The sequence below is a fragment of the Gymnoscopelus braueri genome (assembly GCF_963280865.1).
Source record: "Gymnoscopelus braueri genome assembly, chromosome: 19".
In the NCBI taxonomy this organism is placed as follows: domain Eukaryota; kingdom Metazoa; phylum Chordata; class Actinopteri; order Myctophiformes; family Myctophidae; genus Gymnoscopelus; species Gymnoscopelus braueri.
In genome coordinates, this window is record NC_137621.1 from 6,483,232 (window position 1) to 6,627,064 (window position 143,833).

A 143,833-nucleotide genomic window follows, 5' to 3' on the forward strand; every position below is an offset into this window, starting at 1 on the left:
CATTGTGTACACTCTCGGGAGTTACAGAAATGTAAGGGGACATTCAGAACCCCCTCAAGAAACCATGAGGGTCCCCTGGACCCCACTTTGAAAACCACTGCTTTACACACATCCACTACAGATTCTGCAGACTAACTCACTCATAAACAATTAGTTAATTAGCCTTTGTCTTTATATTCATAATCAATTCTGTGTTTAAGTGTATTGCTCTTATTTTGTTTGAACTCTGAGCCAGGTTCACACTCTTGATTAAAACTGCCAGTTTTGGTCTTCTGAAATTGATAAATGACTTTAAGATATGACAATAACGAATATGTGTTTTGATAACATTAAACATCCCTCTGTTTGCTCTCCAACCATCTGTTGCATGTTTTTTTTTTCAACAGATGGTTTTTAACAATAACCTAAAACTCAAAAAAGTTGTGTCATAATGAACCCTGATCATCAGTGAATCTAGTAGATTCAGTCATTCTGTCAGGGGGAGAGGTGTTTGCTGTAGACTTTCAACTTTTGACCTGCCACCTCTCCCTTAAACTTCAAATATTACCCCGAGTTTCTAAATAGTGTGAAAAGACTGGTGGCGCAAGAGAAAAGGAGAGGCCTCGCAGGTGGAAGGTTGGGGGTTTGAATCTTGGTCCTGGTAAATCTCTATCTTTGCTCTTTTTAAGGCGAGGAGCGTGGAATCAGCCCGCCTCCCTCCTCACGCCCTCTTTTAGCTCCGGTAGGAGGGGGAGGAGCATGGCTAAAGCCCACCTCCAGTGGGAGGAGCTTAATACATTTAAATACTAAGCAAAGTATTTGTGTTATGTCATTGACATTATTAGTATTATAGCTGACTGATTTGTTATTTTTTTGACCACTGTTTTATGTTTTTTTTATTGAGGCACTTTGAAGTTTTGTATTGATTGTTTGAGATATTTTGTATTAGTTGTTGGAGTGGTCTTTTGTATTAGTGGAGCTTTGAACCCTGAACCTTTGGTTTATAAACCGCTGATTCATCTATTGAGCCACGCTGGCATAGAAGATGCAATTGGGAATGTAATACTTAACTCACCTTTTACAATTTAGATGGAAAGTGAAAAATGCTCTTTGGGAGTTTTGAACCCAGAACTTTTGGATTATAAACCCCTGATTCTTCTATTGAGCCACACTGGCACAGAGGATGAAATCTGGAATGTAATAGTTAAATCACCTTTTACAATTTAGATGGAAAGTGAAAAATGCTCTTTGGGAGCCTTGAACCCAGATCCTTGGGCTTTCAAACCCACTGATTTATCATTTGAGCCACGCTAGCACGGAGGAAGCAACGGGGAATGTGATACTTAAAACACCTTTCACAATTTAGATGAAAAGTGAAAAATGCTCTTTGGGAGCTTTGAACCCAGAACCCTCATATTTGAAACCCCTGAGTTATCATTTGAGCCATGCTAGCATGGAAGAAGCAATTGGGAATGTAATAGTTAACACACCTTTCACAATTTAGATGGAAAGTGAAAAATGCTCTTGGCAAGCTTTGAATCCAGAACCTTTGGATTACAAACCCCTGATTCATCTATTGAGCCACACTGACATAGGATATTTTCAACGGGAATGTAATAGTTAACTCACTTTTCACAATTTAGCTGGAAAGTGCAAAATGTTCTTCGGGAGTTGTGAACCCAGAATATTCAGATTATGAACCCCTGATTTATCATTTGAGCCATGGTTTGTACTCCTGACTCATGTGCCATGCTAGCATGCAACATGCAATTGAGAATGTAATGATTAACTGAGAATGTAATACTTCACCCACCTTTGGGAATTTAGACGGAGAGTGATTTTTTTCCTTCTGGAGTTTGGTCCTTAAACTTTCTGTTTGTAAACCCTTGATTCATCATTTGAGCCATGGTTTGTACTCCTGACTCAGATGCCATGCTAGCATGGAAGATGGAATTGAGAATGTAATAATTATCTATCTGATATATCTTCTTAGTTCTAGTTTTAATTTACACTTGTGTACCTTTTGTTTTGTAGTGATGTCTGAGTGTTTCCTGTTTGCTGCTACCTGTCTTGTCTCACCGTGTCATTTGCAAATGTTGTTCACCTGTGTCTTGTTTAGCCCTAGCCAATCGTGTGTTGATTGTCCATAGATAATCACCTGTGTCTCCAATGTGTTTCTGTTTGCCCTTCACTGCCAGTCTGTTTGTTGTAGTTGTCTGTGAGTATCTTAGTGTGTGATCTAGTCTCCTTGATTCGGTGTATGTAGGCTTTCTTCTTGTGCTTTTACAAGTGAAACTTGCAAGTGCCCTCCTAGTCCTTCTCGTGCTCCTTGTGTTCCCTGGTTTTTGTCATAATAAAAACAAGAAAACTCCTTGTATCTGAACTAGTCTGCCTTGGTCTTTCTGTCCTGCACTCCCTCCTGACTCGCATAGTGACAGCATTCTTCATTACTTTTGGAGTCTCTCATTCTCCCCTCTCACATTTTGGCTTTGTCTTTTGGTTTGCATCCATCATCCAACTCCTTACTTCTAAGACATTTTAATTTCAATGACCCCCATATCTCTGAGAGTGTACAAATGGACCATTAGGGGTCCATTTGGTTACATTGTGTACACTCTCGGGAGTTACAGAAATGTAAGGGGACATTCAGAACCCCCTCAAGAAACCATGAGGGTCCCCTGGACCCCACTTTGAAAACCACTGCTTTACACACATCCACTACAGATTCTGCAGACTAACTCACTCATAAACAATTAGTTAATTAGCCTTTGTCTTTATATTCATAATCAATTCTGTGTTTAAGTGTATTGCTCTTATTTTGTTTGAACTCTGAGCCAGGTTCACACTCTTGATTAAAACTGCCAGTTTTGGTCTTCTGAAATTGATAAATGACTTTAAGATATGACAATAACGAATATGTGTTTTGATAACATTAAACATCCCTCTGTTTGCTCTCCAACCATCTGTTGCATGTTTTTTTTTTCAACAGATGGTTTTTAACAATAACCTAAAACTCAAAAAAGTTGTGTCATAATGAACCCTGATCATCAGTGAATCTAGTAGATTCAGTCATTCTGTCAGGGGGAGAGGTGTTTGCTGTAGACTTTCAACTTTTGACCTGCCACCTCTCCCTTAAACTTCAAATATTACCCCGAGTTTCTAAATAGTGTGAAAAGACTGGTGGCGCAAGAGAAAAGGAGAGGCCTCGCAGGTGGAAGGTTGGGGGTTTGAATCTTGGTCCTGGTAAATCTCTATCTTTGCTCTTTTTAAGGCGAGGAGCGTGGAATCAGCCCGCCTCCCTCCTCACGCCCTCTTTTAGCTCCGGTAGGAGGGGGAGGAGCATGGCTAAAGCCCACCTCCAGTGGGAGGAGCTTAATACATTTAAATACTAAGCAAAGTATTTGTGTTATGTCATTGACATTATTAGTATTATAGCTGACTGATTTGTTATTTTTTTGACCACTGTTTTATGTTTTTTTTATTGAGGCACTTTGAAGTTTTGTATTGATTGTTTGAGATATTTTGTATTAGTTGTTGGAGTGGTCTTTTGTATTAGTGGAGCTTTGAACCCTGAACCTTTGGTTTATAAACCGCTGATTCATCTATTGAGCCACGCTGGCATAGAAGATGCAATTGGGAATGTAATACTTAACTCACCTTTTACAATTTAGATGGAAAGTGAAAAATGCTCTTTGGGAGTTTTGAACCCAGAACTTTTGGATTATAAACCCCTGATTCTTCTATTGAGCCACACTGGCACAGAGGATGAAATCTGGAATGTAATAGTTAAATCACCTTTTACAATTTAGATGGAAAGTGAAAAATGCTCTTTGGGAGCCTTGAACCCAGATCCTTGGGCTTTCAAACCCACTGATTTATCATTTGAGCCACGCTAGCACGGAGGAAGCAACGGGGAATGTGATACTTAAAACACCTTTCACAATTTAGATGAAAAGTGAAAAATGCTCTTTGGGAGCTTTGAACCCAGAACCCTCATATTTGAAACCCCTGAGTTATCATTTGAGCCATGCTAGCATGGAAGAAGCAATTGGGAATGTAATAGTTAACACACCTTTCACAATTTAGATGGAAAGTGAAAAATGCTCTTGGCAAGCTTTGAATCCAGAACCTTTGGATTACAAACCCCTGATTCATCTATTGAGCCACACTGACATAGGATATTTTCAACGGGAATGTAATAGTTAACTCACTTTTCACAATTTAGCTGGAAAGTGCAAAATGTTCTTCGGGAGTTGTGAACCCAGAATATTCAGATTATGAACCCCTGATTTATCATTTGAGCCATGGTTTGTACTCCTGACTCATGTGCCATGCTAGCATGCAACATGCAATTGAGAATGTAATGATTAACTGAGAATGTAATACTTCACCCACCTTTGGGAATTTAGACGGAGAGTGATTTTTTTCCTTCTGGAGTTTGGTCCTTAAACTTTCTGTTTGTAAACCCTTGATTCATCATTTGAGCCATGGTTTGTACTCCTGACTCAGATGCCATGCTAGCATGGAAGATGGAATTGAGAATGTAATAATTATCTATCTGATATATCTTCTTAGTTCTAGTTTTAATTTACACTTGTGTACCTTTTGTTTTGTAGTGATGTCTGAGTGTTTCCTGTTTGCTGCTACCTGTCTTGTCTCACCGTGTCATTTGCAAATGTTGTTCACCTGTGTCTTGTTTAGCCCTAGCCAATCGTGTGTTGATTGTCCATAGATAATCACCTGTGTCTCCAATGTGTTTCTGTTTGCCCTTCACTGCCAGTCTGTTTGTTGTAGTTGTCTGTGAGTATCTTAGTGTGTGATCTAGTCTCCTTGATTCGGTGTATGTAGGCTTTCTTCTTGTGCTTTTACAAGTGAAACTTGCAAGTGCCCTCCTAGTCCTTCTCGTGCTCCTTGTGTTCCCTGGTTTTTGTCATAATAAAAACAAGAAAACTCCTTGTATCTGAACTAGTCTGCCTTGGTCTTTCTGTCCTGCACTCCCTCCTGACTCGCATAGTGACAGCATTCTTCATTACTTTTGGAGTCTCTCATTCTCCCCTCTCACATTTTGGCTTTGTCTTTTGGTTTGCATCCATCATCCAACTCCTTACTTCTAAGACATTTTAATTTCAATGACCCCCATATCTCTGAGAGTGTACAAATGGACCATTAGGGGTCCATTTGGTTACATTGTGTACACTCTCGGGAGTTACAGAAATGTAAGGGGACATTCAGAACCCCCTCAAGAAACCATGAGGGTCCCCTGGACCCCACTTTGAAAACCACTGCTTTACACACATCCACTACAGATTCTGCAGACTAACTCACTCATAAACAATTAGTTAATTAGCCTTTGTCTTTATATTCATAATCAATTCTGTGTTTAAGTGTATTGCTCTTATTTTGTTTGAACTCTGAGCCAGGTTCACACTCTTGATTAAAACTGCCAGTTTTGGTCTTCTGAAATTGATAAATGACTTTAAGATATGACAATAACGAATATGTGTTTTGATAACATTAAACATCCCTCTGTTTGCTCTCCAACCATCTGTTGCATGTTTTTTTTTTCAACAGATGGTTTTTAACAATAACCTAAAACTCAAAAAAGTTGTGTCATAATGAACCCTGATCATCAGTGAATCTAGTAGATTCAGTCATTCTGTCAGGGGGAGAGGTGTTTGCTGTAGACTTTCAACTTTTGACCTGCCACCTCTCCCTTAAACTTCAAATATTACCCCGAGTTTCTAAATAGTGTGAAAAGACTGGTGGTGCAAGAGAAAAGGAGAGGCCTCGCAGGTGGAAGGTTGGGGGTTTGAATCTTGGTCCTGGTAAATCTCTATCTTTGCTCTTTTTAAGGCGAGGAGCGTGGAATCAGCCCGCCTCCCTCCTCACGCCCTCTTTTAGCTCCGGTAGGAGGGGGAGGAGCATGGCTAAAGCCCACCTCCAGTGGGAGGAGCTTAATACATTTAAATACTAAGCAAAGTATTTGTGTTATGTCATTGACATTATTAGTATTATAGCTGACTGATTTGTTATTTTTTTGACCACTGTTTTATGTTTTTTTTATTGAGGCACTTTGAAGTTTTGTATTGATTGTTTGAGATATTTTGTATTAGTTGTTGGAGTGGTCTTTTGTATTAGTGGAGCTTTGAACCCTGAACCTTTGGTTTATAAACCGCTGATTCATCTATTGAGCCACGCTGGCATAGAAGATGCAATTGGGAATGTAATACTTAACTCACCTTTTACAATTTAGATGGAAAGTGAAAAATGCTCTTTGGGAGTTTTGAACCCAGAACTTTTGGATTATAAACCCCTGATTCTTCTATTGAGCCACACTGGCACAGAGGATGAAATCTGGAATGTAATAGTTAAATCACCTTTTACAATTTAGATGGAAAGTGAAAAATGCTCTTTGGGAGCCTTGAACCCAGATCCTTGGGCTTTCAAACCCACTGATTTATCATTTGAGCCACGCTAGCACGGAGGAAGCAACGGGGAATGTGATACTTAAAACACCTTTCACAATTTAGATGAAAAGTGAAAAATGCTCTTTGGGAGCTTTGAACCCAGAACCCTCATATTTGAAACCCCTGAGTTATCATTTGAGCCATGCTAGCATGGAAGAAGCAATTGGGAATGTAATAGTTAACACACCTTTCACAATTTAGATGGAAAGTGAAAAATGCTCTTGGCAAGCTTTGAATCCAGAACCTTTGGATTACAAACCCCTGATTCATCTATTGAGCCACACTGACATAGGATATTTTCAACGGGAATGTAATAGTTAACTCACTTTTCACAATTTAGCTGGAAAGTGCAAAATGTTCTTCGGGAGTTGTGAACCCAGAATATTCAGATTATGAACCCCTGATTTATCATTTGAGCCATGGTTTGTACTCCTGACTCATGTGCCATGCTAGCATGCAACATGCAATTGAGAATGTAATGATTAACTGAGAATGTAATACTTCACCCACCTTTGAGAATTTAGACGGAGAGTGATTTTTTTCCTTCTGGAGTTTGGTCCTTAAACTTTCTGTTTGTAAACCCTTGATTCATCATTTGAGCCATGGTTTGTACTCCTGACTCAGATGCCATGCTAGCATGGAAGATGGAATTGAGAATGTAATAATTATCTATCTGATATATCTTCTTAGTTCTAGTTTTAATTTACACTTGTGTACCTTTTGTTTTGTAGTGATGTCTGAGTGTTTCCTGTTTGCTGCTACCTGTCTTGTCTCACCGTGTCATTTGCAAATGTTGTTCACCTGTGTCTTGTTTAGCCCTAGCCAATCGTGTGTTGATTGTCCATAGATAATCACCTGTGTCTCCAATGTGTTTCTGTTTGCCCTTCACTGCCAGTCTGTTTGTTGTAGTTGTCTGTGAGTATCTTAGTGTGTGATCTAGTCTCCTTGATTCGGTGTATGTAGGCTTTCTTCTTGTGCTTTTACAAGTGAAACTTGCAAGTGCCCTCCTAGTCCTTCTCGTGCTCCTTGTGTTCCCTGGTTTTTGTCATAATAAAAACAAGAAAACTCCTTGTATCTGAACTAGTCTGCCTTGGTCTTTCTGTCCTGCACTCCCTCCTGACTCGCATAGTGACAGCATTCTTCATTACTTTTGGAGTCTCTCATTCTCCCCTCTCACATTTTGGCTTTGTCTTTTGGTTTGCATCCATCATCCAACTCCTTACTTCTAAGACATTTTAATTTCAATGACCCCCATATCTCTGAGAGTGTACAAATGGACCATTAGGGGTCCATTTGGTTACATTGTGTACACTCTCGGGAGTTACAGAAATGTAAGGGGACATTCAGAACCCCCTCAAGAAACCATGAGGGTCCCCTGGACCCCACTTTGAAAACCACTGCTTTACACACATCCACTACAGATTCTGCAGACTAACTCACTCATAAACAATTAGTTAATTAGCCTTTGTCTTTATATTCATAATCAATTCTGTGTTTAAGTGTATTGCTCTTATTTTGTTTGAACTCTGAGCCAGGTTCACACTCTTGATTAAAACTGCCAGTTTTGGTCTTCTGAAATTGATAAATGACTTTAAGATATGACAATAACGAATATGTGTTTTGATAACATTAAACATCCCTCTGTTTGCTCTCCAACCATCTGTTGCATGTTTTTTTTTTCAACAGATGGTTTTTAACAATAACCTAAAACTCAAAAAAGTTGTGTCATAATGAACCCTGATCATCAGTGAATCTAGTAGATTCAGTCATTCTGTCAGGGGGAGAGGTGTTTGCTGTAGACTTTCAACTTTTGACCTGCCACCTCTCCCTTAAACTTCAAATATTACCCCGAGTTTCTAAATAGTGTGAAAAGACTGGTGGCGCAAGAGAAAAGGAGAGGCCTCGCAGGTGGAAGGTTGGGGGTTTGAATCTTGGTCCTGGTAAATCTCTATCTTTGCTCTTTTTAAGGCGAGGAGCGTGGAATCAGCCCGCCTCCCTCCTCACGCCCTCTTTTAGCTCCGGTAGGAGGGGGAGGAGCATGGCTAAAGCCCACCTCCAGTGGGAGGAGCTTAATACATTTAAATACTAAGCAAAGTATTTGTGTTATGTCATTGACATTATTAGTATTATAGCTGACTGATTTGTTATTTTTTTGACCACTGTTTTATGTTTTTTTTATTGAGGCACTTTGAAGTTTTGTATTGATTGTTTGAGATATTTTGTACTAGTTGTTGGAGTGGTCTTTTGTATTAGTGGAGCTTTGAACCCTGAACCTTTGGTTTATAAACCGCTGATTCATCTATTGAGCCACGCTGGCATAGAAGATGCAATTGGGAATGTAATACTTAACTCACCTTTTACAATTTAGATGGAAAGTGAAAAATGCTCTTTGGGAGTTTTGAACCCAGAACCTTTGGATTATAAACCCCTGATTCTTCTATTGAGCCACGCTGGCACAGAGGATGAAATCTGGAATGTAATAGTTAAATCACCTTTTACAATTTAGATGGAAAGTGAAAAATGCTCTTTGGGAGCCTTGAACCCAGATCCTTGGGCTTTCAAACCCACTGATTTATCATTTGAGCCACGCTAGCACGGAGGAAGCAACGGGGAATGTGATACTTAAAACACCTTTCACAATTTAGATGAAAAGTGAAAAATGCTCTTTGGGAGCTTTGAACCCAGAACCCTCATATTTGAAACCCCTGAGTTATCATTTGAGCCATGCTAGCATGGAAGAAGCAATTGGGAATGTAATAGTTAACACACCTTTCACAATTTAGATGGAAAGTGAAAAATGCTCTTGGCAAGCTTTGAATCCAGAACCTTTGGATTACAAACCCCTGATTCATCTATTGAGCCACACTGACATAGGATATTTTCAACGGGAATGTAATAGTTAACTCACTTTTCACAATTTAGCTGGAAAGTGCAAAATGTTCTTCGGGAGTTGTGAACCCAGAATATTCAGATTATGAACCCCTGATTTATCATTTGAGCCATGGTTTGTACTCCTGACTCATGTGCCATGCTAGCATGCAACATGCAATTGAGAATGTAATGATTAACTGAGAATGTAATACTTCACCCACCTTTGAGAATGTAATAATTATCTATCTGATATATCTTCTTAGTTCTAGTTTTAATTTACACTTGTGTACCTTTTGTTTTGTAGTGATGTCTGAGTGTTTCCTGTTTGCTGCTACCTGTCTTGTCTCACCGTGTCATTTGCAAATGTTGTTCACCTGTGTCTTGTTTAGCCCTAGCCAATCGTGTGTTGATTGTCCATAGATAATCACCTGTGTCTCCAATGTGTTTCTGTTTGCCCTTCACTGCCAGTCTGTTTGTTGTAGTTGTCTGTGAGTATCTTAGTGTGTGATCTAGTCTCCTTGATTCGGTGTATGTAGGCTTTCTTCTTGTGCTTTTACAAGTGAAACTTGCAAGTGCCCTCCTAGTCCTTCTCGTGCTCCTTGTGTTCCCTGGTTTTTGTCATAATAAAAACAAGAAAACTCCTTGTATCTGAACTAGTCTGCCTTGGTCTTTCGGTCCTGCACTCCCTCCTGACTCGCATAGTGACAGCATTCTTCATTACTTTTGGAGTCTCTCATTCTCCCCTCTCACATTTTGGCTTTGTCTTTTGGTTTGCATCCATCATCCAACTCCTTACTTCTAAGACATTTTAATTTCAATGACCCCCATATCTCTGAGAGTGTACAAATGGACCATTAGGGGTCCATTTGGTTACATTGTGTACACTCTCGGGAGTTACAGAAATGTAAGGGGACATTCAGAACCCCCTCAAGAAACCATGAGGGTCCCCTGGACCCCACTTTGAAAACCACTGCTTTACACACATCCACTACAGATTCTGCAGACTAACTCACTCATAAACAATTAGTTAATTAGCCTTTGTCTTTATATTCATAATCAATTCTGTGTTTAAGTGTATTGCTCTTATTTTGTTTGAACTCTGAGCCAGGTTCACACTCTTGATTAAAACTGCCAGTTTTGGTCTTCTGAAATTGATAAATGACTTTAAGATATGACAATAACGAATATGTGTTTTGATAACATTAAACATCCCTCTGTTTGCTCTCCAACCATCTGTTGCATGTTTTTTTTTTCAACAGATGGTTTTTAACAATAACCTAAAACTCAAAAAAGTTGTGTCATAATGAACCCTGATCATCAGTGAATCTAGTAGATTCAGTCATTCTGTCAGGGGGAGAGGTGTTTGCTGTAGACTTTCAACTTTTGACCTGCCACCTCTCCCTTAAACTTCAAATATTACCCCGAGTTTCTAAATAGTGTGAAAAGACTGGTGGCGCAAGAGAAAAGGAGAGGCCTCGCAGGTGGAAGGTTGGGGGTTTGAATCTTGGTCCTGGTAAATCTCTATCTTTGCTCTTTTTAAGGCGAGGAGCGTGGAATCAGCCCGCCTCCCTCCTCACGCCCTCTTTTAGCTCCGGTAGGAGGGGGAGGAGCATGGCTAAAGCCCACCTCCAGTGGGAGGAGCTTAATACATTTAAATACTAAGCAAAGTATTTGTGTTATGTCATTGACATTATTAGTATTATAGCTGACTGATTTGTTATTTTTTTTGACCACTGTTTTATGTTTTTTTTATTGAGGCACTTTGAAGTTTTGTATTGATTGTTTGAGATATTTTGTACTAGTTGTTGGAGTGGTCTTTTGTATTAGTGGAGCTTTGAACCCTGAACCTTTGGTTTATAAACCGCTGATTCATCTATTGAGCCACGCTGGCATAGAAGATGCAATTGGGAATGTAATACTTAACTCACCTTTTACAATTTAGATGGAAAGTGAAAAATGCTCTTTGGGAGTTTTGAACCCAGAACCTTTGGATTATAAACCCCTGATTCTTCTATTGAGCCACGCTGGCACAGAGGATGAAATCTGGAATGTAATAGTTAAATCACCTTTTACAATTTAGATGGAAAGTGAAAAATGCTCTTTGGGAGCCTTGAACCCAGATCCTTGGGCTTTCAAACCCACTGATTTATCATTTGAGCCACGCTAGCACGGAGGAAGCAACGGGGAATGTGATACTTAAAACACCTTTCACAATTTAGATGAAAAGTGAAAAATGCTCTTTGGGAGCTTTGAACCCAGAACCCTCATATTTGAAACCCCTGAGTTATCATTTGAGCCATGCTAGCATGGAAGAAGCAATTGGGAATGTAATAGTTAACACACCTTTCACAATTTAGATGGAAAGTGAAAAATGCTCTTGGCAAGCTTTGAATCCAGAACCTTTGGATTACAAACCCCTGATTCATCTATTGAGCCACACTGACATAGGATATTTTCAACGGGAATGTAATAGTTAACTCACTTTTCACAATTTAGCTGGAAAGTGCAAAATGTTCTTCGGGAGTTGTGAACCCAGAATATTCAGATTATGAACCCCTGATTTATCATTTGAGCCATGGTTTGTACTCCTGACTCATGTGCCATGCTAGCATGCAACATGCAATTGAGAATGTAATGATTAACTGAGAATGTAATACTTCACCCACCTTTGAGAATTTAGACGGAGAGTGATTTTTTTCCTTCTGGAGTTTGGTCCTTAAACTTTCTGTTTGTAAACCCTTGATTCATCATTTGAGCCATGGTTTGTACTCCTGACTCAGATGCCATGCTAGCATGGAAGATGGAATTGAGAATGTAATAATTATCTATCTGATATATCTTCTTAGTTCTAGTTTTAATTTACACTTGTGTACCTTTTGTTTTGTAGTGATGTCTGAGTGTTTCCTGTTTGCTGCTACCTGTCTTGTCTCACCGTGTCATTTGCAAATGTTGTTCACCTGTGTCTTGTTTAGCCCTAGCCAATCGTGTGTTGATTGTCCATAGATAATCACCTGTGTCTCCAATGTGTTTCTGTTTGCCCTTCACTGCCAGTCTGTTTGTTGTAGTTGTCTGTGAGTATCTTAGTGTGTGATCTAGTCTCCTTGATTCGGTGTATGTAGGCTTTCTTCTTGTGCTTTTACAAGTGAAACTTGCAAGTGCCCTCCTAGTCCTTCTCGTGCTCCTTGTGTTCCCTGGTTTTTGTCATAATAAAAACAAGAAAACTCCTTGTATCTGAACTAGTCTGCCTTGGTCTTTCTGTCCTGCACTCCCTCCTGACTCGCATAGTGACAGCATTCTTCATTACTTTTGGAGTCTCTCATTCTCCCCTCTCACATTTTGGCTTTGTCTTTTGGTTTGCATCCATCATCCAACTCCTTACTTCTAAGACATTTTAATTTCAATGACCCCCATATCTCTGAGAGTGTACAAATGGACCATTAGGGGTCCATTTGGTTACATTGTGTACACTCTCGGGAGTTACAGAAATGTAAGGGGACATTCAGAACCCCCTCAAGAAACCATGAGGGTCCCCTGGACCCCACTTTGAAAACCACTGCTTTACACACATCCACTACAGATTCTGCAGACTAACTCACTCATAAACAATTAGTTAATTAGCCTTTGTCTTTATATTCATAATCAATTCTGTGTTTAAGTGTATTGCTCTTATTTTGTTTGAACTCTGAGCCAGGTTCACACTCTTGATTAAAACTGCCAGTTTTGGTCTTCTGAAATTGATAAATGACTTTAAGATATGACAATAACGAATATGTGTTTTGATAACATTAAACATCCCTCTGTTTGCTCTCCAACCATCTGTTGCATGTTTTTTTTGTTCAACAGATGGTTTTTAACAATAACCTAAAACTCAAAAAAGTTGTGTCATAATGAACCCTGATCATCAGTGAATCTAGTAGATTCAGTCATTCTGTCAGGGGGAGAGGTGTTTGCTGTAGACTTTCAACTTTTGACCTGCCACCTCTCCCTTAAACTTCAAATATTACCCCGAGTTTCTAAATAGTGTGAAAAGACTGGTGGCGCAAGAGAAAAGGAGAGGCCTCGCAGGTGGAAGGTTGGGGGTTTGAATCTTGGTCCTGGTAAATCTCTATCTTTGCTCTTTTTAAGGCGAGGAGCGTGGAATCAGCCCGCCTCCCTCCTCACGCCCTCTTTTAGCTCCGGTAGGAGGGGGAGGAGCATGGCTAAAGCCCACCTCCAGTGGGAGGAGCTTAATACATTTAAATACTAAGCAAAGGATTTGTGTTATGTCATTGACATTATTAGTATTATAGCTGACTGATTTGTTATTTTTTTGAGCACTGTTTTATGTTTTTTTTATTGAGGCACTTTGAAGTTTTGTATTGATTGTTTGAGATATTTTGTACTAGTTGTTGGAGTGGTCTTTTGTATTAGTGGAGCTTTGAACCCTGAACCTTTGGTTTATAAACCGCTGATTCATCTATTGAGCCACGCTGGCATAGAAGATGCAATTGGGAATGTAATACTTAACTCACCTTTTACAATTTAGATGGAAAGTGAAAAATGCTCTTTGGGAGTTTTGAACCCAGAACCTTTGGATTATAAACCCCTGATTCTTCTATTGAGCCACGCTGGCACAGAGGATGAAATCTGGAATGTAATAGTTAAATCACCTTTTACAATTTAGATGGAAAGTGAAAAATGCTCTTTGGGAGCCTTGAACCCAGATCCTTGGGCTTTCAAACCCACTGATTTATCATTTGAGCCACGCTAGCACGGAGGAAGCAACGGGGAATGTGATACTTAAAACACCTTTCACAATTTAGATGAAAAGTGAAAAATGCTCTTTGGGAGCTTTGAACCCAGAACCCTCATATTTGAAACCCCTGAGTTATCATTTGAGCCATGCTAGCATGGAAGAAGCAATTGGGAATGTAATAGTTAACACACCTTTCACAATTTAGATGGAAAGTGAAAAATGCTCTTGGCAAGCTTTGAATCCAGAACCTTTGGATTACAAACCCCTGATTCATCTATTGAGCCACACTGACATAGGATATTTTCAACGGGAATGTAATAGTTAACTCACTTTTCACAATTTAGCTGGAAAGTGCAAAATGTTCTTCGGGAGTTGTGAACCCAGAATATTCAGATTATGAACCCCTGATTTATCATTTGAGCCATGGTTTGTACTCCTGACTCATGTGCCATGCTAGCATGCAACATGCAATTGAGAATGTAATGATTAACTGAGAATGTAATACTTCACCCACCTTTGAGAATTTAGACGGAGAGTGATTTTTTTCCTTCTGGAGTTTGGTCCTTAAACTTTCTGTTTGTAAACCCTTGATTCATCATTTGAGCCATGGTTTGTACTCCTGACTCAGATGCCATGCTAGCATGGAAGATGGAATTGAGAATGTAATAATTATCTATCTGATATATCTTCTTAGTTCTAGTTTTAATTTACACTTGTGTACCTTTTGTTTTGTAGTGATGTCTGAGTGTTTCCTGTTTGCTGCTACCTGTCTTGTCTCACCGTGTCATTTGCAAATGTTGTTCACCTGTGTCTTGTTTAGCCCTAGCCAATCGTGTGTTGATTGTCCATAGATAATCACCTGTGTCTCCAATGTGTTTCTGTTTGCCCTTCACTGCCAGTCTGTTTGTTGTAGTTGTCTGTGAGTATCTTAGTGTGTGATCTAGTCTCCTTGATTCGGTGTATGTAGGCTTTCTTCTTGTGCTTTTACAAGTGAAACTTGCAAGTGCCCTACTAGTCCTTCTCGTGCTCCTTGTGTTCCCTGGTTTTTGTCATAATAAAAACAAGAAAACTCCTTGTATCTGAACTAGTCTGCCTTGGTCTTTCTGTCCTGCACTCCCTCCTGACTCGCATAGTGACAGCATTCTTCATTACTTTTGGAGTCTCTCATTCTCCCCTCTCACATTTTGGCTTTGTCTTTTGGTTTGCATCCATCATCCAACTCCTTACTTCTAAGACATTTTAATTTCAATGACCCCCATATCTCTGAGAGTGTACAAATGGACCATTAGGGGTCCATTTGGTTACATTGTGTACACTCTCGGGAGTTACAGAAATGTAAGGGGACATTCAGAACCCCCTCAAGAAACCATGAGGGTCCCCTGGACCCCACTTTGAAAACCACTGCTTTACACACATCCACTACAGATTCTGCAGACTAACTCACTCATAAACAATTAGTTAATTAGCCTTTGTCTTTATATTCATAATCAATTCTGTGTTTAAGTGTATTGCTCTTATTTTGTTTGAACTCTGAGCCAGGTTCACACTCTTGATTAAAACTGCCAGTTTTGGTCTTCTGAAATTGATAAATGACTTTAAGATATGACAATAACGAATATGTGTTTTGATAACATTAAACATCCCTCTGTTTGCTCTCCAACCATCTGTTGCATGTTTTTTTTTTCAACAGATGGTTTTTAACAATAACCTAAAACTCAAAAAAGTTGTGTCATAATGAACCCTGATCATCAGTGAATCTAGTAGATTCAGTCATTCTGTCAGGGGGAGAGGTGTTTGCTGTAGACTTTCAACTTTTGACCTGCCACCTCTCCCTTAAACTTCAAATATTACCCCGAGTTTCTAAATAGTGTGAAAAGACTGGTGGCGCAAGAGAAAAGGAGAGGCCTCGCAGGTGGAAGGTTGGGGGTTTGAATCTTGGTCCTGGTAAATCTCTATCTTTGCTCTTTTTAAGGCGAGGAGCGTGGAATCAGCCCTCCTCCCTCCTCACGCCCTCTTTTAGCTCCGGTAGGAGGGGGAGGAGCATGGCTAAAGCCCACCTCCAGTGGGAGGAGCTTAATACATTTAAATACTAAGCAAAGTATTTGTGTTATGTCATTGACATTATTAGTATTATAGCTGACTGATTTGTTATTTTTTTGACCACTGTTTTATGTTTTTTTTATTGAGGCACTTTGAAGTTTTGTATTGATTGTTTGAGATATTTTGTACTAGTTGTTGGAGTGGTCTTTTGTATTAGTGGAGCTTTGAACCCTGAACCTTTGGTTTATAAACCGCTGATTCATCTATTGAGCCACGCTGGCATAGAAGATGCAATTGGGAATGTAATACTTAACTCACCTTTTACAATTTAGATGGAAAGTGAAAAATGCTCTTTGGGAGTTTTGAACCCAGAACCTTTGGATTATAAACCCCTGATTCTTCTATTGAGCCACGCTGGCACAGAGAATGAAATCTGGAATGTAATAGTTAAATCACCTTTTACAATTTAGATGGAAAGTGAAAAATGCTCTTTGGGAGCCTTGAACCCAGATCCTTGGGCTTTCAAACCCACTGATTTATCATTTGAGCCACGCTAGCACGGAGGAAGCAACGGGGAATGTGATACTTAAAACACCTTTCACAATTTAGATGAAAAGTGAAAAATGCTCTTTGGGAGCTTTGAACCCAGAACCCTCATATTTGAAACCCCTGAGTTATCATTTGAGCCATGCTAGCATGGAAGAAGCAATTGGGAATGTAATAGTTAACACACCTTTCACAATTTAGATGGAAAGTGAAAAATGCTCTTGGCAAGCTTTGAATCCAGAACCTTTGGATTACAAACCCCTGATTCATCTATTGAGCCACACTGACATAGGATATTTTCAACGGGAATGTAATAGTTAACTCACTTTTCACAATTTAGCTGGAAAGTGCAAAATGTTCTTCGGGAGTTGTGAACCCAGAATATTCAGATTATGAACCCCTGATTTATCATTTGAGCCATGGTTTGTACTCCTGACTCATGTGCCATGCTAGCATGCAACATGCAATTGAGAATGTAATGATTAACTGAGAATGTAATACTTCACCCACCTTTGAGAATTTAGACGGAGAGTGATTTTTTTCCTTCTGGAGTTTGGTCCTTAAACTTTCTGTTTGTAAACCCTTGATTCATCATTTGAGCCATGGTTTGTACTCCTGACTCAGATGCCATGCTAGCATGGAAGATGGAATTGAGAATGTAATAATTATCTATCTGATATATCTTCTTAGTTCTAGTTTTAATTTACACTTGTGTACCTTTTGTTTTGTAGTGATGTCTGAGTGTTTCCTGTTTGCTGCTACCTGTCTTGTCTCACCGTGTCATTTGCAAATGTTGTTCACCTGTGTCTTGTTTAGCCCTAGCCAATCGTGTGTTGATTGTCCATAGATAATCACCTGTGTCTCCAATGTGTTTCTGTTTGCCCTTCACTGCCAGTCTGTTTGTTGTAGTTGTCTGTGAGTATCTTAGTGTGTGATCTAGTCTCCTTGATTCGGTGTATGTAGGCTTTCTTCTTGTGCTTTTACAAGTGAAACTTGCAAGTGCCCTCCTAGTCCTTCTCGTGCTCCTTGTGTTCCCTGGTTTTTGTCATAATAAAAACAAGAAAACTCCTTGTATCTGAACTAGTCTGCCTTGGTCTTTCTGTCCTGCACTCCCTCCTGACTCGCATAGTGACAGCATTCTTCATTACTTTTGGAGTCTCTCATTCTCCCCTCTCACATTTTGGCTTTGTCTTTTGGTTTGCATCCATCATCCAACTCCTTACTTCTAAGACATTTTAATTTCAATGACCCCCATATCTCTGAGAGTGTACAAATGGACCATTAGGGGTCCATTTGGTTACATTGTGTACACTCTCGGGAGTTACAGAAATGTAAGGGGACATTCAGAACCCCCTCAAGAAACCATGAGGGTCCCCTGGACCCCACTTTGAAAACCACTGCTTTACACACATCCACTACAGATTCTGCAGACTAACTCACTCATAAACAATTAGTTAATTAGCCTTTGTCTTTATATTCATAATCAATTCTGTGTTTAAGTGTATTGCTCTTATTTTGTTTGAACTCTGAGCCAGGTTCACACTCTTGATTAAAACTGCCAGTTTTGGTCTTCTGAAATTGATAAATGACTTTAAGATATGACAATAACGAATATGTGTTTTGATAACATTAAACATCCCTCTGTTTGCTCTCCAACCATCTGTTGCATGTTTTTTTTTTCAACAGATGGTTTTTAACAATAACCTAAAACTCAAAAAAGTTGTGTCATAATGAACCCTGATCATCAGTGAATCTAGTAGATTCAGTCATTCTGTCAGGGGGAGAGGTGTTTGCTGTAGACTTTCAACTTTTGACCTGCCACCTCTCCCTTAAACTTCAAATATTACCCCGAGTTTCTAAATAGTGTGAAAAGACTGGTGGCGCAAGAGAAAAGGAGAGGCCTCGCAGGTGGAAGGTTGGGGGTTTGAATCTTGGTCCTGGTAAATCTCTATCTTTGCTCTTTTTAAGGCGAGGAGCGTGGAATCAGCCCGCCTCCCTCCTCACGCCCTCTTTTAGCTCCGGTAGGAGGGGGAGGAGCATGGCTAAAGCCCACCTCCAGTGGGAGGAGCTTAATACATTTAAATACTAAGCAAAGTATTTGTGTTATGCCATTGACATTATTAGTATTATAGCTGACTGATTTGTTATTTTTTTGACCACTGTTTTATGTTTTTTTTATTGAGGCACTTTGAAGTTTTGTATTGATTGTTTGAGATATTTTGTACTAGTTGTTGGAGTGGTCTTTTGTATTAGTGGAGCTTTGAACCCTGAACCTTTGGTTTATAAACCGCTGATTCATCTATTGAGCCACGCTGGCATAGAAGATGCAATTGGGAATGTAATACTTAACTCACCTTTTACAATTTAGATGGAAAGTGAAAAATGCTCTTTGGGAGTTTTGAACCCAGAACCTTTGGATTATAAACCCCTGATTCTTCTATTGAGCCACGCTGGCACAGAGGACGAAATCTGGAATGTAATAGTTAAATCACCTTTTACAATTTAGATGGAAAGTGAAAAATGCTCTTTGGGAGCCTTGAACCCAGATCCTTGGGCTTTCAAACCCACTGATTTATCATTTGAGCCACGCTAGCACGGAGGAAGCAACGGGGAATGTGATACTTAAAACACCTTTCACAATTTAGATGAAAAGTGAAAAATGCTCTTTGGGAGCTTTGAACCCAGAACCCTCATATTTGAAACCCCTGAGTTATCATTTGAGCCATGCTAGCATGGAAGAAGCAATTGGGAATGTAATAGTTAACACACCTTTCACAATTTAGATGGAAAGTGAAAAATGCTCTTGGCAAGCTTTGAATCCAGAACCTTTGGATTACAAACCCCTGATTCATCTATTGAGCCACACTGACATAGGATATTTTCAACGGGAATGTAATAGTTAACTCACTTTTCACAATTTAGCTGGAAAGTGCAAAATGTTCTTCGGGAGTTGTGAACCCAGAATATTCAGATTATGAACCCCTGATTTATCATTTGAGCCATGGTTTGTACTCCTGACTCATGTGCCATGCTAGCATGCAACATGCAATTGAGAATGTAATGATTAACTGAGAATGTAATACTTCACCCACCTTTGAGAATTTAGACGGAGAGTGATTTTTTTCCTTCTGGAGTTTGGTCCTTAAACTTTCTGTTTGTAAACCCTTGATTCATCATTTGAGCCATGGTTTGTACTCCTGACTCAGATGCCATGCTAGCATGGAAGATGGAATTGAGAATGTAATAATTATCTATCTGATATATCTTCTTAGTTCTAGTTTTAATTTACACTTGTGTACCTTTTGTTTTGTAGTGATGTCTGAGTGTTTCCTGTTTGCTGCTACCTGTCTTGTCTCACCGTGTCATTTGCAAATGTTGTTCACCTGTGTCTTGTTTAGCCCTAGCCAATCGTGTGTTGATTGTCCATAGATAATCACCTGTGTCTCCAATGTGTTTCTGTTTGCCCTTCACTGCCAGTCTGTTTGTTGTAGTTGTCTGTGAGTATCTTAGTGTGTGATCTAGTCTCCTTGATTCGGTGTATGTAGGCTTTCTTCTTGTGCTTTTACAAGTGAAACTTGCAAGTGCCCTCCTAGTCCTTCTCGTGCTCCTTGTGTTCCCTGGTTTTTGTCATAATAAAAACAAGAAAACTCCTTGTATCTGAACTAGTCTGCCTTGGTCTTTCTGTCCTGCACTCCCTCCTGACTCGCATAGTGACAGCATTCTTCATTACTTTTGGAGTCTCTCATTCTCCCCTCTCACATTTTGGCTTTGTCTTTTGGTTTGCATCCATCATCCAACTCCTTACTTCTAAGACATTTTAATTTCAATGACCCCCATATCTCTGAGAGTGTACAAATGGACCATTAGGGGTCCATTTGGTTACATTGTGTACACTCTCGGGAGTTACAGAAATGTAAGGGGACATTCAGAACCCCCTCAAGAAACCATGAGGGTCCCCTGGACCCCACTTTGAAAACCACTGCTTTACACACATCCACTACAGATTCTGCAGACTAACTCACTCATAAACAATTAGTTAATTAGCCTTTGTCTTTATATTCATAATCAATTCTGTGTTTAAGTGTATTGCTCTTATTTTGTTTGAACTCTGAGCCAGGTTCACACTCTTGATTAAAACTGCCAGTTTTGGTCTTCTGAAATTGATAAATGACTTTAAGATATGACAATAACGAATATGTGTTTTGATAACATTAAACATCCCTCTGTTTGCTCTCCAACCATCTGTTGCATGTTTTTTTTTTCAACAGATGGTTTTTAACAATAACCTAAAACTCAAAAAAGTTGTGTCATAATGAACCCTGATCATCAGTGAATCTAGTAGATTCAGTCATTCTGTCAGGGGGAGAGGTGTTTGCTGTAGACTTTCAACTTTTGACCTGCCACCTCTCCCTTAAACTTCAAATATTACCCCGAGTTTCTAAATAGTGTGAAAAGACTGGTGGCGCAAGAGAAAAGGAGAGGCCTCGCAGGTGGAAGGTTGGGGGTTTGAATCTTGGTCCTGGTAAATCTCTATCTTTGCTCTTTTTAAGGCGAGGAGCGTGGAATCAGCCCGCCTCCCTCCTCACGCCCTCTTTTAGCTCCGGTAGGAGGGGGAGGAGCATGGCTAAAGCCCACCTCCAGTGGGAGGAGCTTAATACATTTAAATACTAAGCAAAGTATTTGTGTTATGCCATTGACATTATTAGTATTATAGCTGACTGATTTGTTATTTTTTTGACCACTGTTTTATGTTTTTTTTATTGAGGCACTTTGAAGTTTTGTATTGATTGTTTGAGATATTTTGTACTAGTTGTTGGAGTGGTCTTTTGTATTAGTGGAGCTTTGAACCCTGAACCTTTGGTTTATAAACCGCTGATTCATCTATTGAGCCACGCTGGCATAGAAGATGCAATTGGGAATGTAATACTTAACTCACCTTTTACAATTTAGATGGAAAGTGAAAAATGCTCTTTGGGAGTTTTGAACCCAGAACCTTTGGATTATAAACCCCTGATTCTTCTATTGAGCCACGCTGGCACAGAGGACGAAATCTGGAATGTAATAGTTAAATCACCTTTTACAATTTAGATGGAAAGTGAAAAATGCTCTTTGGGAGCCTTGAACCCAGATCCTTGGGCTTTCAAACCCACTGATTTATCATTTGAGCCACGCTAGCACGGAGGAAGCAACGGGGAATGTGATACTTAAAACACCTTTCACAATTTAGATGAAAAGTGAAAAATGCTCTTTGGGAGCTTTGAACCCAGAACCCTCATATTTGAAACCCCTGAGTTATCATTTGAGCCATGCTAGCATGGAAGAAGCAATTGGGAATGTAATAGTTAACACACCTTTCACAATTTAGATGGAAAGTGAAAAATGCTCTTGGCAAGCTTTGAATCCAGAACCTTTGGATTACAAACCCCTGATTCATCTATTGAGCCACACTGACATAGGATATTTTCAACGGGAATGTAATAGTTAACTCACTTTTCACAATTTAGCTGGAAAGTGCAAAATGTTCTTCGGGAGTTGTGAACCCAGAATATTCAGATTATGAACCCCTGATTTATCATTTGAGCCATGGTTTGTACTCCTGACTTGCAAACTGAAACTTGCAAGTGCCCTCCTAGTCCTTCTCGTGCTCCTTGTGTTCCCTGGTTTTTGTCATAATAAAAACAAGAAAACTCCTTGTATCTGAACTAGTCTGCCTTGGTCTTTCTGTCCTGCACTCCCTCCTGACTCGCATAGTGACAGCATTCTTCATTACTTTTGGAGTCTCTCATTCTCCCCTCTCACATTTTGGCTTTGTCTTTTGGTTTGCATCCATCATCCAACTCCTTACTTCTAAGACATTTTAATTTCAATGACCCCCATATCTCTGAGAGTGTACAAATGGACCATTAGGGGTCCATTTGGTTACATTGTGTACACTCTCGGGAGTTACAGAAATGTAAGGGGACATTCAGAACCCCCTCAAGAAACCATGAGGGTCCCCTGGACCCCACTTTGAAAACCACTGCTTTACACACATCCACTACAGATTCTGCAGACTAACTCACTCATAAACAATTAGTTAATTAGCCTTTGTCTTTATATTCATAATCAATTCTGTGTTTAAGTGTATTGCTCTTATTTTGTTTGAACTCTGAGCCAGGTTCACACTCTTGATTAAAACTGCCAGTTTTGGTCTTCTGAAATTGATAAATGACTTTAAGATATGACAATAACGAATATGTGTTTTGATAACATTAAACATCCCTCTGTTTGCTCTCCAACCATCTGTTGCATGTTTTTTTTGTTCAACAGATGGTTTTTAACAATAACCTAAAACTCAAAAAAGTTGTGTCATAATGAACCCTGATCATCAGTGAATCTAGTAGATTCAGTCATTCTGTCAGGGGGAGAGGTGTTTGCTGTAGACTTTCAACTTTTGACCTGCCACCTCTCCCTTAAACTTCAAATATTACCCCGAGTTTCTAAATAGTGTGAAAAGACTGGTGGCGCAAGAGAAAAGGAGAGGCCTCGCAGGTGGAAGGTTGGGGGTTTGAATCTTGGTCCTGGTAAATCTCTATCTTTGCTCTTTTTAAGGCGAGGAGCGTGGAATCAGCCCGCCTCCCTCCTCACGCCCTCTTTTAGCTCCGGTAGGAGGGGGAGGAGCATGGCTAAAGCCCACCTCCAGTGGGAGGAGCTTAATACATTTAAATACTAAGCAAAGGATTTGTGTTATGTCATTGACATTATTAGTATTATAGCTGACTGATTTGTTATTTTTTTGAGCACTGTTTTATGTTTTTTTTATTGAGGCACTTTGAAGTTTTGTATTGATTGTTTGAGATATTTTGTACTAGTTGTTGGAGTGGTCTTTTGTATTAGTGGAGCTTTGAACCCTGAACCTTTGGTTTATAAACCGCTGATTCATCTATTGAGCCACGCTGGCATAGAAGATGCAATTGGGAATGTAATACTTAACTCACCTTTTACAATTTAGATGGAAAGTGAAAAATGCTCTTTGGGAGTTTTGAACCCAGAACCTTTGGATTATAAACCCCTGATTCTTCTATTGAGCCACGCTGGCACAGAGGATGAAATCTGGAATGTAATAGTTAAATCACCTTTTACAATTTAGATGGAAAGTGAAAAATGCTCTTTGGGAGCCTTGAACCCAGATCCTTGGGCTTTCAAACCCACTGATTTATCATTTGAGCCACGCTAGCACGGAGGAAGCAACGGGGAATGTGATACTTAAAACACCTTTCACAATTTAGATGAAAAGTGAAAAATGCTCTTTGGGAGCTTTGAACCCAGAACCCTCATATTTGAAACCCCTGAGTTATCATTTGAGCCATGCTAGCATGGAAGAAGCAATTGGGAATGTAATAGTTAACACACCTTTCACAATTTAGATGGAAAGTGAAAAATGCTCTTGGCAAGCTTTGAATCCAGAACCTTTGGATTACAAACCCCTGATTCATCTATTGAGCCACACTGACATAGGATATTTTCAACGGGAATGTAATAGTTAACTCACTTTTCACAATTTAGCTGGAAAGTGCAAAATGTTCTTCGGGAGTTGTGAACCCAGAATATTCAGATTATGAACCCCTGATTTATCATTTGAGCCATGGTTTGTACTCCTGACTCATGTGCCATGCTAGCATGCAACATGCAATTGAGAATGTAATGATTAACTGAGAATGTAATACTTCACCCACCTTTGAGAATTTAGACGGAGAGTGATTTTTTTCCTTCTGGAGTTTGGTCCTTAAACTTTCTGTTTGTAAACCCTTGATTCATCATTTGAGCCATGGTTTGTACTCCTGACTCAGATGCCATGCTAGCATGGAAGATGGAATTGAGAATGTAATAATTATCTATCTGATATATCTTCTTAGTTCTAGTTTTAATTTACACTTGTGTACCTTTTGTTTTGTAGTGATGTCTGAGTGTTTCCTGTTTGCTGCTACCTGTCTTGTCTCACCGTGTCATTTGCAAATGTTGTTCACCTGTGTCTTGTTTAGCCCTAGCCAATCGTGTGTTGATTGTCCATAGATAATCACCTGTGTCTCCAATGTGTTTCTGTTTGCCCTTCACTGCCAGTCTGTTTGTTGTAGTTGTCTGTGAGTATCTTAGTGTGTGATCTAGTCTCCTTGATTCGGTGTATGTAGGCTTTCTTCTTGTGCTTTTACAAGTGAAACTTGCAAGTGCCCTACTAGTCCTTCTCGTGCTCCTTGTGTTCCCTGGTTTTTGTCATAATAAAAACAAGAAAACTCCTTGTATCTGAACTAGTCTGCCTTGGTCTTTCTGTCCTGCACTCCCTCCTGACTCGCATAGTGACAGCATTCTTCATTACTTTTGGAGTCTCTCATTCTCCCCTCTCACATTTTGGCTTTGTCTTTTGGTTTGCATCCATCATCCAACTCCTTACTTCTAAGACATTTTAATTTCAATGACCCCCATATCTCTGAGAGTGTACAAATGGACCATTAGGGGTCCATTTGGTTACATTGTGTACACTCTCGGGAGTTACAGAAATGTAAGGGGACATTCAGAACCCCCTCAAGAAACCATGAGGGTCCCCTGGACCCCACTTTGAAAACCACTGCTTTACACACATCCACTACAGATTCTGCAGACTAACTCACTCATAAACAATTAGTTAATTAGCCTTTGTCTTTATATTCATAATCAATTCTGTGTTTAAGTGTATTGCTCTTATTTTGTTTGAACTCTGAGCCAGGTTCACACTCTTGATTAAAACTGCCAGTTTTGGTCTTCTGAAATTGATAAATGACTTTAAGATATGACAATAACGAATATGTGTTTTGATAACATTAAACATCCCTCTGTTTGCTCTCCAACCATCTGTTGCATGTTTTTTTTTTCAACAGATGGTTTTTAACAATAACCTAAAACTCAAAAAAGTTGTGTCATAATGAACCCTGATCATCAGTGAATCTAGTAGATTCAGTCATTCTGTCAGGGGGAGAGGTGTTTGCTGTAGACTTTCAACTTTTGACCTGCCACCTCTCCCTTAAACTTCAAATATTACCCCGAGTTTCTAAATAGTGTGAAAAGACTGGTGGCGCAAGAGAAAAGGAGAGGCCTCGCAGGTGGAAGGTTGGGGGTTTGAATCTTGGTCCTGGTAAATCTCTATCTTTGCTCTTTTTAAGGCGAGGAGCGTGGAATCAGCCCTCCTCCCTCCTCACGCCCTCTTTTAGCTCCGGTAGGAGGGGGAGGAGCATGGCTAAAGCCCACCTCCAGTGGGAGGAGCTTAATACATTTAAATACTAAGCAAAGTATTTGTGTTATGTCATTGACATTATTAGTATTATAGCTGACTGATTTGTTATTTTTTTGACCACTGTTTTATGTTTTTTTTATTGAGGCACTTTGAAGTTTTGTATTGATTGTTTGAGATATTTTGTACTAGTTGTTGGAGTGGTCTTTTGTATTAGTGGAGCTTTGAACCCTGAACCTTTGGTTTATAAACCGCTGATTCATCTATTGAGCCACGCTGGCATAGAAGATGCAATTGGGAATGTAATACTTAACTCACCTTTTACAATTTAGATGGAAAGTGAAAAATGCTCTTTGGGAGTTTTGAACCCAGAACCTTTGGATTATAAACCCCTGATTCTTCTATTGAGCCACGCTGGCACAGAGAATGAAATCTGGAATGTAATAGTTAAATCACCTTTTACAATTTAGATGGAAAGTGAAAAATGCTCTTTGGGAGCCTTGAACCCAGATCCTTGGGCTTTCAAACCCACTGATTTATCATTTGAGCCACGCTAGCACGGAGGAAGCAACGGGGAATGTGATACTTAAAACACCTTTCACAATTTAGATGAAAAGTGAAAAATGCTCTTTGGGAGCTTTGAACCCAGAACCCTCATATTTGAAACCCCTGAGTTATCATTTGAGCCATGCTAGCATGGAAGAAGCAATTGGGAATGTAATAGTTAACACACCTTTCACAATTTAGATGGAAAGTGAAAAATGCTCTTGGCAAGCTTTGAATCCAGAACCTTTGGATTACAAACCCCTGATTCATCTATTGAGCCACACTGACATAGGATATTTTCAACGGGAATGTAATAGTTAACTCACTTTTCACAATTTAGCTGGAAAGTGCAAAATGTTCTTCGGGAGTTGTGAACCCAGAATATTCAGATTATGAACCCCTGATTTATCATTTGAGCCATGGTTTGTACTCCTGACTCATGTGCCATGCTAGCATGCAACATGCAATTGAGAATGTAATGATTAACTGAGAATGTAATACTTCACCCACCTTTGAGAATTTAGACGGAGAGTGATTTTTTTCCTTCTGGAGTTTGGTCCTTAAACTTTCTGTTTGTAAACCCTTGATTCATCATTTGAGCCATGGTTTGTACTCCTGACTCAGATGCCATGCTAGCATGGAAGATGGAATTGAGAATGTAATAATTATCTATCTGATATATCTTCTTAGTTCTAGTTTTAATTTACACTTGTGTACCTTTTGTTTTGTAGTGATGTCTGAGTGTTTCCTGTTTGCTGCTACCTGTCTTGTCTCACCGTGTCATTTGCAAATGTTGTTCACCTGTGTCTTGTTTAGCCCTAGCCAATCGTGTGTTGATTGTCCATAGATAATCACCTGTGTCTCCAATGTGTTTCTGTTTGCCCTTCACTGCCAGTCTGTTTGTTGTAGTTGTCTGTGAGTATCTTAGTGTGTGATCTAGTCTCCTTGATTCGGTGTATGTAGGCTTTCTTCTTGTGCTTTTACAAGTGAAACTTGCAAGTGCCCTCCTAGTCCTTCTCGTGCTCCTTGTGTTCCCTGGTTTTTGTCATAATAAAAACAAGAAAACTCCTTGTATCTGAACTAGTCTGCCTTGGTCTTTCTGTCCTGCACTCCCTCCTGACTCGCATAGTGACAGCATTCTTCATTACTTTTGGAGTCTCTCATTCTCCCCTCTCACATTTTGGCTTTGTCTTTTGGTTTGCATCCATCATCCAACTCCTTACTTCTAAGACATTTTAATTTCAATGACCCCCATATCTCTGAGAGTGTACAAATGGACCATTAGGGGTCCATTTGGTTACATTGTGTACACTCTCGGGAGTTACAGAAATGTAAGGGGACATTCAGAACCCCCTCAAGAAACCATGAGGGTCCCCTGGACCCCACTTTGAAAACCACTGCTTTACACACATCCACTACAGATTCTGCAGACTAACTCACTCATAAACAATTAGTTAATTAGCCTTTGTCTTTATATTCATAATCAATTCTGTGTTTAAGTGTATTGCTCTTATTTTGTTTGAACTCTGAGCCAGGTTCACACTCTTGATTAAAACTGCCAGTTTTGGTCTTCTGAAATTGATAAATGACTTTAAGATATGACAATAACGAATATGTGTTTTGATAACATTAAACATCCCTCTGTTTGCTCTCCAACCATCTGTTGCATGTTTTTTTTTTCAACAGATGGTTTTTAACAATAACCTAAAACTCAAAAAAGTTGTGTCATAATGAACCCTGATCATCAGTGAATCTAGTAGATTCAGTCATTCTGTCAGGGGGAGAGGTGTTTGCTGTAGACTTTCAACTTTTGACCTGCCACCTCTCCCTTAAACTTCAAATATTACCCCGAGTTTCTAAATAGTGTGAAAAGACTGGTGGCGCAAGAGAAAAGGAGAGGCCTCGCAGGTGGAAGGTTGGGGGTTTGAATCTTGGTCCTGGTAAATCTCTATCTTTGCTCTTTTTAAGGCGAGGAGCGTGGAATCAGCCCGCCTCCCTCCTCACGCCCTCTTTTAGCTCCGGTAGGAGGGGGAGGAGCATGGCTAAAGCCCACCTCCAGTGGGAGGAGCTTAATACATTTAAATACTAAGCAAAGTATTTGTGTTATGCCATTGACATTATTAGTATTATAGCTGACTGATTTGTTATTTTTTTGACCACTGTTTTATGTTTTTTTTATTGAGGCACTTTGAAGTTTTGTATTGATTGTTTGAGATATTTTGTACTAGTTGTTGGAGTGGTCTTTTGTATTAGTGGAGCTTTGAACCCTGAACCTTTGGTTTATAAACCGCTGATTCATCTATTGAGCCACGCTGGCATAGAAGATGCAATTGGGAATGTAATACTTAACTCACCTTTTACAATTTAGATGGAAAGTGAAAAATGCTCTTTGGGAGTTTTGAACCCAGAACCTTTGGATTATAAACCCCTGATTCTTCTATTGAGCCACGCTGGCACAGAGGACGAAATCTGGAATGTAATAGTTAAATCACCTTTTACAATTTAGATGGAAAGTGAAAAATGCTCTTTGGGAGCCTTGAACCCAGATCCTTGGGCTTTCAAACCCACTGATTTATCATTTGAGCCACGCTAGCACGGAGGAAGCAACGGGGAATGTGATACTTAAAACACCTTTCACAATTTAGATGAAAAGTGAAAAATGCTCTTTGGGAGCTTTGAACCCAGAACCCTCATATTTGAAACCCCTGAGTTATCATTTGAGCCATGCTAGCATGGAAGAAGCAATTGGGAATGTAATAGTTAACACACCTTTCACAATTTAGATGGAAAGTGAAAAATGCTCTTGGCAAGCTTTGAATCCAGAACCTTTGGATTACAAACCCCTGATTCATCTATTGAGCCACACTGACATAGGATATTTTCAACGGGAATGTAATAGTTAACTCACTTTTCACAATTTAGCTGGAAAGTGCAAAATGTTCTTCGGGAGTTGTGAACCCAGAATATTCAGATTATGAACCCCTGATTTATCATTTGAGCCATGGTTTGTACTCCTGACTCATGTGCCATGCTAGCATGCAACATGCAATTGAGAATGTAATGATTAACTGAGAATGTAATACTTCACCCACCTTTGAGAATTTAGACGGAGAGTGATTTTTTTATTTTTTTCCTTCTGGAGTTTGGTCCTTAAACTTTCTGTTTGTAAACCCTTGATTCATCATTTGAGCCATGGTTTGTACTCCTGACTCAGATGCCATGCTAGCATGGAAGATGGAATTGAGAATGTAATAATTATCTATCTGATATATCTTCTTAGTTCTAGTTTTAATTTACACTTGTGTACCTTTTGTTTTGTAGTGATGTCTGAGTGTTTCCTGTTTGCTGCTACCTGTCTTGTCTCACCGTGTCATTTGCAAATGTTGTTCACCTGTGTCTTGTTTAGCCCTAGCCAATCGTGTGTTGATTGTCCATAGATAATCACCTGTGTCTCCAATGTGTTTCTGTTTGCCCTTCACTGCCAGTCTGTTTGTTGTAGTTGTCTGTGAGTATCTTAGTGTGTGATCTAGTCTCCTTGATTCGGTGTATGTAGGCTTTCTTCTTGTGCTTTTACAAGTGAAACTTGCAAGTGCCCTCCTAGTCCTTCTCGTGCTCCTTGTGTTCCCTGGTTTTTGTCATAATAAAAACAAGAAAACTCCTTGTATCTGAACTAGTCTGCCTTGGTCTTTCGGTCCTGCACTCCCTCCTGACTCGCATAGTGACAGCATTCTTCATTACTTTTGGAGTCTCTCATTCTCCCCTCTCACATTTTGGCTTTGTCTTTTGGTTTGCATCCATCATCCAACTCCTTACTTCTAAGACATTTTAATTTCAATGACCCCCATATCTCTGAGAGTGTACAAATGGACCATTAGGGGTCCATTTGGTTACATTGTGTACACTCTCGGGAGTTACAGAAATGTAAGGGGACATTCAGAACCCCCTCAAGAAACCATGAGGGTCCCCTGGACCCCACTTTGAAAACCACTGCTTTACACACATCCACTACAGATTCTGCAGACTAACTCACTCATAAACAATTAGTTAATTAGCCTTTGTCTTTATATTCATAATCAATTCTGTGTTTAAGTGTATTGCTCTTATTTTGTTTGAACTCTGAGCCAGGTTCACACTCTTGATTAAAACTGCCAGTTTTGGTCTTCTGAAATTGATAAATGACTTTAAGATATGACAATAACGAATATGTGTTTTGATAACATTAAACATCCCTCTGTTTGCTCTCCAACCATCTGTTGCATGTTTTTTTTTTTCAACAGATGGTTTTTAACAATAACCTAAAACTCAAAAAAGTTGTGTCATAATGAACCCTGATCATCAGTGAATCTAGTAGATTCAGTCATTCTGTCAGGGGGAGAGGTGTTTGCTGTAGACTTTCAACTTTTGACCTGCCACCTCTCCCTTAAACTTCAAATATTACCCCGAGTTTCTAAATAGTGTGAAAAGACTGGTGGCGCAAGAGAAAAGGAGAGGCCTCGCAGGTGGAAGGTTGGGGGTTTGAATCTTGGTCCTGGTAAATCTCTATCTTTGCTCTTTTTAAGGCGAGGAGCGTGGAATCAGCCCGCCTCCCTCCTCCCTCCTCCCTCCTCACGCCCTCTTTTAGCTCCGGTAGGAGGGGGAGGAGCATGGCTAAAGCCCACCTCCAGTGGGAGGAGCTTAATACATTTAAATACTAAGCAAAGTATTTGTGTTATGTCATTGACATTATTAGTATTATAGCTGACTGATTTGTTATTTTTTTGACCACTGTTTTATGTTTTTTTTATTGAGGCACTTTGAAGTTTTGTATTGATTGTTTGAGATATTTTGTACTAGTTGTTGGAGTGGTCTTTTGTATTAGTGGAGCTTTGAACCCTGAACCTTTGGTTTATAAACCGCTGATTCATCTATTGAGCCACGCTGGCATAGAAGATGCAATTGGGAATGTAATACTTAACTCACCTTTTACAATTTAGATGGAAAGTGAAAAATGCTCTTTGGGAGTTTTGAACCCAGAACCTTTGGATTATAAACCCCTGATTCTTCTATTGAGCCACGCTGGCACAGAGGATGAAATCTGGAATGTAATAGTTAAATCACCTTTTACAATTTAGATGGAAAGTGAAAAATGCTCTTTGGGAGCCTTGAACCCAGATCCTTGGGCTTTCAAACCCACTGATTTATCATTTGAGCCACGCTAGCACGGAGGAAGCAACGGGGAATGTGATACTTAAAACACCTTTCACAATTTAGATGAAAAGTGAAAAATGCTCTTTGGGAGCTTTGAACCCAGAACCCTCATATTTGAAACCCCTGAGTTATCATTTGAGCCATGCTAGCATGGAAGAAGCAATTGGGAATGTAATAGTTAACACACCTTTCACAATTTAGATGGAAAGTGAAAAATGCTCTTGGCAAGCTTTGAATCCAGAACCTTTGGATTACAAACCCCTGATTCATCTATTGAGCCACACTGACATAGGATATTTTCAACGGGAATGTAATAGTTAACTCACTTTTCACAATTTAGCTGGAAAGTGCAAAATGTTCTTCGGGAGTTGTGAACCCAGAATATTCAGATTATGAACCCCTGATTTATCATTTGAGCCATGGTTTGTACTCCTGACTCATGTGCCATGCTAGCATGCAACATGCAATTGAGAATGTAATGATTAACTGAGAATGTAATACTTCACCCACCTTTGAGAATTTAGACGGAGAGTGATTTTTTTCCTTCTGGAGTTTGGTCCTTAAACTTTCTGTTTGTAAACCCTTGATTCATCATTTGAGCCATGGTTTGTACTCCTGACTCAGATGCCATGCTAGCATGGAAGATGGAATTGAGAATGTAATAATTATCTATCTGATATATCTTCTTAGTTCTAGTTTTAATTTACACTTGTGTACCTTTTGTTTTGTAGTGATGTCTGAGTGTTTCCTGTTTGCTGCTACCTGTCTTGTCTCACCGTGTCATTTGCAAATGTTGTTCACCTGTGTCTTGTTTAGCCCTAGCCAATCGTGTGTTGATTGTCCATAGATAATCACCTGTGTCTCCAATGTGTTTCTGTTTGCCCTTCACTGCCAGTCTGTTTGTTGTAGTTGTCTGTGAGTATCTTAGTGTGTGATCTAGTCTCCTTGATTCGGTGTATGTAGGCTTTCTTCTTGTGCTTTTACAAGTGAAACTTGCAAGTGCCCTCCTAGTCCTTCTCGTGCTCCTTGTGTTCCCTGGTTTTTGTCATAATAAAAACAAGAAAACTCCTTGTATCTGAACTAGTCTGCCTTGGTCTTTCGGTCCTGCACTCCCTCCTGACTCGCATAGTGACAGCATTCTTCATTACTTTTGGAGTCTCTCATTCTCCCCTCTCACATTTTGGCTTTGTCTTTTGGTTTGCATCCATCATCCAACTCCTTACTTCTAAGACATTTTAATTTCAATGACCCCCATATCTCTGAGAGTGTACAAATGGACCATTAGGGGTCCATTTGGTTACATTGTGTACACTCTCGGGAGTTACAGAAATGTAAGGGGACATTCAGAACCCCCTCAAGAAACCATGAGGGTCCCCTGGACCCCACTTTGAAAACCACTGCTTTACACACATCCACTACAGATTCTGCAGACTAACTCACTCATAAACAATTAGTTAATTAGCCTTTGTCTTTATATTCATAATCAATTCTGTGTTTAAGTGTATTGCTCTTATTTTGTTTGAACTCTGAGCCAGGTTCACACTCTTGATTAAAACTGCCAGTTTTGGTCTTCTGAAATTGATAAATGACTTTAAGATATGACAATAACGAATATGTGTTTTGATAACATTAAACATCCCTCTGTTTGCTCTCCAACCATCTGTTGCATGTTTTTTTTTTCAACAGATGGTTTTTAACAATAACCTAAAACTCAAAAAAGTTGTGTCATAATGAACCCTGATCTAGTAGATTCAGTCATTCTGTCAGGGGGAGAGGTGTTTGCTGTAGACTTTCAACTTTTGACCTGCCACCTCTCCCTTAAACTTCAAATATTACCTCGAGTTTCTAAATAGTGTGAAAAGACTGGTGGCGCAAGAGAAAAGGAGAGGCCTCGCAGGTGGAAGGTTGGGGGTTTGAATCTTGGTCCTGGTAAATCTCTATCTTTGCTCTTTTTAAGGCGAGGAGCGTGGAATCAGCCCGCCTCCCTCCTCACGCCCTCTTTTAGCTCCGGTAGGAGGGGGAGGAGCATGGCTAAAGCCCACCTCCAGTGGGAGGAGCTTAATACATTTAAATACTAAGCAAAGTATTTGTGTTATGTCATTGACATTATTAGTATTATAGCTGACTGATTTGTTATTTTTTTGACCACTGTTTTATGTTTTTTTTATTGAGGCACTTTGAAGTTTTGTATTGATTGTTTGAGATATTTTGTACTAGTTGTTGGAGTGGTCTTTTGTATTAGTGGAGCTTTGAACCCTGAACCTTTGGTTTATAAACCGCTGATTCATCTATTGAGCCACGCTGGCATAGAAGATGCAATTGGGAATGTAATACTTAACTCACCTTTTACAATTTAGATGGAAAGTGAAAAATGCTCTTTGGGAGTTTTGAACCCAGAACCTTTGGATTATAAACCCCTGATTCTTCTATTGAGCCACGCTGGCACAGAGGATGAAATCTGGAATGTAATAGTTAAATCACCTTTTACAATTTAGATGGAAAGTGAAAAATGCTCTTTGGGAGCCTTGAACCCAGATCCTTGGGCTTTCAAACCCACTGATTTATCATTTGAGCCACGCTAGCACGGAGGAAGCAACGGGGAATGTGATACTTAAAACACCTTTCACAATTTAGATGAAAAGTGAAAAATGCTCTTTGGGAGCTTTGAACCCAGAACCCTCATATTTGAAACCCCTGAGTTATCATTTGAGCCATGCTAGCATGGAAGAAGCAATTGGGAATGTAATAGTTAACACACCTTTCACAATTTAGATGGAAAGTGAAAAATGCTCTTGGCAAGCTTTGAATCCAGAACCTTTGGATTACAAACCCCTGATTCATCTATTGAGCCACACTGACATAGGATATTTTCAACGGGAATGTAATAGTTAACTCACTTTTCACAATTTAGCTGGAAAGTGCAAAATGTTCTTCGGGAGTTGTGAACCCAGAATATTCAGATTATGAACCCCTGATTTATCATTTGAGCCATGGTTTGTACTCCTGACTCATGTGCCATGCTAGCATGCAACATGCAATTGAGAATGTAATGATTAACTGAGAATGTAATACTTCACCCACCTTTGAGAATTTAGACGGAGAGTGATTTTTTTCCTTCTGGAGTTTGGTCCTTAAACTTTCTGTTTGTAAACCCTTGATTCATCATTTGAGCCATGGTTTGTACTCCTGACTCAGATGCCATGCTAGCATGGAAGATGGAATTGAGAATGTAATAATTATCTATCTGATATATCTTCTTAGTTCTAGTTTTAATTTACACTTGTGTACCTTTTGTTTTGTAGTGATGTCTGAGTGTTTCCTGTTTGCTGCTACCTGTCTTGTCTCACCGTGTCATTTGCAAATGTTGTTCACCTGTGTCTTGTTTAGCCCTAGCCAATCGTGTGTTGATTGTCCATAGATAATCACCTGTGTCTCCAATGTGTTTCTGTTTGCCCTTCACTGCCAGTCTGTTTGTTGTAGTTGTCTGTGAGTATCTTAGTGTGTGATCTAGTCTCCTTGATTCGGTGTATGTAGGCTTTCTTCTTGTGCTTTTACAAGTGAAACTTGCAAGTGCCCTCCTAGTCCTTCTCGTGCTCCTTGTGTTCCCTGGTTTTTGTCATAATAAAAACAAGAAAACTCCTTGTATCTGAACTAGTCTGCCTTGGTCTTTCGGTCCTGCACTCCCTCCTGACTCGCATAGTGACAGCATTCTTCATTACTTTTGGAGTCTCTCATTCTCCCCTCTCACATTTTGGCTTTGTCTTTTGGTTTGCATCCATCATCCAACTCCTTACTTCTAAGACATTTTAATTTCAATGACCCCCATATCTCTGAGAGTGTACAAATGGACCATTAGGGGTCCATTTGGTTACATTGTGTACACTCTCGGGAGTTACAGAAATGTAAGGGGACATTCAGAACCCCCTCAAGAAACCATGAGGGTCCCCTGGACCCCACTTTGAAAACCACTGCTTTACACACATCCACTACAGATTCTGCAGACTAACTCACTCATAAACAATTAGTTAATTAGCCTTTGTCTTTATATTCATAATCAATTCTGTGTTTAAGTGTATTGCTCTTATTTTGTTTGAACTCTGAGCCAGGTTCACACTCTTGATTAAAACTGCCAGTTTTGGTCTTCTGAAATTGATAAATGACTTTAAGATATGACAATAACGAATATGTGTTTTGATAACATTAAACATCCCTCTGTTTGCTCTCCAACCATCTGTTGCATGTTTTTTTTTTTCAACAGATGGTTTTTAACAATAACCTAAAACTCAAAAAAGTTGTGTCATAATGAACCCTGATCATCAGTGAATCTAGTAGATTCAGTCATTCTGTCAGGGGGAGAGGTGTTTGCTGTAGACTTTCAACTTTTGACCTGCCACCTCTCCCTTAAACTTCAAATATTACCCCGAGTTTCTAAATAGTGTGAAAAGACTGGTGGCGCAAGAGAAAAGGAGAGGCCTCGCAGGTGGAAGGTTGGGGGTTTGAATCTTGGTCCTGGTAAATCTCTATCTTTGCTCTTTTTAAGGCGAGGAGCGTGGAATCAGCCCGCCTCCCTCCTCCCTCCTCCCTCCTCACGCCCTCTTTTAGCTCCGGTAGGAGGGGGAGGAGCATGGCTAAAGCCCACCTCCAGTGGGAGGAGCTTAATACATTTAAATACTAAGCAAAGTATTTGTGTTATGTCATTGACATTATTAGTATTATAGCTGACTGATTTGTTATTTTTTTGACCACTGTTTTATGTTTTTTTTATTGAGGCACTTTGAAGTTTTGTATTGATTGTTTGAGATATTTTGTACTAGTTGTTGGAGTGGTCTTTTGTATTAGTGGAGCTTTGAACCCTGAACCTTTGGTTTATAAACCGCTGATTCATCTATTGAGCCACGCTGGCATAGAAGATGCAATTGGGAATGTAATACTTAACTCACCTTTTACAATTTAGATGGAAAGTGAAAAATGCTCTTTGGGAGTTTTGAACCCAGAACCTTTGGATTATAAACCCCTGATTCTTCTATTGAGCCACGCTGGCACAGAGGATGAAATCTGGAATGTAATAGTTAAATCACCTTTTACAATTTAGATGGAAAGTGAAAAATGCTCTTTGGGAGCCTTGAACCCAGATCCTTGGGCTTTCAAACCCACTGATTTATCATTTGAGCCACGCTAGCACGGAGGAAGCAACGGGGAATGTGATACTTAAAACACCTTTCACAATTTAGATGAAAAGTGAAAAATGCTCTTTGGGAGCTTTGAACCCAGAACCCTCATATTTGAAACCCCTGAGTTATCATTTGAGCCATGCTAGCATGGAAGAAGCAATTGGGAATGTAATAGTTAACACACCTTTCACAATTTAGATGGAAAGTGAAAAATGCTCTTGGCAAGCTTTGAATCCAGAACCTTTGGATTACAAACCCCTGATTCATCTATTGAGCCACACTGACATAGGATATTTTCAACGGGAATGTAATAGTTAACTCACTTTTCACAATTTAGCTGGAAAGTGCAAAATGTTCTTCGGGAGTTGTGAACCCAGAATATTCAGATTATGAACCCCTGATTTATCATTTGAGCCATGGTTTGTACTCCTGACTCATGTGCCATGCTAGCATGCAACATGCAATTGAGAATGTAATGATTAACTGAGAATGTAATACTTCACCCACCTTTGAGAATTTAGACGGAGAGTGATTTTTTTCCTTCTGGAGTTTGGTCCTTAAACTTTCTGTTTGTAAACCCTTGATTCATCATTTGAGCCATGGTTTGTACTCCTGACTCAGATGCCATGCTAGCATGGAAGATGGAATTGAGAATGTAATAATTATCTATCTGATATATCTTCTTAGTTCTAGTTTTAATTTACACTTGTGTACCTTTTGTTTTGTAGTGATGTCTGAGTGTTTCCTGTTTGCTGCTACCTGTCTTGTCTCACCGTGTCATTTGCAAATGTTGTTCACCTGTGTCTTGTTTAGCCCTAGCCAATCGTGTGTTGATTGTCCATAGATAATCACCTGTGTCTCCAATGTGTTTCTGTTTGCCCTTCACTGCCAGTCTGTTTGTTGTAGTTGTCTGTGAGTATCTTAGTGTGTGATCTAGTCTCCTTGATTCGGTGTATGTAGGCTTTCTTCTTGTGCTTTTACAAGTGAAACTTGCAAGTGCCCTCCTAGTCCTTCTCGTGCTCCTTGTGTTCCCTGGTTTTTGTCATAATAAAAACAAGAAAACTCCTTGTATCTGAACTAGTCTGCCTTGGTCTTTCGGTCCTGCACTCCCTCCTGACTCGCATAGTGACAGCATTCTTCATTACTTTTGGAGTCTCTCATTCTCCCCTCTCACATTTTGGCTTTGTCTTTTGGTTTGCATCCATCATCCAACTCCTTACTTCTAAGACATTTTAATTTCAATGACCCCCATATCTCTGAGAGTGTACAAATGGACCATTAGGGGTCCATTTGGTTACATTGTGTACACTCTCGGGAGTTACAGAAATGTAAGGGGACATTCAGAACCCCCTCAAGAAACCATGAGGGTCCCCTGGACCCCACTTTGAAAACCACTGCTTTACACACATCCACTACAGATTCTGCAGACTAACTCACTCATAAACAATTAGTTAATTAGCCTTTGTCTTTATATTCATAATCAATTCTGTGTTTAAGTGTATTGCTCTTATTTTGTTTGAACTCTGAGCCAGGTTCACACTCTTGATTAAAACTGCCAGTTTTGGTCTTCTGAAATTGATAAATGACTTTAAGATATGACAATAACGAATATGTGTTTTGATAACATTAAACATCCCTCTGTTTGCTCTCCAACCATCTGTTGCATGTTTTTTTTTTCAACAGATGGTTTTTAACAATAACCTAAAACTCAAAAAAGTTGTGTCATAATGAACCCTGATCTAGTAGATTCAGTCATTCTGTCAGGGGGAGAGGTGTTTGCTGTAGACTTTCAACTTTTGACCTGCCACCTCTCCCTTAAACTTCAAATATTACCTCGAGTTTCTAAATAGTGTGAAAAGACTGGTGGCGCAAGAGAAAAGGAGAGGCCTCGCAGGTGGAAGGTTGGGGGTTTGAATCTTGGTCCTGGTAAATCTCTATCTTTGCTCTTTTTAAGGCGAGGAGCGTGGAATCAGCCCGCCTCCCTCCTCACGCCCTCTTTTAGCTCCGGTAGGAGGGGGAGGAGCATGGCTAAAGCCCACCTCCAGTGGGAGGAGCTTAATACATTTAAATACTAAGCAAAGTATTTGTGTTATGTCATTGACATTATTAGTATTATAGCTGACTGATTTGTTATTTTTTTGACCACTGTTTTATGTTTTTTTTATTGAGGCACTTTGAAGTTTTGTATTGATTGTTTGAGATATTTTGTACTAGTTGTTGGAGTGGTCTTTTGTATTAGTGGAGCTTTGAACCCTGAACCTTTGGTTTATAAACCGCTGATTCATCTATTGAGCCACGCTGGCATAGAAGATGCAATTGGGAATGTAATACTTAACTCACCTTTTACAATTTAGATGGAAAGTGAAAAATGCTCTTTGGGAGTTTTGAACCCAGAACCTTTGGATTATAAACCCCTGATTCTTCTATTGAGCCACGCTGGCACAGAGGATGAAATCTGGAATGTAATAGTTAAATCACCTTTTACAATTTAGATGGAAAGTGAAAAATGCTCTTTGGGAGCCTTGAACCCAGATCCTTGGGCTTTCAAACCCACTGATTTATCATTTGAGCCACGCTAGCACGGAGGAAGCAACGGGGAATGTGATACTTAAAACACCTTTCACAATTTAGATGAAAAGTGAAAAATGCTCTTTGGGAGCTTTGAACCCAGAACCCTCATATTTGAAACCCCTGAGTTATCATTTGAGCCATGCTAGCATGGAAGAAGCAATTGGGAATGTAATAGTTAACACACCTTTCACAATTTAGATGGAAAGTGAAAAATGCTCTTGGCAAGCTTTGAATCCAGAACCTTTGGATTACAAACCCCTGATTCATCTATTGAGCCACACTGACATAGGATATTTTCAACGGGAATGTAATAGTTAACTCACTTTTCACAATTTAGCTGGAAAGTGCAAAATGTTCTTCGGGAGTTGTGAACCCAGAATATTCAGATTATGAACCCCTGATTTATCATTTGAGCCATGGTTTGTACTCCTGACTCATGTGCCATGCTAGCATGCAACATGCAATTGAGAATGTAATGATTAACTGAGAATGTAATACTTCACCCACCTTTGAGAATTTAGACGGAGAGTGATTTTTTTCCTTCTGGAGTTTGGTCCTTAAACTTTCTGTTTGTAAACCCTTGATTCATCATTTGAGCCATGGTTTGTACTCCTGACTCAGATGCCATGCTAGCATGGAAGATGGAATTGAGAATGTAATAATTATCTATCTGATATATCTTCTTAGTTCTAGTTTTAATTTACACTTGTGTACCTTTTGTTTTGTAGTGATGTCTGAGTGTTTCCTGTTTGCTGCTACCTGTCTTGTCTCACCGTGTCATTTGCAAATGTTGTTCACCTGTGTCTTGTTTAGCCCTAGCCAATCGTGTGTTGATTGTCCATAGATAATCACCTGTGTCTCCAATGTGTTTCTGTTTGCCCTTCACTGCCAGTCTGTTTGTTGTAGTTGTCTGTGAGTATCTTAGTGTGTGATCTAGTCTCCTTGATTCGGTGTATGTAGGCTTTCTTCTTGTGCTTTTACAAGTGAAACTTGCAAGTGCCCTCCTAGTCCTTCTCGTGCTCCTTGTGTTCCCTGGTTTTTGTCATAATAAAAACAAGAAAACTCCTTGTATCTGAACTAGTCTGCCTTGGTCTTTCGGTCCTGCACTCCCTCCTGACTCGCATAGTGACAGCATTCTTCATTACTTTTGGAGTCTCTCATTCTCCCCTCTCACATTTTGGCTTTGTCTTTTGGTTTGCATCCATCATCCAACTCCTTACTTCTAAGACATTTTAATTTCAATGACCCCCATATCTCTGAGAGTGTACAAATGGACCATTAGGGGTCCATTTGGTTACATTGTGTACACTCTCGGGAGTTACAGAAATGTAAGGGGACATTCAGAACCCCCTCAAGAAACCATGAGGGTCCCCTGGACCCCACTTTGAAAACCACTGCTTTACACACATCCACTACAGATTCTGCAGACTAACTCACTCATAAACAATTAGTTAATTAGCCTTTGTCTTTATATTCATAATCAATTCTGTGTTTAAGTGTATTGCTCTTATTTTGTTTGAACTCTGAGCCAGGTTCACACTCTTGATTAAAACTGCCAGTTTTGGTCTTCTGAAATTGATAAATGACTTTAAGATATGACAATAACGAATATGTGTTTTGATAACATTAAACATCCCTCTGTTTGCTCTCCAACCATCTGTTGCATGTTTTTTTTTTTCAACAGATGGTTTTTAACAATAACCTAAAACTCAAAAAAGTTGTGTCATAATGAACCCTGATCATCAGTGAATCTAGTAGATTCAGTCATTCTGTCAGGGGGAGAGGTGTTTGCTGTAGACTTTCAACTTTTGACCTGCCACCTCTCCCTTAAACTTCAAATATTACCCCGAGTTTCTAAATAGTGTGAAAAGACTGGTGGCGCAAGAGAAAAGGAGAGGCCTCGCAGGTGGAAGGTTGGGGGTTTGAATCTTGGTCCTGGTAAATCTCTATCTTTGCTCTTTTTAAGGCGAGGAGCGTGGAATCAGCCCGCCTCCCTCCTCCCTCCTCACGCCCTCTTTTAGCTCCGGTAGGAGGGGGAGGAGCATGGCTAAAGCCCACCTCCAGTGGGAGGAGCTTAATACATTTAAATACTAAGCAAAGTATTTGTGTTATGTCATTGACATTATTAGTATTATAGCTGACTGATTTGTTATTTTTTTGACCACTGTTTTATGTTTTTTTTATTGAGGCACTTTGAAGTTTTGTATTGATTGTTTGAGATATTTTGTACTAGTTGTTGGAGTGGTCTTTTGTATTAGTGGAGCTTTGAACCCTGAACCTTTGGTTTATAAACCGCTGATTCATCTATTGAGCCACGCTGGCATAGAAGATGCAATTGGGAATGTAATACTTAACTCACCTTTTACAATTTAGATGGAAAGTGAAAAATGCTCTTTGGGAGTTTTGAACCCAGAACCTTTGGATTATAAACCCCTGATTCTTCTATTGAGCCACGCTGGCACAGAGGATGAAATCTGGAATGTAATAGTTAAATCACCTTTTACAATTTAGATGGAAAGTGAAAAATGCTCTTTGGGAGCCTTGAACCCAGATCCTTGGGCTTTCAAACCCACTGATTTATCATTTGAGCCACGCTAGCACGGAGGAAGCAACGGGGAATGTGATACTTAAAACACCTTTCACAATTTAGATGAAAAGTGAAAAATGCTCTTTGGGAGCTTTGAACCCAGAACCCTCATATTTGAAACCCCTGAGTTATCATTTGAGCCATGCTAGCATGGAAGAAGCAATTGGGAATGTAATAGTTAACACACCTTTCACAATTTAGATGGAAAGTGAAAAATGCTCTTGGCAAGCTTTGAATCCAGAACCTTTGGATTACAAACCCCTGATTCATCTATTGAGCCACACTGACATAGGATATTTTCAACGGGAATGTAATAGTTAACTCACTTTTCACAATTTAGCTGGAAAGTGCAAAATGTTCTTCGGGAGTTGTGAACCCAGAATATTCAGATTATGAACCCCTGATTTATCATTTGAGCCATGGTTTGTACTCCTGACTCATGTGCCATGCTAGCATGCAACATGCAATTGAGAATGTAATGATTAACTGAGAATGTAATACTTCACCCACCTTTGAGAATTTAGACGGAGAGTGATTTTTTTCCTTCTGGAGTTTGGTCCTTAAACTTTCTGTTTGTAAACCCTTGATTCATCATTTGAGCCATGGTTTGTACTCCTGACTCAGATGCCATGCTAGCATGGAAGATGGAATTGAGAATGTAATAATTATCTATCTGATATATCTTCTTAGTTCTAGTTTTAATTTACACTTGTGTACCTTTTGTTTTGTAGTGATGTCTGAGTGTTTCCTGTTTGCTGCTACCTGTCTTGTCTCACCGTGTCATTTGCAAATGTTGTTCACCTGTGTCTTGTTTAGCCCTAGCCAATCGTGTGTTGATTGTCCATAGATAATCACCTGTGTCTCCAATGTGTTTCTGTTTGCCCTTCACTGCCAGTCTGTTTGTTGTAGTTGTCTGTGAGTATCTTAGTGTGTGATCTAGTCTCCTTGATTCGGTGTATGTAGGCTTTCTTCTTGTGCTTTTACAAGTGAAACTTGCAAGTGCCCTCCTAGTCCTTCTCGTGCTCCTTGTGTTCCCTGGTTTTTGTCATAATAAAAACAAGAAAACTCCTTGTATCTGAACTAGTCTGCCTTGGTCTTTCGGTCCTGCACTCCCTCCTGACTCGCATAGTGACAGCATTCTTCATTACTTTTGGAGTCTCTCATTCTCCCCTCTCACATTTTGGCTTTGTCTTTTGGTTTGCATCCATCATCCAACTCCTTACTTCTAAGACATTTTAATTTCAATGACCCCCATATCTCTGAGAGTGTACAAATGGACCATTAGGGGTCCATTTGGTTACATTGTGTACACTCTCGGGAGTTACAGAAATGTAAGGGGACATTCAGAACCCCCTCAAGAAACCATGAGGGTCCCCTGGACCCCACTTTGAAAACCACTGCTTTACACACATCCACTACAGATTCTGCAGACTAACTCACTCATAAACAATTAGTTAATTAGCCTTTGTCTTTATATTCATAATCAATTCTGTGTTTAAGTGTATTGCTCTTATTTTGTTTGAACTCTGAGCCAGGTTCACACTCTTGATTAAAACTGCCAGTTTTGGTCTTCTGAAATTGATAAATGACTTTAAGATATGACAATAACGAATATGTGTTTTGATAACATTAAACATCCCTCTGTTTGCTCTCCAACCATCTGTTGCATGTTTTTTTTTTTCAACAGATGGTTTTTAACAATAACCTAAAACTCAAAAAAGTTGTGTCATAATGAACCCTGATCATCAGTGAATCTAGTAGATTCAGTCATTCTGTCAGGGGGAGAGGTGTTTGCTGTAGACTTTCAACTTTTGACCTGCCACCTCTCCCTTAAACTTCAAATATTACCCCGAGTTTCTAAATAGTGTGAAAAGACTGGTGGCGCAAGAGAAAAGGAGAGGCCTCGCAGGTGGAAGGTTGGGGGTTTGAATCTTGGTCCTGGTAAATCTCTATCTTTGCTCTTTTTAAGGCGAGGAGCGTGGAATCAGCCCGCCTCCCTCCTCCCTCCTCCCTCCTCCCTCCTCACGCCCTCTTTTAGCTCCGGTAGGAGGGGGAGGAGCATGGCTAAAGCCCACCTCCAGTGGGAGGAGCTTAATACATTTAAATACTAAGCAAAGTATTTGTGTTATGTCATTGACATTATTAGTATTATAGCTGACTGATTTGTTATTTTTTTGACCACTGTTTTATGTTTTTTTTATTGAGGCACTTTGAAGTTTTGTATTGATTGTTTGAGATATTTTGTACTAGTTGTTGGAGTGGTCTTTTGTATTAGTGGAGCTTTGAACCCTGAACCTTTGGTTTATAAACCGCTGATTCATCTATTGAGCCACGCTGGCATAGAAGATGCAATTGGGAATGTAATACTTAACTCACCTTTTACAATTTAGATGGAAAGTGAAAAATGCTCTTTGGGAGTTTTGAACCCAGAACCTTTGGATTATAAACCCCTGATTCTTCTATTGAGCCACGCTGGCACAGAGGATGAAATCTGGAATGTAATAGTTAAATCACCTTTTACAATTTAGATGGAAAGTGAAAAATGCTCTTTGGGAGCCTTGAACCCAGATCCTTGGGCTTTCAAACCCACTGATTTATCATTTGAGCCACGCTAGCACGGAGGAAGCAACGGGGAATGTGATACTTAAAACACCTTTCACAATTTAGATGAAAAGTGAAAAATGCTCTTTGGGAGCTTTGAACCCAGAACCCTCATATTTGAAACCCCTGAGTTATCATTTGAGCCATGCTAGCATGGAAGAAGCAATTGGGAATGTAATAGTTAACACACCTTTCACAATTTAGATGGAAAGTGAAAAATGCTCTTGGCAAGCTTTGAATCCAGAACCTTTGGATTACAAACCCCTGATTCATCTATTGAGCCACACTGACATAGGATATTTTCAACGGGAATGTAATAGTTAACTCACTTTTCACAATTTAGCTGGAAAGTGCAAAATGTTCTTCGGGAGTTGTGAACCCAGAATATTCAGATTATGAACCCCTGATTTATCATTTGAGCCATGGTTTGTACTCCTGACTCATGTGCCATGCTAGCATGCAACATGCAATTGAGAATGTAATGATTAACTGAGAATGTAATACTTCACCCACCTTTGAGAATTTAGACGGAGAGTGATTTTTTTCCTTCTGGAGTTTGGTCCTTAAACTTTCTGTTTGTAAACCCTTGATTCATCATTTGAGCCATGGTTTGTACTCCTGACTCAGATGCCATGCTAGCATGGAAGATGGAATTGAGAATGTAATAATTATCTATCTGATATATCTTCTTAGTTCTAGTTTTAATTTACACTTGTGTACCTTTTGTTTTGTAGTGATGTCTGAGTGTTTCCTGTTTGCTGCTACCTGTCTTGTCTCACCGTGTCATTTGCAAATGTTGTTCACCTGTGTCTTGTTTAGCCCTAGCCAATCGTGTGTTGATTGTCCATAGATAATCACCTGTGTCTCCAATGTGTTTCTGTTTGCCCTTCACTGCCAGTCTGTTTGTTGTAGTTGTCTGTTAGTATCTTAGTGTGTGATCTAGTCTCCTTGATTCGGTGTATGTAGGCTTTCTTCTTGTGCTTTTACAAGTGAAACTTGCAAGTGCCCTCCTAGTCCTTCTCGTGCTCCTTGTGTTCCCTGGTTTTTGTCATAATAAAAACAAGAAAACTCCTTGTATCTGAACTAGTCTGCCTTGGTCTTTCGGTCCTGCACTCCCTCCTGACTCGCATAGTGACAGCATTCTTCATTACTTTTGGAGTCTCTCATTCTCCCCTCTCACATTTTGGCTTTGTCTTTTGGTTTGCATCCATCATCCAACTCCTTACTTCTAAGACATTTTAATTTCAATGACCCCCATATCTCTGAGAGTGTACAAATGGACCATTAGGGGTCCATTTGGTTACATTGTGTACACTCTCGGGAGTTACAGAAATGTAAGGGGACATTCAGAACCCCCTCAAGAAACCATGAGGGTCCCCTGGACCCCACTTTGAAAACCACTGCTTTACACACATCCACTACAGATTCTGCAGACTAACTCACTCATAAACAATTAGTTAATTAGCCTTTGTCTTTATATTCATAATCAATTCTGTGTTTAAGTGTATTGCTCTTATTTTGTTTGAACTCTGAGCCAGGTTCACACTCTTGATTAAAACTGCCAGTTTTGGTCTTCTGAAATTGATAAATGACTTTAAGATATGACAATAACGAATATGTGTTTTGATAACATTAAACATCCCTCTGTTTGCTCTCCAACCATCTGTTGCATGTTTTTTTTTTCAACAGATGGTTTTTAACAATAACCTAAAACTCAAAAAAGTTGTGTCATAATGAACCCTGATCATCAGTGAATCTAGTAGATTCAGTCATTCTGTCAGGGGGAGAGGTGTTTGCTGTAGACTTTCAACTTTCTGTCTGTCTGTCTGTCTGTCTGTCTGTCTGTCTGTCTGTCTGTCTGTCTGCCTGCCTGTCTGTCTCCCTGCCTGTCTGTCTCCCTGCCTGTCTGTCTCCCTGCCTGTCTGTCTGTCTCCCTGCCTGTCTGTCTCCCTGCCTGTCTGTCTCTCAGCCAGAGGAGATCAAGAAGCTGGTGGGGGATGAAGGCGCTCTGTTCACCTCAGGGTTCACAGTGGGCGGAGTCAGGTGCACCATGCTGAGGAACCTCCTCAAGGACGAATCAGCAAAGAGCATGGACATCAGGACCAAGGCCACGCCCCCCGAGACAGAGACATACAACATCGGGGTGTACAGGACCGGACAAGGTGAGACACGTAGCTGTCTGTCTGTCTGACTGCCTGACTGTCTGTCTGACTGTCTGTCTGTCACTCTGACTGACTAGACCAAGGGTCTTCAACGTTTTCAGCCCAAGGACCCCTTAGCTAAGAGAAAGATGAAGCAGGGACCCCTTAGCTAAGAGAAACATGAAGCAGGGACCCCTTAGCTAAGAGAAACATGAAGCAGGGACCCCTTAGCTAAGAGAAAGATGAAGCAGGGACCCCTTAGCTAAGAGAAAGATGAAGCAGGGACCCCTTAGCTAAGAGAAAGATGAAGCAGGGACCCCTTAGCTAAGAGAAAGATGAAGCAGGGACCCCTTAGCTAAGAGAAACATGAAGCAGGGACCCCTTAGCTAAGAGAAAGATGAAGCAGGGACCCCTTAGCTAAGAGAAAGATGAAGCAGGGACCCCTTAGCTAAGAGAAAGATGAAGCAGGGACCCCTTAGCTAAGAGAAAGATGAAGCAGGGACCCCTTAGCTAAGAGAAAGATGAAGCAGGGACCCCTTAGCTAAGAGAAAGATGAAGCAGGGACCCCTTAGCTAAGAGAAAGATGAAGCAGGGACCCCTTAGCTAAGAGAAAGATGAAGCAGGGACCCCCACTACATATTGTATAAAATTGTGTTGCAAATTAAACTTTTTGATATATTTTTTAATCACATTTTTAATGTTTATTTTCAGACGGTTAACCTTTTTAAACTCTCAATATTTAGTCAACTTGACCGCTCTGTACTTGATCTGTACTTTTCCCTCTACACCAACTCTCCAAAAATAGCCGATCTACAAGCTCACGACTTTTTACAGGGGCCAGTTGAATTGGACGCCATTATGCTTTTTATTTATTTACAAACATGTACTACTTCTCTCCTCTCTTTGTCTGTCTGTCTCTCTACCTGTCTGTCTCTCTACCTGTCTGTCTCTCTACCTGTCTCCAGCTCTAGTGATATTGAAAGGCCTGTCAGGCGTCCATGGAGGGAAGCTGAACATTCGTGCTCAGGAGGTCGGCCAATACCTGGACGCCGCCGGCTACTGAACCCGATCACATGACCGCCAGGACCCCGCCTTCTGCTCCGCCCTCTCTCCCGCCCCCCCACCCCCCGCCGACCAAATATGGTCAACACCTCTGGACTCCATCACACACAGACAGGCAGACAGACAGGCAGGCAGACAGACAGATTTTGTATTCACGGTACAAATACATTTGATGTCGTTTAGCTTTTTAATCCACAATTCCTTAAAGTTCACCAACAAAAAAAATCTATTGTTCACCCCATGAAGCCATTTTTTTGGGTCACATTCATGAGACAATAATTGAATATTTGACGACACAGGAGCAGTAGTAGACCAACATAAAACTACATACAATAATAATATAAAATCCAAAACAACTGAACAACTTGCCTTTCCCACTCTCCACAAAGTTGCTGATTCATATTTCCAGCTCTGTGTATATATTGAAGTATAGGGTCTGTTGATGTTTGTTAAAAATATTTCCTTTTTTTTTTTTGGAGGCGTGTACAGTGCAGAGATATATTGTTTAAATTGTCCAGTGTAGCAGCTTGGAGTCTGTTGATTCATTTGTATGTGCCTAATAATAAAGTCTATTTCCAATTTTCAGTACTTGTACTTTTACTCGATTACATCTCGGAGGCAAATATTGTACTTTTACTCCACTATTATTTGAAAATTTTAGTTACTTTGTAGATTTTGATTATTATTACAAAACATGCATTAACCACTCTATATACATTTCGGCCGTTTGAAAACAGCAGATCTAAAAGATTTGCATGCATTTGAAAACTTGAAATGGGACATTCTGCATAACGAGTAATTTCTACTTTTGGTACTTTAAGTACATTTTGATACCAATACCTTTGCACTCACGTGAATTTGTAATTCCGACTTTTACTTGTATCAGAGTATTTTTCTACATTGCAGTACTTTTACTTAAGTAAAACATTTGAGTACATTTTTCCACCACTGTGTGTTCACTATGCTCACAACACCTTCTGGATCAGGGGGGACATCCCTTGAACATCTCAAAATGGCAAACGCTGGTAAACAGTGGTGTAAAGTAGCTAAGTACATTTACTCAAGTACTGTACTTATAAGTACACTTTTGAGGATTTTATTTTTTCTTTACTGGAGTATTTCTCATTTTCAGTACTTTTACTTCTACTCCACTACATCTCAGAGGCAAATATTGTACTTTTACTCCACTACAATAATTTGAACACTTTAGTTACTTTGCAGATATAAATTAGTACATTATACATTAACCACTTATCGCCCTATTTTATACATAGGCTATTTGAAAATAGACGATCTACAAGCCCTCGTGGTCATGGCGACACGTTGTGAGCTTGTAGATCTGCTATTTTCAAACATTTTGTACTTTTACTTTTGGTACTTTAATTACATTTTGATACCAATACTTTTGTACTTTTACTCAAGTAACATTTTGAACACAGGCCTTTTAACTTGTACCAGAGTATTTTTATATTGTGGTATTGATACTTATACTTAAGTAAAAACATTTGAGTACTTTTTCCACCACTGTTGGTAAATCCTACTTATCGCTTTCACGATGAAAACACATTTTTCAAGGTTGTAAGAAAAAAATACATTTACGTTATTATTTATTTTAATATTAATGTGATCTTAAAATCATTCTACAGCTCATCTTAACTGTTATCAAGTCCACAATGTGAATGCCACATCTTGGAGATGAGCAAGGAGCTCCATCTAGTGGCTGAAGGTGACCATTACAATTATAATATCATGTGAACTGATCTATGCCACTACTGTACATCTGTGATCTTGTACCTGCAAATAACACCCACTAGATGGCAGTAGTCTCAAACAGGTGATCAAATCAAATCAAATCAAACTTTATTTGTATAGCACATTTACATCGACAGGTCGAACCAAAGTGCTTCACAGTACAGAGCATGGTAGCATAGACAGGCATTGCTTCAATGTGTATGAAAGCAAAATGTAAAATACAATGAAACAGTACATGGGAACATCATAGGCTACATGGGTAGACTTGAATTAAATTGAATTAAAAGCGATAGAGTAAAAATGAGTCTTTAATAGGGATTTGAAGGCCGTCAAAGACCGAGCAGTGCGAACATGGAGAGGCAGGGCGTTCCAGAGGTTGGGACCGGCCGCGGCGAACGCACGAGCTCCTCTGGTCCTGAAATGTGTGTCGGGCACAACCAGGAGAGACTGATTGGCCGATCTCAGGGCTCTTGTTGGGGCGTATGGAGTGATCAATTCAGTTAAATATGGAGGAGACAGGTCATTTTGGGCTTTAAAAACAAACACTAAAATCTTAAAATCAATTCTGAAGTGGACAGGGAGCCTGATATTGTCATACTGACTCAAGGGAGGCAGACAGACTCTCAAAGCTCCTGCACTGTGCAGTTAGGGGGAACAAAATGGACCATTGCAACGTCACACCCCAACCCTTCTCATAACAATTCAAATTGATCCCACGGGGCAAATTCGGTTTTACCCAGCTGATTGCTACCCGATTTCAACCAACATTTGGTTCCATTTAAACCAAATGTACCCTTACAGGTCCATCACAGGTCCATTTGGTTGAAATGGGTCTGTAAGGCATATATTTGTGGTACTTTCTTGTATTTTAATGCTCAGTGCATTGAGCCACAACAAGTAGGAAACTAGACGTATTACATCCTCCATGTTGGATCCACAGTTAGATCATTAGAACATTATATGATACATGCTTTGAGCTTGTAGATCTGCTACATGCTTTGAGCAAAATTAGATCTACAAGCTCATAGTGACACGCTATGAGCTTGTAGATCTGCTATTTTTGAAAAATCATGAACATTTGTGCACATCTTTGAATGCATTTTTCAAATCTTTGCTTCTGGGGGTGCCTGGAACAAAATATTTTGAGATGGGGGGGGGGGGGGACTCAATCAGCCCATCACATCATGTCGTTCCCCTGTGTCTCCCCGGCTCTGTTCAGAGAGTAAAGACAGGATGCATACTAGTATGGCAAAAACAACAAATGATAACATATTTAAAACATTTCTTTTACTACGTTTTTTTGTTTGTCATTTTTCTGCAGTGTCGTACATATGGGTGCATCGCATAGATTTTCATCATCAGTCGAGGTTCCATTAATTCCCTGCCGCCACAGCCCCTTCATATGCAGTCCTTTTGGTTTGCCAACCAAAACGCTTTGTGTGTGTGTGTGTGTGTGTGTGTGTGTGTGTGTGTGTGTGTGTGTAAGAGAAACAGGTTAGTTGTATCCACGGCCAAATACGCATCATTTTGGGTGGTCCTTGACATGAAACAGTTTGAGAACTATTTGGAACACCCTCCCCCTGAAGCAAAGATTTGAGTCACTCGGTGCCGTGCTATGAGCTTGTAGATCTGCTATTTTTGAATAGCCAAATAAATCTAAAAATGACCCAGAGATGCGTTCCCGGTTGGTCCCAGTGGTCCAGGGACCACCAGTGGTCCTTGAGGGGGGTTCCAGGTGCTCCCCAGCTAAGAGACGGATAGTTGGGGAACCAAATGGACCCTGGGCCATATAGATCTGTAACTATGGGTCCATTTGGTTCCATTTTACACTCTCAAGAGTTAAATTAGTGTTAAACCTCTGCATTACTTCATTAAGAAATGTGTACAATTATAGAAGAATCTTAATCAACGTTTTCCTGTTAAAAAGGTTAACATGGAACCACATCAATACAACATTATGGACAAAATCTAATCCAACAATAACAAAATATTCTAAGTTTTGGGTCTGAGAGTCTAAATGTCATCAAATGCCCTCTAAATCTAAATAATGGACCTTAATATCAGTGGTGTAAAGTAACTAAGTACATTTACTCAAGTACTGTACTACTTTTACTTTTGGTACTTAAGTACATTTTGATACCAATACTTTTGTACTTTTACTCAAGTAAATTTTGAATTCTGGACTTTTACTTGTGACGGAGTACTTCAACATTGCAGTATTGATACTTTTACTTAAGTAAAACATTTGAGTACTTTTTCCACCACTGCTTTATATGAAAGAGGTTGAAAAACCACTGGGTTAAACAACTAAGTGATGTATCTGTCTGTCTCCCTGCCTGTCTGTCTGTCTCCCTGCCTGTCTGTCTCCCTGCCTGTCTGTCTGTCTGTCTGTCTGTCTCCCTGCATGTCTGTCTCCCTGCCTGTCTGTCTGTCTGTCTGTCTCCCTGCCTGTTTGTCTCCCTGCCTGTCTGTCTGTCTGTCTCCCTGCCCGTCTGTCTGTCTGTCTGTCTGTCTGCCTGTCTGTCTGTCTGTCTGTCTGTCTGTCTGTCTGTCTGTCTGTCTGTCTGTCTGTCTGTCTGTCTGTCTGTCTGTCTGTCTGTCTGTCTGTCTGTCTGTCTGCCTGCCTGTCTGTCTGTCTGTCTGTCTGTCTGTCTGTCTGTCTGTCTGTCTGTCTGTCTGCCTGTCTGTCTGTCTGTCTGTCTGTCTGTCTGCCTGTCTGTCTGTCTGTCTGTCTGTCTGTCTGCCTGCCTGTCTGTCTCCCTGTCTGTGTCCCTGTCTGTCTCCCTGCCTGTCTGTCTGTCTGTCTGTCTGTCTGTCTGTCTGTCTGTCTGTCTGTCTGTCTGTCTGCCTGTCTGTCTGCCTGTCTGTCTCCCTGCCTGTCTGTCTGTCTCCCTGCCTGTCTGTCTGTCTCCCTGCCTGTCTGTCTGTCTCCCTGCCTGTCTGTCTCCCTGCCTGTCTGTCTGTCTGTCTCCCTGCCTGTCTGTCTGTCTCCCTGCCTGTCTGTCTCCCTGCCTGCCTGTCTGTCTCCCTGCCTGTCTGTCTCCCTGCCTGTCTGTCTGTCTCCCTGCCTGTCTGTCTGTCTCCCTGCCTGTCTGTCTCCCTGCCTGCCTGTCTGTCTCCCTGCCTGTCTGTCTCCCTGCCTGCCTGTCTGTCTCCCTGCCTGTCTGTCTGTCTCCCTGCCTGTCTGTCTCCCTGCCTGCCTGTCTGTCTCCCTGCCTGTCTGTCTCCCTGCCTGTCTGTCTGTCTCCCTGCCTGTCTGTCTCCCTGCCTGTCTGTCTCTCAGCCAGAGGAGATCAAGAAGCTGGTGGGGGATGAAGGCGCTCTGTTCACCTCAGGGTTCACAGTGGGCGGAGTCAGGTGCACCATGCTGAGGAACCTCCTCAAGGACGAATCAGCAAAGAGCATGGACATCAGGACCAAGGCCACGCCCCCCGAGACAGAGACATACAACATCGGGGTGTACAGGACCGGACAAGGTGAGACACGTAGCTGTCTGTCTGTCTGACTGTCTGTCTGACTATCTGTCTGTCACTCTGACTGACTAGACCAAGGGTCTTCAACGTTTTCAGCCCAAGGACCCCTTAGCTAAGAGAAAGATGAAGCAGGGACCCCTTAGCTAAGAGAAAGATGAAGCAGGGACCCCTTAGCTAAGAGAAAGATGAAGCAGGGACCCCTTAGCTAAGAGAAAGATGAAGCAGGGACCCCTTAGCTAAGAGAAAGATGAAGCAGGGACCCCTTAGCTAAGAGAAAGATGAAGCAGGGACCCCTTAGCTAAGAGAAAGATGAAGCAGGGACCCCCACTACATATTGTATAAAATTGTGTTGCAAATTAAACTTTTTGATATATTTTTTAATCACATTTTTAATGTTTATTTTCAGACGGTTAACCTTTTTAAACTCTCAATATTTAGTCAACTTGACCGCTCTGTACTTGATCTGTACTTTTCCCTCTACACCAACTCTCCAAAAATAGCCGATCTACAAGCTCACGACTTTTTACAGGGGCCAGTTGAATTGGACGCCATTATGCTTTTTATTTATTTACAAACATGTACTACTTCTCTCCTCTCTTTGTCTGTCTGTCTCTCTACCTGTCTGTCTCTCTACCTGTCTGTCTCTCTACCTGTCTCCAGCTCTAGTGATATTGAAAGGCCTGTCAGGCGTCCATGGAGGGAAGCTGAACATTCGTGCTCAGGAGGTCGGCCAATACCTGGACGCCGCCGGCTACTGAACCCGATCACATGACCGCCAGGACCCCGCCTTCTGCTCCGCCCTCTCTCCCGCCCCCCCACCCCCCGCCGACCAAATATGGACGCAGGTCAACACCTCTGGACTCCATCACACACAGACAGGCAGACAGACAGGCAGGCAGACAGACAGATTTTGTATTCACGGTACAAATACATTTGATGTCGTTTAGCTTTTTAATCCACAATTCCTTAAAGTTCACCAACAAAAAAAATCTATTGTTCACCCCATGAAGCCATTTTTTTGGGTCACATTCATGAGACAATAATTGAATATTTGACGACACAGGAGCAGTAGTAGACCAACATAAAACTACATAAAATAATAATATAAAATCCAAAACAACTCTCACAGTGTTCTGTGAACACTCACTGTCACTGATGATCCAGGTTCTAAGATCATGTTTTATTAATGTGGTTTTGCTTCTCGTTAACGTTGGTCTCCTCTTCACTTCTATTGGTCACATATTAAGTTATTGTCTCATTAATGAGACAAAAACATGACAAATCTCCATGAATTCAAAGCTTGGTGGAGAGACTAGTTGAGATGAAAAGTGTATTTTCTGTCCCTTAAATTATGTCATGGAGTGTAGAGGCGATGATCTGCTCGTTAAGGATAAATAGTGTATAATATTAATAATTATAAATATAGTGATAACGGTACTGCCATGGTTTAATGAATGTTTTTATTGAATGACAGGAGAGTTACGTAGTTAGATTATGAAAAATATATATGTATGACCTGACACAATAAAAACACATTATATTCAACGTGTGTGTGTGTGCGCGCGCAGTGGTGTAAAGTAACTAAGTACATGTACTCGAGTACAATTTTGAAGTATTTTTACTTAACCAGAGTATTTCCAATACTTTTACTAGTTTTACCGCTACATCTCAGAGGCAAATATGGTACTTTTACTCCACTACAATAAATTGAAAACATTAGTTACTAGTTACTTTGTAGATTTAGATTATTATTTAAAAATATATATATTAACCACTTAAGCCCCATTTAACTACGTGTGGATGAGATCAATTTGCTTTGCAGTTTGTACTTCCGGTCTAGAAAGGATACGGAAACAATCAGTGTGTCTTTGGGCTTATTTTTCTGTGAAGTTGCTTGTAAATATTGGTTGTTGCGGGTTGCGGTTTTAAACCATTGCATACTCTGGGCATGACTAATTCCTGTAACTTTTTTCAGGTAGTTTTTTTTCCAGTTCCAGGAATTAGTCATGTCCAGAGTATGTAATGTTTTTTTTTAAACCATTACATACTCTGGGCATGACTAATTCCTGGAACTTTTTTCAGTTCCAGGAATTAGTCATGTCCAGAATATGTAATGTTCTTTTTTAAACCATTACATACTCTGGGCATGACTAATTCCTGGAACTTTTTTTCAGTTCCAGGAATTAGTCATGTCCAGAGTATGTAACGGTTTTTTGAAACCATTGCATACTCTGGGCATGACTAATTCCTGTAACTTCTTTCAGTACCAGGAATTAGTCATGTCCAGAGTATGTAATGTTTTTTTTTTAAAACCATTACATACTCTGGGCATGACTAATTCCTGGAACTTTTTTCAGTTCCAGGAATTAGTCATGTCCAGAATATGTAATGTTCTTTTTTAAACCATTACATACTCTGTGCATGACTAATTCCTGGAACTTTTTTCCAGTTCCAGGAATTAGTCATGTCCAGAGTATGTAATGTTTTTTTTTAAACCATTACATACTCGGGGCATGACTAATTCCTGGAATTTCAGTTCCAGGAATTAGTCTCTAATATAGTACTCTAATCAGGCAGTGATTAGAGTGCTTCATTAGTATTCGCGTATGTGTATGATAATGGTAAAACAGGGCTTAAATGGTTAAAAATACATTTCTTATAAAACAATGCACATACTCGGGACGTTGAGTGAACCAAAACAAGCGCTCCCGAGCTCAACCCGGTGGAAATCACTTACACATCTGAACCACTGTGATGTGTACTGTACTGGGAACAATGAGCTGGTTTCCCAGGCACTTCCAAATGCACTGTTTTCAGATCTACAACCCGTTTTCCAGTTTGACATCTTGACAATGCTGGACAAAGGCAGACTGAAACAGTCCTCTATATGCCCTCGAGTCCAACAACGTTTTGACTTTGAAGTCGTTCCTGGAACTTTTTTCAGTTCCAGGAATTAGTCATGCCCCGAGTATTATAGTTTTTTCCAGTTCCAGGAATTAGTCATGTCCAGAGTATGTAATGTTTTTTTTTAAACCATTACATACTCTGGGCATGACTAATTCCTGGAACTTTTTTTCAGTTCCAGGAATTAGTCATGTCCAGAGTATGTATTGGTTTTTTTTTAAAACATTACATACTCTAGGCATGACTAATTCCTGGAACTTTTTTCAGTTCCAGGAATTAGTCATGCCCCGAGTATCAGTTTTTTTTTCAGTTCCAGGAACAGGGCCGGTTCTAGGGGGGGGCAGGGGTGGGCAGTGCCCACCCAAACGTGCATCCTGCCCACCCAATCAAAATTTGGGTAAAAAAAAAAAATCATAAAATATTTATGTAACATTTATTTATTTTGATTGGGTGGGCACCATAGACTGTAAGTGGGCACCGTGGGCAGCATTTTAGACCCACCTGAACACGCACCGCTTAGTGTCTCTCCGAAGCGGGGGGGTGGGGGGACTGTGACGGGACGACTGCTCGCAAAACCCACACACAGAAAAATGAAGCAGAACCGTTTGGGGCCCCCGAAAACCCCCCAAATGGTTTTGGGCCCCCCAAAAAAAAGGAAGCCGCCCCCCCAGCATTTATTAATGCCCCCCCAGTTAATAATTTCTGTATCCGGCCCTGTCCAGGAATTAGTCTCGTCCAGAGTATGTAATGGGTATTTAAAAACGGTAAGAATTACACATAATGCCTGGATATTCGAGAGTTCATGTGTTCGTATTCGTGTCAGAGCATAACAATCATCACCAGACAACCAGGAGCGCTTCTTAAAAGTCAACCTCAGTTCCTTCACAACAGTCAAAGTAGTTTAATTTATAAATTGGTTCAATCAAACCAGACCTGTCGTAGTGTGTTTATTACCTCAATACTGTCGGAAGAACCATACGGTCCATTCATGCCGGCCTCATTCACAAAGTGTTTGTAGCTGTCGCAAACACATCTAATACAACAACAATTAAGACAATTTATACAAAGATAACATATAACAAAAGACATACCGTGTGCGCCTTCTGCACAGAAGGTTAGATTTGTAATAGTTTTCAGAGACTCTTCAAAGACAATGACAGAGTTTCTTCAGAAACTCAGTAGAACTGATTACAGGCATCTTAGTATAACAGGTGAACCCAATGTTCAGTGATTGGTGTTATGTGACTGCCCAGGTAACACCATCGTGTTAACTGTAGATGGCACTACAGTCATATAAAAATAATCAATACAGTGTTTCACTCAAATATAAACCACATTTAAAGTGTAAATAAAATACAAAAAATATACAGCCCTTTTATGACAACAGCTACACTGCTACCAAAATTACAGTGATTTGTTACTGCTATAATGAACCATTTAGGCTGTAGAAATCTGTCATTTTTCTTATTGAAACAAAAGAATAACCTTTCACTCCTTTACCTCAATCTTAAATTGACCTTTAATCAACCCACATATATAATTTGTTTTATATTGCAGTTTTTCACGTTGTCTACCTTGGGTGGAAATAAAAAAGCCCTTGTGAACACCAGTGGAGCATGGTCAATTCTGCCTCAGAACATAACAATTTAGGAACGGTTATAGTGTTGACGGTGTTTTAGCGTCGACAGCGCAGCGTCCTCTATCGGGTGAGATGCGTCATTTGGAGACGGTAATCTCCCTGGGGCCTGTTCCTCAAAAGGTGAATTAGAGCTAAAGCCTGGCTTTTCCACCTATCCTGGCTTAATTTAGCCAGGATTAGAGCTGAGTCGGTTCCTCAAAAGGTGAATTATCTTGAAGATTAGTTTAGCCAGTTCACCCTGGCTAGGTTTAGCCTTATCCGATTCCTCAAAAGAGAATTGAAGCAAGCCTAGCTTAGTTACCATGGCAATTTAGCTGTGAAGTTAGCCTGGTCAGGAGTCAGGCTAACAGCCAAGCTTACTTAATCTAGTGCCTTGTTCTTCAAGTTTTTCCACAGTTAATTCAAAACATGTGTTTGTATATGGACTCATTTTAATGACCCTGCATTCAAATAAAATGAAATAAATTCAATAAGATATAATCAAATTAATTACTGAAATAGTGTGTGACCATGAATCATAATCATAATTGTTTCACAATGACTCATGTGATATGTAATTGTCACTCTGTTATAGTTAACACTATAGTTCATCTTGTTGTTAGATGTTTGATAATATATTTAAAAAAAAATATATATTATAAAAAATGTCTGACACATACATACACACACATATACCCGTAACTAATCATTTATATATATATATATATATATATATATATATATATATATATATATATATATATATATATATATATAAATTATTAGTTATGGGTTTAAAGGAGCCTCTTTGTAAGTCAATAAGGAGCATATTTTAAATTATCAATTTCTAGTCAATGGAGAAATTATTTTTTATTTCTTGTCCACCTTTGGAGTTACATCATGATGGCAAGGTAACTACACAACCCAAACCTCTATCAAAGTGGTCTTGCAAATGTGGGGTTATTTATTGCGTGTCTCGTCCCGTCCCGTCCCCCCCGCACATCCCGTCACGGTCACGGCCCCCTGTCGCGGTCAACCCCCCCCCCCCCCCGTCCCCCGTCCCGTCCTGTCCCGTTGTGGCCCCCGTCGCAGTACACCCCCCGTCCCGTCCCGTCCCGTTCGTCCCGTTGCCCGTCCGTCTCAAACACACACACACACACACACACACACACACACACACACACACACACACACACACACACACACACACACACACACACACACACACACACACACACACACACACACACACACACACACACACACACACACACACACACACAGTGTGTGCTTGCAATACTTTGCCATGCTTTCTCCCTGGATCTATTTATTGTCGCGTTTCCTTTCTTGCTTAAATACATTTTACTTCCTTGTATAATTTCATGAGCTGCTGCAGTGCTGCTATTCAGCCACAGAGAAGAACGCTGCTCTGGTTTTGGACTCCGTGATTGGTCAAGTTCAAGGAATCTGCGCTCGAGTTCATGGTCTTTTATAGAAATACGTCGCCGGCGAATCGCCGCCCATTCAGCCTGGCTTCATTATCCTGGCTGGACACAGCCTGGCTTGACATAGCCTAGCTCGACAAAGTTGCTCCTTTTCAGCCTGGCTTGGCGTCTGAGGAACGGAATAGACGAGGCTTTTCGGAACCGACTTTGTCAAGCCTGGAATTGGCTTAAGGCCAGGCTTTTTTAATTCACCTTTTGAGGAACAGGCCCCTGGATGGATGGATGGAGTCAAAGCGATGCAGAACCACGTCACGTCTGTGACTTTGATCTTGTCTGTCATGTGACTTTGTAGCTCATCTGGTCTGTCATGTGACTTTGTAGCTCATCTGGTCTGTCATGTGACTTTGTAGCTCATCTGGTCCGTCATGGTGAAACTGCAGCATCCCAAATCACGGGAGGTGCGTCGCTCGGTAAGGAACATCTTCAAATAAAGGGTGCGAGCACGACTCAAACTCTTCTCAACAATAATAAACTTTCTTATTGCACGGTCGGGAAAAGCAACTTTATCTTTAACAGTTTTTTTCTAATTTATTTTGTATATATACAAATGTAACATACAAATCTTGCAACAATTTATTTTGTCATAAGCATACATAACTAACAAAATACAAAATATACATCTATTATCTATTATTGAAACAATGTATAATTCACAAATGTTTTAAAATAATAGTAATAATAAAGAGAGAAAAAGAGGGGAAAAGGAAGAGAGGGAAGGGGGGGAAAGAAAGGGGATTGATTGATTGATTGAATATTTTATTAGGCAAACATGTAAAACAGCACAGTTACATTTAGAACTGTGCTGTGCTGTGCGTTATTGCACGGTCGGGAAAAGCAACTTTATCTTTAACAGTTTTTTTCTAATTTATTTTGTATATATACAAATGTAACATACAAATCTTGCAACAATTTATTTTGTCATAAGCATACATAACTAACAAAATACAAAATATACATCTATTATCTATTATTGAAACAATGTATAATTCACAAATGTTTTAAAATAATAGTAATAATAAAGAGAGAAAAAGAGGGGAAAAGGAAGAGAGGGAAGGGGGGGAAAGAAAGGGGATTGATTGATTGATTGAATATTTTATTAGGCAAACATGTAAAACAGCACAGTTACATTTAAAATACTTTGTCTAAAAGGTCCGTTCATAAGTCATTGCGGTGTTGTTTCCAATGAGGGCCTTTGTATTCAATTCATAGACATAGTGGCACCACAGTTAAAATATCGTTACAAAAAAAAAAACAGGTAAAAGATAACATGTACATCAAAAAATAAAAAAGGGTGAAAAAAGAAAATAAAACAACAAGAACGGGGGGGGGGGGGGGGGTCGTCTGTCTAATGGGAAAATAGTACTACCTCCTTTCTTTGCCTACTGAAAGGTGAATTAGGGCTGCAGCCCAATCAGGGCTGTTCTAAAAGAACCCTGCGATCTGCACTTTTTGAGGGATGGGGTTAAAGTATTCCAAACCTGGGTGGCAGTGCTGTAGAAGGAGAATTTGCCCATGTTTGTTTTGAGGGTGGGTGGGAACCCTGCTGTCTCGCCTAGTGCCCACACTTAGGTCTCCTCATCAAGCGGCACCCGCAAACTATCGTAACAGTCAAGGAAGGGGGTGCAAATCTCCTTTAATTTTTGAACAGACCCTTTAAGTGTGTACTTAATGGGAAAAGTAACTTTACAATAAATCTCAGTAAGAGAATACCAGCATCACGGAACCTCCTTTTAGGCAACCGCCTTTAAGGCACTTTTATTTATTTATTTTAAGCATGGTAGTATGCTGCAAAGCAGACAGCAACGTACGCGTTTCGGCGTTAAGCCTTCATCAGCGTTGTGTGTGTGTGGGCAACGTAAGTGTCCTATTTATAGTGTCCGGGTAAGACAACTTCCCCTGTCCATGTACAGACCAACAACTTCCCCTGTCCATGTACAGACCAACAACTTCCCCTGTCCATGTACAGACCAACAACTTCCCCTGTCCATGTAGAGACCAACAACTTCCTCTGTCCATGTAGAGACCAACAACTTCCCCTGTCCATGTAGAGACCAACAACTTCCCCTGTCCATGTACAGTCTTACCCGGACACTATAAATAGGACAGTTCTTGCCCACACACACAATGCTGATGAAGGCTTAACGCCGAAACGCATACGTTGCTATCTGTTCTGCAGCATACTACCATGCTTAAAATATATAAATAAAAGTGCCTTAAAAGGGTTCCGTGATGCTGGTATTCTCTAACTGAGATTTATTGTGAATCTATACTATAAATATCATGGTGTATCATGTCACTATAAATAAACATTATATCATATCACTATAAATATCATGGTGTATTATTATATCATGTCACTATAAATAAACATTATATCATATCACTATAAATATCATGGTGTATCTTGTCCTCCACTGATCTGGACGTCAGGGACCGTTTGAGGCTCATCAATCTTCGTTGTCGGGTGATGATGATGGGGAGGTGGGAAGGGAACCAGTGGAGAGCTGGTTGCGTAGCTGTTTAGGCTGGTGTAGAGCGGTGGCAGATCCGGTAGGACGGCGGTGACAGGAGGAGATGGATCTGGATGGTAGGTTCAGATGGTTCTGCTGGTGGAGGTCGTCCAGAGCTTTGGCCAAACCGTCTGCAAACGCCTCCTGCTCCTCCATCTGAATCTTGCTGTAGTTTCTGTAGAGAAACTGGCCTGGGGGGTACAGGCTGCTTCTGCTGCTGAGAGACAGTGTAGTGTGTCAGTAAACTATAGGATCATAGAATACAGAGAGACAGTGTAGTGGGTCAGTAAACTATAGGATCATAGAATACAGAGACAGTGTAGTGTGTCAGTAAACTATTAGCCTCGGAAACCCAGGCTTTTTTTTTTGTTACAAAAGAAAAAAAGCCTGGGGGAGCCATGCAGGAGCCATGCTTGGACCTTGTTATCTCCTAACCAATCAGAGTGCAGAGGGGCGTCGCTCTAAATTTGGTGACGTCAGCGTGCTCCGTGCACAGGCCGAGGGGGGGAGGGGAGGGGAGGCGGGGACATAGATTGGTGAAGCAATAGGAAGCCACGCACAAATCCGGGCGGCTGTGTTTGGGTCCGCCCTTCAAGACCATGGATTGAGCTCGTAGCCTCAGGCTAGTAAACTATAGGATCATAGAATACAGAGAGACTGTGTAGTGTGTCAGTAAACTATAGGATCATAGAATACAGAGAGACAGTGTAGTGTCTCAGTAAACTATAGGATCATAGAATACAGAGAGACAGTGTAGTGTGTCAGTAAACTATAGGATCATAGAATACAGAGAGACAGTGTAGTGTGTCAGTAAACTATAGGATCATAGAATACAGAGAGACAGTGTAGTGTCTCAGTAAACTATAGGATCATAGAATACAGAGAGACAGTGTAGTGTCTCAGTAAACTATAGGATCATAGAATGTAGAGAGACAGTATAGTGTCAAGTATTGACAGTATTGTCAAGCATTTGCAACCATTTCAACCTCAAGACAACCTCAAGCCCTTTGAGTCGAGTGCGTCTTTCCGTGGAAGTTTGTTGCTTTTTATTAGGAATCCAGAGTGTCACCTCGCCGCCTGTCACCTCGCCGCCTGCTCCTCCCTGTAGTCTTCATGCATACGGACCTCCTCATCCATCTGAGCCTGCAGGTCCTGTGGACAGAGAGGGGAGTGTGTCGGTTGACCATGTTCACACGTCATAATCATTCATGTTCAGGTCTGTAACTCTGACAGTGTACAAATGGAACCAATTGGACCCTTACGGGTCTATAACTCTGAGAGTGTACACATGTTACCCCACAAATCATTAGGCATTACAGACAGTATAGTGTGTCAGTAAACTATAGGATCATAGAATACAGAGAGACAGTGTAGTGTCTCAGTAAACTATAGGATCATAGAATACAGAGAGACAGTGTAGTGTCTCAGTAAACTATAGGATCATAGAATACAGAGAGACAGTGTAGTGTCTCAGTAAACTATAGGATCATAGAATACAGAGACAGTGTAGTGTCTCAGTAAACTATAGGATCATAGAATACAGAGAGACAGTGTAGTGTCTCAGTAAACTATAGGATCATAGAATACAGAGACAGTGTAGTGTCTCAGTAAACTATAGGATCATAGAATACAGAGAGACAGTGTAGTGTCTCAGTAAACTATAGGATCATAGAATACAGAGAGACAGTGTAGTGTCTCAGTAAACTATAGGATCATAGAATACAGAGACAGTGTAGTGTCTCAGTAAACTATAGGATCATAGAATACAGAGAGACAGTGTAGTGTCTCAGTAAACTATAGGATCATAGAATACAGAGACAGTGTAGTGTCTCAGTAAACTATAGGATCATAGAATACAGAGAGACAGTGTAGTGTCTCAGTAAACTATAGGATCATAGAATACAGAGAGAGTAGTGTCTCAATAAACTATAGGATCATAGAATACAGAGAGACAGCGTAGTGTCTCAGTAAACTATAGGATCATAGAATACAGAGACAGTGTAGTGTCTCAGTAAACTATAGGATCATAGAATACAGAGAGAGGGTGTAGTGTGTCAGTAAACAATAGTATCATAGAATGTAGAGAGACAGTGTAGTGTCTCAGTAAACTATAGGATCATAGAATACAGAGAGAGGGTGTAGTGTGTCAGTAAACAATAGTATCATAGAATGTAGAGAGACAGTGTAGTGTCTCAGTAAACTATAGGATCATAGAATACAGAGACAGTGTAGTGTCTCAGTAAACTATAGGATCATAGAATACAGAGAGACAGTGTAGTGTCTCAGTAAACTATAGGATCATAGAATACAGAGAGACAGTGTAGTGTCTCAGTAAACTATAGGATCATAGAATACAGAGAGACAGTGTAGTGTCTCAGTAAACTATAGGATCATAGAATACAGAGAGACAGTGTAGTTATTCAGTAAACTATAGGACCAATCACCAAAGGAAATACATCTGATGACATGAATGTAACTGAATGTTACAGTTTGTACATTTTGCTATAGTTACTTGGTTTTTGCTTTAACTTACATTTGACTTTAAAGTTTACATGGCTTTTCATATAACTTAAGGTAGATTGTTAGTGTTTTTAAGGGATATTGTTCCATTGTTTGACAATTGTCTGATTCTTCTAATTCATGTACTAGTGTTAGTGAGACATGAGCTACATTCACAATCAGCATTCAAACGTCCACAGTCTGCATCCAGAATATGGATGATTACAAATATAAGTTGACTGACTTTAGTGTTATGATCTAGAGGTTAGGTGTAGGATGTGCTATGTGACTCAGACCATATAAAGGATATGAGTGAGACTATGAAAAATCATGTGACACTGTTTGTCTGGAGACATAATATATCCACACAGACAGTGTAGGATGGTGAACTACAACTAAACCCTGATTAGGCCTATTAACTTAAGATGGGGGGGGGCAGGCTGGGGGAGTGAGGGGAGGAGAAGGGTCTGGGGGAAGGTGGTGGCGAGGCCTGTACTGGTACCATAGCTGGGCGGGAAGGGGAACTCCTGGTGCATGGACTTGATCATCTGCTGCTGCGCCTGCTGACTCACTGCTGTAAACCTGTAAACCTGTGATGTGACAATAAAACATACAGATTCAAATTCTATTCCCCCGCTCAGGAGCAACTCGGCACGGTGCCTGTCTTTCTTGTTTGACATTTGGCTCATTAATTATTCATAAGTCCTTCCCTCACATCACTAGGACATTTCTTTGCTATAATATTAGATTTGTTATTACATGTAGTTTGAATACGTACAGAAGGAAGTAGGAAGGGCTGGAACTGTGATTCATCTGAGGTGAACATCAGAGACTGATGCTTCTGCTCTGGCTTCAAGACTACAGAGAGAGAAAAGAAGATTTTACATTTACTTTAAACAAGTACATTGTAAATGTACATCCTGCTGGTGAATTCCTCTGCCTCAATCTTGGCCTCAAGCAGGTTCTTGACCAGCTCTTTTGAATTAGACACCAGCTTGATCACAGTGAAAAATAACTTCTTACACTTCAGAATGTAAGAAGGCCCCGCCCTCTGTGATACTGCGGTGGATGCAGATCGGGGCTGCATGGCAGCAGGAGCCTGGATGAGCTTCGGCTGTCCACTCCCGCTGAGATCCAAGACCTTATTTGTCGAGGGCCAAACTGTCTGGGTCATTCCTTCCTCTCAGGGCCGTTCCTTCACCTTCAGCCTTGGCTTCCTGTCCTGATGGATGATGATGAAGATTAGTTAGGACAGTCATTTAATTGTCCTATTTGTTATTCCATTATAATTCTCTTTTTTTATGATATGTGACCAGTATGAACTTAACACTGGGAAGAGGCAGGGTGAAGGCAGGTATCCTTGTTCTTTTAAAAGTATTTTAGTTGTGATGTGAATGTTATTAGTATAGTCTGATGGCTGATCATCAAGGACACAGTGATGTTGTGATGTGAATGTTATTAGTATAGTCTGATGGCTGATCATCAAGGACACAGTGATGTTGTGATGTGAATGTTATTAGTATAGTCTGATGGCTAATCATCAAGGACACAGTGATGTTGTGATGTGAATATTATTAGTATAGTCTGATGGCTAATCATCAAGGACACAGTGATGTTGTGATGTGAATGTTATTAGTATAGTCTGATGGCTGATCATCAAGGACACAGTGATGTTGTGATGTAAATGTTATTAGTATAGTCTGATGGCTGATCATCAAGGACACAGTGATGTTGTGATGCACTTTGAGCAGCAGAACAACATCCATTCTGAGGCAACAAGATACATTGTAGTGCTTTGTACCTTTTCAGCTTAGTGTCATTCATTCTCTCACACTGTTTTATATTACAGTTGATATAGTTACATGGTGTTCTAGTTCTAGTACAGGCCCAGGGGCAGATTTAGGCATCGGTGACATGGGCCGCTGGCCAGGGAGCCAACATGTGAGAGGCAGGACAAAAGAAACAATAATAATAATAATAATAACAATAATAATAATAATAGTGCAACTGGGAGTGCAGATCTCCGCCAGGCTGGGTTGCCTACCTAGTGGAGCCACTTTCCTCCACTGTCTTGGTCTCTGGTGGCATGGGACGAACAGAACGAGTGACGTCATAGGGCCAGTAGGGGCCCAGGAGGTCGTTCACGTAGACCGTCAAAGGAGTCTTCATCGCTCCTCCTCCTTCTCCTCTGGATATCCCAGACATCCAGAGATCGGAGACGTCCTCGGATGTGTGAGTCCTGAAAGAATTTTGACACAATTGGGTAAAACCATGGTAATCTCAGACATAATGATGGAATAAAGCAATGTTAAACAGTAAGACATGTACCTCAGTGTGTTTAATGTTAAACACTAAGACATGTACCTCAGTGTGTTTAATGTTAAACACTAAGACATACCTCAGTGTGTTTAATGTTAAACACTAAGACATACCTCTGTGTGTTTAATGTTAAACACTAAGACATGTACCTCAGTGTGTTTAATGTTAAACACTAAGACATGTACCTCAGTGTGTTTAATGTTAAACACACTGAGGCTACATGTCTTAGTATGTTTAATGTACACAGAGGTACATTAAACATACCTCTGTGTGTTTAATGTTAAACACTAAGACATGTACCTCAGTGTGTTTAATGTTAAACACTAAGACATGTACCTCAGTGTGTTTAATGTTAAACACTAAGACATGTACCTCAGTGTGTTTAATGTTAAACACTAAGACATGTACCTCAGTGTGTTTAATGTTAAACACTAAGACATGTACCTCAGTGTGTTTAATGTTAAACACTAAGACATACCTCAGTGTGTTTAATGTTAAACAGTAAGACATGTACCTCAGTGTGTTTAATGTTAAACACTAAGACATACCTATGTGTGTTCCAGCTTTGGTCTTTAGCAAACATGTAGACACTTTAAAACAGACCAGGAAACATCTTCAACAGGTCAATAGCAGCAGCATCCTCAGCACTGTGAACAGACATTATATGGGTGATGATGATGATGATGGGAAGGGAACCAGTGGAGAGCTGGTTGCGTAGCTGTAGGCTGGTGTAGAGCAGGTGGAGGTGGAGGTCGTCCAGATTTTTGGCCAAACCGTCTGCAAACGCCTCCTGCTCCTCCATCTGAATCTTGCTGTAGTTTCTGTAGAGAAACTGGCCTGGGGGGTACAGGCTGCTTCTGCTGCTGCTCTGGATGGATACAGGTCCAGAGGGAACCTAAACATTGTGGGCACATTCATGTTAAATTGGATTTTTTTATTCTTTCCAAAATGTAAAAATAAATAATAAAGAACGGCCCAACAGGTCCGAGATAATGTTTACATGATTTGAACATGCACGATCAGACCAACATGTATACCCTTCAACTTCTTGTTTATAACCATGCCCTGGCTATCCATGGGCTTTGTAGCAATTGTAGAAATATTAGGCCTTAAATGTAATTTTAAAGCATGTATTATAGGTACCCTATTATTTGGCCCACCATTTATAATATTATAATAATAATAATCTTCATTTATAGAGCACCTTTCAGACAAATGCAGTTCAAAGTGCTTTACATTCAAGTTAAAAACACAAGTGAAACAAAACAATAAGTTCAAATCTAGTGAAGAGTAGCGGCACCTGTCAGCGGGGAGTGTTGGGCGGGAGGAGTAGAACGATGGCTCTACATCCTCCCGGTGGAGGCTCCTCACTGGCAGGTGAGTCAGTAGGATACGACAGCAATGACAACACACTAATGTGTGTGTGGAGGAATCAATTGGCATCCTCTCTCTCTCTCTCTCTGGGCTCTACACTAGGGGCCAGTAGTAGGGCCCTACCCTTACCGTGGGGTCAGTCTGTTTCTGTCTCTCTGGTCTCTTTCTTCTTCTCTGTGGCGTTTCTTCACCTCCAGCTTCCTGTCCTCTCTTGTGGGCACAGAGGAAGACAATGATGAAGATGAGTTAATTAGTTAATTAGTTAGTTAAGTATTATCTGTTTAATGAAGACATGTCACGATTCAAACTGATTCAAACTGACGCAGCTCCCAGAGACGCACACAGAGAGAGCTCCCAGAGACGCAGGTCCCAGGGACGCACACAGAGAGAGCTCCCAGAGAACCCCTGGTTGTTGGAATAACAAAAAAAAGAAAAGGAAAAAAGAAAAAAAAAGAAAGAAGAAAAGAAAGGGAAAAAAAAGAGAAGAGGAAAAAAAGAGGAAAAAAAAAAAGAAAAGCAAAGAGGAAAAAAAAGTAAAAAGAAAGAAAAAAAAAAATAATAAAATAAAGAAAAAAGGAAAAAAAGAGAAGAAAAAAGAAAGGTTAAGTAGTGGCGTTTCCAGGAATTACATTTTGAGGAGGCGAAATGTGTGACTCCCCCCCCCTCCTTTGGGTCCGCCGACCCCCGCAGACCCCCAAAAAAATGTGCATCCCTATGGGCGAGGGTTGCTCTACTGCATACATGGACAACTGGTGGCCCGGGGGCCACATGCGGCCCCTACCTTCACTTAATGTGGCCCACAGGCTAGTATCAGAATAGTGATATATTATTGATTTCAGCTGTTATGATTCCTAACATGCAAACATGATTAATTACTTCAGTCTATATTATAGTAGCTTAATGACTAGTATTAACATTCTGTTGTCTTTTTTATGTCCAATGTATTTGTATTTAAGTTCATAAAGTTAATATAAGTATAACTAAATGCATTTGAAATTAAATAAAAATGTTAGTTTTCAGGATTCCAATTCAAAAATAGCAATAATTACAGATCTACAAGCTCAAAATGCATCGCACGTTTTCATGTTCGAGAGTCGCTGTCGGGGCAGATACCTCTTATCTCCATATTTTACCTTTTTTTGTTTTTTTTTTCGTAAATTAACGCCCCACTTTATCATAGCCTGGCATGGCCAGAGTAGGTTATCATATGGAAATGTGTGCACATCTTTGAATACATTTTTAACTAAAATCTTTGCTTCTGGGGGGTTCTTGGAACAAAGTATTTTAACTCTTTGACTGCCAGAGTATTTTCATAAAGTACTCCCCCATTGCCAGCAATTTTCGTGTTTTTTTTATTTTTATATTTTGAAAAATTTCATGAAAATAATTGAACAGACTGTTTTTTAAAGACGCCGCACAAATCCGCCACCAGAGAGCAGCACATGATAGCTTGATCAGCTCCTGGTGTCACTGTTTACCTTCTTGAGCTATTAGACAGGGAAAACCATGAAAACGGATGTGACGTCCTCCCACATTGTTTTGATCGTCAGAATTACGTTGTGATACACGACGGCGATGACTGATCGTCACCCAGACCATAGATTATAGAAGAGAAACTGTCCGTTTGTCCGTCATACCGTGTGAAAAACCGTTTGTTTACCTATTTTGGACGAAATGACCGGGGGAAAATAATCAAAAACCGGAAACGGAACCCAGGACATGAAACCGGATGCAGATATGGGTGAAGTAAGTGGAACTCGAGAATAACATTGAATTTTAAGCAGCATAGCGCGATCAGAGATTAAACAATGAACGCAAATCCAACGCGTCAAACGCGTCAATGGCGTGGGTGGATTAAGTAGTTATTGACGCGTTTTCGAGTCAATGGCGTTTATAGAGTTAAGATGACGGGGTCCACGGACAAATACATATCATTTTGGGTGGTCCTTGACATGAAAAAAGTTTGAGACATTGTTGCAACATAAGTTTTTCTTTTTTTTATATTCAAAATGTTCAAATAAATAGCAGATCTACAAGCTCATAGCACGGCACCGAGTGCTATGATCTGTTCTTTTTGAATAGCCCAAAGTATAAAATAATGGTTATAGCTAAAAAAATTAAATGACACAGAGTGCGTTCCCAGATGGAATGGGTTAATGAGGTATGAATGTAATGTGCGTGTGTACGTGCGTGCGTGCATAAGAGAGAGAGAGAGATAGAGACCTCTCAGACAGAGGTGAGCAGCCTCTGGTCTGCACTGATGGTGAACATGGAAGTGTGTAGATGTCTAGGAAGAGCTCCTTCACTTAAAGCCAGTTCCTGCATCTTAGTGGCTATCTCCTTCACACACACACACACACACACACACACACACACACACACACACACACACACACACACACACACACACGCGTGAAGTTTGGTTTGACACTGTGGTTGGTGGATGTACCAGCAGTGGTGGAAAAAGTACTCACATTTTTTATTTGAGTAAAAGTCTGTGATTTGGTATCAAAATGAACTCAAAGTGCCAAAAGTAGAAAGTACTCTTTATGCAGAATGTCCCGTTTGACAAGTTTTCAAATGTATAAAATGTATCCTCAAGTTTCCTAGGGCATGGTGGGCATCACTTCCTGTCGATTTGATCAGGTATCACATCGTCAGTAAGTGATGCCCGCAACGCCCTAGGAAACTTGTGGATAAGCTCACAATGCATTGCGATGCATTGTGAGCTTGTAGATCGTCTATTTTCAAATGGCCGAAATGTACATAGGGCTGTAGAGGTTAATGTGTGTTTTGTGATAATAATCAAATCTGCAAAGTAACTAGTAACTGAAGTTTTCAAATAATTGTAGTGGAGTAAAAGTACAATATTTGTCTCTAATATTGTCTCTTGTCTCAAAAATGTACTTAAGTACAGTACTTGAGTACATTTACTTAGTTACTTTCTACCTCTGTGTGCCAGCCACTTACCTCAATGATGGCCTTCATGACTAGACCTGCTCCTTTCACTATGGCCATGGAGGGATGCTGAGAGAGAGAGAAAGAACCATAAATACTCATATATCAACCGTCAGCTCAAATCAACTCCAATTTCTAAAGGTCAATCTGGCTTCGATTCACCATTATTTTATACTTTGGGATATTCAAAAACAGCAGATCTACAGAGCTACGAGCTTGTAGATCTGCTATATTTTTGGGGAAATTGTGTAAATGTGCGCAAATCTTTGAATATAATGTTTTTTAAAGTTTGTACATTTTGCTATAGTTACTTGGTTTTTGCTTTAACTTACATTTGACTTTAAAGTTTACATGGCTTTTCATATAACTTAAGGTAGATTGTTAGTGTTTTTAAGGGATATTGTTCCATTGTTTGACAATTGTCTGATTCTTCTAATTCATGTACTAGTGTTAGTGAGACATGAGCTACATTCACAATCAGCATTCAAACGTCCACAGTCTGCATCCAGAATATGGATGATTACAAATATAAGTTGACTGACTTTAGTGTTATGATCTAGAGGTTAGGTGTAGGATGTGCTATGTGACTCAGACCATATAAAGGATATGAGTGAGACTATGAAAAATCATGTGACACTGTTTGTCTGGAGACATAATATATCCACACAGACAGTGTAGGATGGTGAACTACAACTAAACCCTGATTAGGCCTATTAACTTAAGATGGGGGGGGCAGGCTGGGGGAGTGAGGGGAGGAGAAGGGTCTGGGGGAAGGTGGTGGCGAGGCCTGTACTGGTACCTGTACTGGTACCATAGCTGGGCGGGAAGGGGAACTCCTGGTGCATGGACTTGATCATCTGCTGCTGCGCCTGCTGACTCACTGCTGTAAACCTGTAAACCTGTGATGTGACAATAAAACATACAGATTCAAATTCTATTCCCCCGCTCAGGAGCAACTCGGCACGGTGCCTGTCTTTCTTGTGTGACATTTGGCTCATTAATTATTCATAAGTCCTTCCCTCACATCACTAGGACATTTCTTTGCTATAATATTAGATTTGTTATTACATGTAGTTTGAATACGTACAGAAGGAAGTAGGAAGGGCTGGAACTGTGATTCATCTGAGGTGAACATCAGAGACTGATGCTTCTGCTCTGGCTTCAAGACTACAGAGAGAGAAAAGAAGACTTTACATTTACTTTAAACAAGTACATTGTAAATGTACATCCTGCTGGTGAATTCCTCTGCCTCAATCTTGGCCTCAAGCAGGTTCTTGACCAGCTCTTTTGAATTAGACACCAGCTTGATCACAGTGAAAAATAACTTCTTACACTTCAGAATGTAAGAAGGCCCCGCCCTCTGTGATACTGCGGTGGATGCAGATCGGGGCTGCATGGCAGCAGGAGCCTGGATGAGCTTCGGCTGTCCACTCCCGCTGAGATCCAAGACCTTATTTGTCGAGGGCCAAACTGTCTGGGTCATTCCTTCCTCTCAGGGCCGTTCCTTCACCTTCAGCCTTGGCTTCCTGTCCTGATGGATGATGATGAAGATTAGTTAGGACAGTCATTTAATTGTCCTATTTGTTATTCCATTATAATTCTCTTTTTTTATGATATGTGACCAGTATGAACTTAACACTGGGAAGAGGCAGGGTGAAGGCAGGTATCCTTGTTCTTTTAAAAGTATTTTAGTTGTGATGTGAATGTTATTAGTATAGTCTGATGGCTGATCATCAAGGACACAGTGATGTTGTGATGTGAATGTTATTAGTATAGTCTGATGGCTGATCATCAAGGACACAGTGATGTTGTGATGTGAATGTTATTAGTATAGTCTGATGGCTAATCATCAAGGACACAGTGATGTTGTGATGTGAATGTTATTAGTATAGTCTGATGGCTAATCATCAAGGACACAGTGATGTTGTGATGTGAATGTTATTAGTATAGTCTGATGGCTAATCATCAAGGACACAGTGATGTTGTGATGCGAATGTTATTAGTATAGTCTGATGGCTAATCATCAAGGACACAGTGATGTTGTGATGTGAATGTTATTAGTATAGTCTGATGGCTGATCATCAAGGACACAGTGATGTTGTGATGTGAATGTTATTAGTATAGTCTGATGGCTGATCATCAAGGACACAGTGATGTTGTGATGCGAATGTTATTAGTATAGTCTGATGGCTAATCATCAAGGACACAGTGATGTTGTGATGCGAATGTTATTAGTATAGTCTGATGGCTAATCATCAAGGACACAGTGATGTTGTGATGTGAATGTTATTAGTATAGTCTGATGGCTGATCATCAAGGACACAGTGATGTTGTGATGTAAATGTTATTAGTATAGTCTGATGGCTGATCATCAAGGACACAGTGATGTTGTGATGCACTTTGAGCAGCAGAACAACATCCATTCTGAGGCAACAAGATACATTGTAGTGCTTTGTACCTTTTCAGCTTAGTGTCATTCATTCTCTCACACTGTTTTATATTACAGTTGATATAGTTACATGGTGTTCTAGTTCTAGTACAGGCCCAGGGGCAGATTTAGGCATCGGTGACATGGGCCGCTGGCCAGGGAGCCAACATGTGAGAGGCAGGACAAAAGAAACAATAATAATAATAACAATAATAATAATAATAATAATAGTGCAACTGGGAGTGCAGATCTCCGCCAGGCTGGGTTGCCTACCTAGTGGAGCCACTTTCCTCCACTGTCTTGGTCTCTGGTGGCATGGGACGAACAGAACGAGTGACGTCATAGGGCCAGTAGGAGGTCGTTCACGTAGACCGTCAAAGGAGTCTTCATCGCTCCTCCTCCTTCTCCTCTGGATATCCCAGACATCCAGAGATCGGAGACGTCCTCGGATGTGTGAGTCCTGAAAGAATTTTGACACAATTGGGTAATCTCAGACATAATGATGGAATAAAGCAATGTTAAACAGTAAGACATGTACCTCAGTGTGTTTAATGTTAAACACTAAGACATGTACCTCAGTGTGTTTAATGTTAAACACTAAGACATGTACCTCAGTGTGTTTAATGTTAAACACTAAGACATACCTCAGTGTGTTTAATGTTAAACACTAAGACATACCTCTGTGTGTTTAATGTTAAACACTAAGACATGTACCTCAGTGTGTTTAATGTTAAACACTAAGACATGTACCTCAGTGTGTTTAATGTTAAACACTAAGACATACCTCAGTGTGTTTAATGTTAAACACTAAGACATGTACCTCAGTGTGTTTAATGTTAAACACTAAGACATGTACCTCAGTGTGTTTAATGTTAAACACTAAGACATGTACCTCAGTGTGTTTAATGTTAAACACTAAGACATGTACCTCAGTGTGTTTAATGTTAAACACTAAGACATGTACCTCAGTGTGTTTAATGTTAAACACTAAGACATACCTCAGTGTGTTTAATGTTAAACACTAAGACATGTACCTCAGTGTGTTTAATGTTAAACACTAAGACATGTACCTCAGTGTGTTTAATGTTAAACACTAAGACATGTACCTCAGTGTGTTTAATGTTAAACGCTAAGACATGTACCTCAGTGTGTTTAATGTTAAACAGTAAGACATGTACCTCAGTGTGTTTAATGTTAAACACTAAGACATACCTATGTGTGTTCCAGCTTTGGTCTTTAGCAAACATGTAGACACTTTAAAACAGACCAGGAAACATCTTCAACAGGTCAATAGCAGCAGCATCCTCAGCACTGTGAACAGACATTATACGGGTGATGATGATGATGATGGGAAGGGAACCAGTGGAGAGCTGGTTGCGTGGTAGGCTGGTGTAGAGCAGGTGGAGGTGGAGGTCGTCCAGATTTTTGGCCAAACCGTCTGCAAACGCCTCCTGCTCCTCCATCTGAATCTTGCTGTAGTTTCTGTAGAGAAACTGGCCTGGGGGGTACAGGCTGCTTCTGCTGCTGCTCTGGATGGATACAGGTCCAGAGGGAACCTAAACATTGTGGGCACATTCATGTTAAATTGGATTTTTTTATTCTTTCCAAAATGTAAAAACAAATAATAAAGAACGGCCCAACAGGTCCGAGATAATGTTTACATGATTTGAACATGCACGATCAGACCAACATGTATACCCTTCAACTTCTTGTTTATAACCATGCCCTGGCTATCCATGGGCTTTGTAGCAATTGTAGAAATATTAGGCCTTAAATGTAATTTTAAAGCATGTATTATAGGTACCCTATTATTTGGCCCACCATTTATAATATTATAATAATAATAATCTTCATTTATAGAGCACCTTTCAGACAAATGCAGTTCAAAGTGCTTTACATTCAAGTTAAAAACACAAGTGAAACAAAACAATAAGTTCAAATCTAGTGAAGAGTAGCGGCACCTGTCAGCGGGGAGTGTTGGGCGGGAGGAGTAGAACGATGGCTCTACATCCTCCCGGTGGAGGCTCCTCACTGGCAGGTGAGTCAGTAGGATACGACAGCAGTGACAACACACTAATGTGTGTGTGGAGGAATCAATTGGCATCCTCTCTCTCTCTCTCTCTCTGGGCTCTACACTAGGGGCCAGTAGTAGGGCCCTACCCTTACCGTGGGGTCAGTCTGTTTCTGTCTCTCTGGTCTCTTTCTTCTTCTCTGTGAAGTTACATTTAAAATACTTTGTCTAAAAGGTCCGTTCATAAGTCATTGCGGTGTTGTTTCCAATGAGGGCCTTTGTATTCAATTCATAGACATAGTGGCACCACAGTTAAAATATCGTTACAAAAAAAAAACAGGTAAAAGATAACATGTACATCAAAAAATAAAAAAGGGTGAAAAAAGAAAATAAAACAACAAGAACGGGGGGGGGGGGGGTCGTCTGTCTAATGGGAAAATAGTACTACCTCCTTTCTTTGCCTACTGAAAGGTGAATTAGGGCTGCAGCCCAATCAGGGCTGTTCTAAAAGAACCCTGCGTTCTGCACTTTTTGAGGGATGGGGTTAAAGTATTCCAAACCTGGGTGGCAGTGCTGTAGAAGGAGAATTTGCCCATGTTTGTTTTGAGGGTGGGTGGGAACCCTGCTGTCTCGCCTAGTGCCCCATCCACTTAGGTCTCCTCATCAAGCGGCACCCGCAAACTATCGTAACAGTCAAGGAAGGGGGTGCAAATCTCCTTTAATTTTTGAACAGACCCTTTAAGTGTGTACTTAATGGGAAAAGTAACTTTACAATAAATCTCAGTAAGAGAATACCAGCATCACGGAACCTCCTTTTAGGCAACCGCCTTTAAGGCACTTTTATTTATTTATTTTAAGCATGGTAGTATGCTGCAAAGCAGACAGCAACGTACGCGTTTCGGCGTTAAGCCTTCATCAGCGTTGTGTGTGTGTGGGCAACGGAAGTGTCCTATTTATAGTGTCCGGGTAAGACAACTTCCCCTGTCCATGTACAGACCAACAACTTCCCCTGTCCATGTACAGACCAACAACTTCCCCTGTCCATGTACAGACCAACAACTTCCCCTGTCCATGTAGAGACCAACAACTTCCCCTGTCCATGTAGAGACCAACAACTTCCTCTGTCCATGTAGAGACCAACAACTTCCCCTGTCCATGTAGAGACCAACAACTTCCCCTGTCCATGTACAGTCTTACCCGGACACTATAAATAGGACAGTTCTTGCCCACACACACAACGCTGATGAAGGCTTAACGCCGAAACGCATACGTTGCTATCTGTTCTGCAGCATACTACCATGCTTAAAATATATAAATAAAAGTGCCTTAAAAGGACTGTTCCGTGATGCTGGTATTCTCTAACTGAGATTTATTGTGAATCTATACTATAAATATCATGGTGTATCATTATATCATGTCACTATAAATAAACATTATATCATATCACTATAAATATCATGGTGTATTATTATATCATGTCACTATAAATAAACATTATATCATATCACTATAAATATCATGGTGTATCTTGTCCTCCACTGATCTGGACGTCAGGGACCGTTTGAGGCTCATCAATGTTCGTTGTCGGGTGATGATGATGGGGAGGTGGGAAGGGAACCAGTGGAGAGCTGGTTGCGTAGCTGTTTAGGCTGGTGTAGAGCGGTGGCAGATCCGGTAGGACGGCGGTGACAGGAGGAGATGGATCTGGATGGTAGGTTCAGATGGTTCTGCTGGTGGAGGTCGTCCAGAGCTTTGGCCAAACCGTCTGCAAACGCCTCCTGCTCCTCCATCTGAATCTTGCTGTAGTTTCTGTAGAGAAACTGGCCTGGGGGGTACAGGCTGCTTCTGCTGCTGAGAGACAGTGTAGTGTGTCAGTAAACTATAGGATCATAGAATACAGAGAGACAGTGTAGTGGGTCAGTAAACTATAGGATCATAGAATACAGAGACAGTGTAGTGTGTCAGTAAACTATTAGCCTCGGAAACCCAGGCTTTTTTTTTTGTTACAAAAGAAAAAAAGCCTGGGGGAGCCATGCAGGAACGATGGTCTTGGACCTTGTTATCTCCTAACCAATCAGAGTGCAGAGGGGCGTCGCTCTAAATTTGGTGACGTCAGCGTGCTCCGTGCACAGGCCGAGGGGGGGAGGGGAGGGGAGGCGGGGACATAGATTGGTGAAGCAATAGGAAGCCACGCACAAATCCGGCCGGCTGTGTTTGGGTCCGCCCTTCAAGACCATGGATTGAGCTCGTAGCCTCAGGCTAGTAAACTATAGGATCATAGAATACAGAGAGACTGTGTAGTGTGTCAGTAAACTATAGGATCATAGAATACAGAGAGACAGTGTAGTGTCTCAGTAAACTATAGGATCATAGAATACAGAGAGACAGTGTAGTGTCTCAGTAAACTATAGGATCATAGAATACAGAGAGAGTGTAGTGTCTCAGTAAACTATATGATCATAGAATACAGAGACAGTGTAGTGTCTCAGTAAACTATAGGATCATAGAATACAGAGAGACAGTGTAGTGTCTCAGTAAACTATAGGATCATAGAATACAGAGAGAGTGTAGTGTCTCAGTAAACTATAGGATCATAGAATACAGAGAGACTGTGTAGTGTGTCAGTAAACTATAGGATCATAGAATACAGAGAGACAGTGTAGTGTCTCAGTAAACTATAGGATCATAGAATACAGAGAGACAGTGTAGTGTCTCAGTAAACTATAGGATCATAGAATACAGAGACAGTGTAGTGTCTCAGTAAACTATAGGATCATAGAATACAGAGAGAGTGTAGTGTCTCAGTAAACTATAGGATCATAGAATACAGAGAGACAGTTTAGTGTGTCAGTAAACTATAGGATCATAGAATACAGAGAGACAGTATAGTTTCTCAGTAAACTATAGGATCAAAGAATACAGAGAGACAGTGTAAAAGAATACAGAGAGACAGTGTAGTGTCTCAGTAAACTATAGGATCAAAGAATACAGAGAGACAGTGTCCTCAGTAAACTATAGGATCATAGAATACAGAGAGACAGTGTAGTGTCTCAGTAAACTATAGGATCATAGAATACAGAGAGACAGTGTAGTGTCTCAGTAAACTATAGGATCATAGAATGTAGAGAGACAGTATAGTGTCAAGTATTGACAGTATTGTCAAGCATTTGCAACCATTTCAACCTCAAGACAACCTCAAGCCCTTTGAGTCGAGTGCGTCTTTCCGTGGAAGTTTGTTGCTTTTTATTAGGAATCCAGAGTGTCACCTCGCCGCCTGTCACCTCGCCGCCTGCTCCTCCCTGTAGTCTTCATGCATACGGACCTCCTCATCCATCTGAGCCTGCAGGTCCTGTGGACAGAGAGGGGAGTGTGTCGGTTGACCATGTTCACACGTCATAATCATTCATGTTCAGGTCTGTAACTCTGACAGTGTACAAATGGAACCAATTGGACCCTTACGGGTCTATAACTCTGAGAGTGTACACATGTTACCCCACAAATCATTAGGCATTACAGACAGTATAGTGTGTCAGTAAACTATAGGATCATAGAATACAGAGAGACAGTGTAGTGTCTCAGTAAACTATAGGATCATAGAATACAGAGACAGTGTAGTGTCTCAGTAAACTATAGGATCATAGAATACAGAGAGACAGTGTAGTGTCTCAGTAAACTATAGGATCATAGAATACAGAGAGACAGTGTAGTGTCTCAGTAAACTATAGGATCATAGAATACAGAGACAGTGTAGTGTCTCAGTAAACTATAGGATCATAGAATACAGAGACAGTGTAGTGTCTCAGTAAACTATAGGATCATAGAATACAGAGAGACAGTGTAGTGTCTCAGTAAACTATAGGATCATAGAATACAGAGAGAGTAGTGTCTCAATAAACTATAGGATCATAGAATACAGAGAGACAGCGTAGTGTCTCAGTAAACTATAGTATCATAGAATACAGAGACAGTGTAGTGTCTCAGTAAACTATAGGATCATAGAATACAGAGACAGTGTAGTGTCTCAGTAAACTATAGGATCATAGAATACAGAGAGAGGGTGTAGTGTGTCAGTAAACAATAGTATCATAGAATATAGAGAGACAGTGTAGTGTCTCAGTAAACTATAGGATCATAGAATACAGAGAGAGGGTGTAGTGTGTCAGTAAACAATAGTATCATAGAATGTAGAGAGACAGTGTAGTGTCTCAGTAAACTATAGGATCATAGAATACAGAGACAGTGTAGTGTCTCAGTAAACTATCGGATCATAGAATACAGAGAGACAGTGTAGTGTCTCAGTAAACTATAGGATCATAGAATACAGAGAGACAGTGTAGTGTCTCAGTAAACTATAGGATCATAGAATACAGAGAGACAGTGTAGTTATTCAGTAAACTATAGGACCAATCACCAAAGGAAATACATCTGATGACATGAATGTAACTGAATGTTACAGTTTGTACATTTTGCTATAGTTACTTGGTTTTTGCTTTAACTTACATTTGACTTTAAAGTTTACATGGCTTTTCATATAACTTAAGGTAGATTGTTAGTGTTTTTAAGGGATATTGTTCCATTGTTTGACAATTGTCTGATTCTTCTAATTCATGTACTAGTGTTAGTGAGACATGAGCTACATTCACAATCAGCATTCAAACGTCCACAGTCTGCATCCAGAATATGGATGATTACAAATATAAGTTGACTGACTTTAGTGTTATGATCTAGAGGTTAGGTGTAGGATGTGCTATGTGACTCAGACCATATAAAGGATATGAGTGAGACTATGAAAAATCATGTGACACTGTTTGTCTGGAGACATAATATATCCACACAGACAGTGTAGGATGGTGAACTACAACTAAACCCTGATTAGGCCTATTAACTTAAGATGGGGGGGGCAGGCTGGGGGAGTGAGGGGAGGAGAAGGGTCTGGGGGAAGGTGGTGGCGAGGCCTGTACTGGTACCTGTACTGGTACCATAGCTGGGCGGGAAGGGGAACTCCTGGTGCATGGACTTGATCATCTGCTGCTGCGCCTGCTGACTCACTGCTGGAAACCTGTAAACCTGTGATGTGACAATAAAACATACAGATTAAAATTCTATTCCCCCGCTCAGGAGCAACTCGGCACGGTGCCTGTCTTTCTTGTTTGACATTTGGCTCATTAATTATTCATAAGTCCTTCCCTCACATCACTAGGACATTTCTTTGCTATAATATTAGATTTGTTATTACATGTAGTTTGAATACGTACAGAAGGAAGTAGGAAGGGCTGGAACTGTGATTCATCTGAGGTGAACATCAGAGACTGATGCTTCTGCTCTGGCTTCAAGACTACAGAGAGCGAAAAGAAGACTTTACATTTACTTTAAACAAGTACATTGTAAATGTACATCCTGCTGGTGAATTCCTCTGCCTCAATCTTGGCCTCAAGCAGGTTCTTGACCAGCTCTTTTGAATTAGACACCAGCTTGATCACAGTGAAAAATAACTTCTTACACTTCAGAATGTAAGAAGGCCCCGCCCTCTGTGATACTGCGGTGGATGCAGATCGGGGCTGCATGGCAGCAGGAGCCTGGATGAGCTTCGGCTGTCCACTCCCGCTGAGATCCAAGACCTTATTTGTCGAGGGCCAAACTGTCTGGGTCATTCCTTCCTCTCAGGGCCGTTCCTTCACCTTCAGCCTTGGCTTCCTGTCCTGATGGATGATGATGAAGATTAGTTAGGACAGTCATTTAATTGTCCTATTTGTTATTCCATTATAATTCTCTTTTTTTATGATATGTGACCAGTATGAACTTAACACTGGGAAGAGGCAGGGTGAAGGCAGGTATCCTTGTTCTTTTAAAAGTATTTTAGTTGTGATGTGAATGTTATTAGTATAGTCTGATGGCTGATCATCAAGGACACAGTGATGTTGTGATGTGAATGTTATTAGTATAGTCTGATGGCTGATCATCAAGGACACAGTGATGTTGTGATGTGAATGTTATTAGTATAGTCTGATGGCTAATCATCAAGGACACAGTGATGTTGTGATGTGAATGTTATTAGTATAGTCTGATGGCTAATCATCAAGGACACAGTGATGTTGTGATGTGAATGTTATTAGTATAGTCTGATGGCTGATCATCAAGGACACAGTGATGTTGTGATGTAAATGTTATTAGTATAGTCTGATGGCTGATCATCAAGGACACAGTGATGTTGTGATGCACTTTGAGCAGCAGAACAACATCCATTCTGAGGCAACAAGATACATTGTAGTGCTTTGTACCTTTTCAGCTTAGTGTCATTCATTCTCTCACACTGTTTTATATTACAGTTGATATAGTTACATGGTGTTCTAGTTCTAGTACAGGCCCAGGGGCAGATTTAGGCATCGGTGACATGGGCCGCTGGCCAGGGAGCCAACATGTGAGAGGCAGGACAAAAGAAACAATAATAATAATAATAATAACAATAATAATAATAATAGTGCAACTGGGAGTGCAGATCTCCGCCAGGCTGGGTTGCCTACCTAGTGGAGCCACTTTCCTCCACTGTCTTGGTCTCTGGTGGCATGGGACGAACAGAACGAGTGACGTCATAGGGCCAGTAGGGGCCCAGGAGGTCGTTCACGTAGACCGCCAAAGGAGTCTTCATCGCTCCTCCTCCTTCTCCTCTGGATATCCCAGACATCCAGAGATCGGAGACGTCCTCGGATGTGTGAGTCCTGAAAGAATTTTGACACAATTGGGTAAAACCATGGTAATCTCAGACATAATGATGGAATAAAGCAATGTTAAACAGTAAGACATGTACCTCAGTGTGTAAGACATACCTCTGTGTGTTTAATGTTAAACACTAAGACATGTACCTCAGTGTGTTTAATGTTAAACACTAAGACATGTACCTCAGTGTGTTTAATGTTAAACACTAAGACATACCTCAGTGTGTTTAATGTTAAACACTAAGACATACCTCTGTGTGTTTAATGTTAAACACTAAGACATGTACCTCAGTGTGTTTAATGTTAAACACTAAGACATGTACCTCAGTGTGTTTAATGTTAAACACTAAGACATACCTCAGTGTGTTTAATGTTAAACACTAAGACATGTACCTCAGTGTGTTTAATGTTAAACACTAAGACATGTACCTCAGTGTGTTTAATGTTAAACACTAAGACATGTACCTCAGTGTGTTTAATGTTAAACACTAAGACATGTACCTCAGTGTGTTTAATGTTAAACACTAAGACATACCTCAGTGTGTTTAATGTTAAACACTAAGACATACCTCTGTGTGTTTAATGTTAAACACTAAGACATGTACCTCAGTGTGTTTAATGTTAAACACTAAGACACTCAGTGTGTTTAATGTTAAACACTAAGACATGTACCTCAGTGTGTTTAATGTTAAACACTAAGACATGTACCTCAGTGTGTTTAATGTTAAACACTAAGACATGTACCTCAGTGTGTTTAATGTTAAACACTAAGACATACCTCAGTGTGTTTAATGTTAAACAGTAAGACATGTACCTCAGTGTGTTTAATGTTAAACACTAAGACATACCTATGTGTGTTCCAGCTTTGGTCTTTAGCAAACATGTAGACACTTTAAAACAGACCAGGAAACATCTTCAACAGGTCAATAGCAGCAGCATCCTCAGCACTGTGAACAGACATTATACGGGTGATGATGATGATGATGATGGGAAGGGAACCAGTGGAGAGCTGGTTGCGTAGCTGTAGGCTGGTGTAGAGCAGGTGGAGGTGGAGGTCGTCCAGATTTTTGGCCAAACCGTCTGCAAACGCCTCCTGCTCCTCCATCTGAATCTTGCTGTAGTTTCTGTAGAGAAACTGGCCTGGGGGGTACAGGCTGCTTCTGCTGCTGCTCTGGATGGATACAGGTCCAGAGGGAACCTAAACATTGTGGGCACATTCATGTTAAATTGGATTTTTTTATTCTTTCCAAAATGTAAAAATAAATAATAAAGAACGGCCCAACAGGTCCGAGATAATGTTTACATGATTTGAACATGCACGATCAGACCAACATGTATACCCTTCAACTTCTTGTTTATAACCATGCCCTGGCTATCCATGGGCTTTGTAGCAATTGTAGAAATATTAGGCCTTAAATGTAATTTTAAAGCATGTATTATAGGTACCCTATTATTTGGCCCACCATTTATAATATTATAATAATAATAATCTTCATTTATAGAGCACCTTTCAGACAAATGCAGTTCAAAGTGCTTTACATTCAAGTTAAAAACACAAGTGAAACAAAACAATAAGTTCAAATCTAGTGAAGAGTAGCGGCACCTGTCAGCGGGGAGTGTTGGGCGGGAGGAGTAGAACGATGGCTCTACATCCTCCCGGTGGAGGCTCCTCACTGGCAGGTGAGTCAGTAGGATACGACAGCAGTGACAACACACTAATGTGTGTGTGGAGGAATCAATTGGCATCCTCTCTCTCTCTCTCTCTGGGCTCTACACTAGGGGCCAGTAGTAGGGCCCTACCCTTACCGTGGGGTCAGTCTGTTTCTGTCTCTCTGGTCTCTTTCTTCTTCTCTGTGGCGTTTCTTCACCTCCAGCTTCCTGTCCTCTCTTGTGGGCACAGAGGAAGACAATGATGAAGATGAGTTAATTAGTTAATTAGTTAGTTAAGTATTATCTGTTTAATGAAGACATGTCACGATTCAAACTGATTCAAACTGACGCAGCTCCCAGAGACGCACACAGAGAGAGCTCCCAGAGACGCAGGTCCCAGGGACGCACACAGAGAGAGCTCCCAGAGAACCCCTGGTTGTTGGAAAAAAAGAAAAAAAAAGAAAGAAGAAAAGAAAGGGAAAAAAAAGAGAAGAGGAAAAAAAGAGGAAAAAAAAAAAGAAAAGCAAAGAGGAAAAAAAAGTAAAAAGAAAGAAAAAAAAATAATAATAAAATAAAGAAAAAAGGAAAAAAAGAGAAGAAAAAAGAAAGGTTAAGTAGTGGCGTTTCCAGGAATTACATTTTGAGGAGGCGAAATGTGTGACTCCCCCCCCCTCCTTTGGGTCCGCCGACCCCCGCAGACCCCCAAAAAAATGTGCATCCCTATGGGCGAGGGTTGCTCTACTGCATACATGGACAACTGGTGGCCCGGGGGCCACATGCGGCCCCTACCTTCACTTAATGTGGCCCACAGGCTAGTATCAGAATAGTGATATATTATTGATTTCAGCTGTTATGATTCCTAACATGCAAACATGATTAATTACTTCAGTCTATATTATAGTAGCTTAATGACTAGTATTAACATTCTGTTGTCTTTTTTATGTCCAATGTATTTGTATTTAAGTTCATAAAGTTAATATAAGTATAACTAAATGCATTTGAAATTAAATAAAAATGTTAGTTTTCAGGATTCCAATTCAAAAATAGCAAAAATTACAGATCTACAAGCTCAAAATGCATCGCACGTTTTCATGTTCGAGAGTCGCTGTCGGGGCAGATACCTCTTATCTCCATATTTTACCTTTTTTTGTTTTTTTTTTCGTAAATTAACGCCCCACTTTATCATAGCCTGGCATGGCCAGAGTAGGTTATCATATGGAAATGTGTGCACATCTTTGAATACATTTTTAACTAAAATCTTTGCTTCTGGGGGGTTCTTGGAACAAAGTATTTTAAGATGACGGGGTCCACGGACAAATACATATCATTTTGGGTGGTCCTTGACATGAAAAAAGTTTGAGACATTGTTGCAACATAAGTTTTTCTTTTTTTTATATTCAAAATGTTCAAATAAATAGCAGATCTACAAGCTCATAGCACGGCACCGAGTGCTATGATCTGTTCTTTTTGAATAGCCCAAAGTATAAAATAATGGTTATAGCTAAAAAAAATAAATGACACAGAGTGCGTTCCCAGATGGAATGGGTTAATGAGGTATGAATGTAATGTGCGTGTGTACGTGCGTGCGTGCATAAGAGAGAGAGAGAGATAGAGACCTCTCAGACAGAGGTGAGCAGCCTCTGGTCTGCACTGATGGTGAACATGGAAGTGTGTAGATGTCTAGGAAGAGCTCCTTCACTTAAAGCCAGTTCCTGCATCTTAGTGGCTATCTCCTTCACACACACACACACACACACACACACACACACACACACACACACACACACACACACACACACACACACACACACACACACACACACACACACACACACGCGTGAAGTTTGGTTTGACACTGTGGTTGGTGGATGTACCAGCAGTGGTGGAAAAAGTACTCACATTTTTTATTTGAGTAAAAGTCTGTGATTTGGTATCAAAATGAACTCAAAGTGCCAAAAGTAGAAAGTACTCTTTATGCAGAATGTCCCGTTTGACAAGTTTTCAAATGTATAAAATGTATCCTCAAGTTTCCTAGGGCATGGTGGGCATCACTTCCTGTCGATTTGATCAGGTATCACATCGTCAGTAAGTGATGCCCGCAACGCCCTAGGAAACTTGTGGATAAGCTCACAATGCATTGCGATGCATTGTGAGCTTGTAGATCGTCTATTTTCAAATGGCCGAAATGTACATAGGGCTGTAGAGGTTAATGTGTGTTTTGTGATAATAATCAAATCTGCAAAGTAACTAGTAACTGAAGTTTTCAAATAATTGTAGTGGAGTAAAAGTACAATATTTGTCTCTAATATTGTCTCTTGTCTCAAAAATGTACTTAAGTACAGTACTTGAGTACATTTACTTAGTTACTTTCTACCTCTGTGTGCCAGCCACTTACCTCAATGATGGCCTTCATGACTAGACCTGCTCCTTTCACTATGGCCATGGAGGGATGCTGAGAGAGAGAGAAAGAACCATAAATACTCATATATCAACCGTCAGCTCAAATCAACTCCAATTTCTAAAGGTCAATCTGGCTTCGATTCACCATTATTTTATACTTTGGGATATTCAAAAACAGCAGATCTACAGAGCTACGAGCTTGTAGATCTGCTATATTTTTGGGGAAATTGTGTAAATGTGCGCAAATCTTTGAATATAATGTTTTTTAAAGTTTGTACATTTTGCTATAGTTACTTGGTTTTTGCTTTAACTTGCATTTGACTTTAAAGTTTACATGGCTTTTCATATAACTTAAGGTAGATTGTTAGTGTTTTTAAGGGATATTGTTCCATTGTTTGACAATTGTCTGATTCTTCTAATTCATGTACTAGTGTTAGTGAGACATGAGCTACATTCACAATCAGCATTCAAACGTCCACAGTCTGTATCCAGAATATGGATGATTACAAATATAAGTTGACTGACTTTAGTGTTATGATCTAGAGGTTAGGTGTAGGATGTGCTATGTGACTCAGACCATATAAAGGATATGAGTGAGATTATGAAAAATCATGTGACACTGTTTGTCTGGAGACATAATATATCCACACAGACAGTGTAGGATGGTGAACTACAACTAAACCCTGATTAGGCCTATTAACTTAAGATGGGGGGGGGCAGGCTGGGGGAGTGAGGGGAGGAGAAGGGTCTGGGGGAAGGTGGTACTTTTTTTTACTGGTACCTGTACTGGTACCATAGCTGGGCGGGAAGGGGAACTCCTGGTGCATGGACTTGATCATCTGCTGCTGCGCCTGCTGACTCACTGCTGTAAACCTGTAAACCTGTAAACCTGTGATGTGACAATAAAACATACAGATTCAAATTCTATTCCCCCGCTCAGGAGCAACTCGGCACGGTGCCTGTCTTTCTTGTGTGACATTTGGCTCATTAATTATTCATAAGTCCTTCCCTCACATCACTAGGACATTTCTTTGCTATAATATTAGATTTGTTATTACATGTAGTTTGAATACGTACAGAAGGAAGTAGGAAGGGCTGGAACTGTGATTCATCTGAGGTGAACATCAGAGACTGATGCTTCTGCTCTGGCTTCAAGACTACAGAGAGAGAAAAGAAGACTTTACATTTACTTTAAACAAGTACATTGTAAATGTACATCCTGCTGGTGAATTCCTCTGCCTCAATCTTGGCCTCAAGCAGGTTCTTGACCAGCTCTTTTGAATTAGACACCAGCTTGATCACAGTGAAAAATAACTTCTTACACTTCAGAATGTAAGAAGGCCCCGCCCTCTGTGATACTGCGGTGGATGCAGATCGGGGCTGCATGGCAGCAGGAGCCTGGATGAGCTTCGGCTGTCCACTCCCGCTGAGATCCAAGACCTTATTTGTCGAGGGCCAAACTGTCTGGGTCATTCCTTCCTCTCAGGGCCGTTCCTTCACCTTCAGCCTTGGCTTCCTGTCCTGATGGATGATGATGAAGATTAGTTAGGACAGTCATTTAATTGTCCTATTTGTTATTCCATTATAATTCTCTTTTTTTATGATATGTGACCAGTATGAACTTAACACTGGGAAGAGGCAGGGTGAAGGCAGGTATCCTTGTTCTTTTAAAAGTATTTTAGTTGTGATGTGAATGTTATTAGTATAGTCTGATGGCTGATCATCAAGGACACAGTGATGTTGTGATGTGAATGTTATTAGTATAGTCTGATGGCTAATCATCAAGGACACAGTGATGTTGTGATGTGAATGTTATTAGTATAGTCTGATGGCTAATCATCAAGGACACAGTGATGTTGTGATGCGAATGTTATTAGTATAGTCTGATGGCTGATCATCAAGGACACAGTGATGTTGTGATGTGAATGTTATTAGTATAGTCTGATGGCTGATCATCAAGGACACAGTGATGTTGTGATGTGAATGTTATTAGTATAGTCTGATGGCTGATCATCAAGGACACAGTGATGTTGTGATGCACTTTGAGCAGCAGAACAACATCCATTCTGAGGCAACAAGATACATTGTAGTGCTTTGTACCTTTTCAGCTTAGTGTCATTCATTCTCTCACACTGTTTTATATTACAGTTGATATAGTTACATGGTGTTCTAGTTCTAGTACAGGCCCAGGGGCAGATTTAGGCATCGGTGACATGGGCCGCTGGCCAGGGAGCCAACATGTGAGAGGCAGGACAAAAGAAACAATAATAATAATAATAATAACAATAATAATAATAATAGTGCAACTGGGAGTGCAGATCTCCGCCAGGCTGGGTTGCCTACCTAGTGGAGCCACTTTCCTCCACTGTCTTGGTCTCTGGTGGCATGGGACGAACAGAACGAGTGACGTCATAGGGCCAGTAGGGGCCCAGGAGGTCGTTCACGTAGACCGTCAAAGGAGTCTTCATCGCTCCTCCTCCTTCTCCTCTGGATATCCCAGACATCCAGAGATCGGAGACGTCCTCGGATGTGTGAGTCCTGAAAGAATTTTGACACAATTGGGTAAAACCATGGTAATCTCAGACATAATGATGGAATAAAGCAATGTTAAACAGTAAGACATGTACCTCAGTGTGTAAGACATACCTCTGTGTGTTTAATGTTAAACACTAAGACATGTACCTCTGTGTGTTTAATGTTAAACACTAAGACATGTACCTCTGTGTGTTTAATGTTAAACACTAAGACATGTACCTCAGTGTGTTTAATGTTAAACACTAAGACATGTACCTCAGTGTGTTTAATGTTAAACACTAAGACATGTACCTCAGTGTGTTTAATGTTAAACACTAAGACATGTACCTCAGTGTGTTTAATGTTAAACACTAAGACATGTACCTCAGTGTGTTTAATGTTAAACACTAAGACATGTACCTCAGTGTGTTTAATGTTAAACGCTAAGACATGTACCTCAGTGTGTTTAATGTTAAACAGTAAGACATGTACCTCAGTGTGTTTAATGTTAAACACTAAGACATACCTATGTGTGTTCCAGCTTTGGTCTTTAGCAAACATGTAGACACTTTAAAACAGACCAGGAAACATCTTCAACAGGTCAATAGCAGCAGCATCCTCAGCACTGTGAACAGACATTATACGGGTGATGATGATGATGATGGGAAGGGAACCAGTGGAGAGCTGGTTGCGTAGCTGTAGGCTGGTGTAGAGCAGGTGGAGGTGGAGGTCGTCCAGATTTTTGGCCAAACCGTCTGCAAACGCCTCCTGCTCCTCCATCTGAATCTTGCTGTAGTTTCTGTAGAGAAACTGGCCTGGGGGGTACAGGCTGCTTCTGCTGCTGCTCTGGATGGATACAGGTCCAGAGGGAACCTAAACATTGTGGGCACATTCATGTTAAATTGGATTTTTTTATTCTTTCCAAAATGTAAAAATAAATAATAAAGAACGGCCCAACAGGTCCGAGATAATGTTTACATGATTTGAACATGCACGATCAGACCAACATGTATACCCTTCAACTTCTTGTTTATAACCATGCCCTGGAAGCTCATAGCACGGCACCGAGTGCTATGATCTGTTCTTTTTGAATAGCCCAAAGTATAAAATAATGGTTATAGCTAAAAAAATTAAATGACACAGAGTGCGTTCCCAGATGGAATGGGTTAATGAGGTATGAATGTAATGTGCGTGTGTACGTGCGTGCGTGCATAAGAGAGAGAGAGAGATAGAGACCTCTCAGACAGAGGTGAGCAGCCTCTGGTCTGCACTGATGGTGAACATGGAAGTGTGTAGATGTCTAGGAAGAGCTCCTTCACTTAAAGCCAGTTCCTGCATCTTAGTGGCTATCTCCTTCACACACACACACACACACACACACACACACACACACACACACACACACACACACGCGCGTGAAGTTTGGTTTGACACTGTGGTTGGTGGATGTACCAGCAGTGGTGGAAAAAGTACTCACATTTTTTATTTGAGTAAAAGTCTGTGATTTGGTATCAAAATGAACTCAAAGTGCCAAAAGTAGAAAGTACTCTTTATGCAGAATGTCCCGTTTGACAAGTTTTCAAATGTATAAAATGTATCCTCAAGTTTCCTAGGGCATGGTGGGCATCACTTCCTGTCGATTTGATCAGGTATCACATCGTCAGTAAGTGATGCCCGCAACGCCCTAGGAAACTTGTGGATAAGCTCACAATGCATTGCGATGCATTGTGAGCTTGTAGATCGTCTATTTTCAAATGGCCGAAATGTACATAGGGCTGTAGAGGTTAATGTGTGTTTTGTGATAATAATCAAATCTGCAAAGTAACTAGTAACTGAAGTTTTCAAATAATTGTAGTGGAGTAAAAGTACAATATTTGTCTCTAATATTGTCTCTTGTCTCAAAAATGTACTTAAGTACAGTACTTGAGTACATTTACTTAGTTACTTTCTACCTCTGTGTGCCAGCCACTTACCTCAATGATGGCCTTCATGACTAGACCTGCTCCTTTCACTATGGCCATGGAGGGATGCTGAGAGAGAGAGAAAGAACCATAAATACTCATATATCAACCGTCAGCTCAAATCAACTCCAATTTCTAAAGGTCAATCTGGCTTCGATTCACCATTATTTTATACTTTGGGATATTCAAAAACAGCAGATCTACAGAGCTACGAGCTTGTAGATCTGCTATATTTTTGGGGAAATTGTGTAAATGTGCGCAAATCTTTGAATATAATGTTTTTTAAAGTTTGTACATTTTGCTATAGTTACTTGGTTTTTGCTTTAACTTACATTTGACTTTAAAGTTTACATGGCTTTTCATATAACTTAAGGTAGATTGTTAGTGTTTTTAAGGGATATTGTTCCATTGTTTGACAATTGTCTGATTCTTCTAATTCATGTACTAGTGTTAGTGAGACATGAGCTACATTCACAATCAGCATTCAAACGTCCACAGTCTGTATCCAGAATATGGATGATTACAAATATAAGTTGACTGACTTTAGTGTTATGATCTAGAGGTTAGGTGTAGGATGTGCTATGTGACTCAGACCATATAAAGGATATGAGTGAGACTATGAAAAATCATGTGACACTGTTTGTCTGGAGACATAATATATCCACACAGACAGTGTAGGATGGTGAACTACAACTAAACCCTGATTAGGCCTATTAACTTAAGATGGGGGGGGCAGGCTGGGGGAGTGAGGGGAGGAGAAGGGTCTGGGGGAAGGTGGTGATGGACAGTGACTTTACCACTGAGCCACCTAGTGGTGATGGGCAGTGACTTTACCACTGAGCCACCTAGTGGTGATGGACAGTGACTTTACCACTGAGCCACCTAGTGGTGGTGGGCAGAGACTTTACCACTGAGCCACCTAGTGGTGGTGGACAGTGACTTTACCACTGAGCCACCTAGTAGTGATGGGCAGAGACTTTACCACTGAGCCACCTAGTGGTGGTGGACAGTGACTTTACCACTGAGCCACCTAGTGGTGATGGGCAGAGACTTTACCACTGAGCCACCTAGTGGTGATGGACAGTGACTTTACCACTGAGCCACCTAGTGGTGGTGGGCAGAGACTTTACCACTGAGCCACCTAGTGGTGATGGACAGTGACTTTACCACTGAGCCACCTAGTGGTGGTGGGCAGAGACTTTACCACTGAGCCACCTAGTGGTGATGGGCAGTGACTTTACCACTGAGCCACCTAGTGGTGATGGGCAGTGACTTTACCACTGAGCCACCTAGTGGTGGTGGGCAGAGACTTTACCACTGAGCCACCTAGTGGTGATGGACAGTGACTTTACCACTGAGCCACCTAGTGGTGGTGGGCAGAGACTTTACCACTGAGCCACCTAGTGGTGATGGACAGTGACTTTACCACTGAGCCACCTAGTGGTGGTGGACAGTGACTTTACCACTGAGCCACCTAGTGGTGGTGGGCAGTGACTTTACCACTGAGCCACCTAGTGGTGGTGGGCAGGGACTTTACCACTGAGCCACCTAGTGGTGGTGGACAGGGACTTTACCACTGAGCCACCTAGTGGTGGTGGACAGTGACTTTACCACTGAGCCACCTAGTGGTGGTGGGCAGTGACTTTACCACTGAGCCACCTAGTGGTGGTGGGCAGACTTTACCACTGAGCCACCTAGTGGTGGTGGGCAGACTTTACCACTGAGCCACCTAGTGGTGGTGGGCAGTGAATTTACCACTGCACCACCCGAGCGCCAGTTAGCGCTTTTCTAAGTACTCTAAGTTGCTTTACATAACCTTTACCTTATTCGGAAAAAAAACAAAGAATGCTCACATTCTTAATTAAAACATGATTGACTTAAAGTTGAAAACAGTTATAAAGATGACAACATAGTTACCAATCTGGGAACCCATCGCCAAATAAAAAAGAAAAACAGCGCCCTCTGCTGTTTTTTACTCTTTCACTTGGCTCTGGGGGGAGCTAAATGGAGCACCCGTGCACAAGGAAACCAGGGTTTTTGGTCTGCCCTCAGCGCTCCACTTCCGGTGGTGCGCTTATGTTTACATTCCCACTAACAATATTTCTACACGGAACACTAACACCACTTCTCCCAGAGAACATGGATGGTTTTGGTTATAAGCCCACTTGTTTCTATGATGAAAGAGCAAGTTAAAATGTGAATATCTTTCCGTGGTTTTGTCTGCTCCGAGGACGCTATTGTTAAATGAGTTTCGGTTTGTTTTCAGTGGGAAGCGAGAGCAGACAGTAAATCCCGCCCACTACATTTGATTGGGTAAAGTGCGGCCTGCTTCCTGATCTGTAGGCACGCCCACTTGTAGGCCAGTGCGTACACGTTATGACGAACCCCCCCGACAGATTCAGTAGCGTAGCTCTGAATCTGTTCTTGAGAGATTACATAGTTACTGACTTAAATATATAAACACAGTTTAGATCTATATATTATTATTATTATTATTATAACATAGTTACTGACTTAAATATATAAACACAGTTTAGATCTATATATTATTATTATTATAACATAGTTACTGACTTAAATATATAAACACAGTTTAGATCTATATATTATTATTATTATTATAACATAGTTACTGACTTAAATATATAAACACAGTTTAGATCTATATATTATTATTATTATAATAACATAGTTACTGACTTAAATATATAAACACATCTGTAGGCACGCCCACTTGTAGGCCAGTGCGTACACGTTATGACGAACCCCCCCGACAGATTCAGTAGCGTAGCTCTGAATCTGTTCTTGAGAGATTACATAGTTACTGACTTAAATATATAAACACAGTTTAGATCTATATATTATTATTATTATTATTATAACATAGTTACTGACTTAAATATATAAACACAGTTTAGATCTATATATTATTATTATTATTATAACATAGTTACTGACTTAAATATATAAACACAGTTTAGATCTATATATTATTATTATTATTATTATTATTATAACATAGTTACTGACTTAAATATATAAACACAGTTTAGATCTATATATTATTATTATTATAATAACATAGTTACTGACTTAAATATATAAACACAGTTTAGATCTATATATTATTATTATTATAACATAGTTACTGACTTAAATATATAAACACAGTTTAGATCTATATATTATTATTATTATAACATAGTTACTGACTTAAATATATAAACACAGTTTAGATCTATATATTATTATTATTATAACATAGTTACTGACTTAAATATATAAACACAGTTTAGATCTATATATTATTATTATTATTATTATAACATAGTTACTGACTTAAATATATAAACACAGTTTAGATCTATATATTATTATTATTATTATTATAACATAGTTACTGACTTAAATATATAAACACAGTTTAGATCTATATATTATTATTATTATTATAACATAGTTACCGACTTAAATATATAAACACAGTTTAGATCTATATATTATTATTATTATTATAACAAAGTTACTGACTTAAATATATAAACACAGTTTAGATCTATATATTATTATTATTATTATAACATAGTTACTGACTTAAATATATAAACACAGTTTAGATCTATATATTATTATTATTATTATTATTATTATTATTATAACATAGTTACTGACTTAAATATATAAACACAGTTTAGATCTATATATTATTATTATTATAATAACATAGTTACTGACTTAAATATATAAACACAGTTTAGATCTATATATTATTATTATTATTATTATTATTATTATTATTATTATAATAACATAGTTACTGACTTAAATATATAAACACAGTTTAGATCTATATATTATTATTATTATAACATAGTTACTGACTTAAATATATAAACACAGTTTAGATCTATATATTATTATTATTATTATTATTATAACATAGTTACTGACTTAAATATATAAACACAGTTTAGATCTATATATTATTATTATTATTATAACATAGTTACTGACTTAAATATATAAACACAGTTTAGATCTATATATTATTATTATTATTATAACATAGTTACTGACTTAAATATATAAACACAGTTTAGATCTATATATTATTATTATTATTATTATTATTATTATTATAACATAGTTACTGACTTAAATATATAAACAGTTTAGATCTATATATTATTATTATTATAATAACATAGTTACTGACTTAAATATATAAACACAGTTTAGATCTATATATTATTATTATTATTATTATTATTATTATTATTATTATTATTATTATAACATAGTTACTGACTTAAATATATAAACACAGTTTAGATCTATATATTATTATTATTATAACATAGTTACTGACTTAAATATATAAACACAGTTTAGATCTATATATTATTATTATTATAACATAGTTACTGACTTAAATATATAAACACAGTTTAGATCTATATATTATTATTATTATAACATAGTTACTGACTTAAATATATAAACACAGTTTAGATCTATATATTATTATTATTATTATAACATAGTTACTGACTTAAATATATAAACACAGTTTAGATCTATATATTATTATTATTATTATAACATAGTTACTGACTTAAATATATAAACACAGTTTAGATCTATATATTATTATTATTATTATAACATAGTTACTGACTTAAATATATAAACACAGTTTAGATCTATATATTATTATTATTATTATTATTATTATTATAACATAGTTACTGACTTAAATATATAAACACAGTTTAGATCTATATATTATTATTATTATTATAACATAGTTACTGACTTAAATATATAAACACAGTTTAGATCTATATATTATTATTATTATTATTATTATTATTATTATAACATAATTACTGACTTAAATATATAAACACAGTTTAGATCTATATATTATTATTATTATAATAACATAGTTACTGACTTAAATATATAAACACAGTTTAGATCTATATATTATTATTATTATTATTATTATTATAATAACATAGTTACTGACTTAAATATATAAACAGTTTAGATCTATATATTATTATTATTATAACATAGTTACTGACTTAAATATATAAACACAGTTTAGATCTATATATTATTATTATTATTATTATAACATAGTTACTGACTTAAATATATAAACACAGTTTAGATCTATATATTATTATTATTATTATAACATAGTTACTGACTTAAATATATAAACACAGTTTAGATCTATATATTATTATTATTATTATAACATAGTTACTGACTTAAATATATAAACACAGTTTAGATCTATATATTATTATTATTATTATTATTATTATTATTATTATAACATAGTTACTGACTTAAATATATAAACACAGTTTAGATCTATATATTATTATTATTATAATAACATAGTTACTGACTTAAATATATAAACACAGTTTAGATCTATATATTATTATTATTATTATTATTATTATTATTATTATTATTATTATAACATAGTTACTGACTTAAATATATAAACACAGTTTAGATCTATATATTATTATTATTATAACATAGTTACTGACTTAAATATATAAACACAGTTTAGATCTATATATTATTATTATTATAACATAGTTACTGACTTAAATATATAAACACAGTTTAGATCTATATATTATTATTATTATAACATAGTTACTGACTTAAATATATAAACACAGTTTAGATCTATATATTATTATTATTATTATTATAACATAGTTACTGACTTAAATATATAAACACAGTTTAGATCTATATATTATTATTATTATTATAACATAGTTACTGACTTAAATATATAAACACAGTTTAGATCTATATATTATTATTATTATAACATAGTTACTGACTTAAATATATAAACACAGTTTAGATCTATATATTATTATTATTATTATAACATAGTTACTGACTTAAATATATAAACACAGTTTAGATCTATATATTATTATTATTATTATTATTATTATTATAACATAGTTACTGACTTAAATATATAAACACAGTTTAGATCTATATATTATTATTATTATAATAACATAGTTACTGACTTAAATATATAAACACAGTTTAGATCTATATATTATTATTATAACATAGTTACTGACTTAAATATATAAACACAGTTTAGATCTATATATTATTATTATTATAACATAGTTACTGACTTAAATATATAAACACAGTTTAGATCTATATATTATTATTATTATAACATAGTTACTGACTTAAATATATAAACACAGTTTAGATCTATATATTATTATTATTATAACATAGTTACTGACTTAAATATATAAACACAGTTTAGATCTATATATTATTATTATTATAACATAGTTACTGACTTAAATATATAAACACAGTTTAGATCTATATATTATTATTATTATTATAACATAGTTACTGACTTAAATATATAAACACAGTTTAGATCTATATATTATTATTATTATTATAACATAGTTACTGACTTAAATATATAAACACAGTTTAGATCTATATATTATTATTATTATTATAACATAGTTACTGACTTAAATATATAAACACAGTTTAGATCTATATATTATTATTATTATTATTATTATAACATAGTTACTGACTTAAATATATAAACACAGTTTAGATCTATATATTATTATTATTATAATAACATAGTTACTGACTTAAATATATAAACACAGTTTAGATCTATATATTATTATTATTATTATTATTATTATTATTATTATTATAACATAGTTACTGACTTAAATATATAAACACAGTTTAGATCTATATATTATTATTATTATAACATAGTTACTGACTTAAATATATAAACACAGTTTAGATCTATATATTATTATTATTATAACATAGTTACTGACTTAAATATATAAACACAGTTTAGATCTATATATTATTATTATTATAACATAGTTACTGACTTAAATATATAAACACAGTTTAGATCTATATATTATTATTATTATAACATAGTTACTGACTTAAATATATAAACACAGTTTAGATCTATATATTATTATTATTATTATAACATAGTTACTGACTTGAAGTTGAAGAAGGACAGACACACTCCAAAGGTCATGTGAATGACCCCGATGATGACGCTCATCTTCATCTTGTAAGAGTTCAGGAAGGTCAGCTTGTTGTTGGCCATACCCCACACCTGACAGGAAGTACAACATACACACAGGATGTGATGTCACTCATACAAACAGCCCCACACCTGACAGGAAGTACAACATACACACAGGATGTGATGTCACTCATACAAACAGCCCCACACCTGACAGGAAGTACAACATACACACAGGATGTGATGTCACTCATACAAACAGCCCCACACCTGACAGGAAGTACAACATACACACAGGATGTGATGTCACTCATACAAACAGGGTGCATCCAGACATGCGTGATAAGTTTACGCTAGTTGTCTCAAGCCCTTGTTCCGGTTCCGGCCGTTGCTTTGATGTCTTCCGGGGCTTTGAGCTGCTGGTGGTCAGTGCCGTTTTTCAGGAAGTGTAGTTCTTTGACTAGTGCTATGTGTACAAGTGAGGACTGAATAACACTATAACACCTCACACAACTGAATAACACTACTAACTCATCATGAAAACATTATGCACTGCAATATGAAATATTAATATTATCCCTATTATCCAGCACTATGAAAACATTAGTGCACCGTGACAAAATGAAAACACCATTACATTATTATGAATAGCATTAACCACATGAACCACATGAACATAAGCCAAAAATAGCAGATCTACAAGCTCACAACGTGTCGAAGTGCGACGCATTGAGCTTTACTTGTAGATCTGCTATTTTTGGCAAAGGGATTTGGTGTTGACAGAAAAAAGCGTCCAAGATATATAGGTCAGTTTTTACTGAGAATAGAGGGTTTAAGTAGGCTATGTGTGAATTACTTCAATAATTATGAATGACTCATATGGCAGAAGACAATCTATGACAATAAAGTACAGAGATGTTTAGTCTTTTGTAGCCCATGTATGTGAAACTGTAGAATTAATTAAAACTTCCCATTTATTTTGGATAGTAATTTAATTTATTATTATTCTATTCTTTATTATGCTCACATAATATTATATTATGTCTTATCTTCATATAACTGGTCCTCACTAATGCTCATTACAATATATTTTGGATAGTCATTTAACCCATTAAGACCTGGAACTGTGTCATTTTTAGATTAGAGCTAAAAAGCATTATTTTACACTTTGGGCTATTCAAAAATAGCAGATCTACAAGCTCATAGCGCGGCACCGAGTGCCGCGCTACGAGCTTGTAGATCTGCTATTTTTGAAAAATCTTTAAAATGTGTGCAAATCTTTGAATACATATCGTTTTAAAGCGAACATTTTTAACTAAAATCTTTGCTTCTGGGGGGGGGGGGGGGGGGGGGGTCCCTGGAACAAAATATTTTGATGGGGGTCCGCGGGCAAATACATATAATTTTGGGGGTCCTTGACATGAAAAAGTCTGAGCACCACTGATATAGAAACATACGTTTTTCAGAATACTGTTGGGATTTAGGAGACATGTAGAATCGGCTTCAGGTCTTAAAGGGTTAATGTATTAATCTTCTATTCTTTATTGTGCTCACATAATATTATATTATGTCTTATCTTCATATAACTGGTCCTCACTAATGCTCATTACAATATATTTTGGATAGTCATTTAATGTATTAATCTTCTATTCTTTATTGTGCTCACATAAGCTATTCAGAAGGGATCAACTAAACGCAAAGTATTCAGGACATTCACCACAGATAAAGAAGGACGTTTACATGTATTGAAATAGAGTGCATGTGTTGTGTTTGTGCTGGAACGTCTGCCTTGCATTTCCTGTAAGGAAACTACAAGCTCTAACCCGCCCAGTGGAGAGAACACGGGACGTATCTGTCCTATTGGTTGGTGCCTTTCACTTCCAGGTCATAGTTTACCATAGCGGAACCCGGATATGCGCTTCAGACGCGCATCGGGCGGTCTTTGTTCCTATAACATGGGAGTGGATGGAACGTCCGGTGACTCGACGCTTATGTGTGGATGCACCCAAACAGCCCCACACCTGACAGGAAGTACAACATACACACAGGATGTGATGTCACTCATACAGGTAGGACCATAGATATAGAAACCTAGACACCTCATTGGCCTCTGCAGTTCGTTGGAGCGACCTGTTTCGTATGGTGGCCGCCATCCGCGCTGTGATTGGCCAGTGCCCGTTCCCCCCGGAAATGGGGGGAACGGGCACTGGCCAATCACAGCGCGTCTTTTCCAGGACTTGTCAGAATCTGGTTGTCCCGCCCCCACCTGCCTCTGATTGGCCTACTGAACGCCCCTTCTGTGATGCACGCGGACATTTCCAGCTGCCCCCCCAAGGAAGCGGAAGCGCGCCCGCCATACAGACGCTTCAGAGCCAGAGGAGGCGTCTACCTTTATATGTCTATGGGTAGGGTTAGGGTTAGGGTAGGAGGACGGTAGCCTACCGGGTCGATGCCAAATGGGTAAGGAGAGATGAAGACTCCGTCTACAACAGGATCCATGGACAGATACTGACTTCCTGCCAGAACCGACGAGCTGCAATGAGATACAGTGTGAATGTAAAGCACAATGTTAAACACTAAATACATGAATATAAAGCACTAATACATGAACATAAAGCACTAATACATGAATATAAAGCACTAAATACATGAATATAAAGCACTTGATTTTGTAAGAACACCATACTGAGATAATTCAAGATGATTTAAAAAAAAAAACTTTTTCAGAGATGTGTGTTTGAAATTCTAATGAATTGTCAACCACAACTTAGATCCTTTTCTTCCTTTATTTGATGAATCACCAAATCCACAACTGTATAGTTAGCCAAGTTGGCACTTCATTTCCCAAAGTGTAAGTGTTTACATTTGTCTGGATTTCATTTCAGTAAACCACATATCACACCAGTTGCTAGTACTCTGGAGATCTGCTTGAAGTTGAGCTATGTCAGTGTCCTTGGTAATAATTCTAAATATGGGATTGTATCACACGTGGTAAATCATTTATGTAAGTAACAAAAAGCACAGGGCTTAATACGGATCCCTGTGGGACTCCAGAGGTCCAATTTGAAGTGGCTCCATTAACCACCTGCTGTTTCTTATTACTAAGGAAATCCTATATCTAACCTATAACTCTGTCATCTATGCAGTAAGACCTTCATTTTGATATTAATCTTAATATATGCAATCAACTGACTGTCCTCTATCTAAAGCTGCTGACCGTTTATCAAGAACTGAGAGTTTAGTCTATCTTTCAGATATAAAGCCAAACTGTTTGTTACGAAAGAGCTCATTAGACTTCATATGATCTACAATGTATGCCCTAATACATTTTACCATTGTTTTACATAACCCAGATGTAATAATAATAATAATAATAATAATAATACATTTTATTTGTAACGCACTTTATATTTGAAGCAAATCTCAAAGTGCTACAGGTTAAAAACAAAAAAAGAAAGAAGAAAACAACAATAATAATAAAACAGTGAAATGAATAAACTTCAAATCAAGTCAGCAGAACACAGTAGAAGTTTAAAAAGATAAAAACAACTACATCTCTATCTAGGCAAATGCCTTGTTAAAAAGGAAGGTTTTTAGGCCCTTTTTAAAAGTGTCAATGGACTGTGGTGCTCTCAGATGGTCCGGGAGAGCATTCCACAGTCGAGGAGCTGCTGAGCAGAAGGCCCGATCCCCCATGGTGCGGAGATTTGTTGTGCAGGGCTCGAGTGCGTTTGAGTTTCTGGAGCGGAGTGAGTGGGTGGAGCGGGTGGAGTTCGGGGGTTTGATGAGTTCCTTTAGGTAGGAAGGGGCATTGCTGTAGATGCACTGATGTGTGAGGAGGGAGACCTTGTACTCGATCCTGACAGAGATGGGAAGCCAGTGTAGTGAATGGAGGATGGGTGTGATGTGTTCGTATTTCCGCACTCTCATCAGGATCCTAGCAGCACTGTTCTGGTTGGGTGTCATCAGCGTAGCAGTGGTAGGAAATCCCATGCCGGCTGATGACACGACATTGTGGGCTGTGGGGAAGGGGTCAAGGGCGCAAGTGGAAGATTTCATCTTGCTGATGGTGTCCTCAACCTCTCGCTGTGAGATGTTGACAAAACAGCGGAGAGGCTGGGAGATCACTGGCTGTGGGGCAGCAATCAGGACAGGTAGAGTGGGGGAGGCAGAGAGAACAGAGCGGATGGTATTTACCTTTGATCTGAAGGAATCAAGGTAGTTGTTGCACTGATCCTCTGTGGTGGCAGTGTGGGTGGGTGATTGTGGTTTAAGGAAGTTATTTATGGTGGAGAAAAGTTGCTTGGAGTTACCGGAACTGTTATTAATGATGTTAGAATAGAATTTTGACCGTGTGTCTCTGAGGGCCGTTGAATAGGCCGTTCGATGCTCTCTGTATATCAGCCTGTGGACAGTGAGCCCTGACGCCATGTAGCGGCGCTCAAGGATACGGCCTGCTGCCTTCAATTTCCGCAGCTCACTGGTGAACCAAGGGGAGGAGCGTGAGAAAGAGACTGTTTTTGTTTTGACAGGGGCGTGAAGATCCAGGAGACGGCTCAGGGTGTTATTGTACAGGTCAACTGATTCAGTGGCTGATGAGGGGGTTGCAGAGGAGAAGTGATGGAGGTCCAGGGCTATGGCGTCAGGGTTCATGTTTTTTATGTTCCTGAAATGGATTTGGCGTTTGGGCTTGTTGTGGGGGGAGGGGAGTGGGAGCTCCATTGAGATGACCCTGTGGTCCGACACACCCATGTCATACACCTGTAGGTTGCTGATCAGGGCAGAGTCACTGATGACAAGGTCCAATGTGTGACCTTTGTGGTGTGTTGGGACATCAACGTGCTGTGTGAGGTGGAGGCAGTCCAGTAGTTGTAGTAGTTCAGGATGCAGGGGGGGAGGAGGGGGAGTCAACATGAATGTTCAGATCGCCTAATATCAGGATATTGGAGGAAGTAGTACAGAGTGTTGTGAGGAGATCGTGCAGTTCAGAAATAAAAAGTGAGTTTGGTTTAGGTGGTAAATAAGTAGAACTGTCATAATGGAAAGTGGTTTGCATTTGCATTTGAATCCAAGACATTTAAATGAAGAAGGTGCAGGCAGAGGGAGGCGGGACAGGTCCAAATCAGTCCTGTACAGGATGGCTAAACCACCACCTTGACCAGTGCTGCATGCTTTCTCCAGGTATTTGTAACCTTTGGGGCAGGCTTTGTTGAGGGAGGAATAAACACCTGGCTGGTGCCAGGTCTCAACAAGGCACATAAAGTCCAGAATGTGGTCATGAATGAGAGAGGATTTTTGTTTGAGGGTTTGTAAATTAAATAGTTCAATCTTGATTGTTGATGGGGTGGTGAATTTCTGCAGGGGCCGGAGTAAGCTGAAATCCTCTCCACGTCTTGTATTCCGCCTGCAGTGCAGTGGTCTCACGATATTCCCAGTGCTGCTATTTGATCCAGAACGGGCTGCGCTCTGATGACGTGTTGCACATGCGATGGAGCGTTCTGTTGACCAGATGGAATGAATGGAGTTACGAGACCGGGTATAAACAAACTTACGACGGGAACTTTTGTGAATGTAGCGAGGACGGCGTAAGATTCCTAGTTGTTTGACGACTGAAATGTGTATCGGAGTGGTGGAGTTATTGAGTCCCAGCAGTTGTGAGGTGGAATATTGCAACATGCTGTCGGTGAGAGAGATCCTGTTAGCCGTTACATTGATGATGTGCTCTTGATCTGGAAGGGCACCGTAGATGAGCTGCAAGCGTTCCTCCTCTATGTAAACTCCACCACTAGGTACTTAACTTTTACCTTGGAGTTTAACAATAATGAAATAAATGTTCAAGATCTCACCATCTTTAAAAGTACTGATGGTTTGTGTGACACCACTATCTACCGTAAACCACTCAGTAGGAATACTTTATTAAGAGCGAATAGCAACCACTCTAAACAACTCATTCGGAATATTCCTATTGGCCAATATCTGTGCCTTAGGCGGAACTGCAGCTCCACCACAGACTTTGAATCTAAAGCTACAGAGCTCACTAACCGCTTCACAGAAAGAGGTTATAATCCAGTGGACCTAGACGCAGCATATAACAGAGCCATACATACAGACAGAACGTCCCTACTAATAAAAAAAAAACTAAACAGACACCCACTCGGCTCTGTTTCTCAACACAATATTCTCCAGCGGCAGGGCTAATTAAGAATGCTTTCCTAAAACATTGGCATGTTTTAAAAAGTGATCCCAAACTTGTTAACATGTGTAATGATCCTCCTCTCTTTTCTTTCAGACGCTCCAGAAGCCTCAGAGACCGTCTTGTCCACTCGGACATGAACACACCCTCCCCCCCACTTGGCTCCCTAATCCCCCACAGGGTTTCTATAAATGTGGCAACTGCGCCCAATGCTCTAATAATTCATCTAATGCTAAATGTTTTACCCATCCACGTACAGGTAAAAAATACAAAATATCCTCATTTATAAATTGTAACTCAACCCATGTGGTATATATGCTCAAGTGTCCCTGTGGACTGGCATATATTGGTCAAACCAAGAGACCACTTAAACTCCGTATAGGCGAGCACAAAACTGCTATTCGCACTAACAACCCAGAATATGCCATGGCCAGGCATTATAAATCAGCAAATCATGGCTCTCCAGCATCCCTGAAATTCTGGGGAATAGAAAAAATGTCAGTCTCATCCCGGGGTGGAGACATAATTAACAAACTACTTCGTAGAGAAGCATTATGGATCCATAACCTTGACACCCTAGAACCCAATGGTCTAAATGAAGAACTGAGCCTTTCATGCTTTCTATAGACGGTTCCTGAGGTTTCCTGACATTGCTTTTGTGTGCTATGTACTCTTGAGAGTGTTCCATTTTTCTTTTTTGTGTCTTAAAAATATTATTTAGTCAAAATGTATTTAAAGTGTTTTTGCATTGGCCTAACATTGTTTGGCCCCTCTTTCTACTTGTACACTGTTTTAACCTAACCTTACCAAGGCATTATATGTGTAGACTATTTTTTATATCTTGTAATATGCTAAATGGTCCAAATGCCCAGAACTAAGCCTAATCACTACTGATAGGCGCAACCTTGAGATTGTGACATGCAGTACTAGGTAATTACCACTAAACAGAGGGCCATCCACCATTGGTTTATTGAGAGCACAGCCCATGCTCACCTCTGTATATAATTATCTACCTTGATGCTGCCACCTATGACTCTGAGGAAGGTCGAAAGACCAAAACGTCAGTCTGTTTTACTTGCACCGAAAATAAATAAAAGGCCTAAACTGTCCGTGTTGCTCCAGCGTTCTCTCTTCTAGATCCTGTTAGCCGTTAGCAGGGCTAGCTGTAGCTACCAGTTGCCTGTTGACTTGATGGCTAACTGGTGGCTGGCTGACTGAAGGTTTTAGCGGTGCCAGGCAACAAGGCCTAACCGCACCGGGAACAGCTGGGAGGCTGTCCGGGTACAACACCTTAGCAGCAGAAGATCAGGATGGGTATGGAGGACTGGAACAGCGGCTCAGCTGGCAGGAAGAAGCGGTCCCAGGCAACGAGGCCTAACCGCACCGGGGAAAGCTGGAGGCTTCCCGGGTAGATGCTTCACATCAGCGCTGGACGGAGGTGGAGGTGTCCAGATGGAGGACTACCGATAGCGGGAGGATCCACGGCTGGTCGGTGTTGGAGACGGACGGCAGCAGGTAGGTATGACAGCCGTCAATATTGGCGTCCCAGTTCGTGCTAAAATGCACAAAAGTCCAAGAGTAGTACAGACAGTTGTAGTCTGTATTGGCCGCTGTGCATAAATCACAAATTTAAAAAACTAAAAATAAAATAAAAACTAATGGTGGAGAACGGAGAAGTGGCACACAACCAGCGCCAGCGTCCTCTCACGTCCTCCTCGTTCTGCCTCCTCGTTCTGCCACAGATGTCAGACTAACAGGTCTGTAATTCCCTGCTATTGCCTTACTTCCTTTTTTTGAAAATTGCACTGATTTATGCCTCTTTCCAACCACAAGGTCAAGTTGCTTCCTCCAAAGTATTATTAAATAACATTGTTACTGGTTCAGTCACACAAGCTAGTTCCTTTACAATCCTACCATGCATTGCATCTGGCCCTGGAGATGTGTAAATGTTCATGTCCTCAGTGGTTATTCTAAAACCTTCTGTATGCTGAACAGTTCAGGAATAACATGTCCTTCAGGTTCATCTCCTACTGATGTTTTAATTGTTGTCCTTTTGTTAATGTAATCCCAAATAACTCATACAAAAGTGTTGCACAAAAGTGTTGAGAATAGCAGATCTACAAGCTTACAACGCCTCCAGATGTTCTTGTGGAACAGGTACTTACTTCCAGATGTTCTTGTGGAACATGGGTGCTACGTTCCATGAAGAGTTGAACACACTGAGTCCTCGGCTGAAACACTCGTTGTAAATGGCTCCGGTGTAGATGGAGAACAGACCCATGAGCAGGATGAGATACCTGCCTCCAAACATCATCCTCCAGATATACAAGACCACACACACGCACACACACACACACTTAAATATACACACAGACACCATATCTACAGGGCGGCAGTGGCTCAGGGGTAGAGTGGCTGGTCGATCCCGGTTTCCCCCAGAGTTAGTGTTGAAGTGTCCTTGAGCAAGACATTGAACCCCTAATTGCTCCCGATGAGCAGGTTGGTGCCTCCATCGGTGTGTGTGAATGTGTGTGTGAATGTGTGTGTGAATGTGTGTGTGAATAAGGGAGATGAACTTCTCACCCTATCTCTAAGGGAGATGAACTTCTCACCCTATCTCTAAGGGAGATGAACTTCTCACCCTATCTCTAAGGGAGATGAACTTCTCACCCTATCTCTAAGGGAGATGAACTTCTCACCCTATCTCTAAGGGAGATGAACTTCTCACCCTATCTCTAAGGGAGATGAACTTCTCACCCTATCTCTAAGGGAGATGAACTTCTCACCCTATCTCTAAGGGAGATGAACTTCTCACCCTATCTCTAAGGGAGATGAACTTCTCACCCTATCTCTAAGGGAGATGAACTTCTCACCCTATCTCTAAGGGAGAGGCCAGCCACCCGTCTGACAAAACTCATTTCGGACGCTTGTATCCGCGACCTTATTCACCACAGAGTCACCACAGCGTCACCACAGAGTCACCACAGAGTCACCACAGCGTCACCTGTTGCTGATGAATTTTTCAAGGAGGTTCTCCAGGAACTTCTTGGAGGAGAGCAGAGAGGCCTTGTCTCAGGTCATAGTCATCATGCATCGGCTGGAGAGGGAACAGAGTCAAACAAAGGCATCATCGTGGAGGAAACGCGATCAGAGGGAAGTTGATGGTGATATGGGAAACGATAACAAATAAAAAAGAAACAACACTGTCAAAATAACAGATGCAATGTAAAAAACAATATATATATATAATTATATATATATTTAAAGTTTAAAAAAGTATCAGGCACCAAACATAGCAACACTATTCAGGAGAGATAAACAAACAAACAAACAAGCTCACAACGCCTTGCGTTATGAGGAGTTGTGAGCTTGTATTATTTTTTACAATATTTGCCAATTTGGCCAATGTTTGACCAGTTTTTATAGTACAGTTTGTGGATTACTTTTGATGCAGTAACGGTCTTATTGTTTTAGGTATTAAAAAGGCCTTCAAATACTTTAAATTGTCGCTTCACTGTCATCTGGTGAGACCCCCCCCCAAAAAAATATCATGTGGGGTCCCCGAACCCACAGGTTGAGAACCACAGGTTTAGGACAGTGGTTCGAAAAAAATGTTCGTGTCAAGGACCCCCAAAATGATATGTACTTGGCTACGGACCCCCCCCCCCCCATCTCTAAAACATTTTCAGGGACCCTCCAGAAGCAAAGATTTGAGTTAAAAATGTTCACTTAAAAATATACATAAATGATAATCAAAGATTCGCAAAAATGTTCAAGATTTTTCAAAAAATTGCAGATCTAGTGCCACGCTATGAGCTTGTAGATCTGCAATTTTTGGAAAAATCTGCTATTTTTGAATAGAATCATTGTTTGACGTTTTATTAACAAATTTTGCTGGGGACCCCCTGGTACTGGTAATTACCCCCCTGGTAATTGATGCGAGAAAAAATTATAATATATAAGACGTGTCTCTCTCTCTCTCTCTGACAGACAGACAGAAACCAATGTGTGTCTGAACATTTCTAAAATGACAGAGACGCGTTCCTGACTGCCTGACGCTGAACAGAAAACCCAATCAAAATTTAAACGCTCTAAGTACACTTAATTATTGCTAGTTATTATTATTATTCATAATGAATTCATGGATATGCTTTTGTCGCATTCCTAAGCTAATAATTTGATGACCAGCGGACCGGTAGGCAGCGGTTCCGGTAGGAGACTCTTTGTGTCTCCTACCGGAACCGCTGCTGGTTATCAAATTATTGGCTTAGGAATGCAAACAAAATTAAAAAAATAAAATCAATGAATTCAAGTCTCCATGGGGTGAGTAATCGATATCATTCTTTTTTTTGGGAGGGGTGAACCTAGCAGCAGACCTGCAGTTTTCTGTGATTGTTCCAGACAGGGGGCGCCGATTCATGTCTGCGCTATTGGGTGCGCACGAGCGGCCAATGCGGTTCATTTGGTTCATTTGGTACAAAAAATGTACTCCATGAAGTGCAGTTCTTTTCTTTTCTTTTTTTGTGATGAGTTTGTGATGGGTGCTCGTCATTTCTCCTGGGTGCTTTAGCCCCGAGGCACCCACAGTATCGGCGCCCTTGGTTCCAGATACTATGTGGAAACTAACGTTTTCCAGATGACCTGAGAGATCAGGATGGTTCATGATATTGCACAATATCAAAAATGTATTTACCGTAACAAAAACAATGGTGAGTTTTTCCCCCTCAACTCCATCTGCTAAGGGTAAGGGTAAGTTAAAATGAAGAGTTTCAGGGCAGCCTTTGGCTGACTGTTAGTCTGATTACTAGTCAAGCAGGTTAACTTTTGATTTTGTGACTGAGCAAGTGCAGGGGGCGTCTTTATAAGGTGTTTCCTCACTGGAGAGTAGTTGAGGATACTTCTCAATTAAGCCTGTGGGTCAGGTAATGCTCGCTCATTTAAGCCTGTGGGTCAGGTAATGCTCGCTCAATTAAGCCTGTGGGTCAGGTAATGCTCACTTGAGTAGTTGTGGCCACTTTTCAATTAAGCCTGTGGGTCAGGTAAGGCTCGAGTAGTTGAGGCTACTTCTGAAATGGGTCTCTCGTAAATTAGCATAAATCCACGTAAATCAGCGTAAATCTTGTTTTTAAAATGTGACAATTTGTGCAAATCTTTAAATATATATATTTTTAAAACGAACATTTGTAAATGACCTTGTTCCAGGGACCTCCAGAAGCAAAGATTTGAGTTACAAATGTTTGCTTTGAAATATATATTATAATAATAATATATATTCAAAGATTTGCACACATTTTCACGATAAAAAAAAAATTGCAGATCTGCAAGCTCATAGCGCGGCACTCGTGCCGCAGTATGAGCTTGTATATCTGCTCATTTTTAATAGCCAAAGAAATCTAAAATGACAGAGATGCGTCCCCGGATCGAATGGGTTAAAATTGGCTCACAGGAGGTCCGCCCGGGACCTCTCATGTAACCATGAATCAGCCATAACCATATAAGGAGTTCCCAATGCAGCTACGCCCAATTATGGAGTGTTGTCTAACCTAAATGTGTCATCATGGAATCAGCAAACAAATTAGTCAGCTGCATACACCATCACCTTACATCCTGGGTTGTACTGCATACAGCACTAGTGCTGTATGCAGTACAACCCAGGATGTAAGGTGATGGACACTATTACACTAGAGGTGTATGCAGCTGACTAATTTGTTATGGTTATGGCTGATTCATGGTTACATGAGAGGTCCCGGGCGGACCTCCTGTAAGCCAATTTTAGCTGCATTGGGAACTCCTTATATGGTTACAATGTCACATTCCTCTAAAGCATATTTTCATATATCGCCCTGATAGTTCAATTGGACTGTTAATTCCCGACTAAACCCATGTTGCTCTGTAACTTGTGGGTAAAAAGGTGCCAACCTGTTCCTGGATGTCCTTGTAGTCAGATGATGGGCAGTGCCTGTTGGCAGGAAGGTAGCTGAGGTGATCCTGTTCAGGGCCCAGGCTGACTCCAACTGCGCACCTATACAAACACAGAGGAGTAATTTTACACCAATGTCACATGGTGAGAATACAAGTTTTATCTGAACACCAAGTGCTCTGTCACAGGCTGACCCTGCCAGAGAATGCTTTTCATGTCAGCTGATAGAAAACCACCCAGATAGCATTATGTGAAACCCCAAAGTTGTGCGGAGGGTAACCGCCTTAGGGTCTAAGCTCTGTGGGGTGCAGTGCTCTGCCCTTCAGCATCTCTATGACCAGAGGGACAGTGAAGAAAGCAGGAAAGAATCCGAGGGACCCAACTCATAACCTCAGCACCTGCTTCAAGGTCCTGCCCTCGGGTAGAAAACAGTCTAACATCTAAGAAACATAGTTACTGTTAATTATTGTTTATTTAACCATTATTTTAAATGAAACCCCCACCTGTAGTGTGCAGTTCTTCCTCTTGAGGAATCCCACCCTAAATTCTCCACACCAGGTGTGGAGAGATTAGATCGAAGGATTGGGTCTACAGGAGAAAAAAACATATAAACAATTGTAAAATTAGAAGATTTTAAAAAATCACTAAGAGTCTGTGCTTATAAGAGTATGCAAGCAGTAGTGCTCTTTGGTAAACACACCCATTGTGTGACAACAGTTTGTGCGATTTATATTATTATAATTGTGACAGGCTTAACCCAAGGCACCATGAGCTGACAACAATAGCCTTAAAGGAGTTCACCCAAAAAATTACTTATTTTCTATCAATTACACACCCCATGAAGCCTTGATTTCATGGATTTATTTTTGTGGCATTCCTAAGACAATAATTTGATGACCGTGTGTATTTCCGGTAGGAGACACAAATAATCTACTTTGTGTCTCCTACCGGATACATTAGCCGGTAGGAGACGGGAATCAAATTATTAGCTTAGGAATGAAAAAAAAAAAAAAGAATCCATGGATTCAAGGCTTCATAGGGTGTGCAATTGATAGAAAATAAGTCATTTTTGGGGTGAACTCCTCCTTTAACCCTAACCCTGTTTTCAACATGGGGGGGAAATAGATAATGATGGAAAACATTCAACATGGATATTCAACCTATATCTCATGTTCTAATGCAAGTACATCAACAATACATAGTGGCAAAAACAACATGTCTGCTATGTCAGTGGTACTCAAAGTGGGGCCCAGGGACCCCCAGGGTCCTTGAAGGGGTTCCAGAGGGGCACCAGCAAAAAAAAACAATATAGCATCACAATCAGTTTGACCACATTAACCCTAATATTCAGAAATAACTGTCCTACAAGCTTGTGAGCTTGTAGATCTGCCATTTTTGAGGAATTTTGAAAAATCTTGGAATTATTTGGAAGAAAATTAACACAAACTTTCGGGGGTCCCTGGTTCAGATGGGGGTCTGTATCCAAACATATCTATTTAGAGGGCCTTAAGATGAAAATGTTGGTGAACCACTGTTCTGTTTATTGTCTACACGAAATACACAGAAAACAGGGTATTTCTGCCACACTATTGACCTATTAACACCATGCCAATGGTTAAAGAAACAATGAATTACACACCAACACAACCCTGCAACATAACATGGATTTCCATTTCAAATGTGTCCACAAAGCGTCTATAAGGCATGTTATCTTGTGTAGGATAGCCTACACCAACGTTAGTGTAGTTGCATTGCAAACGCTGTTTTAACCCCAACAACAACAAGCCTCGTTTAGCGACGCATCTACACAGTGGATGCAAATCCTCACTTATATCTCGCCCTACGGCGTGTCGCACGCCGAAAATGGCAGATCTACAAGGTCACAACGCGTTGTGGATGCGACACGTTGAGAGCTTGCAACTCCAATATTTGTTGACGTGCGAGCCGAGGTCCGCCGAAGCATCATGTCTTAGCCATGGTTCAACCTGGTGTTTGCACTTTCTCCATCTAAACGCATACGTCTTCATAAACGTACAGATTATAAAATATAAAGTGCTTACCCCACGGCCATGGATGTAACAAGTTGAATCGAGCGGGTCTAAGTACCCGTATAATCCGTATTGTTAAATAAAAAGCATTTTAATCCGATTGGTGGCCATTTTGTCCGAATTGTCATCAAATGCTTTCAACTACGCGACCCTATCGGTTGGGAGGTGTATTTCACTCTGATACATTATCTCTCTATGAGGAAATTGCCGGCGATCGGATTAAAATGCTTTTTATTGAACAAAACTGAAGATACGGGTACTTAGACCCACTCGATTCAAATTGTAACATCCATGGCCGTGTGGTCAGCACTTTATATTTGAAATCTGAACGTTTATGTAGATGTACTGGTTGTAATGGAGAAAGTGCCAACGCTATTTCAGGTTTAAGTAGGCTAAGTTTTCATGTGGTGGAAAAAACATTTCCAGTCGAAACCAGTCATCAATATTGACGTAACGTTTGGCAAATGTTCACTAACATAATGGCAGCAGTCAGATACACAAATTCACACTAGATAACTTACCTTATCGACGAACTAATGTCTTGAATTGTAGAAAACAAAACGTGTTGCTTCCTTCTTCCAAACACATTGGAACCCAGGTGCTGCTGCTCATCTGATTGCAACTCGTTTCAAAATGTGTGCAGTGTGCAATCTGCGCATGCTCACATTAAGGCACGCCCAGCCAGAGTGACGTTACTGATCAATATAAAGTGTTCTAAAATACGAATTATAAGTAAACCATACTTAAACCACAGTGCAATTAATTGTTACTAGCTCTTGGTAAGTGATCTAAAATATAAATAATAAATAGATAATACTAAACTGGTAGGCCTAGACAAGGTTCATTGTTTGAGGAGAAGAAACTCACAGCAAAGCAAAATTTAAATGTGCTGTTTGATCTGTTAAAAGACACTCTGAGAGCAGACTCACTTGTCTAGTAAGCTACAAAGCAAAGACCTGTATGATTTTTGGAAAGAGGTCTAAGTAATGAACAACAGTAAAACATCGGACCCTACCCACTAACATAGAGGGTGCAACAACAAGCAGGGGTCATCGCCATGCTGGCTTGTGGTGGACATTTTATTCAAAAAAATAAATAATCCATGGACATTGAGCAGACAATAATATTACCAGAAACACATAAAGAGCTAACCCTGAATGACCATAACAGGTCTGTAAGAGTGTACAAATGGGGTCCATTTGGTTCCATTTGTACACTCTTACGCCATACACACAGTTAAAACAAGCGCTTTATGGCTGCCTTATGCCTTACGTGAAGCATAAGGCCGTTTCAATTCATTCCCTATGGAAGTCACGTGGTTTGATAAGGCTGACTTGCCTTATGGGAGGGGGGATAAAGCCAGAGAGCCGTGAGGCACGCATAAAACAGCAAACCACGTGACTTCCATAGGGAATGAATTGAAACGGCCTTATGCTTCACGTAAGGCATAAGGCAGCCATAAAGCGCTTGTTTTAACTGTGTGTATGCGGCCTCAGAGTTATGGGGGTCCTTGACAATTAGATGCTTGAGAACCACTACTAGTGGACTCCTAATATGCCATAATGTCAAAGTAAATCAGTGTCATGACATATTGTGTAGGGACAAATTGATGACCCCTGACAACAAGGCATGTGGCATGCATCACATCACAGCAGGACACCTCAAATTTGCAATCAATAAAATCTGCCCATTACTGGCCTTGTGTTTTACAGGTCTGTTGGGTCATGGGGTCATGGGTACAATTTGTAGCTGTCCTTAAAGACAAGGCAGGTAAACTAAACAACAGCATTGACAACAATAGACCTATCGCTCTGGCCAGCATCCTCTCCAAAGTTTAGGAAACAATCATGCGTGTGCGCCTTGAAATGTTTGTCCTGACTGCAGATAACCAGTTTGGATTTAAAGTAACACGGCAGAGACTTATGCATCTTTGCACTTAAAGAACTGATTGCCAGCTACAGTAGCCATAATTCCACTGTCTTCATGCTTCATTGTCATTGATGTGTCTCAAGCTTTTGACAGGATTAACCACTAAAACATGTTTCACAAGCTGCTTGATAGAGGCACACCTAGACACATTGTACGTATACTGGTGTTTTGGTATGCAAATCAGAAAATGCAGGTCAAATGGGGTAATGTTACATCTGCCCATTTCTCAGTTAGCAATGGTGTACGCCAAGGGAGGATTTTGTCTACCGTTTTATTCAACGTTTACATGAATGATCTATCCATTGAATTAAACAAGTGCAATATGGGCTGTCTGATAGGTAACTCTATCATCAATCAGCTTATGTACGGTGTACGCTGATGACCTGGTCGTGCTAAGTCCTTACAGTGGAGGGTTACAGCAGCTATTGAAAGTTTGCTCAAAGTATGCCAATGATCATGACATAAATTATAATGCAAAAAAGAGTATGATTATGAGAAGCCATGAGGACAAGAAATCGTCTTTCCTAGCCTTTTACCTATGTGACAGTCATCTATCTGTGTGCCAGGAAATCAAGTATCTGGGCCACATTGTTACTGACAATATCCAAGATGATAGAGATATGTGCCGCATACTTTATGCCCAGGCCAATATGCTGCTTTGCAGGTTCAGTGTGTGTTCTGATCCTGTCAAGTGTGCACTTTTTAAAGCATTTTGCACTCCCGTGTATACAGCCTTCTTGTGGTGCACATACAAGAAGGGTAGTATGCGGAGGCTTAAGGTGGCATACAATGATGCCTTGAGGATTCTACTTAAGGTCCCTAGATGGCATAATGCCAGTCACTTATTTGTGACATGTGGTATCCACACTTGTGAGGCTCTCTTACCAAAAGTCAACTCATTGTAAGGTAACAACATCATCTAATAAAATAAAATGTCTATAATATCAATATAATATCTAATAAATCTAATATAATACAGTGATGTTGTTAGACCTTCAATAAAGTGAGTCCCGGGACTCACTGGTTGTCATTTGAATGAGTCCCACTAATCTTAGATTAGATGTAGGCCTATTTGACAGTGCAGAAGCATAATTGCTTCGATGCCTATAACAGTAACGAGTGTCAACGAGCGTCAGCTGGACCTGCACACCTGCCCTCAGTGCTCTAATTTGAAAGTGACTGGAGTCTGTCTCATTTCTCTGCAAAAGCCCTTGAATATGATGGAATATGATTAAGGATTACTGTGATTATGGTAAGCTCACATTTCATATCACTCCTGTAACTTATTTTAAAATGATTTTTAAAAAAATAACGTAAAAAAGCAATACTAAACACAGTGCAATTAAATGTTACTAGCTCTGGGCAAGTGTTCTAAACACAAATAAGAAGTAAACAATACTAATCACAGTGCAATTAAATGTTACTAGCTCTGGGCAAGTGTTCTAAACACAAATAAGAAGTAAACAATACTAAACACAGTGCAATTAAATGTTACTAGCTCTGGGCAAGTGTTCTAAACACAAATAAGAAGTAAACAATACTAATCATAGTGCAATTAAATGTTACTAGCTCTGGGCAAGTGTTCTAAACACAAATAACAAGTAAACAATACTAAACACAGTGCAATTAAATGTTACTAGCTCTGGGCAAGTGTACTAAACACAAATAACAAGTAAACAATACTAATCACAGTGCAATTAAATGTTACTAGCTCTGGGCAAGTGTTCTAAACACAAATAACAAGTAAACAATACTAATCACAGTGCAATTAAATGTTACTAGCTCTGGGCAAGTGTTCTAAACACAAATAACAAGTAAACAATACTAATCACAGTGCAATTAAATGTTACTAGCTCTGGGCAAGTGTTCTAAACACAAATAACAAGTAAACAATACTAATCACAGTGCAATTAAATGTTACTAGCTCTGGGCAAGTGTTCTAAACACAAATAACAAGTAAACAATACTAATCACAGTGCAATTAAATGTTACTAGCTCTGGGCAAGTGTTCTAAACACAAATAACAAGTAAACAATACTAATCACAGTGCAATTAAATGTTACTAGCTCTGGGCAAGTGTTCTAAACACAAATAACAAGTAAACAATACTAATCACAGTGCAATTAAATGTTACTAGCTCTGGGCAAGTGTTCTAAACACAAATAACAAGTAAACAATACTAATCACAGTGCAATTAAATGTTACTAGCTCTGGGCAAGTGTTCTAAACACAAATAACAAGTAAACAATACTAATCACAGTGCAATTAAATGTTACTAGCTCTGGGCAAGTGTTCTAAACACAAATAACAAGTAAACAATACTAATCACAGTGCAATTAAATGTTACTAGTTCTGGGAAAGTGTTCTAAAATACAAATAATAAGTAAACAACACTAAACACAGTGCATTTAAATGTTACTCGCTCTGGGCAAGTAAACAAAGATATGTTTACTCAAAATAATTAAGTAAATTATATTTTTTAGTACACGTTACTTGATTAAACCTAGTATTGTAACAAATGAGTAAAGCTAACTCATTTATCTAAGTAAAGATAGCTATTGGATTTTACAGTGTACCTTAAAATCGTCCAGAAATATTTTCCAGGATGCAACACTCCCGCTCCTTCCCCACATGCAGACAGTGTATCCCACTGAGCATGTGCACAGCAGGTGTACACTCTTATCAAGTGTTTAGCAATATTTTCTTATTTTATTTTTCAGAATAGAATCAATTCAACAACATCCCAATCCCCTACCATTGATTATACACTAACAAGAACCAATATACCAATATTAGATGGCCAGGGAGACATTTTTACTCAAAAATAATGGTTGGAATGGATTCAGCACCCCTGAAAACCCCTAGTTGGACACCTCACAAGACTTTTATTTCTTTTCATATTTTTCACCCAAGCCCTCTGGGCTCCTTAACTTTGATTGGCTCTCCAGGATTTTCCACGAGGAGTTGGGTTTAAATAAATTGAGAGGTGATTCTAGACACCTATAAGAACACATTGGTGAAGAAAGCTATTGGTAGTAAATTTTTTCACAGATGGTCCAAACATTTTGCTAAAATTCCCTAGCTATGGTGACGTAGGGTTGCTTCAGCTCCCGACCGGATCATAAACCCCAAAAAGGTATTGATCCCAGGCTAGGACACACACACACACACACACACACACACACACACACACACACACACACACACACACACACACACACACACACACACACATAATATTAAAGTTATTAACAAGAGCTTCTGGCTAAATAAGAACTATAGTGGATAATTTGGAACACATGCAACAGTTTGTTCCATTTCTCCATTTCCTGACGTAACAGTACATACAAGGTTTGTGTGTGTGTGTGTGTGTGTGTGTGTGTGTGTGTGTGTGTGTGTGTGTGTGTGTGTGTGTGTGTGTGTGTGTGTGTGTGTGTGTGTGTGTGTGTGTGCGTGCGCCGATGAGGAACTGACCCCCACCAGGCAGAACACTCAGGTCAAAACACGTCCACAAGTCAACTGGACATCTCAACTGAGTATTTGTTATGTGTTATATTGGACAGAAGCCATTGCCAGCTAAGCAGTAGTGGAAAGTAACTAAGTGAAAGTACTGTACTTAAGTACAATTTTGAGGTATTTGTGCTTTACTTGAGTATTTCCAATTTCAAATACTTTCAGTTCTACTCCACTACATCTCAGATCCCAATATTGTACTTTTACTTCACTACATTTTTTTGGGAAAACTGTAGTTACTAGTTACTTTGTAGTTTTTGATTATTATCACAAAACAAATATTAACCACTTCAGCCCTATACATATGTTGACCATTTGAAAATAGCCGATCTACAAGCTCACAATGTGTCGCCATGCAACGCATTGTGAGCTTGTAGATCTGCTATTTTCAAATGATTTTTATTTGAAAACTTGAAATAGGACATTCTGCCTAATGAGTACTTTTACTTTTGTACTTTAAGTACCTTTTGATACCAATACTTTTGCACTTTTACTCAACAACATTTTTAACGCCTGGCTTGTACTTGTAACAGAGTATTTCTACATTGCAGTATTGATACTTTTACTTAAGTAAAACATGTGAGTACTTTTTCCCACCACTGCAGCCAAGCTTCCAGTAAACACAGCAGTGTTTACCTCATGTCATGGCTGTGAGCTCTGTGGACGATGATTAACTTACAGTGTTCAAGGTTCAAGCTCACAACGCCTCGTAGTGCGTATTTTCCACAATATTTATCTGTTGTGTGGCTTGTGACGATTGGGTCCAATATTTAGTTCAGTGACCATGGGGCTAAAGAACAGTGGTGTAAAGTAACTAAGTACATTTACTCAAGTACTGTACTTAAGTACAATTTTGAGGTGCGTTTACTTTACTGGAGTATTTCCCTATTGTCTATACTTTTACTTCTACTCCACTACATCTCAGAGGCAAATATTGTACTTTTACTCCACTACAATTATTTGAAAACTATTCTATACTATGAAACACATTAACCACTTTAGCCCTATTCTATACCTAGGCTATTTGAAAATAGCCGATCTACAAGCTCACAACACGTCACAATGTGACTCTGAGTTACAGACAAGGGTCCTGGTTCCATGTGTACACTCTCAGAGTTACATACCTGTAAGGGTCCATTTGGTTCCATGCGTACACTCTCAGAGTTACAGACCTGTAAGGGTCCATTTGGTTCCATGTGTACACTCTCAGAGTTACAGACCTATAAGGGTCCATTTGGTTCCATGTGTACACTCTCAGAGTTACAGACCTATAAGGGTCCATTTGGTTCCATTTGTACACTCTCAGAGTTACAGACCTGTAAGGGTCCATTTGGTTCCATGTGTACACTCTCAGAGTTACAGACCTGTAAGGGTCCATTTGGTTCCATGTGTACACTCTCAGAGTTACAGACCTATAAGGGTCCATTTGGTTCCATTTGTACACTCTCAGAGTTACAGGTCCATTTGGTTCCCTCCTATTGATTTTGTCTGGGGACTCCCTGGATCCCCCTCAAGGACCCCTGGGGGTCCCCGGAGTCCACATTGAGAACCACTGGGCTACATGACAAGATGTCATTCAGCACCATGAAACACATGTAAAGGTCCTTCAGTGAGAAAGCTTGGGACACACATACTGACAACCACCCTGCATCGACCACAATGCACCTGGTGCGCTCTTTTTGAGGTGCTGTCTGTATTCGGTAACTCCACCCCCCCTTTGCTCCCGTAGAATAGAAGTGAAATGGGAAGCTTATGCATCTGAAAGCTGCAACATATTACAAACAACTTTTTATTTTTATTTCTGTATCGGAAGGCCTTGCCGATCCGACGAAAGTTCAAAACACGTTCAAGAAGTGTTTTATACGGGCCTCAGAATCGGCCTAAAGCATCACCGTGGCTCGCTCTGTAGTAGGGCATTTATGAACAAACATATTTTTCCATATTACAAAACCATTGAAATATGGGAAATACAAGGTTTCTGCCCGACAACGACAATATATGATTTCATCATTTGCATTTATCCATCAAAACATTATTTATGTTTATTTGTATGGACTTCAAAATGGTCTGTGGAATGTAAAATAAGAGCACTGTTGGCCTATAATGTGCTGTTTTCACTGTTGCTACACTTAAAAATATAAAATAACAAGTGTTAACCCATAGTCATATTCATAGCTATTTAGATACTTGGCATAAATATTGAGGTATGACATTTTTTATCGTGCAGCCCCATAATTCACAAGTAGAAAGTAAAACATTTGTTAAATTGAACGGTAATTCTAATTTTACCATCATTTTATAAAGGACGATTTACTTTTCGGGCAAGTGGGCAAGACCTGTGGGCAAGTAGAACATGACCTGCACTTGCCCGACGGGCAAGTGCCTCTGAGACCTTAGTGTCAACCCCTGAAGCCATTTAAGCCATAAGTAGGCTAAGTTTGAACTTAGTGTGAGGTGGTGCAACTGCCTCCAGCAGATCTCCACAGGGAGGACATTCCAGAGAGTCAGAGATCTGATCGCTTTAGGTCGGGAATTTGGGATGATAGGAGAACTTTGTCCAGAGGATCTCAAACTACGTTTTGGCACAACCCTCCTGAACCCCATATATAACATTTCTGACCCTTCTGTGAACGCTTTTCACTTTGTTATGGTTTTCGAGGACATGCAATAGCATGACATTTTTTATGGTCTTACCATATCATGGTCAGTATCATGGCCCATCTCCCATTCACGTTCAAACAACTTTATTGATACCAAAAACAGAGCAATTCATTACAATACAATTACAATACAATCCATATACACAACACAAGGTAGTCATTGTGTCAGACACAACACATCTAAACACATACTGTAGGTCAATACAAGGCTATGAGCAGCAGTAAATAAAACATCTAGTTATATTTCATATAAATATCTGTGTAAAAGAAAAAAATATATATATTGACAGAAAGCAGATATGCGGCCCTGGATGCACATCCTGAATAGTTCCAGAAGGTGGCAGCGCAGCCATTGTGTAAATACTAGCCAGTGTTGCCATGCCTGCTTATTATAAGCAACTTTGGGCTTGTTTTCCTGTAAAGTCGCTTCTAAATATTATTGGAAGTTGCGGCTTGTGATTTTTTTTTTGCTTGTTTCTAAAGTGTTGCTTAATTGGGCTCGCTTCACTTTAACCACTTATTAAATTAGCAGATCTACAAGCTCATAGCGCGGCACCGAGTGCCGTGCTATGAGCTTGTAGATCTGCTATTTTAGAAAAATCGTGAAAATGTGTGCAAATCTTTGAATATATGTTTTTTAAAGCGAACATTTCTGACTCTCTTACAACTTCTGGGGGTCCCTGGAACAAAATATTTTGAGATGGGGGGTCCACGGCCATATAATTTTTGAGAACCACTGATATTATAGCAAATATGTTTTTTCAAAAAACTGTTAGGATTTAGAAGACATTTGTAGAATCCCCACAATAGATCGGTATACTTGAAAATAGCCGATCTACAAGCTCACAACCCTTCGCGATGCAACGCGTTGCGAGCTTATAGATCTGCTATTTTCAAATCTGTTTTTTAAACATTTTATAACATAATTATTGTATGGGGGGGTCCCTGTCATATAATATTTTCAGATGGGGGTCCCAAACACATTTGGGGGTCCTTGACATGAAAATGTTTGAGAACCACTGCTCCAAAACAACAGTGCAAACTGTACTCAGGTTTTTTGTTAATGTCCACATGTTCAGAGACGTCCGTCCGTCCCTCCCTCTTCTGTCCTGGTGGTGGCGCTGTCCTGTGTCCCGCCTGCCTAGCCTAGGCTGTCACCGACCTTTTCTGAGCTGAGCCTGGAAACAAAGCCATCATGGTGAGTACACACACACACACACACACACACACACACACACACACACACACACACACACACACACACACACACACACACACACACACACACACACACACACACACACACACACACACACACACACACACACACACACACACACACACACACACACAACAAACAACTTGTATGATGAGAACTGATCTTTATAGAGCTTCTTCAGATTGGACACTTTGGCTATTCAAAAATAGCAGATCTACAAGCTCATAGCGCGGCACCGAGTGCCGCGCTATGAGCTTGTAGATCTGCTATTTTTGAAAAATCTTGAAAATGTGTGCAAATCAAAAAGCAAACATTTTTAACTCAAATCTTTGCTTCTGGGGGGGTCCCTGGAACAAAGATATTTTGAGATGGGGGTCCGTGGCCAAATACATATCATTTTGGGGGTCTTTGACATGATAAAGATTGAGAACCACTGATATAGAAACATGTTTTTTTTTCAGAATACTGTTGGGATTTTAGGAGACATTATTTTGTAGAATCGGCTTCAGGTCTTAATGGGTTAAAGGTTAAAAACGAATTCAAAACAACAGGGACAGTAGATGTGGTGTAAAGACTGACCAGCTTCCACTGCAGTATCCTGATCCACTCGTCTGCCTCCACACCCGTCCTGGCACACAGATAGAACGTCCTGACAGGGAACACCAGACTGACACGCGCGCACACACACACACACACACACACACACACACACACACACACACACACACACACACACACACACACACACACACACACACACACACACACACACACACACACACACACACACACACACACACACACACACACACACACACACACAGTTTATTGTTACTGAGTCATCACCGTTAGCAGTGTTGATTTCGTCGACTAAAACTATGACAAAAAATGTTGGTCGACTACCTTTTATCACTGACGAAAACTTAATAAAAACTAAATAAAATCTAAGCTATGATGACTAAAACTAAGACTAAATATATTGACAATTTCGTCAACAAATAAAAACTAGACTAAAATGTTAGTGAGGGACTAGTGGAGAAGAGATCCAGTAGAACTAAAAGACAAGTCATTTAATGTTTGGTTGCATTCGGGTGTTGCGCTCTGAAAATAGCAGATCTACAAGCTCACAACGCGTCGCAGTTGTGAGCTTGTAGATCGTCTATTTTCAGCATGCAACCAAGTGTAAAATCAGCCATTACGACGCCATCAAGGCACCGCCACAATACATTATAGTCGACTAAATCAACCGTAGATTTAGTCGACTAAAATCTTATGATATTTAGTCGACTAAAACTAGACAAAAACTATAACATTTCAGAATTACTAAAATATGACTAAAACCAAATAAAAATTTGCTGTCAAAATCAACACCGGCCGTTAGTTCTGTGTGTGTCACTTTACAAAGATGTCCAAAAATTACATCATATTATGAAAAAAAAACGTGGTGGAAGAAGTAGGAAAGCCCCACTAACTATCTCATCAGACCCTGACAAACTTCTACAAAAAAACAACACTAATCGAGTCCATCTACCACCAACACTGTTAGTCTAAGGTCCGGGACCCCTAGGGGGTCCTCAGAGCTACTACAGGGGGTCCGCCAAATCTTTGTGTGATAGGATTTAGTTTTTTTACATTAACCACTTGAACCCTAGAATTTCTTTTCTGAGGGGAACATTAGACGAAAATAGCAGATCTACAAGCTCTCAACGCCTCGCGCTGCGAGGCGTTGAGAGCTTGTAGATCTGCTATTTTTGGCAAAGAGGCTGTAGGTGTAGAGGGAAAAATGAGCAGACTAAGTAAAAAAAAAACTTTAATCTGAAACACAATTTTATACAATATAGAGTAGGGGGTCCCTGCTTCATCTCTCTCTCAGCTAAGGGGTCCTTTGGCCTCATCAAGGACGCCTTCCACCCAAACAATGGGCTGTTTTGCCCCCTTCGCTCTTTCCCTTCAGCTATTACTCAGTTGAACTCTAAATCTCACTGACAAAAGCACAATATTTGCCTCTGAGATGTAGTGGAGTAGAAGCATTAAAGTATTGAAAAATTGGACTTTTCCCCTAAAGTTTCCCCTTTTCCCCTAAAGTGCCTTAAAATTGTACTTTATTTACAGTAAGTACAGTACTTGAGTAAACGTACTCAAGTTTCCTTCCACCCACTGCTAAGAAGTGATAAGCTTTTGTCCTTCCATTTCTGTTTTCTTTCTTCCATCTGCCAGCACTTCCTCTTTTCTCAACCAGCTGTCACTTTGTCAAAATGTCCCTGTACTGCCAGGAGGAAGTGAAACGTAACCGCTTGCTAAAATTACAAAAAAAAAGTGCCTGTTGTGTCAAAACAGAAAGGCCAGCGGAAGTTTGTGTGACACAGATTTAACATGTAGTGTAGGACTGAACCCAGCCTACATTTAGTGTCACCCTCGTCCCCTGCTGTGTCCCCAATGTGTCCTTTATAACTGTCCTTCTCCAATGTTTCCCCCCAAATGTTCGCTTTAACACTTACAAACAGTATTGACACTAGAAATCTATTCGCATCCCTATTCTAGGGCTTACATTTTGGCCGAAATTAGCCGATCTACAAGCTCACAACGCGTCGCAACGTGTGCTTGTAGATCGGCTATTTTCGGCAAAGAGATTTGGCGTAGAGGGGGGGAGGGGAATAGGCTGCCTACTAGTATAGACCCTTGGGGAACACCAGTCAACAAAGTGTGGTTTAAGTGGTTCATGTTGAAGCAATATTCCATTCATTCAAAATGAGTGGTGTAAAGTAACTAAGTATATTTACTCAAGTGCTGTACTTTTGCTGTGTTTTTTACTTTACTTTACTTCTACTCCACTACATCTCAGAGGTAAATTGTACTTTTACTTTTTTACTCCACTACAATTATTTGAAAACTTTAGTTACTATAGTTACTTTGCAGATATAAATTATTATATTATAAACCATACATTTAGCCCCATTTTACACCTACGTAGGCTATTTGAAAATAGCAGATCTACAAAATCACAGCGCGTCGCATGACGACGCGTTGTGAGCTTGTAGATCTGCTATTTTCAAACATTTTAGTACTTTTACTTTTAGTACTTTAAGTATTATTTTGATGCCAATACTTTTGTATTTTTACTCAAGTAACATTTTGAACACAGTCGGTTTTACTTGTACAGAGCATTTTTTTATAACGTGGTATTGTTACTTTTACTTAAGTAAAAATATCCGAGTACTCCAAAGCACTACCACTGTTCAAAATGCAGAAGGCCCCCGATCATAAACAGAAAACATTTATTCTGGATGAATAGGCCTGTGGGAGAGGTTCCTTCTTCTGGACACATTCATTTGAGCAGAGATTTACTGCCAACGTGGTTCAACAGGCTCAGACCGGTTCTTCAGTTTGACTGAATTTGAACGCAACTCTGATGCAATGCAGCTGTTATCAGTATCGTAAAAAAAGAAATTAAAAAAAAGAGAACAGACCCAGTGATTCCCAAAACCGTAAACAGTAAAACGCCTTGAATCAGGGCTATTAACCCTTTAAGACCGGGAACGCATCTGTAGTGTGTCATTTTTTTAGATTTATTTGGCTATTCAAAAATAGCAGATCTACAAGCTCATAGCGCGGCACCGAGTGCCGCGCTATGAGCTTGTAGATCTGCTATTTATTTTTTTTATCGTGAAAATTCGTGGCAAAATCTTGGATTGTATTTTTTTTTTTTTTGAACATTTGTAAAATATTTAGTTTCAGGAACCCCCAGAAGCAAAGATTTGAGTTACAAATGTCCACAAAAAAAAAGAAAAAAAAAATCAAATATTTGCACAACTTTTCATGAGTTTTCAAAAATAGCAGATCTACAAGCTCATAGCTCATAGAACACAGCTATGTGTTCCTGGTCTTAAAGAGTTAAACGTTTTTCAAGCCACAGACCCCTTAGCTGAGAGAGAGATGAAGCAGGGACCCCCCACCCCCCCCCCCCCCCACCCCCCCCCCCCCCCCCACACACTACATATTGTATAAAACTGTGTTGCACATTATACTTTTTCATAGATTGCATATATAGCTTCACTTGTTTGTCATTAGTATTTGTTTTACACATGATCTTTTCTCTGAATAAACTTCACCTTTGGCTCTGCGCTTGTTCTGCTGTCCCCCCCCCACACACACACACACACACACACACACACACACACATAAACCAAATATCTTTGCTGAAAACAGTCTTTCTGCACATTTTCCCCTAAGATAAGAATGCTACGTTTCAAGTGGTTAATGTAAAAAAATATGTTTTAACTTATATAATAAGTTCCTATCACACATATATTTGGTGGCCCTCCCCCGTGAGTCTGAGGACCCCCTAGGTGTCCCAGACCCCCCTGTTGAAGACCCATACATAGTGTAATGATTAGACCTGAAGAAAAAAGAAAATGGACGAGGCGGAGGTTTTTCACAGCTTGAAAACGTATAACTCGTCCTAAAACACACTGCCCCATTTTTTCCGCAGACCGAGGCCGCCGGAATAGACCTGGGGCGAGGGTGTTTTAGGACGACGGTTCTTCTTATCCATTTCTCAATGGAGAAGAGACGTTTCCCTTTTGCCACACATCTATCATATATAGTACATTTTTGGGATCTGAATTAACCGAGTGAAAGTAAGAAAAACCCGAAATAAAAGGGAAAACAACCGCAAAAACCCGATTTTTTTCTTTTTTTCAACCACAAAAAACGCTCGCGTGCATGAGTCACTGACGGTAGCCCTTGGCTAGGTGGTCATTTTAAAAGTAGGACTTGGTTCAAATAAGGTTGGGCACCCCTGGTGTAATGGTTCCACTCACCAGAAACAGTTGACTCTGTCCTGGGAGTAGTCAAACTGCACAGCGGAGCAGGCCCTCAGGTCCAGGGTTCGTATGGGCTCATCGAACTGACAGAGACAGAGAGAGAGAGAGAGAGAGAGAGAGAGAGAGAGAGACAGAAAGAGAGCGAGAGAGACAACACACTACAGTTAGACAGGTCTAAATCGTGCCTACTCGTCGCCTACTCGCCCATTCAAAGGTCTGATAAAACGTGATAATCTCCCATTCAATGCATTGATAGCATTCGAAGCCGGTGGAGTTTCCCTGGTTGGACGTAGCGCGTGGAAGGAACACGTTATTCCAACCAGTTCCCTTCCCCTCCATCAGGCGCCCCGGCTGACCAGGGGGAGGCAGTATAGTGACCAGGATTACTACATGTTTTTTTGTGAGGGTATTAACTACCCTAGGAGACACGGGGAGAACATGCAAACTCCACACAGAGTAGGCCCTTTCACCAACCCCACCTAGGGTATGGGCACTGGTGACGCGGAGGAGAGAACACGCCCCCCAGCGCCCATAGGCTACCATCTAACTAAAACCACACACTGACTCTTTTCAACAACAAACACGTGAACGAGTACACGCTTAAATAATTTCAGAAATTATGGGCGCTTAGGGCACGGGCACAAGGTTGTATCTGTATTTATACTATTTTGGTGAATCATATCTTTCATATTTAAAATAATTAACACTCAATCAATCAATCAATCAATCACTTTACTTCCCTTTACATCACTATCACTTTACTAACCCATTAAGACCTGACGCCAATTCTACAAAATATCTTCTAAATCCTAAAAAAAAATGTTTTTACGTATGCTACTATGTCAGTGGTGCTCAAACTTTTTCACGTCAAGGACCCCAAAATTTATTTAAAGAATTGCCTGGGGGGCGGTGAAAACAAGCGCTTCTTTTCCAATTTACCTGGAATGCCAATTTACCTGTAACATATATACCATGCATATGAGCTGTAGTAATATGTATATACCATGCATATGAGCTGTAGTAATATGTATATACCATGCATATGAGCTGTAGTAATATGTATATACCATGCATATGAGCTGTAGTAATATGTATATACCATGCATATGAGCTGTAGTAATATGTATATGTCACAGGTAAATTGGCATTCCAGGTAAATTGGAAGGGGAGCGCTTGTTTTTATCCACTACCACTGGGATTCTGGTTTTGACTCTCGCTTGGGACATTACTTTTTCAAACAACCACGGACTACTTTTTTTCGCCGATAAAGTATAGTTTTGGACCATGACGGAGGCGCGCCGACTCAGCAGACCTTGAGGCCGAGGAGTCGCGCCCGAGCGCCTCCAGGCGCGAGTGCCCGCGACGACCGGCCGATGGTTTGCTAGTCGACTAAGCGTCGTCCGAGTTATGTACCGATAGGCACAGAATCGTAAATGATGTTGTGGGGACTGCGTTTGCCCCAACTGCCACTCACTGCACTAACATAGCCCGCCAGCACCGCCCCCTCGCTCCCTTGTGCTTCAACTGCATGGAATAAGGCTGTTCGCGGGTGTGTGTGTGTGTGTGTGTGTGTGTGTGTGCGTGTGTGCGCATGCGTGTGTGCGTGCTCGTTTGTGCACGTGTGCATGCGTGCGTGTGTGGTGTGGGGCTCATGTCTGGCTTGCATTGCCCTCTAGCGTTGATTCTAAAGAATTGCCTGGGGGGCGGTGAAAACAAGCGCTTCTTTTCCAATTTACCTGGAATGCCAAATTACCTGTAATACCATGCATATGAGCTGTAGTAATATGTATATACTATGCATATGAGCTGTAGTAATATGTATGTACCATGCATATGAGCTGTAGTAATATGTATATACCATGCATATGAGCTGTAGTAATATGTATGTACCATGCATATGAGCTGTAGTAATATGTATGTACCATGCATATGAGCTGTAGTAATATGTATATAACATGCATATGAGCTGTAGTAATATGTATATAACATGCATATGAGCTGTAGTAATATGTATATAACATGCATATGAGCTGTATTCAGACAAAATAAATCTACCGCATTTTAGAAAGGGTCCCTATATCAGCCAACCAGAGAGCAGTGTTGATTTTGCAAATTTTTATTTAGTTTTAGTCATAATGTTAGTCTTCTCAAAAGTTTTTGTTTTTGTCTAGTTTTCGTTGACTAAATATCCTAAAATTATAGTCGACTAAATATCCTAAAATTATAGTCGACTAAATCTACAGTTTATTTAGTCGCCAAAAATGTATTTTTGGCGGTGCCTTGATGGCGTCGTAATGGCTGATTCTAAAGTTGGTTGCATGCTGAAGATAGCCGATCTATAAGCTCACAACGGCGCGTTGTGAGCTTGTAGATCGGCTATTTTCAGAGCGCAACACCCGAGCGCAACCAAAAATAAAATGATCTCTTCTCCACTAGTCATTTTAGTCTAGTTTTTATTTGTTGACGAAATTGTCAATATATTTAGCCTTAGTCATCATAGCTTAGTTTTATTTCGTTTTTATTTCGTTTTTGTCAGTGAAAAAAGGTAGTCGAGGAACATTTTTCGTCATAGTTTTAGTCGACAAAATCAACACGGCCAGAGAGCTCTATCTCCTCTATGCCAGCCTGCTGCTACCTGAAAGGTCGAAAGCCGACCGTATACGACCGAGCTCGCTACAAGCAGATCTACAAGCTTGTAGATCTGGTATTTTTGAATAGCCAAAGTGTAAAATAATGCTTTTTAGCTCAAATCCAAGTCTCAAACACCAGCACTGAACAAACTGAATAACACCATTACAACACGTATGTCTGATGGGATTGGCACCAAGTTTACACACACACACACACACACACACACACACACACACACACACACACACACACACACACACACACACACACACACACACACACACACACACACACACACACACACACACACACACACACACACACACACACACACACACAGTAGTGTACATGCATTGGAAGATACCGTTACTCAAAATGCTATTTCTATAAAGTTAATTCACAAAAACAACCCATAAAACTCTTCCAACGTTTCCAAACCTACCATTTTATCTTTGAAGTACTTGAGGTCGTATCTGTTCACGGTGAACCATCTCTGTTTCCAGCTCTGTAATAATAATACAATAACACAACTGCTATTATACAGCATACATCATAGTTTAATGTACAGTACATACTGACAACTTACATACCATACATATTCTATGAACAAAGCCCAGCACGGTATACATTCTTTGTCATATACTTAAAGGGTAAGACCACTTTGGTAGAGGTTTGGGTTGTGTAGTTACCTTGCCATGATGTAACTCCAAAGGTGTGCAAGAAATAAAAAATGATTGCTCTATTGATTAGAAATTGATAATTCAAAATATGCTCCTCATTGACTTACATTGTACGGTAAAACAGCTCTCAAAGTCACTCTTTTAGCACATAAACGAACGCAAACAAAGTTGATTCAGACAATATAGAACATCACCAAACCCAGTACTGTTTTTTTTTTAAATAAAAATGTCAACTTCCTGTTGATTTTGCCATTTTTAATAAGTAGAAAACCTGGACTGGATCCGCGGATCCGGATCCAGATCTTCAAATAGTAAAATCAACAGGAAGTTGACATTTTTATGAAAAAAACAAACAGTAGTGGGTTTGGTGATGCTCTATATTGTCTGAATCAGCTCTGTTTGTGTTCATTTATGTGCTAAAAGAGTGACTTTGAGAGCTGTTTTACCGTACAATGTAAGTCAATGAGGAGCATATTTTGAATTATCAATTTCTAATCAATGGAGCAATTATTTTTGATTTCTTGACCACCTTTGGAGTTACATCATGGCAAGGTAACTACACAACCCAAACCTCTACCAAAGTGGTCTTACCCTTTAACTGTATTGTGTGCATACTGTTCAATAGTGCTTCGTCTCTGGGTTCATCTTTGAATATGTATATTATTTAAATCTTTGCTCCTGGGGATTTTACAAATGTTACTTTTGTAAAATGTTAATAATATTTGTAGTAGGTAGCAAAATTAGAAATTTGCACCCTATGGCCAGAAAAATATAGAAGTCTGTGTGTTTGACTGGACTGCTGCATTACTACAATGACCATAATGCTTTGGGGCACTGCCCTTCCTTGTGGGGAGGGGAGGCTGCGTGGGGGTGTGGTCTACATTGTAGTCAGGAAATAAGGTGAGATTAAGAGACTATGAGTCAAATGACTCATAGTTTCTGAGGATATGGATACATATCTCAAAATACAGATAAAACACAAAAAACACACCAGGATCATGTTTACGGGTCGTAGACCTAGATAAAAATAGGGGTTTGATGCAAAATCAGCGAAATGTCCCTTTAAACCTACCTTCACTACAGCTCCTTGTTTGACCAGATAGCCCTCTTTTGTGCCCAGCTGTGGGGAAAATAATACATTCACATGTTACTGTAGCTCCATATGAACAAACACACATGTTCACTACATCTTCCCCAAATATACTACTAAAGGGGTGTCCCACTTTTTTTGAATTGAGAACCGTTTTTAAAAAGACCAGCTCTAAAAGATCTTCCCTGAAAAAAATATTATCCCATTGCTGAAAGAAATTTGGAATAGCACTTCGAAATGGAAATAGTGTGTGTGTGTGTGTGTGTGTGTGTGTGTGTGTGTGTGTGTGTGTGTGTGTGTGTGTGTGTGTGTGTGTGTGTGTGTGTGTGTGTGTGTGTGTGTGTGTGTGTGTGTGTGTGTGTGTGTGGGGGGGGGGGGGGGGAAGCCTTCCTCCCATTTTGTATGGAAGTGGTAGGTTTTTGGGTTCTTTGCCTCGCATATATTTAGCAACACTCTTGAAAACAAAGCATTGCATTGTGGGGGTTTGCCTGTTACAGAAGCTGTGGAAGGAGCTGACGGGCTCTTCTTCATGTCAATCTATCAAGTCATCTTAACCCAAGTGGCAGATGCCAAAAAGAGGAGTTTTGTGATTTTTGTTCATACATTATCTGTCTTATATTTTTACCTGCACAGCCTTTGTGATCTACTGGCACCCCTGTACTACAATATATACTACAGAAACCTCATATTGGCTAAAACAGACACTGCTTTCATTGTGCGTGTGTGTGCGTGTGTGCGTGTGCCTGTGTGTGCGTGTGTGCGTGCGTGCGTGCGTGCGTGCGTGTGCAGTCTGCAGTGTTGATTTTGACAGTAAATTTTGTTTTAGTTTTAGTCATAGTCTTTCGAACCAAATTCCATTTAGTTTTAGTCATATTTTAGTAATCTGACATGTTTTAGTTTTAGTCTAGTTTTAGTCGACTAAATATCATAAGATTATAGTCGACTAAATCTACAGTTGATTTAGTCTACTAAAATGTATGTTGGCGGTGCCTTGATGGCGTCGTAATGGCTGATTTTACACTTGGTTGCATGCTGAAAATAGCAGATCTACAAGCTCACAACGCGTCGCAGCGCGACGCGTTGTGAGCTTGTAGATCTGCGAGCTTGTAGATCTGCTATAAACATAAAATTACTTGTCTTCTCCACTCGTTCCTCACTAACATTTTAGTCTAGTTTTTATTTGTTGATGAAATTGTCAATATATTTAGTCATCATAGCTTAGTTTTTATTTCGTTTTTCATTAGTTTTCGTCAGTGAAAAAGGTAGTGAACATTTTTCGTCATAGTTTTAGTCGACGAAATCAACACTGTGTGTGTGTGTGTGTGTGTGTGTGTGTGTGTGTGTGTGTGTGTGTGTGTGTGCGCGTGTGCACGTGCGCGTGTGTGCGTGTATGTGTTGTCTTACAGAGGGGGCGTTGGCCACCAGGTCGCTGTCGGTGCGTCCCGTCTGTATGGCGGTGTGAACTCTGACCGACTCATAGATGGACGGTTCCTCCACGTTCCTGGGATACGGACAGCTGAGGACCAGCAGAGTTCCTGCTCCACAGGACAGGACAGGACAGGGACAAGGACAAGGACAAGGACAGGGACAGGACAGGACAGGGACAGGGACAGGGACAGGACAGGACGGGACAGGGACGGGACAGGGACGGGACAGGGACGGGACAGGGACGGGACAGGGACAGGGACAGGGACAGGACAGGACAGGGACGGGACAGGGACGGGACAGGGACGGGACAGGACAGGGACAGGACAGGGACAGGGACAGGGACAGGGACAGGGACAGGGACAGGACAGGACAGGGACAGGACAGGGATGGGACAGGACAGGGACAGGACAGGGACAGGACAGGGACAGGACAGGGACAGCACAGGGACAGCACAGGACAGGACGGGACGGGACAGGATTGAATTTACATTCATTTGTTAATATTAATGTTATATAATCTGATTAAACACTAATATTTTAATGATTAAACCAGGGGTCTTCAACGTTTCACTCTGTACTAAGTCTGCTCTTTTTCGGTAAAGAGAGGGGCTCTTTACCGAAAATAGCCGATCTACAAGCTCACAACGCCTCGCAGCGCGAGGCGTTGTGAGCTTGTAGATCGGCTATTTTCGGCTAAAGTTGTCCTTAGAATAGGGATGCTGGGGTTCAAGTAGTTCAAATGAAAAAAACTAAGTTCCTATCACACAATGATTTGGTGGACCCCCTGTAGTAACTCTGAGGACCCCCTAGGGGTCCTGGACCCCCTGTTGAAGACCCCTGGATTAAACTCTTAGTGTTTTGTATTGGGGGGGGGGGGGGGGGGCACTTGCAATATACTCACAGCCCCCCAGTGTTGAGAACCACTGTTGTGTCTGTGTTTCTATAATCAGTGGTTCTCAAACTTTTTCATGTCAAGGACCTCCAAAATTATAAATTAGGTATTTGGTATTTTTCAAAAATAGCAGATCTACAAGCTCATAGCGCGGAGTGCCGCGCTATGAGCTTGTAGATCTGCTATTTTTGAACAGCCAAAGTATAAAAGAATGCCATACCTGTGTCACTGCCCACTAGAGGCTGGTTGGCGAAGTGGATGACAAAGTCCTGCAGGGAGGCAAACTCGTTGAAACCAAACACGTAGGTGTTGTCTCTTCTGGTCACATGGAAGTGCTTCACCGAGTCCTTCGCCCTGCGCCGTACAACATGTTTGTTTAATGCACTGCTTCTCAAAGTGGGGTCCGGGGGACCCCCCAGGGGGCTCCCTGACAGTGGTCCCAGGGGGTCCCCCGTAAAAAAAGAGGAACCGTTTTAAACAATTATGACTTGTACACATTTTTGGCTATTTTTGAAAAACTGTTGACAAATCTTCGCTTGGATGGCTTGTTATACCTATGACTTTCTGTAACTTTTATTAAAATGTTTGAGTATATTTATTTAGTGCATTTTTATTCAACTAGACCCAGTCCTATGTTGCGCTGATCAGAGCAATGGTCTCCGAAGTATGGCCATTTGAAGTGTCATAGCAGTGAAACACTGCTATAACACTGCTGCCGTACCCCCCCAACCCAATCTCACACGACTCAGTATACATTGCACGGAGGTGTCATTCCGTGCATAGACAACTGGAAAATCCATGCATAGCCGCCTCGCATCTCCCCCATTGACTAAACCATTTCGGAGGCGCGCAGTCTCAAGGGAACTGGAGCCACGTGAGGGACCACCGAGCAAGCTAAAGCGAGCGAGTTGTCGTCCCGAACATTGCGACGTTCCCTTGAGCCTACTCTGCGCCGTTTGAGTTATGTACCGATAGGCACTGAATCATAAATTTTGTTGTGGGGACTGCTCTGCTTCCGGGTTGCAACTGGTTACGCCCACCGTTGGACTCGCCGTACATATGCTAGACCCTCCGGAAAAATGCGATTATGCGATCGCAGAATTTACCGCATAATCAGCAAAATGGGGCATAATTATGCGGGGGTAACGTTTTTTCAAAAAGGCTGCATCGCATCGCATAATGTGCGCATCATATAGCGTAATATGCGCATCGCATAATATGCGCATCGCATAATATGCGCTTCGCATATTTCCGCATATTTCGCAACTTTTCACATATTTCGCATATTTCACAACTTTCCGCAATTTCACCGCATAAAATTGCAAAAAAAAAGCATATTTCATCGCAACATCAAGGATTTTAGCCCGCATAATCAAGAGTTTTAGCCCGCATAATCAAGAGTTTTAGCCCGCATAATCAAGGATTTTTGCCTGCGTTTTCCTGGAGGGTCTTCTAATATGCACAGATTTTCTAGGCGACTATCATGCACGGAATGACGTGCACTGGATCCGTGCAATGTATACTAAATTCTGTGAGATCAGGCTGGTACCCCATATGTGTGCAATGTGGGTTTGTTGGCTTTTCTCATGTCATGGCAGACCACTGAACAGTGTTTGTGCATATTTGGTGCTGATTGAAGCAGCGATGCACTTGCAGCAGCCAGGTCCACCGACATACCCGGCCGTTCGGGGAGTTAGGGGCAAAGAAAAGATCAGAGTGGGGGACAAATTGGGGGGCGGGGGCATTCACCAAAACATTGCAGATGTACAAGCTCAAAACACTTCACAACGAGACGCGTTTTGAACTTGTAGATCGGATAGATGAAAAAAAAAGAGAACATGCACGGTACAGTACGTACCTCACAGAGATAGCGAAGCAGCCAGGTCCCTTGTTACTGTTCCTCAGCAGGTAGGAGCCATCACGACCGTTAGACATGAGGAGAGCCTCCGCTGCATGACGAGACAGATCATAGTGATACCATCTGGAGGTGAAGATCACACCATGTATTCAGTGGTGTAAAAGTAACTAAGCACATTTACTCAACTTTGACTTTACTGGAGTATTTCCAATTGTCTATACTTTTACTTCTACTCCGCTACATCTCAGAGGCAAATATTGTACTTTTACTCCACTACAATTATGTGAAAACTTTAGTTACTAGTTACTTTGCAGATATACATTATGATATAATGAAACATACATTAACCACTTTAGCCCTATTTTATACCTAGGCTATTTGAAAATAGCAGATCTACAAGCTCACAACGCGTCGCATCGCGACGCGTTGTGAGCTTGTAGATCTGCTATTTTCAAACATTTTAGCACTTTTACTTTTGGTGCTTTAAGTACATTTTGATACCAATACCTTTGTACTCTTACTCAAGTAAATTTAGAATTCCAGACTTTAACTTGTAACAGAGTACTTCTACATTGCAGTAGTGATACTTTTACTTAAGTAAAACATACTTTTTCCACCACTGTGTATTAATGAAATAACAGCTCATAATGATACCATCTGGAGGTGAGAATCACACCATTTAAAAAGGTTCAAATGATTCGATCTGAAGGTTCAAATAATATCATCTATTAACCCATTAAGACCGGGAAACTTTGGCTATTAAAACATAGCAGATCTACAAGCTCATAGCGCGGCGCTATGAGCTTGTAGATCTGCTATTTTTGAAAAATCAAGACATTTTTTGCAAATCTTTGAATATATATTTTTTAAAGCGAACATTTGCTACTGTCAAATGTCTCAACAAGTGACTTCATTTTTCTGAAAACCTATTGTTTCTATATCAGTGGTGCTCAAACAAATTATATGTTTGTGGCCACTGATCCCCATCAAAATATGTTGTTCCAGGCCCCCCCCCCCCGCAAGAAGCAAAGATTTGAGTTGAAAAGCTTGTTTTAAAATGTATAAAAAAGTCAATAAAAAGTTATTACAAAAACAATTATATATATATTTGTATTCAAAGATTTGCACAAATGTTCAAAACATTTCAAAAATAGCAGATCTAAACCAGCTTGTAGATCTGTTATTTTTGAATAGCCAAAGTATAAAAATAATGGTTATGGCTAAACATCTAAAATGACACAGATGCGTTCCCGGGATTGTATCGTTTAAAGGATAAAATTATACTATCTGAAGGTTCAAATGACACCATCTGTTAATGAAATGACAGGTTAAGATGACACCATCTGAAGGTTCAAAATGATACCATCTTATAAAGTTGTCACTTTCACAGGTGCTGTAAACAGGATCTGAAAGTGTATTTTATATGTGTATAAGCTCATGCATCTGTTAGCCTGCATCAGTGGTTCCGATGCCAAGGACCCCCAAATTGATATTTATTTCCATCTTTTCAAATGGATTGTTCCTAATTTTTCCGGCGGACCCCCTGGAACCCCCTCAAGGACCCCTAGGACTCAAAAATAGACTCCGGACCCCACTTTGGGAACCATTGGTTGACCTTGTATCATTACATTTAGATTCAAATGGACTGTACTATACTCAATGTTTTGAGTGGAACACTATGAAGCTGAAGCTGACAAAAGATAAATATTAAAAGAGGTGGAGAGTCAGGGAGAGCCCTGTTACTGAACACTCTATAGCAATGATTACTATTAGAATATAACTTTTTAACAAAAATGTTTTGTTTTTAGCAAAAACATAGATATCACTTATCAGCCTATCCTATTAGTTGATAGCTTTATTTTTCTCTTGTAAAATCAGGTCCATATCTATCTGTCAGATAGAAATGAATTAAACCAAATGAAGAGAGGACACTTCTTATTAGGCTACAAAAAGATCTAAGGGTTTACAGTGAAAAAATATCAAAATAAAAATCTATAGCTATTTGACGAGGGAACCATGTCAGGATTTTGCAAACTGAGCTGTAAATGTCGCCATTTGAAAGCATGTCACAATAAACACAGCAGGGGAGCCGCTGTCTGTCAGTTAACCACAGGCTACACACTAGTTAGGAACTTAGGACGCACATATGAGCCTTTTAACACGATCCACACAAAGTGCAATAAGATTATTGATTGTTCTACTAGTCCAGTGATAGCTGTCTTCTTACCCCAGAGTCTCCAGTTCATCGCTGATCTCATCAGAAGAGTCACTGTAGTAACTCATGGTCCGTCTGTAGACTGAGCGAGGGTTTGGAGCAACAGTAGAACGAGCTGACTGTCAGCTGCTGTGTAATCTACAGGAGGAGGAGACTGTCAGCTGTATGTGTGTAGCCTATGACAGGAGGAGGAGACTGTCAGCTGTAGCCTACATTAGGAGACACCCACAGAAATAAAAAACAAAAAAAGAGGAAATACAAACCCCTGGTGACACACACACACACACACACACACACACACAGTAATTCACAAGTAGCCTATATTGTATTTAAATACAGTTTTGAGGTTGTTTTGTTTTTTTCTCCTTTACATTACATGAGTGTTTCCAATGTTCAACATTTTCACTTCCACCCCACTAGCGACATCTCGGAGGCAAATATTCTACTTTTTATAAATAGGCAGCAGATCTACAAGCTCACACCACTTCCCGGTGTTTTTATTATGCAATATTAACGCTCTTTGAAAAAAATGCTGACTTTTAATTGTGCAGCGCAATTAAGTCATCATTTAAGTGAGTGAGTAGCCTACCGTATACTCGTTTTGATAAGTGTAAGTATGACCTCACTGGAGAAAAACTAAACATGGAATTGTGCTGAGATTGAAAAGTAGTGAAGATGTCAAAGCTTTATCAGGTCACTTTCAGAAATCAATAACACTGCACGCGCACGCACACACACACACACACACACGAGCCTTGTGCTGTTTAGTTGTCCATTTAGTGCCAATTAACACAAGATGTCATAACATTACATTTATTACAAAGTCAGACAAATTAAGGCAGGAATTATAAATCGTGTTTCAATCATTCATGTTCAATCCATCATAAATACTACTAATAATAAACATACATACATCATTATCTCATATCTTGACTGTTTGACTGCAATGGTGGTTTTCAAGGTACCTTCCATGGAATGTGTAGAACAGTAGACATTGTCCACATGTAGTATGTGTTATTATGATTAAAAAATCTTACTTTACCCCATTCAATCCGGGAACGCATCTGTGTCACTTTAGATTTCTTTCGGCTAAAAATAGCAGATCTACAAGCTCATAGCGCGGCACCGAGTGCCGCGCTATGAGCTTGCAGAACTGCTATTTTAGAACAATCGTGAAAATGTGTGCAAATCTTTGAATATATATTCTCCAAAAAATGTATTTAAAAAAAAAAACCTATGTTGCTATATCAGTGGTGCTCCAACTTTTCCATGTCAAGGACCCCCCAAATGATATGTATTTGGCCGCGGACCCCCATCTCAAAAATGTTGTTCCAGGGACCCCCAGAAGCACAGATCGGAGTTAAAAATGTTCGCTTGATTTAAAAAAAAAGATTTGCACACATTTTCGAGATAAAAAAAAAATAGCCAAATAAATCTAAAAATGACACAGATGCATTCCCGGTCTTAATGGGTTAATTTTAGATGCTGGACTGTGTGTATGTAAATACAGGTGTGTGTGTGTGTGTGTGTGTGTGTGTGTGTGTGTGTGTGTGTGTGTGTGTGTGTGAATGTGGTAACTATGCACGGTCTATGGTTCCCCATGCCAGGTGGTTATACAGGTTCATTAACATACTGGAACGTCTATGGAACTGTGGTCCAACTTTAACAGCCTTGTGTGTGTGTGTCCTCATTTAAAGGGAAAGAATCAACAAGCTTCAATAAGTCCTGTTAAAGAAAAGCAGCTATTATTAAAAGATACAGAAATGTCAACTTGATGACCTGTTTGTTGGCTCAGGAATGGCTCAAAAACTAAAAACTTTCCATGAATTCAAGGCTTCATGGGGTGTGTAAATTGATAGAAAATAAGATTTGTTTTTGTGTGAACTACTCCTTTAAGGCCACGGACCCCTAGAACTCTGAGTGTGCAAATGGTACCAAATGGACCCGTCCATTTTGTACCATTTGCACACTCTCAGAGTTACAGACATGTAAAGGTCCATTTGGTACCATTTGCACACTCCCAGAGTTACAGACATGTAAAGGTCCATTTGGTACCATTTGCACTCTCTCAGAGTTACAGACATTTAAGGGTTCATTTGGTTTCTATCTATCAATCATATAGCCATGGGGACCCCCTGGAAACCCCTCAAGGACCCCCCTGAGAGTCCCCAGACCCCACCTTGAGAACCGCTGATTTACAGAACCCGTCCAAATGCAAGTCAATGTGACTCAGCAGATTTCTCTTAAAACAACTACAGCTTAAAGCAGGTAAACAAAATAAACAAACAAACAGAAAGCTACCTATTGTAACAGCTCTTTTGAATAAAAAAAACGAAATAAACCAAGCAAAAAAAAGACAAAATTTAAATAAATCGACATTCGTTCATAAAACTCCAACGCAGGGGTCTTCAACTTTTTCAGGCCAAGGACCCCCTAGCTGAGCGAGAGATGAAGCAGGGACCCCCTCCTCTATATTGTGTAAAATTGTGTTTCAGATTAAACTTTTTTTGTTTACTTGGTCGGCTCTTTTTTCCCCTCTACACCAAACACCTCTAAAGTTCTCCTCAGAAAAGGGATGCTAGAGGGTTCAAGTGGTTAATATAAAAACAAAAAAAAATCATATCACACAAAGATTTGGCGGACCCCCTGTAGTAACTCTGAGGACCCCCTAGGGGTCCCGGATCCCCTGTTGAAGACCCCTGCTCCAACGCATAATGCGTATACGCACAATCCACATTGCATGCGTACCTGTGTTGTTCACGAGAACGCAGTGCAAACTGAAGACAGAAGGAATGCACTGTTGAAAAGTCCACAGCCGTATTCACAGAAGGCATTATTATTATATATTTTTTTGCTGGCAGTGCCAGTCTGCCATGCATTTCTATGGTAAAGACGCGCTGGAGCACTCCTCTTCCCAGAGCGTCGCACTTCAGCACTTCTCTGCGTCGGTATAACCGGAACGCTCGCCCCCCCAAAACACACTCCCCTCCATTTCTTCCGTGGACCGCTCGCCCCCCCCCCCCCCCAGCGGTTCTTGCATTCCTTTTTCTGAGGTTAAGGTTATAGGAATAAGTTTAGGGTATCGGCATAGTTATACTGAGGTTACGTTTAGGAATACCTGGTGGCAACCGTTTCGAGGTCGCCTGATTTGACCTGGGGCGAGTGTGTTTTGGAGCGAGCGTTCTTGTGTTCTTATATTCTCTGTGTCCACCGTTTCTTTTTGGAGGGGCACTCATTGCGCTCTTCTGTTTTTGTACATTAAATTATATTCGCTGAAAATAGCTGATCGTCAAGCTCACAACGTGTTCAGGGTTGCCAGATCTGCTTATTATAATTTCCCCCGCAACATTTTATTTGAAAATAGCCGATCTACAAGCTCGCGACGCGTTGTGAGCTTGTAGATCTGCTATTTTCAAATAGCTGATGTATATGTTAAAGTGCTCATGTGGCCCATAGTCGCTTCTTTTGGGCTGGTTTTCCTAGACCTGGTTGCTTGTTTCTCCCACAGAATCTGGCAACATGCTTGTTGATCGGCTATTTTCCAGCGAAAGTCTTCCCCCACAATAAGGATGCTGGTGGTTTCAGTGGTTAAAGAGTGACAGAAGGCCTCATAGGAACACAGTTAACAGCTTTCCACCAATAAATAAGGCATTTATCATTTCACTTTCCATTCCTAAATGAGCGAGAGGTTCAGTTTCAACAATAGTTTAGTCACCTGCCATGTGCTCTCGTATCCGTCTGATATTAATTACACTATGAGGGTTCTGTATCGCCCCCCCCCCCCCCTCACCCACTTGCACGAAGAACTCATCTTGAATCTCGACCTACAGTAGTATCGTTCACGTACGTAAATCTTCACCCGCAGCTCAAGTGGGAATGAATTTTTAAAAGAAATCGACATTCGTTCATAAAACTCCAACGCAGGGGTCTTCAACGTTTTTAAAGGCCAAGGACCCCCTAGCTGAGAGAGAGATGAAGCAGGGACCCCCTCCTCTATATTGTATAAAATTGGGTTTCAGATTAAACTTTTTTTGTTTACTTGGTCGGCTCTTTTTTTCCCTCTACACCAAACACCTCTTTGCCAAAAATAGCCGATCTACAAGCTCACAAGCTTGTAGATCTTCTATTTTTGGCTAAAGTTCTCCTCAGAAAAAAATCATATCACACAAAGATTTGGCGGACCCCCTGTAGTAACTCTGAAGACCCCCTAGGGGTCCCGGACCCCCTGTTGAAGACCCCTGCTCCAACGCATATGCGTACGCACAAATCCACATGGCATGCGTACGTAAATCTTCACCCGCAGCTCAAGTGGGAATGAAAGCGTCAGATTTAAGTCGTGTTATTATGACAGTGTGCTCACATGATGAAAGTGACGTGTTAAAACCTGAAATGGTGTCATATTTTGCCCACTGAACATTTGGAGAACAGAGCAAGCAAAACAGCGAATACAGCATTAAAAAAAAATAAGACATTTCTTGGAATTAGATCGACTCCGAAAATGTTTTTAACTGCTGTCCATGCAGGATGAAATGACATCCTCGTCTACATTACAATCTTCCGCCTCGTATTTAATACGCAAACATGGGGTTCTCAACCTCTCCTGGATCAGGGATCACTTGAAAATCTAATTTCAATGAAAACAAAATGTTCAAGGTTTTTAAGAAAATATTATTATCAATTAAGTATTTTGACAATTATTTGGGGGCCCTGTAACAATCGTATGTAATGTGGGGAGTTCTCCATAAAGGAGTTAGATGTGTGTACATGTCTGTCCACTGCAGTGCCTATACTGGATATTGCATATCCAGATATAATATGTTATGGATTCCATGTGGGAAAGGGGATTTTGTCTGTTATGTGTGTCACTCTCTCCGCACATTTTGTCCACAGGGGGGTGTCGAAACACCAAGCATGGCTCAGCTGTGCACAGGTTATCATGTTAATCAGTGTTTATAGATGCCTGGTAGACAGTGATGCGCGGGCCGACCCGTAACCCGCGGGTCAACCCGCGGCGCGGGGTGGTCGAGTCAGGATTTCAGAGGCAATTATGCGGGCTGCTGGTGAGCGGGTCAGCCGCTCTCACACGCAAAAAAAGAAGAAAAATAAAAATATGCTCTTGTTTTGTCTTTATTCCTGATAAGAATAAGAATAATAACAATAAAACAGTTTGAATACACTTGGGGTGCATACATGAAGATTCTTTTCTAACCTTGATTTTACAGAGTTATAGGTACGACCCGCGGGGCTCAATATGGGTTCGCGGGGCGGGCTGAGTTCCGTGGCGTGGCGGGTCATGAAAAAACCCGACCCGTGCATCACTAATGCCTGGGCAACAATGTCAGTGGATACATTTTTGGAAAAGTTTTGCAACGTCGTCGCTGTCGGGAAGAAACCTTGTATCAAAAAATAGCAGATCTACGAGCGATGCGCCGTGAGCTTGTAGTTTGACTATTTTACCTATTTTGGAAAAAATAAGAGGTTAAAAATATGAAACCGGGCCTGGACACGCTGGCGTAGCGCTCCAGGCACCTATAGGCTCAGTGTAGCCTGACAGCACGTCACGTCACGGGTTCGGATTCGAGTCGGCCTGACCTCGACTAAGTCGACTAGTCGACTGGTTAGTCGCGGGGGGTCCGAGTCGACTAAGTGTCTCTTAGTCAACACTAGTCGAAAAAAAAAAAAACCATTTTTTAACCCATTGATACCTGGAACGCATCTGTGTCACTTTAGATTTCTTTAGGCTATTCAAAAATAGCAGATATACAAGCTCATAGCGCGGCTATGAACTTGTAGATCTGCTATTTTTGAAAAATCGAGGGAAAAAAAAATTGGGTTTTTTTTCCCATTTTTTTTTAGGATTTAGAAGACATTTCTAGAATCTTCTCAGGTCTTAAAGGGTTAAGGGCCAAAAATGTTTTAAATAGTTTTTTGGCCAAGTCTACACCTGGAACCACACGTAACTTCCACTTTATTCTTCTTATTCCTCGTCTTTGTATTGGTATTGTTTGTGTTGGAGCGCCTCAGTGCGGCTGCAGAGTTCATGTGCAACCTCTTCCAGAGAGAGATAGAGACTCTAGAAACTCTGCTGGAGACAAAACAAACTGTGTAGACTTGGCCCTTTGAAATAAAATGTATTTTGGCCCCAAAAAAAAAAAAGAAAAAAAAAAAGTTTTTATTTTATTTTTATTAGTCGACTGCCAGTCGACTATTGGCAATTAGTCGCCAATTAGAGTCGACTAAACAAATCCTTAGTCGGGGACAGGCCTAGATCCCGACGGCCTTTGCCGCATGTCGCTCCCCATCTCTCTCTCTCTCCCCATTTCCTGTCAGCCTACTTGTCCTGTCACTAAAGGCAAAAAAAACAAACAAAAATAAATCTTAAAAAAAGATGAAAAGAGCTCGTGAAAATAGTAACTACATTATTTTTTCTCCATTTCCCCGAAAAGAAACGGTTTGGACCTACAATGTTTCCACCCGACGGCGACGATATTCAACACTTTCCCCTACAGTGAACGGCTGGATTTGATCTGTGATAGTGGCTCAGATAGGCAGTGGTGGAAAGTAACTAAGTACTAGTTACTTTTCAGATGTAAATTATGATATAATGAAACATACATTAACCACTTTAACCCTATTTTATACCTAGGCTATTTGAAAATAGCCGATCTACAAGCTCTCAACGCGTCGCATCGCGACGCGTTGTGAGCTTGTAGATCGGCTATTTTCAAATATTTAGTACTTTTACTTTTGGTACTTTAAGTACATTTTGATGCCAATACTTTTGTACTTTTACTCAAGTAAATGTTTAATTTTGGATTTTTACTTGTAACAGAGTATTTTTATATTGCAGTATTGGTACTTTTACTTAAGTAAAGAATGTGAGTACTTTTTCCACCACTGCAGATAGGTTACAGACAGACAGACAGACAGACAGACAGACAGACAGACTTCTCAAAATGTCTGCACACGTTTCCAATCAGTGGCGTCTTTCATCGATTGATGGATTCATCACTTCAGCCACTTTTCCTGGACTTCGCTTTGGACCCCCTTGACCTTTGTGACGGGGTCGAGGGGCCCTTTGCTATTCAGTTCAGCTCCAGTCTGTATAATCCACTGATGATCCTCAACCTTTTCATTCATTTCAAGGACCCCCCCAGTTAAGACCACAGGCCCCCCCCCATTCGATACAACTTATTTAGTGCACAAACCATTTGTTACCACTCTCAGAGTTACAAACCTGTAAGGGTCCATTTTGGTTCTATTTCTCAACAGTTTCAGACC

The 143,833-nt window shown here is 40.1% G+C and overlaps 5 protein-coding genes and 2 long non-coding RNA genes across 12 annotated transcripts; 2 read left to right on the forward strand and 5 right to left on the reverse strand.

Moving 5' to 3' along the window:
• Nucleotides 1-46,510: 46,510 nt before the first annotated feature.
• On the forward strand, nt 46,511-47,799 carry LOC308074403. The gene is made up of 2 exons (XR_013932103.1): nt 46,511-46,704; nt 47,649-47,799. It is a non-coding gene; the product is annotated as an uncharacterized lncRNA (long non-coding RNA).
• Nucleotides 47,800-52,767: 4,968 nt separating this feature from the next.
• LOC308074966 lies at nt 52,768-53,781 on the forward strand. The gene is made up of 2 exons (XR_013932145.1): nt 52,768-52,973; nt 53,631-53,781. It is a non-coding gene; the product is annotated as an uncharacterized lncRNA (long non-coding RNA).
• Nucleotides 53,782-66,917: 13,136 nt separating this feature from the next.
• On the reverse strand, nt 66,918-71,824 carry LOC308074081 (uncharacterized protein; the record flags this gene model as incomplete). The annotated part of the gene is made up of 5 exons (XM_080413415.1): nt 71,745-71,824; nt 71,457-71,556; nt 70,670-70,726; nt 67,829-67,909; nt 66,918-67,220 (listed from the first exon to the last, which is right to left on the reverse strand). The coding sequence occupies exons 2-5, from the start codon at nt 71,469-71,471 to the stop codon at nt 66,918-66,920; spliced, it is 456 nt and encodes a 151-aa protein (XP_080269541.1). The 5' UTR covers nt 71,472-71,556; nt 71,745-71,824.
• A 3,821-nt stretch (nt 71,825-75,645) lies between these two features.
• LOC308074215 (uncharacterized protein) lies at nt 75,646-82,769 on the reverse strand. 5 transcript variants are annotated; one of them, XR_013932073.1, is made up of 7 exons: nt 82,658-82,769; nt 81,618-81,812; nt 80,597-80,795; nt 80,352-80,431; nt 80,076-80,163; nt 78,363-78,445; nt 75,646-76,944 (listed from the first exon to the last, which is right to left on the reverse strand). XR_013932073.1 is itself a non-coding variant. In XM_080413566.1 (6 exons), the coding sequence occupies exons 3-6, from the start codon at nt 80,745-80,747 to the stop codon at nt 76,814-76,816; spliced, it is 462 nt and encodes a 153-aa protein (XP_080269692.1). In that variant the 5' UTR covers nt 80,748-80,795; nt 81,618-81,812; nt 82,658-82,769; the 3' UTR covers nt 75,646-76,813. The 5 variants fall into 5 exon arrangements, 3 of the variants coding, with proteins under 3 accessions (XP_080269692.1, XP_080269691.1, XP_080269693.1); XR_013932074.1 differs by having other exon boundaries at nt 80,064-80,163; XM_080413566.1 differs by lacking the exon at nt 78,363-78,445 and having other exon boundaries at nt 80,064-80,163.
• Nucleotides 80,777-89,064, reverse strand: LOC308074082 (uncharacterized protein; the record flags this gene model as incomplete). The annotated part of the gene is made up of 6 exons (XM_080413416.1): nt 88,900-89,064; nt 88,203-88,397; nt 83,616-83,696; nt 82,776-82,949; nt 81,618-81,812; nt 80,777-80,795 (listed from the first exon to the last, which is right to left on the reverse strand). The coding sequence occupies exons 1-6, from the start codon at nt 88,932-88,934 to the stop codon at nt 80,777-80,779; spliced, it is 699 nt and encodes a 232-aa protein (XP_080269542.1). The 5' UTR covers nt 88,935-89,064.
• A 1,281-nt stretch (nt 89,065-90,345) lies between these two features.
• Nucleotides 90,346-105,949, reverse strand: LOC308074410 (V-type proton ATPase 116 kDa subunit a 4-like). The gene is made up of 4 exons (XM_080413848.1): nt 105,813-105,949; nt 99,897-99,987; nt 97,426-97,544; nt 90,346-90,403 (listed from the first exon to the last, which is right to left on the reverse strand). Exons 1-4 carry the CDS (start codon nt 105,926-105,928, stop codon nt 90,385-90,387), a joined length of 345 nt encoding a protein of 114 aa, XP_080269974.1. The 5' UTR covers nt 105,929-105,949; the 3' UTR covers nt 90,346-90,384.
• A 13,817-nt stretch (nt 105,950-119,766) lies between these two features.
• dapp1 (dual adaptor of phosphotyrosine and 3-phosphoinositides) lies at nt 119,767-136,692 on the reverse strand. Of its 2 annotated transcripts, XM_080413967.1 has the most exons (9): nt 136,565-136,692; nt 134,338-134,460; nt 132,700-132,833; nt 131,565-131,695; nt 130,143-130,190; nt 128,833-128,895; nt 125,757-125,842; nt 121,516-121,603; nt 119,767-120,895 (listed from the first exon to the last, which is right to left on the reverse strand). In XM_080413967.1, exons 1-9 carry the CDS (start codon nt 136,618-136,620, stop codon nt 120,872-120,874), a joined length of 753 nt encoding a protein of 250 aa, XP_080270093.1. In that variant the 5' UTR covers nt 136,621-136,692; the 3' UTR covers nt 119,767-120,871. The 2 variants fall into 2 exon arrangements, with proteins under 2 accessions (XP_080270093.1, XP_080270094.1); XM_080413968.1 differs by lacking the exons at nt 119,767-120,895; nt 121,516-121,603 and adding an exon at nt 125,255-125,332 and having other exon boundaries at nt 125,753-125,842.
• Nucleotides 136,693-143,833: the final 7,141 nt, after the last annotated feature.

Bases quoted from the DNA above. Each gene is read 5' to 3' on its own strand.
- LOC308074215 (XM_080413565.1), bottom strand. From the start codon at position 80,747: ATGACCCAGACAGTTTGGCCCTCGACAAATAAGGTCTTGGATCTCAGC. The intron at 80,432-80,596 runs GTAAGAAGTTAT...CGCTCTCTGTAG, and splicing joins GCCTTCTTACATTCTGAAGT to TCTTGAAGCCAGAGCAGAAG. The intron at 76,948-80,063 runs GTACCAGTACAG...ACTGTCTCTCAG, and splicing joins CAGCTATGGTACCAGTACAG to CAGCAGAAGCAGCCTGTACC.
- LOC308074410 (XM_080413848.1), bottom strand. From the start codon at position 105,928: ATGGGTCTGTTCTCCATCTACACCGGAGCCATTTACAACGAGTGTTTC. The intron at 99,988-105,812 runs GTAAGTACCTGT...ATCTCATTGCAG, and splicing joins TTCCACAAGAACATCTGGAA to CTCGTCGGTTCTGGCAGGAA. The intron at 97,545-99,896 runs GTAGGCTACCGT...ACTTCCTGTCAG, and splicing joins ACCCATTTGGCATCGACCCG to GTGTGGGGTATGGCCAACAA.
- dapp1 (XM_080413967.1), bottom strand. From the start codon at position 136,620: ATGAGTTACTACAGTGACTCTTCTGATGAGATCAGCGATGAACTGGAG. The intron at 121,604-125,756 runs GTGAGTGGAACC...CGCGCGTGTCAG, and splicing joins GACAGAGTCAACTGTTTCTG to TCTGGTGTTCCCTGTCAGGA. The intron at 120,896-121,515 runs GTCAGTCTTTAC...CTTTGTTTCCAG, and splicing joins GGATACTGCAGTGGAAGCTG to GCTCAGCTCAGAAAAGGTCG.